Source organism: Schistocerca serialis, chromosome 7, assembly GCF_023864345.2.
Source record: "Schistocerca serialis cubense isolate TAMUIC-IGC-003099 chromosome 7, iqSchSeri2.2, whole genome shotgun sequence".
NCBI classification, from domain to species: domain Eukaryota; kingdom Metazoa; phylum Arthropoda; class Insecta; order Orthoptera; family Acrididae; genus Schistocerca; species Schistocerca serialis.
In genome coordinates, this window is record NC_064644.1 from 43,944,014 (window position 1) to 44,088,192 (window position 144,179).

General features: G+C 43.9%; 1 protein-coding gene across 1 annotated transcript; it reads right to left on the reverse strand.

The window, feature by feature from the left end:
- Positions 1 to 2,825: 2,825 nt before the first annotated feature.
- Positions 2,826 to 77,217, reverse strand: LOC126412628 (paired box protein Pax-6-like). Its single transcript, XM_050082305.1, has 7 exons — positions 77,151 to 77,217; positions 43,754 to 43,921; positions 29,110 to 29,192; positions 20,186 to 20,370; positions 12,366 to 12,513; positions 12,026 to 12,302; positions 2,826 to 2,920 (listed from the first exon to the last, which is right to left on the reverse strand). Exons 1-7 carry the CDS (start codon positions 77,215 to 77,217, stop codon positions 2,826 to 2,828), a joined length of 1,023 nt encoding a protein of 340 aa, XP_049938262.1.
- Between the last annotated feature and the right edge of the window lie 66,962 nt (positions 77,218 to 144,179).

Below are 144,179 nucleotides of genomic sequence, written 5' to 3' on the forward strand. Positions count from 1 at the left end.
TAATGAAATGAAGAAGAGCCTTTTTGCGTAATTGGTGAGAACAGTGGCGCAAAGTTCTGCCAACAGGTGGTAATGAGTCGTTGCGTGCCAAGTTCCACGTATGTTAGGAACTCTACGTTTGAAATACATCATTTCTATGCCGTGATTCCAACAGCACTCAACGTCCTTGGAGGGTCAAGTATTTCCTATATAGCTTTCTCATGTTTTACTTGGTATCCTTGTCTTTAGCACTTATGGTGTACTGTGCTTTCGAGGGCTCTGAAGTCGCCGTACAGCAGACTTCCAGTTCACCATTAACACAGTCATCTTGGTAAGGCAGTAGCATACACAGCTCAAGAAAGAGACGCACGTATACGTGGTGATCGGGAAAAAGCAAAGTAATTCCGATGAACTTGCGTTTTTAAGAGAAACGTCTGAGACAAGTTGAAACCCATACTCCGTTTTGGACATCTGTATATTAAGGGCTGTGTTCTTACAGTTGAGCCATCTAAGCATATTTCGTGGAAAAGTTTGAACTTGTAACTTCATACTTCGTCAGATCCTTCTTTCCATAATTTCAACAGTGTTTTCCCATATGAATGACGGATAGAAAAACGGGCTGTAAAATGTTTAGCATATTTTCAACATCTTTCTCATAAATAGTAGGCTTTAACAATACTAAGTAACTAAACAATGTGGGAAAATATATTTGCATTCATGAAGAGTGAGAAGAGCAAGATTTTTTTCCTTCCGGCCGATTGTTGTTCCTCATTCTGCAACCTATACTATACTAGATTAATGGAATAGATAGAAAAGGTTAGGAGAGTACCTGTGCTGTTCGTGAGGAACTTGTTTAATGATTGCAAGAATGTCACATGCACGCTGAATAGATCCAGGGAGTGATGCTATGAGAAAGCCCCTATGCATCATGGAAAGGCTCACCTTCGAAATTCTGTGAACGTATGTTGCAAGACGAGATAAGAAATATAGTCCTTCGTCATACATGTATCTCGCATAGTGAGCTCAGTAGCTCGGTACGGGCTTTTGTTGAAGTTTCGAGTACATACCTTCACTGAAGAGTGAAGCAGTATATTGCTCCCTCCTACGTATATCTCGCGAAGAGACCATGAGGATAAAATCAGAGAGATTAGAGCCCACACAGAAGCATACCAGCAATCCTTCTTTCCACGAACAATACGAGACTGGAATAGAAGGGAGAACCGATACAGGTACTCAAGGTATCCTCCGCCACACACCGTCAGGTGGCTTGCGGAGTATGGATGTAGATGATGATAAATCAGACACATAGAGGTTGTAGAGAATCCGCATCCGGAATAGGGGAGGAAATAACTAACGCCTTTTTCCTAATAGTCACAAGCGTTAATAATGATGCAACGAATTATCTGATAGCGGATGGCCAGATTTCCTGCAATACATATACTAATGGATCGAAAAGAGGTGAGGGAAGTGGTTGAGATTATTACAACTCTGCTTGGCAGACAGCGAAAAAATTTTCGGAACCATAATTAAGCAGTGTATATACTGCAGATATAAATACTATTAAAGGAGCAGTTATATTTGGTTCTCGAAATGGAGCAAAACACTAATTGTTACCAACTTTAGGAGCGCTTTCAAGCAATTAAGGCATCGTAAGTGGGAATCTCATTTCAACAGCTGCGTTATGATGTGTGGAATTAATAATGAGAGAAACAGTTGGCATAAGACGGTTAAATGGACGCTCAGGAATTTGGCCCAAAGACTTAGTAGTGGACCTTGAAAGGCAGGAAAACGCTACTATACAACTTTCTTATTCCTACTTTCTCACAAATTTCAAGAAAAGAGGCATATCAGCAATGAGAACCGTAGTGACAAAGACTTCAGCGGGAGGAAAGGGTTTTACAGCGCGTAACATCATCAAAACGACGGTGCAGCCAAAGAATCTTCCGATGAAACCTGTTACACAACTTATTCGCATATTGTAGGAGTGAGGCATGTTTCCGTGCGCACCTTCACGGGATTGCGGTGATAAACTCTCACAGATGCAATGATCATGCAGTCGACGACAGAGTTCGGATCCACGTTATGTTGAGATGTACTAAATAAGCTCTGTACCAAAATATAGCGAGGAAACCTCGCAAAAAATCAGATTCTCTTGCCAAAAAACATTAATACGTTAATGAGAGGGAAAATAATGAAATTAGCAGCGTAAAATCGTATTACGTGTAAGAAGCGGACGTACATCTCTGACGTTTCAAATACTGACGTTTGTGAATTTATGCGTGTATAAAATAATTGTGTACTCGAATTTAACTGTCTTAAGTAAAAGGCTGTGTTGTTTCCAGCAAAGAGTCACTAAAATTAAGAAAAACTGCATAGATACACTTGTACTCTTTATCTGTTCAGTGAGATGCGGAGCGCAGACGGAGGTGTAACAGTGCAGGCCGCCCCGATGTGGCCACTATGGCTTATTTTGAAGCTGTCATAACGAAGTATCTCAGACAACTGCGTAAGTCTGATAGCAAGTCGAGAGCGTAACACCCGAAATGTTTTAGAATGGGGAGCAGGAGAAGGGTTGGAAGGAAGCAGTAGGCACGTGGAAGAGGAAAGGTAATGGGCTTTCTGCGTGGAGTGTGATAACGAATCCTCTGGCCCGGACGCGAGGAATTTGTGGCTTACAGGACCACAGCTCGGGCGCGAGCACACGTCTGCGGTAAGTTGACGCTGGCGTCCCGATCCGATGGCGCCGGTGGGCTGGCGATGGCGCGCCGTCAGCTGCGCAGTCGTCCCAGTCCCAGTGGCAGAGGCGTGGGCGGCGGGGGCGGCGGTGGCGCTCAGTTCCACCAGCGTCACTGCAGGCGCGGCCAGTACTGCGCCGCCACGTCCGCCTGCTGGCCCGGCCCGGGGACCGCGATGGGCACCGACACCCCGGGCGAGATGAGGCCTGCACACACACACCGCGGACGCTGCTCGTCACAGGAGAACGACAAAGCACGGCTGCAAGCAGCAGTACAGGGTGACTCAAAAAGAAAGAAGAGGTTTAAGTACACTACTGGCCATTAAAACTGCTACACCAAGAAGAAATGCAGATGATAAATGGGTATTCATTGGACAAATATATTATACTAGAACTGACGCATGATTACATTTTCACGCAGTTTGGGTGCATAGATCCTGAGAAATCAGTACCCAGAACAACCACCTCTGGCCGTAATAACGCCCTCGATACGCCAGGGCATTGACAAAATGGTTCAAATGGCTCTGAGCACTATGGGACTTAACATCTGTGGTCATCAGTCCCCTAGAACTTAGAACTACTTAAACCTAACTAACCTAACAACATCACACACATCCATGCCCGAGACAGGATTCGAACCTGCGACCGTAGCAGTCGCGCGGCTCCGGACTGAGCGCCTAGAACCGAGAGACCACCGCGGCCGGCGGGCATTGACACAAACAGAGCTTGCATGGCGTATAAGGTACAGCTGCCCATGCAGCTTCAACACGATACCACAGTTCACCAAGAGTAGTGACTGGCGTATTGTGACGAGCCATTTGCTCGGCCACCGTTGACCAGACGTTTTCAATTGGTGAGAGATCTGGAGAATGTGCTGGCCAGGGCAGCAGTCGAACATTTCCTGTATCCAGAAAGGCCCGTACAGGACCTGTAACATGCGGTCGTGCATTATCCTGCTGAAATGTAGGGTTTCGCAGGGATCGAATGAGGGTAGAGCCACGGGTCGTAACACTTCTGAAATGTAACGTCCACTGTTTAAAGTGCCGTCAATGCGAACAAGAGGTGACCGAGACGTGTAACTAATTGCACCCTATACTGTCATGCCGGGTGATACGCCAGTATGGCGATGACGAATACAAGCTTCCAATGTGCGTTCACCCCGATGTCGCCCAACACGGATGTCACCATCATGATGCTGTAAACAGGACCTGGATTCATCCGAAAAAATGACGTTTTGCTATTCGTGCACCCAGGTTCGTCGTTGAGTACACCATCGCAGGCGCTCCTGTCTGTGATGCAGCGTCAAGGGTAACCGCAGCCGTGGTCTCCGAGCTGATAGTCCATGCCGCTGCAAACGCTGTCGAACTGTTCGTACAGATGGTGGTTGTCTTGCAAACGTCCCCATCTGTTGACTCAGGGATCGAGATGTGGCTGCACGATCCGTTACAGCCATGTGGATAAGATGCCTGTCACCTCGACTGCTAGTGATACGAGGCCGCTGGGATCCAGAACCCACCGATTCCATATTCTGCTAACAGTAATTGGATCTCGACCAATGCGAGCAGCAATGTCGCGATATGATAAACCGCAATCGCGATAGGTTACAATCCGACCTTTATCAAAGTCGGAAACGTGATGGTATGCATTTCTCCTCCTTACACGAGACACCACAACAACGTTTCACCAGGCAACGCCGGTCAACTGCTGTTTGTGTATGAGAAATCGGTTGGAAACTTTCCTCATGTCAGCACGTTGTAGGAGTCGCCACCGGGGCCAACCTTGTGTGAATGCTCTGAAAAGCTATCACGGCATCTTCTTCCTGTCGGTTAAATTTCGCGTCTGTAGCACGTCATCTTCGTGGTGTAGCAATTTTAATGGTCAGTAGTGTAGTTTATTACAGCCAAAACTATGTAAGACGGAAACACATTACACATGTCACTGCATACAGGAAAGTTCAAAGTTTCGTGTTCGCATAGACACTATACCGTACTCTCAATATGAGCACCATGGCGTTGAAGTAGTGTCTATGTGCTAATAGTTTGAATGGAATGGGCCTAGAAAGATGGGTCGACGGAGAAATGTGACAGAACGGCAGACTGGAGCTGTCGTGTTTGGGAGTGCCCATGATCACTCCTTGGATAAGGTTGTCTGATGTCTTGGTGTAACACATGAAGTGTCTACATGTCTACAAGGAATGGTTTACCACTACAGCTATGTAACATGGCCCAAGAGTAGTGATCATAAAGAGACTCTAGCCGAACGTACTGGAATTTAATGTCACGCCTTGCCTGTGGTAATCGACTTCAAACCCGATTGTAACTACTGCTCTCAGTGATTCAAGATCATCTTGAAGCAGTTTTCCAGGGAATGTTGCGAGTCTGGTATTGTTCACAGCGCAACATAAAATTACGCTTCTTCCATTAGGCGAGGAACACAGGAATTAGACAGAAGCTCGCTGAAGGCGTGTAGTGTAGTCCTACGAGTCCCGATGTTACCTATCTGCCAATACAAGGCGTTTAAACCGAATATTGTGGAGATTGTGCTTCAGGCTGATGAAACTTATGTGATGTTTTTGGAGTGTTTTCCTTACCAGGACTTGAGCCCGGTTATTTACGCCAACGTGAACATGAAACAGGTTTTTTATTTTAACTTTATTGGCTACTAGAGTTACCCTCTCTGCATAATGAGTATGCTGTGGACACTCTTATCTTCCAAGATGACAACAGGGACGGTCGCAGGTTCGAATCCTGCCTCGGGCATGGATGTGTGTGATGTCCTTAGGTTAGTTAGGTTTAAGTAGTTCTAAGCTCTAGGGGACTGATGACCTCAGATGTTAAGTCCCATGGTGCTCAGAGCCATTTGAACCATTTGAGCCACTATTTGGAACAGCGGGTGAAACGTAGCAGTCAACACCCCCCTCATTTCGTAGCTCTGCCGTATCTAATCATCAATGAGTGCATTCAGCTGGATTGACGTGCCCAAAGGGGCTTTTACACACTTTTCTTCACCATTATGAAGGGAAGATGCAATGTTAAACAGTATTAGCATGCTGTCTCGCGGAAATGACTAATTTTTGTCTTCTTTAGCGTTAAATGGAAATAAAACGTGGGCGATAAACGGGACAGACAATGAGAAAACAGAAGCTTTCATATGTGTCGTTACATAAGAATACTGGAGATTAAATGGATAGATAAGGTAACTGATGAAGTTTGTAGGATATATCTTGAGACACTAAATTGGTAATGGAATGAAATAAGTGGGGGTGGGTAAAGAGCGTAGACGAAGATCAAAGCTTGACTACAGTAAACAGTTTCAAGGAATACAGGTTCGGTAGTTACGTATTGCTTTAGTGACTTGCACGGGATAGACTACCGTGAGACCTGCATAAGAGAGAGAAACACTGAAACGGTAGTCTGTTTCATTCCACACACAAATCAACAGGTTCGCCTTTATTGAATCGACAGCTTCGACAATTAGATTTCTCAGCTCGTTAAGTTGTAGCTGGCATAGATGTGGCAAAGGCTGTCTTTTATGTACCCCAACAGACAAAAATCGCAAGATGTGAGGTCCGGTGACCTGGGATCTTATTGTCCACCTCTTCCAGTCCAACGTTGTCAGGTGGTGATGTACGATAACGCCGCACCTCAAGGCGAAAGTGAAGCGGGGCGCCATCATGTACAAAAATGAAGTCATTGGAATCTTCGTGAAGTTGAGGAAGCAATCAGTTTTGTAGCATGCCCAGGTACAGGGTGTTTCAAAAATGACCGGTATATTTGAAACGGCAATAAAAACTAAACGAGCAGCGATAGAAATACACCGTTTGTTGCAATATGCTTGGGACAACAGTACATTTTCAGGCAGACAAACTTTCGAAATTACAGTAGTTACAATTTTCAACAACAGATGGCGCTGCGGTCTGGGAAACTCTATAGTACGATATTTTCCACATATCCACCATGCGTAGCAATAATATGGCGTAGTCTCTGAATGAAATTACCCGAAACCTTTGACAACGTGTCTGGCGGAATGGCTTCACATGCAGATGAGATGTACTGCTTCAGCTGTTCAATTGTTTCTGGATTCTGGCGGTACACCTGGTCTTTCAATTGTCCCCACAGAAAGAAGTCACAGGGGTTCATGTCTGGCGAATAGGGAGGCCAATCCACACCGCCTCCTGTATGTTTCGGATAGCCCAAAGCAATCACACGATCATCGAAATATTCATTCAGGAAATTAAAGACGTCGGCCGTGCGATGTGGCCGGGCACCATCTTGCATAAACCACGAGGTGTTCGCAGTGTCGTCTAAGGCAGTTTGTACCGCCACAAATTCACGAAGAATGTCCAGATAGCGTGATGCAGTAATCGTTTCGGATCTGAAAAATGGGCCAATGATTCCTTTGGAAGAAATGGCGGCCCAGACCAGTACTTTTTGAGGATGCAGGGACGATGGGACTGCAACATGGGGCTTTTCGGTTCCCCATATGCGCCAGTTCTGTTTATTGACGAAGCCGTCCAGGTAAAAATAAGCTTCGTCAGTAAACCAAATGCTGCCCACATGCATATCGCCGTCATCAATCCTGTGCACTATATCGTTAGCGAATGTCTTTCGTGCAGCAATGGTAGCGGCGCTGAGGGGTTGCCACGTTTGAATTTTGTATGGATAGAGGTGTAAACTCTGGCGCATGAGACGATACGTGGACGTTGGCGTCGTTTGGACCGCAGCTGCAACACAGCGAACGGAAACCCGAGGCCGCTGTCGAATCACCTGCTGCACTAGCTGCGCGTTGCCCTCTGTGGTTGCCGTACGCGGTCGCCCTACCTTTCCAGCACGTTCATCCGTCACGTTCCCAGTCCGTTGAAATTTTTCAAACAGATCCTTTATTGTATCGCTTTTCGGTCCTTTGGTTACATTAAACCTCCGTTGAAAACTTTGTCTTGTTGCAACAACACTGTGTTCTAGGCGGTGGAATTCCAACACCAGAAAAATCCTCTGTTCTAAGGAATAAACCATGTTGTCTACAGCACACATGCACGTTGTGAACAGCACACGCTTACAGCAGAAAGACGACGTACAGAATGGCGCACCCACAGACTGCGTTGTCTTCTATATCTTTCACATCACTTGCAGCACCATCTGTTGTTGAAAATTGTAACTACTGTAATTTCGAAAGTTTGTCCGCCTGAAAATGTACTGTTGTCCCAAGCATATTGCAACAAACGGTGTATTTCTATCGCTGCTCGTTTAGTTTTTATTGCCGTTTCAAATATACCGGTCATTTTTGAAACACCCTGTATGACATTCCTGTCACAGTTTGCTGCGCAGAAAAGAAAGATCCATAAACTTTTTGAACAGAAACGGCACAAAAAGCAACCAGTTTCGGTTAGTCTCTTCCACGATCCACGACGCCATGATTTTATGAGTCCTAACTTCTTACATTATGTTGGTTTATTTTACCCGATAGATGAAACGTTGATTCATCCAAAAAGATGACTCTGAGCCGTGCTGGCCCCGCCTTATACGTTGGTTTAAACCTTGACTGTTACTCTGCGTTTGGTTTCCCACGGTTTATTGCGGTTATGCCGTGGTTCTTCCTCTTTCTATGTGTGGCTGCATCGGTGTGTATCGATATTCGCACCTTGTACTATCTTTGGTCTGTTGCTTATACACTCCTGGAAATTGAAATAAGAACACCGTGAATTCATTGTCCCAGGAAGGGGAAACTTTATTGACACATTCCTGGGGTCAGATACATCACATGATCACACTGACAGAACCACAGGCACATAGACACAGGCAACAGAGCATGCACAATGTCGGCACTAGTACAGTGTATATCCACCTTTCGCAGCAATGCAGGCTGCTATTCTCCCATGGAGACGATCGTAGAGATGCTGGATGTAGTGCTGTGGAACGGCTTGCCATGCCATTTCCACCTGGCGCCTCAGTTGGACCAGCGTTCGTGCTGGACGTGCAGACCGCGTGAGACGACGCTTCATCCAGTCCCAAACATGCTCAATGGGGGACAGATCCGGAGATCTTGCTGGCCAGGGTAGTTGACTTACACCTTCTAGAGCACGTTGGGTGGCACGGGATACATGCGGACGTGCATTGTCCTGTTGGAACAGCAAGTTCCCTTGCCGGTCTAGGAATGGTAGAACGATGGGTTCGATGACGGTTTGGATGTACCGTGCACTATTCAGTGTCCCCTCGACGATCACCAGTGGTGTACGGCCAGTGTAGGAGATCGCTCCCCACACCATGATGCCGGGTGTTGGCCCTGTGTGCCTCGGTCGTATGCAGTCTTGATTGTGGCGCTCACCTGCACGGCGCCAAACACGCATACGACCATCATTGGCACCAAGGTAGAAGCGACTCTCATCGCTGAAGACGACACGTCTCCATTCGTCCCTCCATTCACGCCTGTCGCGACACCACTGGAGGCGGGCTGCACGATGTTGGGGCGTGAGCGGAAGACGGCCTAACGGTGTGCGGGACCGTAGCCCAGCTTCATGGAGACGGTTGCGAATGGTCCTCGCCGATACCCCAGGAGCAACAGTGTCCCTAATTTGCTGGGAAGTGGCGGTGCGGTCCCCTACGGCACTGCGTAGGATCCTACGGTCTTAGCGTGCATCCGTGCGTCGCTGCGGTCCGGTCCCAGGTCGACGGGCACGTGCACCTTCCGCCGACCACTGGCGACAACATCGATGTACTGTGGAGACCTCACGCCCCACGTGTTGAGCAATTCGGCGGTACGTCCACCCGGCCTCCCGTATGCCCACTATACGCCCTCGCTCAAAGTCCGTCAAGTGCACATACGGTTCACGTCCACGCTGTCGCGGCATGCTACCAGTGTTAAAGACTGCGATGGAGCTCCGTATGCCACGGCAAACTGGCTGACACTGACGGCGGCGGTGCACAAATGCTGCGCAGCTAGCGCCATTCGACGGCCAACACCGCGGTTCCTGGTGTGTCCGCTGTGCCGTGCGTGTGATCATTGCTTGTACAGCCCTCTCGCAGTGTCCGGAGCAAGTATGGTGGGTCTGACACACCGGTGTCAATGTGTTCTTTTTTCCATTTCCAGGAGTGTAGTTTCCGGCTAGCCGGTGTGCGGCAGTCGGTCGGTTGGAGTGGATCAGCCAGGAAATCTCCGCGCGGCGCAGTGGGCCGGGCCCACTGGCGGTCTCAACGCAGTGTCGGAGTGTGTGGGAGCTGTTCCGATTGCTACGAGCTTTGTGGCTCACCTACCCAGGGTATCAAAGTTGAGTGGTGATTCAGTTACCGAATCCAGTCTGTTCACATTGTGCCGTTGGTTTTCGTGGTTGGCTGTTGGGGGTATTCCTGTGAGCAACAGCGAGTGTTCGAGTTGGCGAAGGTTTGGCCACCATCCCGTGGAGTTTAACTGTATTTTGGTTATTTGAAGTCCGAGTGCTCCAGCGGAATTTTCTGCCTTGCGGCCGTTAGCGTTCCGGTTACCTGCCCTGGCCGCCGACGTATAATTCAGGCAGTGTCCTTTCCTCACCGTGTTGTCGCTGTCCAACACGTGTGTGTAGTTTTGACAGCTTATGCATAGTTGGTTGTGGGCGGCTACGGCTTTTACGTTTTGGCTTTGGAGTTCCTTGTGCACTGGTCGGGTGGAAAGCAAGTCGTCTTGTCGGTGGGTCCGTTGACTGTCTCTTGGTTGGATTGGCGGCGGATCGGATAGAGTTGGGCCGACTATCTGCCTCCCCTAAGCGAGCGTTAATATTTCAAGTGCAGACCGGCCCCCGGAAACTTCTGAGCGCCGCTGGCTGTACTGCCTTTTCTTATTGGTGTTTGAATGTGTATTTTAATGGCTCATAGCCGTTGGTTTGAATTTCTATGCTTTTACTTGGGTATTAAATAATGGGCCTTCAGCCGTTTTAAAATTGAAAGTTCCTTACTTGTCAAGTCTTGCATTGTTTGGGCCTTCAGCCTCATTTTAAATATTTTTTTGGATAAGGTTTTGGGCCTTCTGCCTTTTGAAAATTAATTGTAGTTGTGTTTTTCAATCATGAGCCTCCAGTCGTTTTAAAATTAAAATTCCTTACTTGTCAAGTCTTAGATTGTTTGGGCCTTCAGCCTCATTTGAAATATTTTTTAAGGATAAAACCTTGCGCTTTCTCCCTTTTGAAAATTTATTGTAGTTGGGTTTTAAATCATGGGCCTTCAGCCGTTTTAAAAATTAAAGACGGTGTGCCCTTAAGCTATAAGATTTTGTGACATATTCAGTCGATAGTTAAGCTCGGAAATTTGCCCTGTAACGTTTAGGCAACTAAATAAAAATATATGTGTTCGAATGTAACTAACAGCCGCTGATTTTTGGCCCCTTTCCACAATTCCAACTACCTGCTCCGTCCTGCGGATTTAATCAGGCGTTTCAGAGTCGACCGGAAAAGATGTCGTCTGCCAGATCCTGGAGAAATAAAATGCAAAAACGATAGCGTTCAGGAAGCCACCCAATAACTCTGTCAATCTGTGCTAAGCCAAATAACTGCTCGCATGAGGGACAGACGTGGACCATCACGCTATTCACTGGCTCAACCTGCGTAGCTCTTTCTCTCGAATAAAGCAGCCAATTTGTCTGAAATTGTAAACATTTGTTTGTCTGTACATGTACATCACATCTGCCAATTTCCGTTCCATTTGGATAATTCCTTCGCGGCGCGTCGTTTTCTGTGTCTTAGAGTATAGTTTGCACTAATCTGTTTCCGCACCGTATATTTGAGGGACTGTATTCTTTATGTTAAGCTTTCTGTGAGCTCTTGGGCTAAAATGTGCAGTTTACACATCTTGAATACAATATAACAAACTAAACTCCGCCCGAACAGGCCATGAAGGCCAGACGGTACCGACCGACCGCCGTATCATCCTCACGCACAGGTGTCACTGGATTAGAATACGGAGAGCATGTGGTCAGCACACCGCTCTACCGGTCATATGTCAGTTTATGAGACCGGAGACGTTACTTCTCATTCGAGTAGCTTCCCAGTTTGCCTCACAAGGGCTGAGTGCACCCCACTTGATTACAGCGCTCGCAGACCGGATGGTCACCCATCCAAGTGTTAGCCCAGCTCAATAGCGGTGATCTGGCGGGAAGCGATGTTGCCCCTGAGGCAATATCGTTGGCATCTTAAATACAATACGAATGGAAAATCAGATCGCCCTTGTGGAAACACCTTCTGGACTCCTGGTGGTGGGGATACGTGTGCAAGATTTCGTTGCCTGTGGAAACGCTGCCTAATGCAGACAACCGCAAGCGTGATGCGCTCTACATAGGTGGGCGGGTACTGACCGGTGTAGTCGTAGCACGGCGGCGCCTTGGAGGCGGAGTGCGCTCCTACGCCCACGCCCACGCCGACGGTCATGGACATGCTGGTGGCGGGCGGCGGCGGCGACTCTCCGTACTGGCCGTGGCCGTTGAGCGCGGCGGCGGCGGCGGCTGCGGCGGCGGCGCAGGCGGCGGCAGCGGCGGGCGACGCCTGGTAGCCGCCCCCGGGGGCGGGCGCCGGCGCCGGCGGCTGCGCCGGGCTGCAGGCGGGCGGCCGAGCCCCGTAGCCCAGCGACAGCGCCTCGTAGCCGTGGCCGGCGGGCGCGGGGGCGGGCGCGGGGGCGGGCCCGCGCGCCTGCAGCACGCACGCGGGGGCGGGCGCGCCACCCTGCGGGGGCGGAGGGCCCTGCGGCGGCGGTGACATGCCGAACGTCGGCATGGCCGCCATGGGGCTGCAACAGCCGCAGCTACTGTCCAAGTCCCTGCTAAACGCCACGTGCGGCTGCCCTGTGCTGAGAACCACCCCGTACTCCAGGAGAACGTGTCCCACACTCACTACCTACACATTACATTATTTTATACATACAAAAGAAGCAGCACATTTCAAGATTAAGTACCTTAGAAAAAAGTAGAAATACATTCCAGCAAAGAAAAAGGTTCGTGGCATCTACCATTTTGCCGACTCTGTATTAGATTCCAGAATGAATCTTTCACTCGGCTCCTTAGTGAAAGATTCATTTTGACAGCAGTGCCTTAAGCCGTCGGCACACGGACCGTGCATGCGAACGTTGAGCGTGCCGAGTTTCTGATGTCATAGCGGGGAATAGCACGTTCGGGAGTCTTTCAGAATGTGAAGAGCAAAATCTGGCATGTCAGATATTCCGAGCGTGCGTCTGAGCGTTGACCAATCAGATGGAACAACGCCACCTACGTCACACGCACGCCGGCTCCCTTCAGTACAGAGTTGTGAGGCGCCATATTGGCATTCATTTCAAGCCTATACGTATATATGCCTTTTCTGAGCACCAGCAAGTTGAGAATCACTGGAAAACGCGTTGTTAACTGTGTGATCCGTTCCAGTAAAATAATGAGAAACATCATATTCGTGGCAAAAGAATTATTGTAACTTGTGTATTATGAGAGTAGGCTATTTGATGGCAGCGACACACTGAACATCCACCCAAAAAGCATTGTTCTTGGTACAATTTGTTATAGTTAAATTTCAATTAGTAACATATCTTTAATTAAGGTTTTCGGCATGGGGTAAGATAATGTGGTTAGAGGCAAGGGGTGTGTTGTTGGTGTAGCGTAATGAGTAGCCGGCACGGAAGCTCAGCTGAGTTAATGGATCAACAACGAACTGAAACGGGTGTCTTTCGACGTCCGCCCAGAGCAAATACAACGAACGAAAACGAACAGAATGAGATTAAAAAAAAAAAAAGTTGCGTCACTATCTTGTGTTGAGCTGTATGGTAGAGCAGTGGTTCGCGTCGTGACACTTCCAAATTTTTTCCCCTAACATTCGCGTTTTTATTAGGTTCTGATACTTTATTATTAGTTTAATATAAGTGTATACTATAATATTTGATGTTATGTAAATATAAGTTCACCTTTTTTTGAGGGGCGACTTTGTTCGATTGGCTTAATCTACGGGACAGCTTGCGCTACTTGTATAAAGACATTTTGCTCCTTTTTCTTTTACGCTTCGTAATTCATATGTTGCAAAGATTCTGCTAGTGGGTAGGAACAGTGATCAAGTAAGACTGACGTTGGGGGTTTTACTAAAATGTGGGAATGATGAAATAATGTTTGTCTTATGCGGAGAAGTATTCCAAATTTTTACCGCATTGTTTGTAATGGAACTTCTATAAGCCTGTGTCCTTATTGATCGGACATGGTACTTTCATTTTTGTGGACGATGGAGGAAATGTGCGTTTTAGTAGAGCTAACGTGGGAATTTTACGCGCGCCCGTTGAGTAAATAGTATGATTTACGAACTAGAAACATCCTTCAACTGCCGCTGGAGTGCGTTGCGATCGCGTATACCACGTTGGGGCCCACGTACCGTATGCACAAGTCGCATCGTTCCTGAGCGTTCAGCAGCACGTTGAACTCGGCACGCTTTACGTTAACGTTCGACAGCACGGTTCGTGTGCCGACGGCTTTAGGCTGTGGCCAATAGATTCCTCCGCAAAATCGTTTCTTCCACGAGTGCTAGTGCCTCAAGGTATGCAACACGAACGGTCTACCCGACGGGAGGCCCTAGCCACACGACATTTCCATTTTATTACCTTGCGTGAATTTTCGAAAGTAGGAAAGAGATATCTGTGCAGTTGAAGCTTGATGATGGCTGCTCGTAAATCTTGTAGGATATCTTAATCAGTGAATGGATTTCCCGGGAAAGACAAGATTCTGGGTTAGAGTAACTGTCTAATATACAGTTTTAATCTCTTCAAAAGTTTTATGTATTAAGATGTTTATGTGACAAATGTTAACTTCCGTTCTTTTTCATGAAATGTCTAAGGTATTCAGACGCGGATATTCGCAACATAATTTTGGAATAAATTTAAGTTCACGTTTTGCAAGTCGCAATGCCCAATTAATCCACTGCAGAGAGCCATTTTAGATTTCTGAGATATCTTGTCACTGTGGGCGAATGACTGGTGGGGTTCTTAAGGTTTAGAAACTGTATCCGTTCATATTATAGTTGTGTATAAATTACCATCCACCTTACATTCAAAACGCAGTAGTAGTTCTCTTTGCTGATGATGCATCTACGGAGATAGATCATTAACTGAACCTGAAATAAGCAAGTAGGAACAATAGAAATAGACAATCAGACAAACGGATGAAGATTTACAATATCTATAATAAGGAATGGATGGGCTACTTAGCACGTAATTTTGGAGGGAGGTAAAAAAAAGGAAGTCATGGAAACGCATGGTATCTACGTTTTTTGTTTTTCTTCTTTATTTTGTTTCAGGCGGTGCCCATTTCACCGGATTCAGTTGTGCGCACTTTCTGACTTACACCTTTTTAGAACAGTTCGGAACGGGAACTTTACAGACGGTGATACATTAACGGTTGTTTGTTGTACTTTATCGTCAGTGCAGTTTTAAAGACGACGTTTGTAACTTCAACTTGAATGCATTTTACAGCTCAAATAGACGGATTTTGTGTGCTAAACTGAGCTGATGGTTACATTGTTATTTAACATATACATAGCCATTAGAAACGCAAGCTGCAGTTCTGCTCATATTTGCTTTGTTTCAACACGATTTTTGAAGGGAAATACAAGGCATGCCGTAAAGATTGCTTAATTTACTACATTATGCATCATTTTAATGTCAGACAGTACGATGTATGTGTTTACTGAAAAACCGATAAGAGTAGAACATACGTTCAGATGATAATTTCCCTTCAGGTTCGAAGATAAGTGTTTATCGTGTCGTCGACAGCGAGATCATCAGAGATAGAGCATAAGCTTGGATTCAGAATGTGTGAGGAGGAAATCATCAGTTTCGTCTAAAATCATCCATTCTGGCGTCTGCATTTAGAGATGTAGGGAAACTGTGGAAAACGTAAAAGTGAATCACCAGAAAGAGATTTGAGGCGCTATCCTTTCGAATGAGAATCTGGTGTCTTGCCACGATGCCACTAGGGTCGGTGCTTCAGAATCGTCAGTACTGTCAGTTCTTGACGTACGCCGTTCACTCCTTAAACGACCTGTACAAATATGTAATTAATGAAGAAAGCAAAAATTTAGGATCATACCTGGCTATGAAGACTGGGGATAGACGGAACACTTGGATGGAAGTGACTGATTGAACTCGGGGAGGTATAAAGAGCAGAAGTCTTAGATACCATGAACCTACCGGTTGAAACATTGTACCAATTTAGGGGAACAGCTATTAGAAATACAATATACCCTAGGAGAACAGAAGTAAAACGTGAAAAATGGGGGAAAATAGAAAAACAGAAAGAAGTATATTCTGAAATGTATTGCCACAGAAAAATGTTAGAAACTGAGTAAATGGATAAGGAGGGAAATAAGGGAATAACACTTAGGGTAAGGGAAGACACAAATCTGTGAAAATGTAGGAGACAGGATGCGACCTTGTGACACGGGACGGGAAGTAAGGACGGAGTTTCAAACGTCCTGTGGGCAGTGATGTCACCAACGACGAAGCGGAAACTCTGACTGTACAGAGGCTGTAAAGGAACTGCGAACGGCCTTACTGAGGTGGCGGGGGGCATAAAGTAACGTTGCTTGCAAAACTCAGGAAACGCAAATGAGGACTGCTGGACGGAGATATGAACCTCTCTGTTTTAGAATCAACGACGAAGCGGAAACTCTGACTGTACAGAGGCTGTAAAGGAACTGCGAACGGCCTTACTGAGGTGGCGGGGGGCATAAAGTAACGTTGCTTGCAAAACTCAGGAAACGCAAATGAGGACTGCTGGACGGAGATATGAACCTCTCTGTTTTAGAATAGGAGTATGGTACCTTAATCACTGAGCTACAACCCTTAGTGTGTTCGAAGATATCGAGAAGCACCTGAGATCGGGAAATTAGTAGAAGACATACTGGATCTATATAAATTGCACTCACGCACACTGAGCAGACATAGAATGTGATGAGCAAGGCAACAGTCCGAAAATGAAACCTTTTCTGGAAAAGAAACAGTTCCTTGATACAGCAACAAAACTGGAAAACAATATTTCAACTTCTTTCGCGTCATTTGTCCGGAAAAAGCATAACAGCTCACTGTTACTCTCGTCATTACCTCGTTTGTAACCAAGTAAATAATGAGATAACAATAATCAGCTTTAAGGTACAGGGGAGAGATTCGAGTACACCATTTACGTATCACTTAATGTCTCTTCTGAACGTAATTCCACTACTTAACAACGGTTAGAGTTGGCCATTGTTACCTCAGTAGGTACTTGGCAACACACGTAATCATCATAGGCCTGGCAGTACTTTAGTATCACGTTTTTATTCATTTCTTGCGGAAAGCAGAACGCACTGATTTAAATATTTGTTACTCTAGCATGGGAGTCTGGAGCGGCTTTCTATTTGAAGTTCTCTACTGAGAATGCGTTATACGTCCCAGAAGGCACAGCTCTTTTATTGAATGTGTTTTTATCCACAATATTTCAAAGACTGGGTTAGCTGTGAGCGGGAGTGTGAGATATTATCTTGGTCTGGACCTGTAAATATCTCAGAAAATACCACAACATTGCTAAAAACAGTAACATCTTCCCTGATTGACGTGTGCGGCCGGACAAGCACAAGATGATCAGTCGGGAGCTGGTGGAAGAGAAAGACCCGGAAGTGCATCATTAACCACTCACGCCTTCATAACTTGAGAGATAGACCCGGGACTGATTTTCGTTTTACCTACAATCGCCTCAATTGTGAAACGCCGAACATTAACAGGTCGCTGGTTCGAGACGACTTGGCGCTTGGAGCGAGATGCTGATTCTCCACTACGACCACGGACCTCCGACATACCGTCACGGAAAATTCGTGAGAGTATACAGCAGCACGGCTCACTAGGTGGGGGTTAGTGTTTATATAGGAAGCGTACCGCTAAACCCGGTTCAAGTCATAGCACCATTTGTTGTGGTATTCAGTCGACTACTGGAGTTTCTCAATTAATCGTTGGGTTGTATTGAATTAGTGATTTTATGTGCAGCTAGGATACTGTAGCCATCCCTCCTCTTGCCTACCTTTTTAGTTGTCATCAGCAACTAACTTTGTTTTTTGTAGAATGTTGAGGCAAATACTTTGCAATTGGTGAATATTATACATATAAGCGCCAAGTAAACTGGTATAGGCATGCTTATTCAAATACAGAGATATGTAAACAGGGAGAATACGGCGCTGCGGTCGGCAACGCCTATATAAGACAACAGGAGTCTGGCGCAGTTGTTAGATCAGTTACTGCTGCTACAATGGCTGGTTATCAAGATTTAAGTGAGTTTGAACTTGGTGTTATAGTCGGCGCAGGAGGTACGAGACACAGTATCTCCGAGGTAGCGATGAAGTAAGGATTTTCCCGTACGACCATTTCACGAGTGTACCGTGAAGATCAGGAATCTTGTAAAACATCGAATCTTCGAAATTGCTGTGGCCGAAAAAGATTGTGCAAGAACGGGACCAACGACGACTGAAGAGAATCGTTCAACGTGACAGAAGTGCAACCCTTCCGCAAATTGCTGCAGATTTCAATGCTGCGCCATCAACAAGTGTCGGCGTGCGAACCATTCAACGAAACATCATCGATATGGGCTTTCGGAACTGAAGGCCCACTCGTGTACCCTTGATGGCTGCACGACACGAAGCTTTACGCCTCGCCCGGGCCCGTCAACACCAACATTGGACTGTTGATGACAGGAAACGTGTTGCCTGATCGCGGAGTCTCATTTCAAATTGTATCGAGTGGATGGACGTACAGGTATGGAGACAACTTCAGGAATCCATGGACCCTGCATGTCAGCAGGGGACTGTTCAAGCTGGTGGAGGCTTTGTAACGGTGTGTGGTGTGTGCAGTTGCAGTGATATGGGACCCCTGATACGGCTTAATACGACTCTGACAGGTAACGCATACGTAAGCGTGCTGTTTGATCACCTGCATTCATTCATGTGCATTGTGCATTCTGACGGACTTGGGCAATTCCAGCAGGACAAAACGACACCCCACGCGTCCAGAATTGCTACAGAGTGGTTCCGCTGGCCTCCAAACTGCCCAGACATGAACATTATTGAGCATATTTGGGATGTCTTTCAACGTGCTGTTCAGAAGAGATCTGCAACCCGTCGTACTCTTACGGATTTATGGACAGCCCTGCAGGATTCATGGTGTCAGTTCCCTCCAACACCACTTCAGACATGTTGTGTACATAGTTCCGCGTAGTCAGCGCGTACACAACTTTCCCACTAGAGCGCGACCCGCTAAGCACAACAGCGCAGGCGCAGCGCTCGTCCATCTCCGCACTACGAGATGGCGCTGCCATAGAGACGGATCAAATTCTGCTTCCGCCGATCCGCGTATTAATATGTAACGCAGCCAATGAGTTTGCTGCTAACGTAGACCCTTTTCTCCTCGTGGATCACACTCGCACAGTGATACCTGAACGCGCGAGGTATTATAACGAGTGTACAGACCTCCGATTAGTCAGTCTGCATCAGTATGTACCAGTCTGCATTTGTCTGCACCAGTCTGTACCAGTCTACACTTTGCTGTACCAGTCTATAGTTAAGTTTCAGTCTGAGCCTAATAAGATTACCACATTCCTGTACATAGCCATGAAGATAAATGTATAGACACTTTTGTCAATTATCAGAGATATATGTGAGAATAAGATTAACGTACCAATACCAAAGGAACTTCAGATTGTCAATCGTAAATAGCATCCAGAACCAAGTTAAGTAATTTTTATGCTTGTTATTATTTGTAATAAATGGGTATGAAAATTAATCAAGTTCTGTTTAAAGTTGTTTACCGTCAATCTGCTACTCTAAGCGTGCAAGTGGCATTTCTATCGTCTGACCTAACGGCAGAAGATAAACACGCCACGATAAAGCAACGAGACATATTGCTGACACTCGCCTACTTCGTTAGAGCGACAAGTCAAATAATCTGATGGTGTGTGTACTGAAGGTCTTACAGTACGCGCACCACAAGACACAAGTCAGGTCCATGCTACGTCGTGTTGCGGCACTTGTGTGCCCTCGCGGGGACCCTACACGATATTAGGCACGTGTACCAGTTTCTTTGGATCTTCAGTGTAAACCACCGGTTTTGTTTCATTCAAATTTTTATTTGAATGAGCACACAGTTCTCTTCAATCTACTGATTTATTTTACTGATTGAATGAATAGATATAGTTGGGTTATTGCAATTTCCCACCTTTTTATTTTATGATAGGGCATTTCAAGATAGCGATTCCGTTGAATTATTTACGGTTAACGTGGGGTCTTAAGGGGAGTGTGAAGGAGTCTGGGTAGATACATTACTCTGATGGGTTTCGCTGTCTCACGCACCACGGTATATTGCATGTTCAGAGAGGAACAAAATTATACTGAGAGGCCGTAGTAACTACAGCCACTTCTCGGAACAAGTTTGACGGGCACATGGCAGTGTGTTAGCGGGGTGTGAGTGCAGCGCGCAGTACCTGTAGGAGTCGGCGGGCAGGCTGGAGGCGGGGTAGGCGGCCGCCGTGGGGAAGGCGGCGCCGGCCAGCAGGCGCGTCGTGGGCGACGCCGACGCCGACGCCACGGCCACCGGCTCCGCAGAGCGCCGCTGGCTGCGCAGCTTCTCCTCGCGCCGCCACTTGGCCCGCCGGTTCGAGAACCACACCTGCTCGACAACACGCACCGCGCTACAGCTCCCTACTCGCCTGTCCAGTGCCGTACTCGAGCAGTAGTAATTTTATACCTCCGTTGATAAGTTTTCAATAATATTTGAAATCTAAAGGTACTACACATCAAGAACTAAAATCATAATTCACGTTTAGAGTAGGGAATCTGGCTGGCTCTGAGCGCTATGGGACTCAACTTCTGAGGTCATCAGTCCCCTAGAACTTAGAACTACTTAAACCTAACTAACCTAAGGACATCACACACATCCGTGCCCGAGGATTCGAACCTGCGATCGGACCGGTCGGGCGGTTCCAGACTGTAGCGCCTAGAACCGCTCGGCCACTTCGGCCGGCAGAGTGGGGAATCTAAGACACTCTATTTCCAACATATCCATAACGAGTAAATACACTGACGAAAATAAAATTCGCAACACAAAAAAGTTGTATAATGAAATTTCGGGAATGCATTTGTCTAGGTAGTTCATCACTAGGTAGGGGGGTCGGGAGTCGAACTCAGCCAAAAATTTCGGCGCGAGGCCAAGAGTAATTAGAAGCCTGGTTGGATTCCACGCAACGAGTGCACATGACACGAAACTAGCAGCACCTGGAAAAGAAAGTTAGGTCGGTCGTCAAAATATAGAGCGTAAAATGGAAACAACAACTCGGAAGAACACCCGGAAGTGCATCATTAACCACTCACGCCTTGATAACTTGAAAGATTGACCCGGGACTGTTTTTCAAATGGCTCTGAGCACTATGCGACTTAACTTCTGAGGTCATCAGTCGCCTAGAACTTAGAACTAATTAAACCTAACTAACCTAAGGACATCACACACATCCATGCCCGAGGCAGGATTCGAACCTGCGACCGTAGCGGTCACGCGGTTCCTGACTGAAGCGCCTTTAACCGCACGGCCACACCGGCCGGCGACTGATTTTCGTTTTACCTACAATCGCCTCGATTGTGAAACGCCGAATATTGAGTACGAAGGCCAGTTCGTTCTTCGTCATTCGGTCTTGCCTGAGCACACTGAAAGTGCCTCCGACACCTATGCATTGTGTAGCGATTCGAATAAGCGAATAAAAACAATAGATTTGTGGGCTGTTGGAAACAACTGACTCTTATGGCTGTCCTTTTACGTATCGGTTGAGTTATTAATTCATTCAGTTGTTGCTGGTTCCTCTGTCTTAAGCTTATTGCAGTTAATTAAAGATGATTTTACACGAGACACGTTTCACTTTTATTTACAAAGCATCTTCTGCAGTCATTCTGTAAATATTGATACATTGATTGTTGTAGATTAAAACAGTATTTCGTTATAAAGTTGCCGTGTCATTGCTTACGGTGTTTCATGCCTCTTGTTCACATATTCACCAAACTATTAATTTTTCCTTTTTTGTTAGCGGAGGGTGACGTCGAAAGAAACTTCTTTGTGCATATATACTTGCCAGTTCTTGACCTTCTTTCACTTCCTCTTAAGCTGCATTGGCATTATTTGCACTTCACCTCACTTTTGTAATGATGAACATTCCAAATGTGAAATGCTCGTACGTCGATAACCGATGTAACTGCCAGAATGTTGACTGCAAGCATGCAAACGTGCATGCATTGTGTTGTACAGTGCCCGATGTCAGTTTGTGGGATGGAGTTACGAGACACTGCACTCGGTCGGTCAATGCGGGTAGAGGTCATTCAGTTTGCAGATGACGCTCGAGTTGTGGTCCAGTGATGTCCCATATGTGCTCGATTGGAGACAGATTTGGTGATCGAGCAGAGCAAGGCAACATGTCTATAATCTGTAGAATATGTTGGGCTACAACAGCGGTATGTACAGGGTGGCGTACGAAATGTGTTACCAATTGTTTCTTTCACAATTTACGACGCACATTAGATATGCCGCTGGGATCTCTACAGCAGTACCAGCAGAGCTTGGAAAAACAAATGAGTTACGAAATGACGTGTAATTCACGATACTGCCGCTAGGAGACTAGTAAGCAGCAATGGCTGACAATGGAAGACTGACGATACAGCAACGATCGGCAATTGTGTTACTTTTTCAGGAAACGAAAAGCCTTGTTCTGACTCAGAGGAGTTTTCGACAACAGTTTAACACACGATGGTTCCCTTGAAAGAAGACCATCCACAGGTTGTACGATAAATTTGTACAGGAAGGAACAGTATTGGAAGCGAAGCGACCTCGGCCTAAGCCTGTTTGTTTGCTGGAGAATATTGAAGCGGTACGAGTTGCTGTACACAGAAGTCCCGGGAAATCGTGTAGAAAGGCAGCAGTGCAACTGGGAATATCCAGACGCTCCGTTCAACGCATTCTTAAAAGTGACCTCCATATGTACCCATACAAGATGACCTGTGCACAGAAGCTCACTGAAGAACACAAGCAGCAGAGACTACTGTTTGCTCAGTGGCCAGAGGATAGGGAAGAAACTATCAACAACGTTTGGTTTTCAGACGAGGCGCATTTTCATTTAGACGGTGTGGTTAACAAACAAAATGTACGCTTTTAGTCCACTGAAAACCCTCAAGTGCTTCATGAACGACAACATTATGCTCCGAGGATTACAGCGTGGGCAGCAATTTCCAGTCTGGGACTTATTGGACCCTTTTTCTTTGAAGAAACTGTGAACAGCGAGCGTTATTTGAGCATGCTTCGCAACAGTTTCATTCCACAGCTTCTTGCTACTGCCTTGCCCTTCAACACGCAGTGGTTCATGCAAGATGGAGCAAGGCCACATACTGCAAACACTGTGTTGGAGTTTTTACATGAGCATTTCGACATGTGGATCATTTCACTCAGATTTCCAGGTCGCGTCAATGACGGACAAAATTGGCCCCCAAATAGTCCAGACCTCAATCCATGTGACTTTTTTCTTTGGGGGTACCTAAAGGAAAAAAATTTCCCGAAACGTCCACGTGATTTAATGGAGCTCAGAAGACTTATTCTTCAAGCTTGCAGTGAATTTACGGAAGACATGTGCCGTAGGGTAATCACTAATTTCAGTGTTCGTTTGAAGGTAGTTAGGAAACGAAATGGTGGACATATTGAGCATGTGCTGAGTTAGAACAAATCTCCATGGACGGCTCTTCATTGTAGTATACGTTCCTTTCAGACTGTATTGACAATAAAGTTTATATTCAAACACAAAATGGTAACACATTTTATGCGCCACCCGTAGATGAGCGTTATCATGGAATGCTGGCAGCATAAGGGCTCAAATTGTCAGACTGACGTACAAATTTGCAGCCAAGGTGCGTGCGATAATCACAAAAGTGCTACTACTGTCGTACGAAATCGCACCCCAGACAAGTCTAGGTATAGGAGCAAGGGTCTAGCACATAGACAGGTGGCTGCAGGCTCTCAACTGACCTCCCCCTAACCAACACACGGTCATCACCGGCACCGACGGAGAACCATCTTTCGTCAAGAAACGCAGCAGATCTCCACCCTGGCCTCCAATGAGCTCTCACCTGACACCACTGAAGTCGCAAACGGCAGTGCTTTGGGGCAATGGAATTCACGCTACACGGCGTCCGTCTCGGAGCTGTCCTTGAAGTAAGCAGTCTGTAACAGCTCGTTGTGTCACTGTCGTGCCATCTGCTGCTCGAATTGCTGCTGCAGATGCATTATGATGCGCCAGAGCCGTACGCCGAACACGATGCTCTTCCTTCTCGGTAGTGTCACGTGCGCGTCCGTTAGCCGTCTTCTTGTGGCTGTACGTGCCCATGACAGACCACTGCTGCCAGTAGTCAGCTACAGAGGCAACATTCCTACCAAGTACATCTGCAATACCGCAAAAGGAACATCCAGCTTCGAAATCACAGAAAAGCTAAATCTGCATGGGAGCACAGGAACTTGAACCGTTCTCGCGATGGAAATCCAGAGTCTTGCAGCTGCACCACCTCTCTCGGTTGGAAAGTTTCAGCATTTTGTTATCTCATAGCCATCTGTAAGGGTTAATGTCAAGTATGCCGTAGAAGATGCAGAGGGACTAATTTTGTGTTGTCATTGAACATGTTTATTGGTACGGTTCGATAACGGCGCGGTTAGAATTACAGGGTGTGGTAGATAAGTAATGAGACTGGCCGCCGCGCGGCGCCACAGTCGCTCGCAGGGCGGTCTCCACCTGTACGTCACGTGGTGGGGGATCTGAGCTAACAATAGAACCGGTTCGCAGTCGCGTCGGAGCTCTGGTGCAGTGAGGGTCGAGCTTCGCGTATTACGTGTGCCCGTGACACTTGTGAAAACGCTGAAGATGGATCGCTCGATAGAACAGCGGTATGCAATCAAATTTTGCTTTCGCTTGGGCAAAACTGCTTCGGAAACTTTTGCTATGATTACGGAGGCCTACAAAGAAGACTCCCTATGAAGAGCTCAAGTGTTCCGGTGGTTTAATGAATTTAAAAACGGGAGGGAATCCGTTGAAGACATGGAACGATCTGGACGCCCTTCAACGAGTCGTGTGGATGAAACGGTGGCCAAAGTGAAAGAACTCCTGGACTCCGACCGTCGTTTAAGTCTCAAAATGATCGCCGATGGGGTCTCCGTGAATAAATTTACGGTTCACCAAATTGTTACGCAAGATTTGATGATGAGGAAAGTTTGCGCAAAATTGGTTCCCCGAGTGCTCACCGCCGAACAAAAGCAACAACGAGTGGACGTTTGCCGTGAGATGTCGAATGATTTGGAAAATAATCCACACTTTTTAGACAACGTAGTAACAGACGACGAATCGTGGACATTTCAGTACGACCCGGAGACGAAAGCCCAGAGCTCGGAGTGGCACACTTCGGCATCCCCACGGCCGAAGAAAGCAAGAATGTCAAAGTCCCGCATCAAGACAATGCTGATTGTGTTTTTCGACAAGCGGGGGTTAATTCACAAAGAGTTTGTCCCTCAGGGGAAGACTGTCAATGCCGAATTCTACAAAGAAGTCCTTCAGCGATTGCACAGAGCCGTCAAACGGAAGCGACAGGACCTTCCTCAACGCTGGCGTCTCCACCACGACAACGCTCCGGCGCACACAGCGTTCCTCGTGACCTCCTACTTGACCCGAATTGGAGTTGAAGTTTTGCCAAAGCCACCATACAGCCCTGACTTGAGTCCTCCTGATTTCTTCCTATTTCCGAAGGTCAAAAGATGCCTGAAGGGTCATCGTTTCGACGATATTCCGAACATCCGACGTGCTGTCACGAAGGCACTAACTGGGATAACTCAAACGGACTACAGTGGGGCCTATGAAGCTTGGAAAACGCGCTGGCAACGTTGTGTCGACGCCCAAGGCGAGTACTTTGAAGAATATTAACGTTTTGTACAAATTGGATCAATAAATTTGTTTTTCTAGACTGAGTCTCATTACTTATCTACCACACCCTGTAAGTAGGTCCGTGCCAAGTCTCCGCTGAGATCTAAGGGTAGTTCTTTCTAGATTAAAGATAGTAAACGCGATTGCAAAAGGATAGAAGTTAAATTAGCGATCTGGTCACATAATAGAGGTCATGGCGTGGGAATGAATTGTAGAGAAAAAGCTCATGATGTTACTATTAAATAGGAAAAACTTCCCTAATGCTCTGTATCCTATTTAATATTTACGTGACGTTCTGTCAAGCACCGATAGAAAATTCAGTCAAATTAATGATATTGTCACGTAGAAGAAGGTGTAATTAGATGAATGACGAACACTAACTTCACCTAACGAAGATTTATTCAGCACTTGCACATACAAGAGCGCGGAGCGAACTGCCTCCGGCCAGAACACATACAGTATACACGGTGTTACAAAAAGGTACGGCCAAACTTTCAGGAAACATTCCTCAACACAAAGAATGAAAATATGTTATGTGAACATGTGTCCGGAAACTCTTACTTTGTATGTTAGAGTTCATTTTATTACTTCTCTACAAATCACATTAATCATGAAATGGAAACACACAGCAACAGAACGTACCAGCGTGACATCAAAAACTCTGTTACAGGAAATGTTCAAAATGTCCTCCGTTAGCGAGGATACATGCATCCACCCTCCGTCGCATGGAATCCCTGATGCGCTGATGCAGCCCTGGAGAATGGCGTATTGTATCACAGCCGTCCACAATACGACCACGAAGAGTCTATACATTTGGTACCGGGGTTGCGTAGACAAGAGCTTTCAAATGCCCCGATAAATGAAAGTCAGGAGGGTTGAGGTCAGGAGAGCGTGGAGGCCACGGAATTGGTCCGCCTCTACCAATCCATCGGTCACCGAATCTGTTGTTGAGAAGCGTACCAACACTTCGACTCAAATGTGCAGGAGCTCCATCGTGCATGAACCACATGTTGTGTCGTACTTTTAAAGGTACATGTTCTAGCAGCACAGGTAGAGTATCCCGTATGAAATCATGATAACGTGCTCCATTGAGCGAAACTAAAATGAGCCCTAACATGGAAATTAAGCGTTTCCGGACACATGTCCACATAACATCTTTTCTTTGTGTGTGAGGAATGTTTCCTGAAAGTTTGGCCGTACCTTTTTGTAACACCCTGTATATACAGCTACAGAACATTCCAGTACAATTATTCTTGTCATTTGTGGATACTTTGAGAAGGTACTCGAACCGAATATAGAAATTAAAATTGTACAGTCCAGGTGAGTTTTGAACTCACGACCCTCCATGCAACAGTTTAGTATCATAACCACTACACCACGGTACTACACAGCTTCTGCTGCGACAGTATAGTAATGGTAGATCACAGAACTGAAGTGGGCTTGTAACAGATCCTTTACAGACCTCAAATGAAACAGAATACTATTTCTTGCATTAGAAGCTGGACAACAAAGAATTGTTCTCTACTGTTGCTGACTTTTGACCAAAATAGGATGCAACAGGACATGTCAACGCTGAATGTGATAATGTTATGCGCAGTTCACTGGAAGTTTCGCGAAATTTGGTGACCGACGATGTGAGTTTCAATATTTGACCAGATGAAACGGTGTTTGACAAACGACCGTGGTTCATCTCGCGAAAGTGATCTTTCTCCAGGAGAGCATAGTATCGATCATAGTGGGGAAAAATTTGCGTTGGTCTTTCATAAATTTTACTCTCTCATTTAAAATCAACGGATTTGTTCCCATGCACTAACTTCGATATACTGTTCAGTTGTGGGATGAAGGCAACTGGAGTTTCACTGCGTCATACACGACATTACCGTACGTAAATAAAATAATGTACATACGAGGGCAGTTCAATAAATAATGCAACACATTTTTTTTCTCGGCCAATTTTGGTTGAAAAAACCGGAAATTTCTTGTGGAATATTTTCAAACATTCCCGCTTCGTCTCGTATAGTTTCATTGACTTCCGACAGGTGGCAGCGCTGTACGGAGCTGTTAAAATGGCGTCTGTAACGGATGTGCGTTGCAAACAATGGGCAGTGATCGAGTTTCTTTTGGCGGAAAACCAGGGCATCTCAGATATTCATAGGCGCTTGCAGAATGTCTACGGTGATCTGGCAGTGGACAAAAGCACGGTGAGTCGTTGGGCAAAGCGTGTGTCATCATCGCCGCAAGGTCAAGCAAGACTGCCTGATCTCCCGCGTGCGGGCCGGCCGTGCACAGCTGTGACTCCTGCAATGGCGGAGCGTGCGAACACACTCGTTCGAGATGATCGACGGATCACCACCAAACAACTCAGTGCTCAACTTGACATCTCTGTTGGTAGTGCTGTCACAATTGTTCACCAGTTGGGATATTCAAAGGTTTGTTCCCGCTGGGTCCCTCGTTGTCTAACCGAACACCATAAAGAGCAAAGGAGAACCATCTGTGCGGAATTGCTTGCTCGTCATGTGGCTGAGGGTGACAATTTCTTGTCAAAGATTGTTACAGGCGATGAAACATGGGTTCATCACTTCGAACCTGAAACAAAACGGCAATCAATGGAGTGGCGCCACACCCACTCCCCTACCAAGAAAAAGTTTAAAGCCATACCCTCAGCCGGTAAAGTCACGGTTACAGTCTTCTGGGACGCTGAAGGGGTTATTCTGTTCGATGTCCTTCCCCATGGCCAAACGATCAACTCTGAAGTGTATTGTGCTACTCTTCAGAAATTGAAGAAACGACTTCAGCGTGTTCGTAGGCACAAAAATCTGAACGAACGTCTCCTTCTTCACGACAACGCAAGACCTCACACAAGTCTTCGCACCCGAGAGGAGCTCACAAAACTTCAGTGGACTGTTCTTCCTCATGCACCCTACAGCCCCGATCTCGCACCGTCGGATTTCCATATGTTTGGCCTAATGGAGGACGCAATCCGTGGGAGGCACTACGCGGTTGATGAAGAAGTTATTGATGCAGTACGACGTTGGCTCCGACATCGACCAGTGGAATGGTACCGTGCAGGCATACAGGCCCTCATTTCAAGGTGGCGTAAGGCCGTAGCATTGAATGGAGATTACGTTGAAAAATAGTGTTGTGTAGCTAAAAGATTGGGGAATAACCTGGTGTATTTCAATGCTGAATAAAACAACCCCTGTTTCAGAAAAAAATGTGTTGCATTACTTATTGAACTGCCCTCGTAAAATTCAGTAGTGCTTTTTACCAGATTCAGCAGTCTACCTTGGTAGGACGATATCACTTGGGTTTCTGAATATTGAGAGATAGTGTACGGTCGAGTGGTAGCTATGCCTCGGTGTGGGTGTGCAGTGTCCTCTGGAGCTGAGACCGTGCACACGCGGCTAGGGTGGACTCACCTGTATCCTCGCTTCCGGTAGCCCGATCTTGGCGGCCAGTCGCTCCCTCGCAAACACATCCGGGTAGTGCGTGCGCTCGAACTCTGCAACAAGCACAGTGGTCTCTGTACAAGCAGGACACGTGTTCTGTCCACATAAAAAAAAGACACGTGATGCATCCGACCAATAGGAAGAAAGTGAGGCGGAGGTCATAAATTAGCCAGTAGTTCCAGTAAAGGAACCATTAATATTTTACAAGTTATACGGATTACGCCACTGCCGAGTATACTCGTCAGATAATTTTCGGCAATAACACTGTATCATTTGAGATAGTTCAAAGTTATGCAGACTCGAAAGCAAAATATAATTAGTTTTGCCAAAGTAATAATGTAGTGGTTTCTTATTTCCAAATACAATTTCTATAGTTTCAAGTAAAAGTTTTGTCAGGAAGAATACTCTGTCGTCAGTAAAGCAGGTGCCAGATGTGAGCTCATTGGTAGGATGCTCGGAAAATGCAGACTGTCTACAAAAGATTCAAATGGCTCTGAGGACTATGGGACCTAACATCTGTGGTCATCAGTCCCCTAGAATTTAGAACTAATTAAACCTAACTAACCTAAGGACAGCACACACATCCATACCCGAGTCAGGCCGTAAACTATGCTTAAAAATTTCAGGTCATAAGCAAATACAAACTCCAAGTTAGTTTCACGAAAACTATTTCTTTCTTCTTTGGATATCATTATTTGAGAAAATATGGAATAGAAATGCTTCTTGTTTTTAGAGAGCAAATAATGTCCACAGAAATTCAGAAACCTGCGCTTCATTAATCACAGTTTAGATGTAGTCACAACTCCACAAGTAATTTTAATTTAGTATCATTAAGAAATGTTTCATATTTTCAACGTTTGGTCCTAGATTTTAAAAATAACGAATCGACAACTTTCTGAATTTAGCGGTTTTTTAATTAAAAATTTACAAAATCGTAACAAGAAAGTTTCAGTAAGTATTAATAGGTTTCGTTGACAACAGTGAGTTGAGTTTGTAGCTAGTTATCCTCAGCTGAGGATGCCGCGTGTTATTTATCAGGAAACTTAAGGCAATGGGTCTGTTAGGCACAAAAATGAGCGAACTCCAAGTAAGTGACCTTGACAGATTTAAGCCGGCCGCGGTGGTCTAGCGGTTCTAGGCGCTCAGTCAGGAACCGCGCGACTGCTACGGTCGCAGGTTCGAGTCCTGCCTCGGGCATGGATGTGTGTGATGTCCTTAGGTTAGTTAGGTTTAAGTAGTTCTAAGTTCTAGGGGACTAATGACCACAGCTGTTGAGTCCCATAGTGCTCAGAGCCATTTGAACCATTTTTTTGACAGATTTAATCCCAAATACGGTTTACAACAAGACGCACACTGAGCCAAGCCGTCACCACCGTGGCTGACACAGCTTTACGACGCGCGGGCGGACGGAGACTCAGCTAAGGAGGCACGTCGCGGCCTGCGTCCGCTTGTAGTGACAGGAGTAGTTGGTCGACATTCCGAGATAGCGGCGGCTCGCTCGCGTGTACGCGTGACACACTGCCTGTACGGCTCTAGCCCTTATAATTATAGTGTTTCAGTCAAGTAATGCTATCTCAAAGTCTTGGTAATCGCTACAAGCATAGCGGATCAGCTCTCTCTCTCTCTCTCTCTCTCTCTCTCTCTCTCTCTCTCTCTCTCTAAGCTGTTCCGCCGGGAACCTGCAAGGAATTAGTGTGTAATGACTGGATGCAGTGCAATACGTCAGCTGGACTGGACTGTGTGTGAGGAGGTGCGCACTGGGCAGGTGCCAGTAAGCGAGAGGCAGGGGCGGCGGTGGCGGCGCGCCGGAGGCGGCGCCAGTAATTGCGCTATCACCCTCGGCTGCGCCGCCCCCGCTGCAAACTATCGATTTTCGATAAGCGGCTCCTCACGCGACACCCGCCCCCACTTTCCTTGTGAATGCCAGGGGCGGCACCGGCGACAAAAGGAGGCGCGCAGCCGGTCCGCCCCCGCGCTGGCAAGCGACGGCCGCCCTGCCGCGCTTTCTGGCTGCGCGACTCGTCTGTCCCCGCGGCCCGCGGCGCCTTTTTTCTTGCTTGCGAGGGAATACAGCTATTGTGTCACCTGCCTGATAGCATGCTGGTCCATCTTTGGAACGCAGTAGAGAAGCGGTTTTGCGCCGTGTGGATTCGGCAAGTCCTAAGTAGGTATCCGAAGGTATGTGGCACCACATGTCCACGAACGTGTCGAACAATTCCAATAAATCATGGGACAGTGTTTTGTCACCGTCAAAGTGGCTCCCGACAGCGTCGCAGATGCGTTCCGTCGGGTTCAGATCAAGCGAATTAGATGGCCAGGATGTCAACAAGAATTAGCCATTACGCTCGCGAAACCACTGAAGCACGACTCTGGCTTTGTGACACGGATAATTATCCCGGTGGAAGATGCCATCGCAGTCGGAGAAGACATCAAGTATGAAGGGATGCTTGTGAGTTGGGGGGATTGTTTGGGGAATAGACCGACCATCCAGGTCATCCGTCTCATCGGATTAGGGAAGGATGGGGAAGGAAGTCGGACGTGCCCTTTCAAAGGAACCATCCCAGCATTTGCCTAGAGCGATTTACGGAAATCACGGAAAACCTAAATCAGGATGGCCGGGGATGCTTGTGACTTTTAATAATGTTCACGTAGTCCCAAGTCGTTATGATACCTCCCTTTTCAACAACAGGCTCCATGGAATCCCTGGTTAATGTCTCCCGTAGCACAGTACCACCCCTACAGGCAATCGTCTGCGAGGCGACATCTGATTCGACCAGGCCATCGACCTGGCGTAGCAAGAAATGTTATTCATCGGAACAGTTGACAAGTCTCGACTGAATGAAGGTCCACTCTCTATGACCCAAACCCCACTGCGATCGTAATTGACCATGTCGTTGGGTCAACATACGAACGCATAGGGATCGTCGTCTGCTGCGAAGCGCCCTGATCAACAATATGCACTGAACAATATGTACCAAAACACTTGTCCGTGCACCTGAATTGTACTTTGCCTTACACAGGCCACAGACTGTCGCCTTCCCTGCTGTACAGACCTCTACCTTGACGTTCTGTGATTGGGCGTGGACGTCAATTCCCCCGTAACTTTGTAGGCTTTCCCGGCGTGATATGTATTCGAAGTCTCGTAGAGTTTGCTGCCGGATCCCAAAATCAACGTGATTCAGTATTTCGGCGATTCATCTGTCCACCATCTTCAGGAGAACGCTGCTTCTGCTGAGTCCCACTAAAAACTGTTGCTAAGGATGAAACTTGTCGTCCTCTATAGGCGTACATACCGTACACATCCATCACAGTTGCTGCCCTCCAAGACTGGGCTGATGGTGCTGGATTATATCGTTTAAGATTGGAAGAGCGTGTACCGTTCACCTTCCAAGATTTGGGTACTATTCGGTTCTGTGAAAAATGATGTAGAACCTAGGAAGTCAGACATGTTATTCTGTGTCATTGTGCGAAGGCTTACATCGGCCGTTCAATTCGCACAGATCAGGGAAGGTGCGTGGAACTCCGCCGTCATACGAGGCTACAACAGCCGGAGAAATCAGCGGTAGCGGACGATGTTATACAGGCTTTACATCAATTTTCAAGGGTACTCAGCAGCAGCAGCAGCAGCTGCAGCATAGTTCTCTTGAAGATGGCATACAGCTGGATCGCCGAAGTATTGAATCATGTTGATTTTAGGATCGAGCAGCAAACCCAAACAGATTTTCAAGGCTTTATCGCCTACTCGTGTCTTCACCATCGGTCATCACTTTCCGTAAATAATCATAACAGTACCACGGCAGCGACCGACCAGCTCCGTCATTTCCGAGAGGCATGTTCCCAGGCGCTGGGCCATAACACCTTACCGTGTTTGAAAGTCGCTTTCCCAGTTACGGTCAGTATTGTAGCAGTGAGGTTTCCCTTATTCACATCTGCTCCGCTTGTATACTTTCCTTACCACCTCACGTGACCGCCATGTCACCAGGCGGCATTTAATCTCCCGGTGAGCGCTAGATATGCCTAGGCTCAGAAATGTATATTAATAACAATCAAAAGCTAATCAATAGTGACAACTTAATTCTGTAAATAAGAAGGTTGGTCGTAAAATATTAATTATCACCTCGAAAAACAAAGTTACTTAACTTTTTGTTTGTTTTTGGGTAGATGACTGTAATCTTGGTACACATGGGAATCACCGCACCATAGTACCGTAACAAGGCACTACAGGAAGAACCACAACAAAGTGGCACACCCTATTCAGTTGGAAATTTGAAGGGGAACATTTCTGCAATAATCCATCCGAGAAGGTGGAAGTGTACAGCAAGAATGCAACATAGTATAATCCATATGTTAAGTAGCGAAGACACTTTCAGTGTGGTGCAATAGCCCAAATGACGAATAATGAAATGGCAGAGTATCTCTGTGAAGACTTGGTAATCACGAAGGAAGTGAAGACTCTGATGGTTGAAGACAAAAGGAGTGATGGTAAATAAACTGAAAATCAGTGATGTATAAGTTTTCAACATCTTGCACGACATTAAAAACTTGACAAAGGTCGCCGCCTGCTTTCTCCCACGTCTACTCAGCCCACCGAGTGGAGTCAAGCCAATCCGAACAATTTCTTTACTCGAGTGATAGGTGCATCACTATGGCCCTAATACAAAGGACCCAAGCAAGCGATGGAAACATGTGGATTCACAACCGTCGAAAAGATGAAGATTCAGCCATCATTGGGCGATGGGATGCTGAGTGTTTTTTTGGACTATCATGGTCTATTACTAACAGATTATGCTCGTAAGGGAGCAAACTATCGCAGAAGGATATTATCGAAATCTCCTGAAGAGGTTACGAGGGGATGCCAAGACGAAGAGCGGGGAAGATGTGTTTTCGCTTATTTTGCACAGAACATAGCCACACGTGCGACTTCTTTGGGGCGTCAACTATTGCATTCCGTCCCCCCCCCCTCCCCCTCCCTTCTCCATTCCCCTCTGACCCCCACCCACTGCTCCCACGCCCCAGTACTCCGTATTCTCAAGATATGGCACCAATTGACTTCTTTGCCATTTCTTGGATGAAAAAACCAGTTCGTGGCATGCGTTTCCGGAACGCCGACAAGGTGCTCTTCTTGGTGAAAATTTTCCTGAATAGCCAAAAAATGTTTAGATGTGTGTGAAATCTTATGAGACTTAACTGCTAAGGTCATCAGTCCCTAAGCTTACACACTACTTAACCTAAATTATCCTAAGGACAAACACACACACACACATGCCCGAGGGAGGACTCGAACCTCCGCCGCGATCAGCCGCACAGTCCATGACTGCAGCGCTCTAGACCGCAACTTTTTTTTTTATCTCATTTTGTTCGCTTTTGGTCGTTGCGTCTGCTCGGGGCGGACGTCGTAAGATATCCATTTCAGTTCGTTGTTGATCGATTAACTCAGTTTTTTTATTACAGAGGGCAGCTAACCCTCTGATCGAACACGCTGAGCTACTGTGCCGGCGTTTTTTTTGTTCGTTTCGTCTGATCGGGGCGGACGTCGTAAGACATCCATTTCAGTTCGTTGTTGATCGATTAACTCAGTTTTTTTATTACAGAGGGCAGCTAACCCTCTGACCGAACACGCTTAGCTACCGTGCCGGCGACTGCTCGGCTAATCCCGCGCGGCCCTGAATAGACAATACAATGAGCTGAAAAAGAGTCATGGGATAGCGATATGCATATGTACAGATGGTGGTAGTATCGCGTACACGAGGTACAAAAGGGCACAGCATTAGTGAAGCTGTCATTTGTACGCAGGTGATTCATATCAAAAAGGTTTCCGACGTAATTACGGCCGCACGACGGGAATTAACAGACTTTGAGCGGGGAATGGTAGTTGGAGCTAGAGGCATGGGAAATTCCATTTCGTAAATTGTTAGAGAATTTAATAATCCGACATCCACAGCGTCGAGAGTGTGCCGAGAATACCACATTTCAGGCATTACCTTTACGGCCTTCACTTAACGACCGAGAGCAGCGACGGTTGCGTAGAGTTCTCAGTGTTAACAGACGAGAAACATCGCGTGAAACAACCGCAGAAATCAATGTTGAACGTACGTTGTTAGAACAGAGTGGCGAAATGTGACGTTAATTGGTTATGGCGGCGCACGACCGACGCAAGTGCCTTTGCTAACAGTACGACATCGCCTGAAACGCCTCTCTTGGGTCGTGACCATATCGGTTGGATCCTAGGTGAAAGGAAGACCGTGGTCTGGTCGGATTAGTCCCGGTTTCAGTTGGTAAGAGTGTGGCGCAGACCCAGCGAAGCCTTGGACCCCAGTTGTCAATAAGGCACAGTGCGAGCAGTTGGTCGCTCCACGGAATAAACTGGGTCCTTTGGCCCAACTGAGCCGATAACTGACTGGAAATTGTTATGTTTGGCTACTCTGAGACCATTTTGAGCCACTCATAGACTTAATGTTCCATAACGAAGATGGAATTTTTACGGATGAATTGGTTCGGTTGTTTGGGGGAAGAGGCCAAACAGCGAGGTCATCGGTCTCATCGGATTAGGGAAGGACGGGGAAGGAAGTCGGCCGTGCCCTTTCAAACGAACCATCCCGGCATTTGCCTGGAGCGATTTAGGGAAATCACGGAAAACCTAAATCAGGATGGCCGGACGCGGGATTGAACCGTCGTCCTCCCGAATGCGAGTCCAGTGTGCTAACCACTGCACCACCTCGGTCGGTTTTACGGATGACAATGCGCAATGTCCCAGGGCCACAAATGTTAGCAACTGAATTTGAGCGAATGATCTGGTCACCATGGATGTGTGTGATGTCCTTAGGTTAGTTAGGTTTAAGTGGTTCTAAGTTCCTTGGGACTGATGACCTCACAAGTTAAGTCCCATAGTGCTCAGAGCCATTTAAACCATTTATTTGATCTGGTCACCCAGTTCGCTTGACATGATTCCCATCGAACATCTATGGGATTAATCGACAGGTGAGTTCGTGTACAAAGTAGTGCACTGGCAACACTTTCGCAATTATTGACGGCTGTAGAGGCATCATGGCTCATTATCGCTGCAGGGGACGTCCAACGACTTTCTGAGTCCACACCACATCGAGTTGCTACACTACGCAGGCCAAAAGGAGGTCTGACATTATGTTAGGATGTATCCTATGGCTTTTGCCACCTCAGTTTAAGCAGACTTCTACAGTCAAGGTCTCCGCCAATTGATCTGTCACTGGGAAAATGTGTCGCATTGAAGGGTGAATATGTAGTGGTTGATTATCATCACCACCAAACTTGAAGGTCACAGCTCGATTTTTTCGAAGTTATAGTTAAATCCTTATGAATGAAATGAGTGGTTTTATTTTGGTATAAATGTTGACCAGAGCTTCGTTACACCAGTAGCATATGGTGTTTTTGGTGCTAGACGCTGGACGCAGTCTGCAGTGCATTATGAGCGGCACAACCTTTGCTTCACCACGGAATTTAATTATCCTACTTTAAAAATAACCAAAATATAAAAACCTATACGAAATCATTAATCCATTGCCTTGTAAACAGTCTTCTGTTCCATCATTGTAGCAGGTGGCTAATTAGTAGTATTTTAGATTTTTTACTTTGAGTCACTAGTCTTCTCAGTGGTTTGATACAGCCCGCTACGAATTCCTCTCCTGTTCCAATCTCTCAATCTCAGAGTAGCATTTCACAACCTAAGTCTTCAATTATTTCCCGAATTAATTACAATCTCTGTCATCCGCTACGGTATTTACCTTCTACAGCTCCGTCTAGTGCCATGGAAGTTATTCTGTGATGTCTTAAGAGATGTACTGCCAACCTGTTCCTTCTTCTTGTCAACGTTTTCCATATATTCCTTAGCTCGCAGATTCTCCTCGTTCCTTACCTGATCAGTCACCTAATTTTCAACATTCTTCTGTAGCACCACATGTCAGATGCTTTGATTCTCTTCTTTTCCGGTTTTTGCACAGTCCATGTTTAACTACCATACAGTTCTGTGATTTAAACGTACATTCTCAGATTTCTTCCTCAAATTAAATCCTGTGTTTGATACTAGTAGACTTATCTCGGCCAGGAATGCCCTTTTCGGCAGTGTTAGTCTGCTTTTGATGTCCTGCGTGTTCCGTCCGACATTGATTATTTTGCTGCTTAGGTAGCGACTTCTTGATCAGTCATCACTTCTGCTACTTCTCATTACTTTCGTCTTTCTTCGAATCATGGACTTAGTGGCCAGAATATCTCAGCATTAGGGAACTCTGCTCTTTAAGACGCCTCTGTTGTTGAATTGCGATAACTGTATTAACAATATATACGTCTTTTCAATTAGGTCTCTGAATCGCTGCCCAAGTATAGGACGATCCGCTGACAAGAGTTCTAGACGGCAGTTGTAAAGATTGTAAGCAGTAATAAATGAAAAAATCCCCAAATATACGCAATGTGTCCGAGAGAACCCCACTTACAAGGGGAGGCCGCCAATTGTGAAATTCAGATTCGATTCATTCTGGGCATAATAAAAGCTCATGGCCAGAGGTGTAATGTGGCAAAGCACCAAGATGCACTTCTCAGTCGTTGTCGAGAAAATCGACAGTTAAAAGAAACCGTTGCGGTGAAATACTCTCTACGATTAATAATTTTCTACAGCGTCGTGGCGCAGCGGTAAGCGCTCGGGTTCGTAATCCGAAGATCGCCGGATCGAATCTCGCGCCATACCACTTTTTTTATTATTTGTTTTTTGTAATTCAAATGTACACACACACACACACACACACACACACATATATATATATATATATATATATATATATATATATATATATATATATAAATTCCCGGCAATCAGTTGCAACAATTAGGCATATAATAAGTTGTTGAAAGTCGTTTGTCGTGGAAAAACTGGCGACTTCGAACATCGTTATGTTTTCCGCAAACAAAGTTGTATTTCACAAATGTTATTGTCTTCATAATGTTAACCACGTATAGTTAACGGAAGACGTAGAAACGATATTCCGAAACGGATACGTATAGTGTAAGTCAAACGTTCGAATTAGAATAGAGACCCCACGAACACAAATTTGCTGTGGCAGGTATGAAATATAAACTCCGTTACTCGCTCGTTACACTTGAAGGACAGATGTTGAATGGGCCGAAACGAGCCGCCGCATAAGAGCGTAGTTGCCTGCTAACTTCGAAAGAAGGTAGATCCGGTCCCTAGCGCAACTTATAACATAATCGAAAATCAGTGCGTACGTGAGAGATTTGGTACACCCTGTTAAACAAACGGAAAAATGGAGGCGGTACAATTGGAGAGCGATGCGGGCCCTTCGCATGAAAGTGATGTGATCGAAGAAGATTCTATACACAGTGAAGTAGCGAAACAACAATTGAAAGATGCGTTGGTGTATTTTGAAAGCCTCCTTTGTAACAGTAATCGCATCGCAGCAGAACCGTCATCATCAATCAACGAAGTAGCCATGGTAATCTGGGAAGAAATGTTCCAGAATACGCTGCAAATGCTCGCCGAAAAAACCCTCGTTCATGATGGACTGATAACATTAATGAAATCGACGATGATAATGCCTACGAAGACGTTGAAACGAGTCCCATTGCCATCGAGTCATCAGACTAATACGAGCCGGGCGAAAAGAAAAAAAAAAAGGGTACGACTATATTTCTCTGGATTACAAAATTAGAGCTGTCAATCTGGCCAAAGAACATCCAGGCTGGAGTCTCAGAACTCTACAAAAAAAGGGGTGCTCTCGTTTGACAAATATGGGCTATTTATCCAGGTGGGAAGAGCAAATCAAACGTGGCGGTAGCAAATTTGATAAATATTGTACCATCGAGTCATGGGTGCATGATCGCTTCGTAGAAGCTCGACAAAACTTCCAGCAAGTTACTACTAGAAACCTGCAGCAGTGGGCCTTGGGCGCTGCAAGTCAGTTCCCCGATTTCAACTTCAAAGCTTCAAAAACATGGGTCACCGAATTTAAAAAGAAGCATGGGACTCGGCAACGGAAAATCACAAAATTTGTTTCCCGGGAAGAGACGTATACCCAAGACGAAATTTTGGCCGCAGCGGACACATTTCGGATCCAGACGCGAACGTTGATAACTAACTTCGACAAAGATTTCATAATTAATACTGATCAAACAGGTACGTAAAGAGCTGTTCACAAATGTCATATAACATGATGATAGAATATGATAATCTGATATATGATAGACAACACAGATTTCGTATATTTCTTATATAAACGATATTTTTAAATTTTGTTTGTCAGGATGCCAGTACCAGTCCACGTTAAACAGAACTCTCGCCGAAAAAGGTCAAAAAGGCTGTCCTGGTAACCCGACACGACATGAACAAGGTGACGCATTCGTATACGGCTCAATATTCAATCACGATGTCTGGACGAGTCTGGCCTCTTGTTTTCGTATGCCTCCAAGAGTCCACAGGTACGTTTGGACCCAGAGTACAGATGACAGTCGACGAGTACGCCAAGAAGTATACCAACGTTATTATTACATCCTCCAAATCCGGTAAACTAACAACCGGTTTGTTCATGGACTTCTTGCGTAATGCTTTGCAACCATACGTACAAAAGAAAGAATTTCTCCTTTTGATCGACTCTTGGGGTGGGCAAACGAACCCGGCGTTATACGATGAGATGTTCCAGGACGATAAGAGGTTACCAACGTGCACTATAAAAGTCATTCCTCCAAAGTGCACTCCTCTCGTCCAACCGTGTGACGTGCATTTTTACCAGCAGGTAAAAAATTTGATCAAGCGCCTTCAAAATTGTGCTTTTTTAATCGAGCGAAACCGTGAAATCAACTCCAGAGACGACTGTATAAAAATCCAATCCATCGTCTACCACCAGTTGTCTTCTCCGATTTTTGCCGATATGCTACGATACGCGTGGTATGCATCAAACCTGACGAACGATAGAACAATTTTTCAGAATGTCAATCAGGTGTGTGACACACACACACACACACACACACACACGTATATATATATATATATATATATATATATATATATGTGTGTGTGTGTGTGTGTGTCACTTCGTCACAATGTTTCTTGAAGGAAGAGACACTGCTCAAAGGTACTCCAAGGTTTTTAAACGTGTAGCAATGCTTCAGTGCAGTTTCATTCGGGATGATATTCACTTTCAATCTAGGTCTTCTATTTAGAAGATGGAAACAACCCACTGCGTTTTTGGATGAGATTGGTTTCGGCCTAAATTCCTGATGGCGATCAGTGAACACCTCTAGTGGAACTGTTGTGATCTTGAGAAGGTGTGAAGTAAGGAAAAAAGACTCGTAAATTTCTATAAAAGGTGTCGTAGGCTCTAGTATCTAGCATAATGTAGAGCTAGTTAGTACCCGAGATAACTGAAGTCGTTTGCTGATTCCCTACTACGTTCGCGTGGTTCGCCCCTCACGTGTCGCAAGGTATGCATCCCACTGTGTTGGATCGAGCTTCACTTGCAGGAACACTGCCAAAAAAAGACGTTTCCGCGTATCGTGAGGTACTGCGGAAGGCTGTGTTAGGAATACCTCTCTTCACCGTCACTTGGTGTGTGTGTGTGTGTGTGTGTGTGTGTGTGTGTGTGTGTGTGTGTGTGTGTGTGTGTGGTGTTCGAGTTTGGATGCCATTCTGCTTGTCGAAATACTATTGAGATATGTGAAGCTAATAAACTTAAAGAATCTCGGAATACCGTCTTGAAGTAATGTAGAAATCGGTGCCATGTTTTTAAAAAAACTAAGCTTGTGAAACGAGACCAATGGATCTAACGAAGAAAGGGGAGGAATTAGCGTTTAACGTCCCGTTGACAACGAGGTCATTAGAGACGGAGCACAAGCTCGGATGAGGGAAGGATGGAGAAGGAAATCGGCCGTGCCCTTTCAAAAGAACCATCCCGGCGTTTGCCTGAAGTGATTAAGGGAAATCATGAAAGGCCGGACGCGGGTTTGAACCGTCGTCCTCCCGAATGCGAGGAGGTGCTAACCACTGCGCCACCTCGCTCGGTTACGAAGAAGTTCTATACGTCCTATCAACGTATATGTAAGGAATATAGGAATGTGCGATGGTGGCAAATTATCGATGCTGATTTAGATTTCACAGCTGTCCGATAATAATGCGTTATAGAATAGCGAAAGAAGCAGTATGCTAATACCTCTAATGTCATAAATATTAATCAATAAATACAGTAATAATTAACATTACATATCTCAAAAATTTGTTGCAGACATTAAAAATAACATTTTGAGAGATGTTTCCCCTTCAGTCTATTGAATTGCTGACAGAGAGCGTATCCTGCTTTTGTGAACCTTCTTTCAGAAGCTGACGATGTGGCTATACAGCTCAAATACTTCAGCGCAATTTTTGTAGCTTTAGATAGGCAATACCGAAGATATGTATTCCGTATTTCCTTCGGATTTTGTTTACAATCCGGAAGGGTCTTTCGGATAATAAATGAACTGTGATGACGGACCAGGTTGTGCTCTTGTCTGACTATTATTCTTTTCTTGTGCTACTTTTTAATGTTCTCTCCATAAATCAAATTGGTTTCTCTGTTTTTTTTGTAATGTATCAGCGTTTTGCCCCATCCTCACTGACAATCATTTCAACAGCTGCAAGCAAATCCTTTATGTTTTTGATTGACTTCGAACATGATAAAGAGTCTTTAAAGTATATGTTTTTGAAACTAGACCCGAGCAACGTTTATATGGCTAAGATGTTCAATTGACAGTGCTTGTTTGATTTATGTTACGATATTTCTCATCAGTTTCTCTCCAATAGTCTGTACTGATTGATTGACAGATATTTTGATATATATCATTCTTGTTATTGCGCATTAGTTTACTGCTTTCATCGCATTTTCCCACGCAAATTTCACAAGTAACCACTTACACAGTATAAGACACAGAATGTCACAAACACGCGCTGTTTACACCTGTGGTGCACTAGTATGACGTTTAATAATACAAACACAGCGATGTCTTGTGAGTGATTTCTTGATCACTGTGAATACTTGCAAGCAGGAGAAGATATTGGTAACCTGGGATTTGTCACAATCACCGGAATTTTAACCAGCATGGCGAACTTACTTTCTGTCCCCCCCCCCCCCCCCCCCCTATTCATCCCCCGGTAATGATGTTGCTTATTGGTATGCGAAACTTGTGTAATTTTTCCCTATAGTATCTTGTTAGCCATTGTAAATTTTTAGATTTCGCTAATGTTAGAGCTTATTATATTCCAAACTGCATCCAGAAATTATCCCATTTGGGTAACGATCCTTTGTTGCTGATGATTTTTATTGGATAAAAACCGCCTCACATTGAGGAAACATATCAACAAGTTGTTTCTGTTTTTGGTACATGATGGACAAGTTAAGAAAGGAAAACCTAGAAGCTAATAAATGTTTAATTCACGGACCATAATTCGATTGTAGTTTTCTCCAAAAGTCAGTGGCGATAGCACTGCCTACTTGAGAAACGATTATTGTAAATTTGATAGGATCCGTTCCTTGGATTGTATTGTTGAAATCACGATACCAATTTCCGTTGCGCACTTGGTATAATTTAATGTGCCACATTCTTGTAATGACTTCACACGACATTGTATTCAATGGAATCAGGATAAAGCGAGGACTTTCTATTCCTATCACTTCAGAAAAAAATAATAAAGAGACCTTTTAACATATTCCAGTCCAGGGGTCAAATCTCGGAATCTTTCTGAAAGCGGATTGATTGCGACTCGGCTTTCATTATTGCAACTGGAGTAGTCAGAAGTTTAATCTTGTCTCTGGGACAAAGCGAGGCTGGTGGCCTTCAGTTATGCTGGTTTTACATGTATAGCAGTGCAGAGAATTAATCCGGGTAAGGTAATAAATGTTTCCGATTGAATCCTGTGACGCACCGAAAGATATACAGGCTTTGTGGTGCGCGTCACAACACGTCACACTACAGATCTTACGACTCTCAGCGATCGTCTCCGGCGGGGAGTAAGTTACTATTTCAGATGAATGATCCATTAAATTTCGGGCATGAATGATCCTTTAAATTTCGGGCATGCAGCCGCGCAAATACTATTGCTTCAACTGACATTTCAGCCGCGTATCGTCCGTCCATCGTCAGAGTGAGTCCAAAGGCGGCCAGACGATAGGCAGCCGAAATCCCACTGAAGAAATAATATTATCGCAGTTGTTTTCCAAAAATTTAATGGATTATTCATTATGCTGCGAGAAGTGAAAAATATTTCAGATGAATTTAATAATTCGTAGCTGCTCGCTTAAATACATGCAAGCTGTCGATAACACGTGACGAAGTTAAGACCCTTAGTGAGTACCTTTTCATCGGCAACCCGTGGGCCCCGAACGGAGCCGAGTGTTCGCGAGGTATATCGGGCAAGGCAACTAGTGTGACGTCACAAGTTCGTTGCAGGCCCGTATTTCTCTCGGGTCCCGGTTGTGGGCACTGCCGCTTGTGGAGTTCACGCAACACAACGGAGGCTTCGGCGGTGTCCAGCTCCCGCCCTATCGCCACTGGCACGGAGACGTAGAGCTGCGTGCGGTGGGGGATGGGAGGGGGGGGGGGTGCGTACCTTTCTCGAGTGAGTCGATCTGCTCGTTGGTGAAGGACGTCCTGTTGCGCTGCAGCTTGCGCTTGAGCCGCAGGCGCGCCTGGTCCTCGTCGGCGCCGCCCGCGCTCGAGCCCGCGTTGCTGTTGTCCCCGGAGGCCGTCTCGTCGCCCGTGCCGTCCAGCTCCGACCCTGCAACCGCCACAAGTCCGCTTGTGTACGTCCTCGCCCACATCAACAAAACACACTCGTGCTCAGAAAATACATCATCTTGAACGACTAGAGGTAGGACATTCGTATTCACAGGATATGTAAATTAGTATGCTCTGCAGAAATGATTAGCATTTGGACCACGTCGGGCCGAGGGTTGCAGGTCAACATCGATATCGCCACGCAACACCACCTACCGGAAAAATGTGCCCCCGGCTGTCGTTGTCACTATAAACTGAAGGTAATAGATCAATATGAATTGAGCAGACATGCAGGGCGCTTCGAAGACATATGCGCGAACCGTACCGTCAAATCAGTGAGTTTGGAAAAAAAAAAAAGGTTCAAATGGCTCTGAGCACTATGGGACTTAACACCTGAGGTCATCAGTCCCCTAGAACTTAGAGCTACTTAAACCTAACTAACCTAAGGGCATCACAAACATCCATGACAGAGGCAGGATTCGAACCTGCGACTGTAGCGGTCGCGCGGTTCCAGACTGAAGCGCCTAGAACCGCTCGGCCACACCAGCCGGCAGTGAGTTTAAAAGAGGGCGCATTATTGGCATGGGAGAATGTGATACATCAATGCGGGAAATTGCTAATCATATGGGACGAAGTGTTTCGCCAGTGCAACGGATGCGTGCGAATGGTTCACAGAAGGCCGTAGAACACGACGAGATGAGTCACTTCGCACCATCCAGACTACCTCCCGGGATGATCGACACCTCATCCGATTGGCATTCCAGGACATGTGTGTCCTCCTCTGTTCTAGTGGAACAGTGGAACACGTCGTACATTATCAGGCGCGACAGTCCGACGCCGGTTTTTACGGTATGTGTTACGTGCGCGTCGTCCACTTTTTCCCCTACGTTTGACGAATGTGCAGAAACATGCTAGACAGCAATGGTGCATGGAATATCGTCACTCTGGACAGGAATGGCATCAATAGAGTTTTAGGACGAATTCAGGTTATGTTTGTTTGAAAATGATGGCCGCATTTAGGTTCGCCGCAGACAGGTTAAACGGCATCACAATGACTGTATTCGCACGAGACATGCAGCGCCAACTCGATGGCTTATGGTGTGGGGTGGTATTGGGTACCACCACAAATCACAACTGGTGAGCGTACAGGGCACTGTGACTTGTGTGGCCTACGTGAATGACATCCTGCGACCCATAGCCATACCCTGTCTGCGCGACCTCACAGACGCCATTTTTCAGCAAGACACTGCACGACCTTAAATTGCTGCACGAACACGTGCCTTCTTGGTGTCATATTGCGTCAGTCTTTTGCCCTGTCCCGCCAGATTACCAGACTTCTCGCCAATCGAGAATGTGTTGGATATGGCGAAACGACGGGTGCAGGACTGTGACCCAGTGCCGATCACACAGATGAAATTTGCAACCAGGCAGGTGCAGCATGGATGGCTACTGTCACAGCACCCCATTTGCGCCTTTTACGCGTCGATGCCATCACGCAAAGGACAAGTTATCAGGGCCCATGACGAACCCCATGCCTGCTAGACAACAAGGCACATGCTGAACAGAGATGACTCAAATGGTAATCATTTCTGCATAACATACTGACGTACATGTTCTAAGAATTTGAACGTCTTATTTCTAGTCACTCAAAGCTCTGTGATTGGTCTGAAGAGTTCGTAGCGAGTAGAACACGACATGTTATTGAGAGAAAACTTCATACGTAAATGTAGTTTCTCAGGTACTCCAAGGAAATATCGTTTTTGCTTACCAGCATTTATCTTTGTATCTGTATTGAACTGAAATTATCTACACAACAGTCAAAATGTCGACGGCATGCGCAGTGTGTGTTTTCCCGTTCACTCACGATACTCGCTGTTCACAACGGTAATGCCCACTTCACTCAAGCACACAAGCAACTCAAGTTAGCATTCAGTACTGCTGGGTCGTGGCTCTGTCTTTCCTTATCGGCAGTGTTAGTTGTACTTTAACAGTGATACACACCAACATGTATAAGTTTGCCGATGAACAGTTGGCCGCTACGCACCTCGTGTATGGGTTCACTGACAAGGGAACCTCCCCATCGCACCCCCCTCAGAATTAGTTATAAGTTGGTACAGTGGATAGGCCTTGAAAAACTGAACACAGATCAATCGAGAAAACAGGAAGAAGTTGTGTGGAACTATGAAAAAATAACCAAAATATACAAACTGAGTAGTCCATGTGTAAGATAGGCAACATCAAGGAGAGTGTAAACACATGAGCGCCGTGGTCCTGTGGTTAGCGTGTGCAGCTGCGGAACGATAGGTCCTTGGTACACGTCTTCCCTCGGGAGAAAATTCTAATTTTTTATTTTCAGACAATTATCAAAGTTCAGGCACACACATATAAGCAACTTCGCTCTCCAAAATTCCAGGACATGTTCAGATTTGCTTGGACATATGCAGGATTTGACGGTCTACACACGGAAAAATTTGAAAGTGTTAAAAACATGTTTTGACAGAGCACAGACAAAACTGTGCGACTGTGAAACTGTTGCATTCATTTGTTGCAGTTTGTGACAAAACTCTTATGTTTTCACACTTTTTTGTGAGTGATTATCACATCCACAAGAAAACTTAAATTGGGCAAGGTAGAAGAATCTTTTTTCCCATTCACCAAGTGTACAAGTTAGGTGGGTCGACAACATATTCCTGACATGTGACGCACATGCCGTCACTAGTGTCGTATAGAGTATATCAGACGTGTTTTCCTGTGGAGGAATCGGTTGACCTATGACCTTGCAATCAAATGTTTTCGGTTTCCATTGGACAGGCACGTCCTTTCGGCTACTAATCGCACGGTTTTGCGGTCCGGCCGCAAAACACAGACACTAAACTTATTACACTGAACAGAGACGTCAATGAACGAACGGACAGATCATAACTTTGCAAAAATAAAGAAAGTAAACTTTTCACTCAAAGGAAGATTTGAACCAAGAACCTCTCGCTCCGCAGTTGCTCACGCTAACCACGGGACCACGGCGCTCCTGAACTCGAACTCTCCTAGATGATGCTTATCTTGCACATGGACTACTCAGTTTGTATATTTTGCTTAGTTTTTTCATAGTTCCACACAACTTCTTCCTGTTTTCTCGATTGATCTGTGTTTAGTTTTTCAAGGCCTATCCACTGTGCCAACTTATAACTAAATCTGAGGGGGGTGCGATGGGGAGGTTTCCTTGTGAGATGCAAAGCGACTCTACCCTGAGATACGACGCCCAGCACTGCACAGCACTGTTGCATATTTACATAGGCGTCTACGAAAAACACAAGTCTTCCGCCATAGAACTGAAGTGTCTGGCCGTTGAACCATAGCAGCTAGGACCTTACCCCTTGTTACCAACAATTTCACACAATTTATTGAAAAGCTAATAGCATATCAACCAGCAATCCTAAGCATAGCAATGTATGGGCAGTAATAGAAGTACTGCACTTTTTAACACCACAGGCACTATAATATCGTACTAGTACCCTGTTAAAATGTCGACTAAGTCACTTAATAGTCTTCCTGAGCCTGAAGATCCGTATCATATATGATAGAAACACACAACGTTTTCCTTATTGCTAGGAAGAATTTATATGGTTCAAATGGCTCTGAGCACTATGGGACTTAACATCTGAGGTCACCACTCCCCTAGAACTTAGAACTACTTAAACCTAATTAACCTAAGGACGTCACACACATCCATGCCCGAGGTAGGATTCGAACCTGCGACCGTAGCTGTCGCGCGGTTCCAGACTGAAGCGCCTAGAACCGCTCGGCCACATCGGCCGGCGAAGATTTTATATTCTCTATAGTTAGAATAATCCACTAAAATGTAATATGTATTATTATAATCACGTATCTGACTATTTTCATTTTTGTTGAGACTTGTTTATAATGAATTTGATATATTACGTCATTTAGTGTTACTTAATGTCCTATCATCTGCTAAAATTCATTGTAATTATTTGAAATTCTGTTGTTAACAATTACGTCATTGTAGTAAAATCTATATAAGGCCCATATGGAGCTACTGTTTTAGGCTCAGTTATGCTTGAAGTATCGACGCGGTACCTGTGTTGATCAGTTAACATGTAATCGATTGTAAACGGCACACACTGTACCAGCTCGGTACAGTTGTACACGAAAATAAAGAAAACCGAAGCTCAAAACAAAGTGTGGCACGAATTAATGTGATCAGTATTTGTACCTCCAGGACGTCAATTTATTCTTGTTTTCTATAGCAACTTCAAGGAAGATCAACTCTTCGAACCTGACAACATGAGTTACATATTTGATCCCAATCCAAGAACAGCTCTCTTTTTATATGGAAACTTCTCACAGTGCATTTTACAGGATTTTTCATTGTCGTGAAAATACTTTCATAGACACACAGATAATTAATGTAACAAACCGAATAAATCAGAATTACGTTATTGTTCTTAAACGACCCATCACAATACGCAGGAAATAGCCTTGAGCACCCTCCGAAAAAAATGGTTCAAATGGCTCTGAGCACTATCGGACTTAACTACTGTGGTCATCAGTCCCCTAGAACTTAGAACTACTTAAACCTAACTAACCTACGGACATCACACACATCCATGCCCGAGGCAGGATTCGAACCTGCGACCGTAGCAGTCGCGCGGTTCCGGTCTGCGCGCCTAGAACCGCTAGACCACCGCGGCCGGCGCACCCTCCGACATTATGTTGCTGGAGTTCGGGTTCGCCTTGTTATGTAGATGCACGGCGTCGTCAGAATGACGGTGTTGGAAGCAGTGGCAGAATTGTGGCGAAGCCGCTTCGTGTGGAAACTAGGAGGGTAACGTAATGGGGGTCGGTGATAGGGTGTGATAAACAGAGGAAAGGCCTCAGCTGATGAGAGGGGGAGGGAATATGCCTACGTTGCGTTGGGGCAGAATATGGAATGTGTGGCGGGAGTACGCAGCATAGACTTGGAAGCTTCTCAGTTTGGTAAGGATCCGTAGATGGTGGTTCGCTTAGATGTGGTTTGGAGGGATTACGGAACTTGGAGATATTCTGGGAATTTGGACAGTTGAAGGATGTGCCCCTGTGACAAGGTAGGAGTTTGTGAAAGAGCACTCGGTTTGATAATTCTCACCTAATATCATAATCAAAGATTCTGTGTGGGTTGATTGTATCTTTGTTTCTAATGTTTGCATTACTACGTACTAGTGTCTCCATGGGGAGTTGTCATGACGTCACAAACTTGAAGTCATTGTCCTCCATGTTAGTTGCCCCAAACATTAGCTTCTGGTGGAAATGCTTTGATAAAAAAATAGCAGCATGGGTTATTGAGGAGTCTACTAATCGTTCTAATTGTCGTCTAAGATATAAAGGATAAAGGAATCATAATTCAATCATAAGCGGACTTTTTCAAGCGATATTTTCTTTTATATTTGGTACATGAATTTTACTTGCATTGTTTGCTTTTACTGCGGTGATTCTTTTTCTGTTATTTGACTTAGGATTTCCTACCTATCAAACCTGTCGGGGTGAAGGTTGTGGGAAGAGAGATTGTAAACCGACCAAACATTGCAAAATACATCCTCAGTAGAAAAACGTAGACCAACCATGAGTTTTGTCACTCCATATTAAGGAAAATGCTGGATTACGAAAGCAGCCTTGGTTATTCGAAACTTACAACAAAAATAAAGTTACATTAATGAGGCGAGATAGTCATATTATTGGATCAAATATGCATATAAGACCAGAAAAACTACTGAAAATGCCTTCCTGGCACTCTTTTATTCAAGAAAGAGCTGTAACATTTTCCTACTAAAACAACAGTTGCGTGCAAGCAACAGGAGTTAAGAACAAGAAGGAATGGTAAACAGTAGTCTGCCTATGTTTTGGGGCTTCTAACATGGCGGCGCAGAGTTCAATGCAACGTACAGCGTTAAGTCTGCAGCGCCGTCTCCCCTTATTATACCTCCATGAACGTATCTTTTGACGCTAGCTTCTGTGGAGGTCACTCAGTTGTTTCCTGATACGGGTGTAATAAGCCGAACACGGGTTCGAAATAAAGAAATGTTGGCGGAATATTAACGGTGTTTGTTTTCCAACGTTAAATACGAACCAGGCTGTTCATTTCATCAGTCTCGATAACTAACTGCTGCCCTTTCTTCTACATGTTCTTTGAGTGTGTTATGGCCACTCATGCCATAACAAATGATGATAGCCATTATGTCCACAGGGCTGCGTGCGTAAGTTCCTCATTTGACAACCACTCAGGCAGAATGCAATACGTCGATTGGCTTGCTTAATCATCCGATTTTAATTCCAGAGAAAACGTCTTTTTTCTACGGGGAAATCATGTGAAGTAGCAGTCAACTACTCCGCGATTTGCTAGCTCTCTAGTGTCTTCGAGGCTATTTTTTTTTCAACCTCAGATAGATTGAAAAATTAAAACCACGGCGAAAATACGATGAAGGTTTGTGCAGATATGTTGTGCAGTAACTCTAGCATGCCCATGTATCGCATAAAGTCACATTTTTCAGTTCAGAGCACGCAGTGAGCACGTAAAGGGGCCTAGAAAATGGCTCCCTGGAAGTGTGAGGTGCCTGCTGAGTTGTTTCGCCTGATTTCACGCAGCCCATATAACGTAACTGTCTTGCGTTTCCTTTTTCATGACCATTGTCGGCCGCATACAGCAGGTGCAACGAAGCAGCTCATGCAGCGTTTCCGACGCGAAGTGTGATCACCGCCAGACAGCCCGGACATGGCGCCCTCTGACTTTCATCTCTTCGCTCACATGAACCGCTGGCTATGAAGACAGCATCTTGGCATAAACAACGAACTGCAGACCAGTACAGGAAATTCTATGACGATGGTATTGGCAAACTGTTACCACGCTATGATATAGTAAGAGGGCTATTCGGAAAGCAACGCCCAGTCGGTTGCCAAATAGAAGTTACAGTGAAAATCAAAAATGTTTTATTTGCAACACCTTCCAGCTACTTCTTTACATAGTCTCCGCTCCGACTTAGATATCTATCGTAGCGTTATACCAACTTTCCAATATCCTCGTCATAGAAGACAGGCGCTTTTTCTTTCCACCGCTTCTCTACACTGGTATGCAGTTCGTTGTCTGTGCCAAAAGTCAGCAGAGATGAACATCAAAGGGAGCCACGTCCGGACTGTATGGTGAGTGATCAAATACTTCCCATCCAAAACGCTGTAGAGGTGTGCTCATTACCTCTGCAGTGTGCGGCCGAGAGTTGTCGAGAAGAAGGAAATGCATGACAGGTACATTATGTTAGGCTGTATCAAACAGGGCGTAACCTCACAATGGCGACGCACACTTGGCGGCGGACACTATTGCTCTAGGCATCTTTAAGTACTCACTCACTACGTTTACATGCGGCACATCTTCCGGAAGACGAAAACCAATTTTCGGAAACCGTTTTTCGCTGTCGCGTTTACACGTAAAGTGCTCTAGCGGATTTGCTAGCCCAGTTAAATTAGGCGCCTCGAAAACAGCTATTGCAGTCTGTGATTTGGTTAGCATAATCGCTATTTATGCTCAATTGGACGAGGTGAAAACAGCTTCATTCTAATATTTATACTTATCCTAAACTGTACAAAAAGCCACTTCGTCCATATTAGCCTAAAATTTTTAAAAACAATACAAAACCTGACAGACCAAGCACGTTTCAAAACCGGTTGCGTTTACATGAGAGTGAAAATCGATTGCGGAATTGGAAAACCGGCAACCAGAAGCGGATTTCCAGAATTGATTTTGAGATGTTTACGTGACTATCTATAAGCGTTATTGAGAAATCGGTTTACGAAATCCGGTTTCGGGAGCCCATGTAAACTGGTGACCGTGTGCTCAGAACTGAAAAGACCGAGCTGACGCATACTAGAGACACTGCGCTACACACCTGTGCAAAGCTTCATCGCATTTTCACTGTCGTTTCCATTTCTCCACGTACTGGATCTCAAATTGGTTCAAAAGGCTCTGAGCACTATGGGACTTAACATCTATGGTCATCAGTCCCCTAGAACTTAGAACTACTTAAACCTAACTAACCTAAGGACAACACACACATCCATGCCCGAGGCAGGATTCGAACCTGCGACCGTAACAGTCGCGCGGTTCCGGACTGAGCGCCTAGAACCGCGAGACCACCGCGGACGGCTACTGGATCTCACCTTCCAAATATCCCTCATATCTCTAAGTCGTATATGCAGTAGTTGGAAGAGACAGCCAAATATTGCAAATGAAACATTTTTGATTTATGCTATGGTTTCCATTCCGCGACGAATCGGAGCTTGAAAACAAAATATAGCCCTCGTGATCATCAAGAAGCAGCCCGGAGCTGGATATGGAATATCTGACGAAATTCACGCGTTCTCTTCTCCGCAGAGCTCAGCACATTATCATGGGTAGATGCAGTTTTACACGGCACTAACGTGATTCCTCCTGGGAGCGCAAATACTGTAACTGTTCATCAGGCGGGTGAACACCTCCAGTGAGTCTTGAAACGTCCCCTTAAAAAAATTTATGAATTACTGTGCTGATAAACCTCTTACATTATTTGCTTTTCAAACGGCTGACCAAAACCGAACGTACTCAAACATTCACTAAAGTGACACACGATATTTTTAGCGCAACGCAATCTGACTTTCAGTAATCGCTACAAAGAATGGCCCTGACTAACATTAACCTATACCTTTCACAAATCACTTACCTCACAAAAGTCTTCGTTACTCGAACTACTGCAATACAGCGAGCGCCACTACTGCCAGCTAAATAAAAGATTCAAACTACTGAAGGCACTAATTACTGATAGGCACAGTTAGCAAATGAAAGATTTTGATAGAGAACAAACAATGTATTTACCGCAATAGTGTTCAAAAGTCATAATGTACATAGCAGTTCATGACATCCAGTCTTACAAATTTCAAAACTCCGCCATCTCTCTCCCCACATCCACCACTGCTGGCGGCTCACCTCCAACTGCGCAACGCTACGCGCTGTTCACATCCAGCTGCCCAACACTACAACGGCACACAACAATGCAAACTAGCCACAGACTGCACACAGCACAGCCAGTGATTTTCATACAGAGCGCTACGTAACGTTGCCAATAAGACAACATAAACAGCCTACTTACAGTCTGTTTAATGGATTACGAGTAAAAGTAACTCCTGTGTTCAGGTTTCCGCATGCGCCACTTTGCGCACTGCCGCCGTTCTAGGAGAATTACGACACGACGATTATTTGACATGGCAGGAAAGTGTAGCGCCGAACATGGCGGAAAAATGCGGCGAGGGAGGGAGTGGGGCTGCCCATATTGAGGGCCCCGCACGCCACCACCTGGCGCGATGCGTATCGCCGCCCCCGCTGCCGCCGCCGCCACCCCCGCCGCCAGCGCGCCGTCACCTCCGGGTGCCGCCCCCGCCGCTCGCGCTATCTGCAGTTTCTGCCTGAGCGCCTCCGCCGCACGCTAATGGAAACCTGATAACAGCCGCGCCGACGCCCGCTGCGGCCGCCATTTTGAAATTACGCGGCGCCGCACAACAAAAGCGGCGCCCTCCAGCTCATTATCATGTCCGGCCTTCTTCCGCTGCCCTCGTCCTTAACATCTGTCGCCGTGTGTGTACGGGCCGATTACAAAACGTCGCCAGCACTTGGTTTTATCACCAGCGTGGATAGGTAAACCACTTCATAAGAAAGAGACTTAAACAACTATCGACTAATTTCGTTACTGATATCTCTTTCCAAAATATTCGAAAACGTAATGGACTCAAGATTAGTCGCATACTTAAGTAGAAAAAATTTCTTAGCATATCACAGTCTGGATTCCAAAACGTTGCTCGTCTGAGAATGCTGTTTATACATTCACTCATCAAATAGTACAAGCCTTAAATAATATTATATCGCCCGTTGTTGTTTTTTGTGATATCTTCAAGGGTTTCGATTGTATAGATCATGATACTCTATTAGAAAAACTCCAGTTCTACGGAACAGATGACATTACACACAGCTGGTTTGAATCATACTTTACAAACAATGAAAAAAGTTGTGTTGAGTAGGCCAGAAAATGTCGAGAAGGTTGAAAATTTTAGTGACTGAGATAAAACCACAAAGAGAGCCCCACAGGGTTCTATTTTGGGTCCACTCCTGATATGTGAGTGAATGACCTTCCACATAACATTCAGCAAGCTAAATTCGTACTTTTTGCAGACGAGACCAGTGTTATAATAAATCCCTTTAGGGAGATACGAACAGAAGAGCTAGTAAATGATAGTTATCAAATAACTTAAGTGGTTCTTTGAAAATGGACTCTTCCTAATTTTTGAAAAACGCACTACATTTAGTTCTGTACAACAAATAGAACCGCATCAACCATTGATGTAGCACATAAGTAGGAATCAGTAGATAGGATAGAATGCTTGAAATTTTTGGGTGTATGTCCTGATGAAACCGTGAACTATAACAAGCACAGTACTGAGTTTCTTAAAGGATTAAATTCAGCTACTTTTCTCTTCGCATAATTGCTAATTATGCAAACGAACTTATCAACCTACTGACACATTCTGCATTTTTCACTCAGTAATGTCTGACTGAATAATTTTCTGGGGTAACTCATCACTTAGAAAGAAAGCAGGATTCCACACAGGCGACCAGTAAGAATAATATGTGATGTTCACCCACGGACGCCATGTAGATACCTCTTCAAGGCGCGAGGTATTTTAAATGCACCGTAACAATACATACATTCGCCAATGAAATTCGTCATAAATGGTTCAAAAGGCTCTGAGCACTATGGGACTTAACATTTGTGGTCATCAGTCCCCTAGAACTTAGAACTACTTAAATCTAACTAACCTAATGACATCACACACATCCATGCCCGAGGCAGGATTCGAACCTGCGACCGTAGCGGTCACGCAGTTCCAGACTGAAGCGCCTAGAACAGCACCTCCACATCGTCATAAATAATCATAATTTGAGAGAATAGTGATGTCCATGCGTAAAACAGTATAAAAAATAAGCTTTATTACCAATAGTAAAAGCTGTCAGTTTCTCAGAGATGAGTTAGTGAAGCAGGGTTTAAAACTAACTTCAAATAATTTCTCTTGAGCAACTCCTATTTCATTGACAAATTTCTACCTAAAAACTTGTAAAAAAATCTTGTTTTTAAGTGTAGTGCAGCACTAAAATAATAATGCATTTATTAATGTTAACACTAATCATGTATACATATCCTGTAATCTGACTTATTTACACATCAATTCGACAAAAAAAAAATCGTTCACATGATTGACGGAAATGTTACTAACTAAATACACTGAAGCGCCAAAGAAACTGGTATAGGCATGAGTATTCAAATACAGAGATATGTAAACAGGCAGAATACGGCGCTGCGGTCGGCAACGCCTATATAAGACACTAAGTGACTGGCGTAGATCGGTTACTGCTGCTACAATGACAGGTTTTCAAGATTTAAGTGAGACTGAACGTGGTGTTATAGTCGGTACACGAACTATGGAACACAGCATCTCGGAGATAGAGATGAAGTGGGGATTTTCCCGTATGACCATAACACCAGTGTACCGCGAATATCAGCAGTCCAGTAAAACACCAAATGTCCGATATCACTGGTGCCAGAGAAAGATCTTGCAAGTACGAGACCAACGACGACTGAAGATAATCGTTCATCATGACAGAAGTGGAAGACTTTCGCAAATTGCTACAGACTTCAATGCTCGGTCATCGAAGTGTCAGCGTGCGAACCATTCAACGAAACACCATCGATATGCGCTTTCGGATCCGAAGGCCCACTCGTGCAACCTTGATGACTGCACGACACAAAGCTTTACGCCTCGCCCGGGCCCGTCAACACCGACATTGGACTGTTGATGACTGGAAACATGTTGCCTGACCGGACGAGTCTCCTTTCAAATTGTATCGAGCGGATGGACGGGTACGGGTATGGAGACAAACTTAGAATCCATGGACCCTGGATGTCAGCAGGGACTGTTGAAGCTGGTAAAGGCTCTGTAACTGTGTGGAGCATGTGCAGTTGGAGTGATATGGGACACTTGATACGTGTAGATAAGACTCTGACATGTGACGCATACGTAAGCATCCTGTCTGATCACCAACATGCATTCATGTCCATTGTGCGTTCCGACAGACTTGGGCAATTCCAGCAGGAAATGCGACAACCCACACGTCCAGAAATGCTGCAGAGTGGCTCCAAGAATACTGTTCTGATCTGAACACTTCCACTGTCCACCAAACTCCCCAGACATGAGCATTATTGAGCATATCTGGGATGCCCCCTCGTACACTTACGGATTTATGGACAGCTTTGCTGGATTCATGATGTCAATTCCCTCCAGCACTATTCAGACGTCGTGTTGCAGCACTTCTGCGTGCTTACGGAAACCCTACACGATATTACGCAAGTGTACCAGTTTCTTTCGCTCTTCAATGTGGATGTAGCGGCAAACGCATACGTTCCCGATAATGAAGATGACTGCGTTAACGACCAATAGTGTACTGTACTTTGTTAATCAAAATTCAGTTATGGTGCGAACAAAGGCACGCTCGGCTGTCAGTCGTCAGCCGAAGTTCATTTCCATCTGGTGGTATAACTCTACCAAATTCGGTAAGAAGGCGTTCTGAAAAGTAAGGCAAGTTGCAGTCCTTTACCGGTAGAGGGCTCTGAATTGTAGCATGTAACATGGCAGTGAGCAAATTAGTTAGTTAGTTAGTTAGTTGTATGTTCCATGGATCATTTGTACGATTCTTTTATCGAAATTATGTGGAAAGTCAGTTTACAGGATATGTATACATGATTATACTCATTATTATTTTTAGTCCTACTTATGCAACTACATTTTTTTGTTGGCTACCAGTTTTTAAGTAAAAATTCATCAGTGGAACAGATAGCTATCGAAGCATGTTTTAAATATAGTTTAAAATCATTCTCATATAGCTCATATAGCTCAGCTCCTAACATTTTATGTTATTGGGCAGATGGTCAAAAATTTTTGATGCTTCATATTGAACTCCTTCCTGAACCACTGACAGCTTTAACAGTGGATACATAATAAAGGACATTTTTTCCTCTACTGTTGTACGTTAGTACATCACTGTTCTTCTCATCAAATTTTGATTATATATGACGAATTTCATTGGCGAATATATGTATTGTGACGGCGCAGTTAAAATGCCTAGCTACATGCAGAGGTGACTAAATGACGTCCGTGTGTGAACACCACAGATTATTCTTACTGCTCGCCTTTGTGGAATAGTAGATCTACTTTCTCTCTTTCTAACTGATGATTTACCCCAGAAAATTACCAAGTCAGATATTACCGAGTGAAAAAATGCAAAATGTGTCAGCAGGATGATACGTTCGTTTGCAAAATTAGCAATTACATGAAGAGCAAAAGTAGCGAACTTAATTGTTTGAGAAGCTCAGTAACGTGCTTCTTCCAGTTCAAGTCTTCGTCAATATGTACGCCCAACAATTTGTAGCATTCTACCCTATTTAGTGACTCCTGCTCATGCGCTACATCAGTTGTTGGTATGACTATTTGTTGTACAGAACTGAATGTAGTGGTATTTTTTCTTTTTTTTTTGCAAAAACATAGGGAAAGTCCATTTTCAGAGAAACATTTGATAATTATTTGGAAAATATCATTTACCAACTCTTCTGCCGCTTATTCTCTAAAGGGATGTATTTTAACCCTAGTATCGTCTGCAAAAGTACGAATTTAGCCTGTTGAGTGCTAAGTAGAAGGTCATTCACATACATAAGGAATGGGAATGGACCGACAATAGAACCCTGTAGGACTCCCTTTGTGATTTCCCCCCTCCCCCCCACCAGACACTAAAATTTCCCATCTTTCCGAAGTTGTCTGAATATCTTTCCGAAGTTGTCTGAATTGTTCGGCACAACCTTTTGTTGCATTCTGTTTGTAAAGAATGATTCAAACCAGCTGTGTGTAAAGCCATCATTTCCATAAAACATGAGTGTTCCTAATAGAGTACCATGATCTACACAATCGAAGGCCTTGGAGATATCACAAAAAATACCAACAGGCGATCTAGTATTATTTAAGGCTTGTACTATTTGATGAGTGAGTGTATAAATAGCTTTATCAGACGAGCAACTTTTCTAGAATGCAAACTGTGATGTGCTGAGTAAACTGTTTCTATTTAGGTATGCTACTACTCATGAGTACATTACTTTCTCGAATATTGTGGAAAACGATGTCAGTAAGGAAATTGGTCGAGAATTGTAACGTAACTAGGTCGGTGCGAGAAAAACAGCGTGCTGTAATCGAGTTTCTGACAGCAGAAAATTTGCCTCCAATTGAAGTCCATGGAAGTATGAAAGCTGTGTGCGGTGGTGATTGTATCAGCGTCAGTAAAGTGCGACGTTGGATTATTCGTTCTCCTCATGAAGGGGAACGGTGGTGCTAAACTCGAGTTCACCCTCTCCGATTTTCACCTGTTTCCAAAACCTGAAGAATACCACCGAGGACTTCTGTCTGATACTGGCGAGAAGTGAAACCAGAGGTGGGGTTGCGGTTCGGTCAACAAAGTCAAACATTTTTCAGTGACTGTATCAACAAATCTGTTTTCCTGTTGGGAGAAATGTGTTAGTCACTAGGTTGACTAAGTGGAGAAATAAATATGTAGTCATGAACAATAAAGATGTAGTATGTTAATGCAGTTTGTTTTATTTAAAAAGCTTCAAAAATTTTCACATACAAAAATCGGAGGCATTACTTTTCAGCACGTCATCACATTGATGCTCGGAGGCCCGCTAAAACGCTGAAAGTCTTCATAGCTTTTCTTAATCACAGTATAAATATATTACACACGTACTTGTTTCAGATCTAATTCAATAGTCGCTTGCTCTCTCCAGTCAGTCATGTCCACATGGTTTTCTGTTTCGTTAGCACTGTGAAAGTGTGTGTGAAGTAACTTCGTATAACGCAGTGACACATAGGCGCAGAAACATGTTAAAAACAGAGTGCGCGGAAAGTGTCCACTCCTGCCAGGAGGAGAAGACAACAAGCTGGTATGTTTTTGAAAACGTTACGATCTTGTGAAAAGTGCTAAGCGTTGATTAGAAATAAAGTAAATGTCGCATAAGGACCACGAAGACGAGAGAAAATTGGACTCGCGCTGAGGCATATAGACAGTCGTTTCCCCTCGCTCTATTTGCGAGTGTAACACGAAAGGAAATGACTAGCGGTGGTACATGGAACCCTCCGGCACGCACCGTACGGTGACCTATGGAGTATGTATGTAGATGTAGAAGGCACTTAACAATAAACGTGATACTGCAAGTGTAGTGCTTCCAGATCCGGTTTGCAGAAAATTAGGACTCACGGTTCAAAAATCGGCGGAACATGAGCCTTACAGTAGGACGTAAAATTTTAATCATTTAATGATACTATATTATGAACAAAACCGAAGCACTGGAAAAACTGTCCTCAAAAGTATTGTTCTGTTCACCAAAAGTTCCAACTTTAGATATGTGCACAACTGGCCATTAAAATTGCTACACCAGGAAGAAGACCTGCTACAGACGCGAAATTTAACCGACAGGAAGAAGATGCTGTGATATGCAAATGATTAGCTTCTCAGAGCATTCACACAAGGTTGGCGCCGGTGGCGACATCTACAACGTGCTGACACGAGGAAAGTTTCCAATTGATTTCTCATGCACAAACAGCAGTCGACCGGCGTTGCCTGGTGAAACGTTGTTGTGATGCCTCGTGTAAGGAGGAGAAATGCGTACCATCACGTTTCCGACTTTGATAAAGGTCGGATTGTAGCCTATCGCGATTGCGGTTTATCGTATCGCGACATTGCTGCTCGCGTTGGTCGAGATCCAATGACAGTTAGCAGAATATGGAATCGGTGGGTTCAGGAGGGTAAAACGGAACGCCGTGCTGGATCCCAACGACTAGCAGTCGAGGTGACAGGCATCTTACCCGCATGGCTGTAACGGATCGTGTAGCCACGTCTCGATCCGTGAGTCAACAGATGAGGACGTTTGCACGACCACAACCATCTGCACGAACAGTTCGACGACGTTTGCAGCGGCATGGACTATCAGCTCTGAGACCATGGCTGCGGTTGCCCTTGACGCTGCATCACAGTCAGGAGCGCCTGCGATGCTGTACTCAACGACGAACCTGGGTAGACGAATGGCAAAACGTCATTTTTTCGGATGAATCCAGATTCTGTTTACAGCATCGTGATGGTCGCATCCGTGTTTGGCAACATCGCGGTGAACGCACATTGGAAGCGTGTATTCGTCATCGCGGCGTGATGGTATGGTCTCGGTCACCTCTTGTTCGCAATGACGACATTTTGTACAGTGGACGTTACATTTCAGATGTGTTAGGAGCCGTGGCTCTACCTTTTATTCGATCCCTGCGAAACCCTACATTTCAGCAGGATAACGCACGACCGCATGTTGCAGTTCCTGGATACAGAAAATGTTCGACTGCTGCCCTGGCCAGCACATTCTCCAGATCTCTCACCAACTGAAAACGTCTGGTCAATGGTGGCCGAGCAACGGGCTCGTCATAATACACCATTCACTACTCTTGATGAACTGTGGTATCGTGTTGAAGCTGCATGGGCAGCTGTACCTGTACACGCCATCCAAGCTCTGTTTGACTCAATGACCAGGCGTATCAAGGCCGTTATTACGGCCAGAGGTGGTTGTTCTGGGTACTGATTTCTCAGGATCTATGCACCCAAATTGTGTGAAAATGTAATCACATGTCAGTTCTAGTTTAATATATTTGTCCAATAAATACCCAGTTATCATCTGCATTTATTGTTGGTGTAACACTTTCAATGGCCAGTAGTGAAATAAAAAACTTTTTACACAAAATAAAACTGAATTTTTCATTAGCCGTCCTGACATCTAAAACTCCATAAGCTCGCCTACAAAAATTATTCAATTAAAAAATCTGCGCATTAAAGGGTTCGATAGGAAGAAATACCCGCATAATAAAGATATGCATGCTTTTCGTTTTTTAAGAATACTAATGGAATTTTAAAATGTAAGACGGGTAGATGTTTGGGCTTGTTGGAGTAACTATTTAATATATCCAACTGCTTTGTTTGTACTTACTGTGTTTCGAAATGTATACACATTCTGTAAGTCAATTACCAGTCGTCTTTCCACTGATTGAACGAACGGAGACGTCGACGAGTGTTATGTACACACCTGTAAGTCACATGCCTACCGCGTTTTGTTTGTCACCACACACGAAAAATACGAAACGAACAAGTGTGCGGGCGCGAGTGGCATTGACCTGGTGGGCCCCGGCACAGGTCCCATCAAACAACTTGGGCGAAGCAGTGGCCTGTGTAGCGTCGTCAGGAAGTTGACAATGTCGGTTGACGTCTACTAAGTCACCTTTAAAGAAGTGAGAGGATAAAATCTCCCAGGACGAATAGGGCAGGCGATTCTGGAACTGAGAGGAGAACTTTTGATTTGTACGAAATGAATAACGGTGCAGTCCGGCCCTGGTAGCTGGGTGGTCAGCGCGACGGAATGCCATAGTTGAACCCTGTTGGTAGAGGTGTCTTACCAGTGGCTGCATATCTTTGCAAATCAAGTAGTACACTCTACCGCTCTGTATATTGGGTCTTTTCCAGCAACTCTGCCCTCCCCTTTCAGTGATGAGCTCTCTGCTTGCACCTCGTTCCCACAACACGTAATCAGATACATTAACCACAATTGGAGGACCGTGCGAGAAAGCGTTTGTTTCTCTTTGTATTGTGGCAAACACAAAATATCAAATACTACTCGTTGGTATTAGAGGCAAACTCTATGTTGCGCGGCGGGCAAATAAGAGTTGACACAATGATTAAAATGTTGCAGGAAAGAGTCAGAAATAAAATAAGTGCAAGTAATTGGGAAAAAATGAAAAAGTTATCTTGATAAAGATTTAGAAATAAAAATTTCCAACCACCAGAAGGGTTTCAAACTCGCAACCTCTATCTTGTCAGGTATGTGTTTTCTTCCCTTGTGCTACGCCACCAATCATGACGGCACTGTAGCTTTTAATGCTGAAGAGTCCAGAATGTCACACAGATTCTTTCTGTTGATTACTCACAATTTCTTTACCCATTTGGTATAATTCCAGCCTTTAAGTGTCCAAAATGTTTCATCACAATAATGATCAGCCAGTAATCACTTCACAACCAGTTTCCATAATGTGGGTGATCCAGTGGTAATAATAAAACAGTCTCCCAAGGATATAATTTCCGAACATCCCTTCTTGAACAATGTCCTCTCTTTATTAAATAAGAAAAAAAGCTCACTTAACAGAGTTGACTAAAGAAAAGCACATTTACATAATCTATTCTTGTTAGGCAACTGATACTTCGGGACCTATATTTGATTAGGTTAGCAAAATAGATACATGCCTAACCTGTAAATGTGACAACAAACATCACATTTGGATTTTGAAATGAGATTTTAGTCTTCCATATATTGAGTAGAGTGTAAATGTGGTGATGGGCAGGTGGCGTGTGATACCAGCCCACTTGTAAGAATACTGGAGGTGTTCAGCATGTCCTTCCCCCTCCTTGTTTCTCAAGTGTAAACACGATAGTGCTGTGACCCTCGTTGGTATTAGAGGTAAACTCTATGTTGCGTGTTCTTCTCTGACAGGCAGAAAACACAAGTTAACTGTTGCTAGACACTTATGGTAAACTCAGTTGACCTCCCTCGAATGTGTCCAGAGTCCACGTAGTTTTACTGCAGCAGCAGCTGAGCGTCACTTTGATGTGCGGCAGAGGTACTACCGCTGACGACTCGCTCATTCTTAACTGTTTCGTTCGATTCCTGGTAGTGACAGCTTCTAGCTCATGGTACTCACGGACTTGGCTCCCTGTTTGGCCGCTTATGTACCGATTTTCCAGAGCTCTCAATCGAGTTTCTCTCGTAATAACATTTTCTCATAACTCTTCCGAAGGTCTTCCTAATGTCTGAAATCTTTTCACAACGTTCTGTCTGGATCAAATGTATTGCTTCTGCTGGATACAATCACCTTGGTGCCCCCAAGCTGGTGTGGGGTGGTTGTTACCGTCAGTAGTTAACAGCGAGGCCACTTTCTCGGCTGGACGTCATTTTGCTTTACTCATATGGAGTTCTGGCCCGCTTCCTGGTGCTTACCTATAGCGACGCCTTTGCGTTGCCGTAACATAACTATTTAATAAAGTCTCTTCCTTGTCCTAGCACCCATGACACCTGTTACATTAGTACAACTACACAATCTTGACACCTTCTACAATAATAAACTTTGACGCCCATGACACAGACCGCCATGGAATGCAAGAGCACTTGCGGCCGGTTAATGGACGAGGGGAGGGGGAGGGGGGGGCGGGGGTGGGCAGAAGTTGAAACACTGTTCAGAAAACGGCGGCGTTGCGGTAATAGTACAACAGTGGGAGCCTCGCAGGTGAGTGTGTTCTGGCGTTCGCTGAGCGGTTCCTTTAATTACTCGGCTGATATTGGCCGCCTCACGCACCGTATTCTACCTTACTGGGTTACAGTCAACACTGCGTTGAGGAACTCATTTCTGAACGTTAGTGTACTCAACCATTTTTAAAGTGAATACGCATTATATTTAAAATTCTTGTTAGCAATGCCCCAAAGCCGGGGCCTTGCGTTGGAAAAAAGTCATGAAACCGTTAAAAATATCGACATCCGGCGAAAATCGTAATTTATGGCAATACTATTCAAGTGGTAGATACTGGTAACGACTTACCTATTTTTAAAAGAGGTCATTACAAAAGATTAATCAGAAATATTAGTTTTTGGTCCTAAAATAGGAAACAAATTGCGTAGTAGCATATGCAGACTATAATTCTTTGCGGAGGAGCCGATATCTTCGTCAAATTCAGGGATTACGGTGCGGGAAACTTACACTGTATTGCCTCGGTGGACATTTGCGTAAAAAGTACGAGTATAAACTGCTGGTCTGTCACAAAGAACAGGCACTGTGACGACAACAGGCGTTATCAAAGATATGAAATGAGTTCGCAGCGCAGTTACGAATAAGGACAACCATCAGATGTATAGTGGAGTGACGACAATGAAAATCTGTGCTAGATCAGGACCCGAACTTTGATTTTCGGCTTCTCCCGGGCGGTTGCCGCAGTGCCTATTCCTTCGCTCGTGTATGCACGTGAAAAACACAGGCACTGCATTATTGTATTTATCCGCCGAAACCGGGAAAGCGACTTTTGGTTAAAATGTCTCCCCTGTACGGGAACGTACATAATGGATGTAGGCCCACCAGGGCAGGTTGTAGACACTTGGTTGACGACATATCGAAGTTTGGATCTGGCCGGAAGTTGTGCCCGGATAGCCTAATGGTAAGGCGACTGCTCGCGATATGGGGGGGATACGGATTCGATTCCCGATTCGGCACAGATTTTCATTGTCGTCATTTTATTATACAGCTGACGGTTGACCTTATTCGCAAGTGTGAATACATTTCTCGTGTTCCTCTGTAACGGTGCAAAAGCGTGGTGCCCTGTGACGTCATTCTCGGGCGCGGCGATGCTTGAGACAGCATCACGTCGACACATGAGGCATGTTCTAAAGTAGATGAGTAAATGTAGCACTAGGATGGCTTTATAAATTTTGTTGATGATCGATTCCTCTTTAACATAGCCGTTGGGATTTGTATTTCTGAACTGGATACCTCTAATTTTGATAGAGAGAGAGTTGAGATATCATCAGACGACCCACTGTAAAGTAATGCCTTCAGTTGCTTCAGTATTTCTTTATACAGTAAAATTTGTACAATATGCTATTAGATTAGACACACAAGTGGAACTGTGAAACAGTGAGCGGCGGGGAGGGAAATAGCCCACTCTCCCCTTCCCTTAGAAAGGAAGAAATCTTCGCAAACCTATCTCGGATACTGCTTCACCAGACAGACAGGCGTATCAAATCAGTATGAGTTTGACGAAAGCCTATGGATATCGACTATAATAGCAAGTGAAGTCTCGAAACAATTTCGTCATTCACCTCAAAATTTTGGTAATTCATCCTTTTTACGAAATGAAACTACTATTTGAAGGTATATTGTTTTCCCGCTGGTCGCTGTTTTCCTATGAATCATCTATAAACGGCATTTGGCATTTTATTATTTCGGCACGGGAGTGCAGCACAAACACACTTTTATAATCGTAGGTGAATTTTATCGACAGGATGCGATTTACGTTCCGCCGGAAGGAGATTTCGATGACGTGACAGCAAACACGGAAGAAAAAATACCGCAACATTTACTTGTTTGTTAAATGTATGATGGAAAGAGTATATAAATGCTGTGGGCCTGAACGCCTACGAAGAGATAGTGGAGTGGTCTCAAAAGCTTGCGATTTTCTCACATGATATCCTGCAAACCATGGATCGGGGGCATCAAACACGTTCCATATTGCTAGATTTCCGAAAAGCGTTTGACATGGTGCACCGCTGTAGACTTAACGAAGGTACGAACGTAGTAGGTTCACACATATGTGAGTGGCTCGAAGACTTCTTAGGCAATAGAACCCAGTATGTTGTCCTCGACGGCCGGTGTTCTTCATAGACAAGTGCCCCAGGGAAGTGTGACAGGACCGCTATTATTCTTTATACACAAATGAACAGGCGGACAGAAGAAATGGAACATCGTGATAATGTACAAACACAGCCGGAAGATACAAGATCACATAAAATTGGCCAAGAATGCTCGCAAACCGCTGGAAGAAAAAAAAAAAAAAAACCAGGAAGTTATAGGATTCTGTGTAGTTGTGGGGAGGTGTACGTGGGTACTGGCATTGACAAATCAGCTGTTGAGAAACTTGCTTTGTAGTCAGAAGGCAACCACATTCATTTTTACAGGTCTCGAGTACTGGCAGCCCCGCAGCTCGTGGTCGTATGGTAGCGTTCTCGCTTCCCACGCCCGGGTTCCCGGGTTCGATTCCCGGCGGCGTCAGGGATTTTCTCTGCCTCGTGATGACTGGGTGTTGTGTGATGTCCTTAGGTTAGTTAGGTTAAGTAGTTCTGAGTTCTAGGGGACTGATGACCATAGATGTTAAGTCCCATAGTACTCAGAGCCATTTGAACTGGCAGCCACAAGTGGATACCAGAGAGGTCGTAGAGACTGTAAAACACCGCAGCAATTTCCAGAGGATGAAGGAGGGCTTCACATTGAATGACATTTGGATTCCGCTGCTGAAGGAGTTGTGTACCAGTCTTCTATCATGGGGTGATAGCAACAGCGGAAGTCCGCATCTCGTGGTCGTGCGGTAGCGTTCTCGCTTCCCACGCCCGGGTTCCCGGGTTCGATTCCCGGCGGGGTCAGGGATTTTCTCTGCCTCGTGATGACTGGGTGTTGTGTGCTGTCCTTAGGTTAGTTAGGTTTAAGTAGTTCTAAGTTCTAGGGGACTGATGACCATAGCTGTTAAGTCCCATAGTGCTCAGAGCCAACAGCGGAAGACCGCAATCGCCGGCCAGGGTGGCCGAGCGGTTCTAGGCGCTACAGTCTGGAGCCGTGCGACCGCTACGGTCGCAGGTTCGAATCCTGCCTCAGGCATGGATATGTGTGATGTCCTTAGGTTAGTTAGGTTTAAGTAGTTCTAAGTTCTAGGGGACTGATGACCTCCGAAGTTAAGTCCCATAGTGCTCAGAGCCATTTGAACCATTTTTTTTGAAGACCGCAATCGACAACGGCCAATTGCGCTCGGATAAACGAAACATGCGACGTCACGCCACAGCACAGAAGCACGCGTAAACGGAATTTTGCTGCAGGTAGTAGCGCGCTACGTTGTGAAACTGACACTCGAAGAAGCTACCATCGCCCTTGAAAATGTCCTCCCCAGATGGGGACGAAGCGTTGGGTTGAAACGTGAAATACATCCGACCACGACATAATAGCCCGGAACATTTTATTAATTGTGAAATTTCTGGCTGTGAAAGATTAAATTTTACAGCTCTTTCACTGACAAAGGTGGCTTACCTCTTATCAGAAATGCTACCCTCAAATTAGGAGGAATTTCGGTCATGTATGTGGGTATTCAGTATTAAGCTTAAATGAAAAAAATAATTTTTTTCTGATCACCTCAGTCAAGTCTCTGAGTAAGCTTACAGAATCTTGCAAAAACTTGCTGAAGTTGGAAGCGTGACACGTAAACTACCTTAGCACGCAGTGAAGCAACACCATAATTCCATCTTTATTGCCATTAGTCAAGGCCCCGTGATTCAAATTTCCTACTAGCCGTGCATATTTCCTGAATCACTTTAGGCAAACACTGCCCTCCCTCTCCCCTTATTGCCCCCCCCCCCTCTCTCTCTCTCTCTCTCTCTCTCTCTGTTTTCTTACAATCAGAGTTTGCATGTTGCCTCTAATAACCTCGTTGTGGGCGGGCCGTTATTCTTGCCATCCTGAAAGCTCTAGACTGTCACTTCGAAGACTAATGAAGTAGTATACTCCCTTCTGTGGCATACATTTCGTACCGTAGCATGACTACGACCGTACAGTTAAAGACATTAACTTAGTGCCGAGGCGTGCAGATACTATGCATCCCTCACATCACCTGTTAATGGATGAGGCAAGGGCCCAACCTACTCCACTCTATTCATCACAAGTTGAGTCCTAGTGTAAAGAAACGCTCGCTGAACGGTCGGTGTCGGCCACAGCGCATATCCACAGGAGTTGAGAGGTTAGCAGGCGTCGACTGTTAGCATGTAGAGCTAAAACTGACGTAGCCTGCTGTAGACTATTACAAGTAAGCACAGACTATTGTACTTTACCTAGTACGCCTGGTCAGTTAAGATCATAACTACGTAACTTGTACATTAGGTGTCTGCATACCGTCGGACACTGCCTCATCTCGATCTCTTTGTTTGTGTATATAAGTGTCTTGCTATATTCTGCTACAAACCGGAAGTAATGATCCGTCTAGAAACTGAGTGAGGATATATAAAGGGCCACATAAGTTACGGTACCTTTTACTTAAAAATAAACAGTATTTATAGCAAAATAGAAATTGCCAATGTTTAATTGAGGTTTTATTCGAAAATTGTTTATTTGTTTCGTGAAACGGAAGGATGTTGCGATAAAAAGAAAAAAAACAATACAGATTTATGATATAGGGCTATAATACGCAGTTTCCCCTAATGAAGGTAGAACTGAAAAAAAACACCGCAAAACAAAAACTTACCAAACATCACTTCAATGCTTCGTCGTGCTAATATGAACCATGTTCCTGTTATTTGTTTACAACTTTCGCACTTGTCAATAATAAAAAGGAACTCTTAACTTTGATCGTGATGAAGGACGTTCCAATAAGTACAAAATGACAACAACAACTATATAGATTTTTGAAAAGTTTGTGTATGTAAGCTGTACCTGCATCAAACGGAATTGCTTTTGGTTACGTAAAAGTGCAGAAGATACGCCATCAACTAACTTTTATTATTTATAAAATGCAATTTATATTTTGTAATGATTTAAAATCCACAGCACACTAACACTGAACGGTTCTAGTATTATGAGGAGAAAAAAAGAAAAAAGAAGTTGTCGTCTGCCAGTTTCTCTTTCACATTCTTTTGTGTTTCTTTCCCTACCAATGCTACCAATACTATCCGTCATCCTACCATTTACTACGTAATTTACACTCCTGGAAATGGAAAAAAGAACACATTGACACCGGTGTGTCAGACCCACCATACTTGCTCCGGACACTGCGAGAGGGCTGTACAAGCAATGATCACACGCACGGCACAGCGGACACACCAGGAACCGCGGTGTTGGCCGTCGAATGGCGCTAGCTGCGCAGCATTTGTGCACCGCCGCCGTCAGTGTCAGCCAGTTTGCCGTGGCATACGGAGCTCCATCGCAGTCTTTAACACTGGTAGCATGCCGCGACAGCGTGGACGTGAACCGTATGTGCAGTTGACGGACTTTGAGCGAGGGCGTATAGTGGGCATGCGGGAGGCCGGGTGGACGTACCGCCGAATTCCTCAACACGTGGGGCGTGAGGTCTCCACAGTACATCGATGTTGTCGCCAGTGGTCGGCGGAAGGTGCACGTGCCCGTCGACCTGGGACCGGACCGCAGCGACGCACGGATGCACGCCAAGACCGTAGGATCCTACGCAGTGCCGTAGGGGACCGCACCGCCACTTCCCAGCAAATTAGGGACACTGTTGCTCCTGTGGTATCGGCGAGGACCATTCGCAACCGTCTCCATGAAGCTGGGTTACGGTCCCGCACACCGTTAGGCCGTCTTCCGCTCACCCCCCAACATCGTGCAGCCCGCCTCCAGTGGTGTCGCGACAGGCGTGAATGGAGGGACGAATGGAGACGTGTCGTCTTCAGCGATGAGAGTCGCTTCTGCCTTGGTGCCAATGATGGTCGTATGCGTGTTTGGCGCCGTGCAGGTGAGCGCCACAATCAGGACTGCATACGTCCGAGGCACACAGGGCCAACACCCGGCATCATGGTGTGGGGAGCGATCTCCTACACTGGCCGTACACCACTGATGATCGTCGAGGGGACACTGAATAGTGCACGGTACATCCAAACCGTCATCGAACCCATCGTTCTACCATTCCTAGACCGGCAAGGGAACTTGCTGTTCCAACAGGACAATGCACGTCCGCATGTATCCCGTGCCACCCAACGTGCTCTAGAAGGTGTAAGTCAACTACCTTGGCCAGCAAGATCTCCGGATCTGTCCCCCATTGAGCATGTTTGGGACTGGATGAAGCGTCGTCTCACGCGGTCTGCACGTCCAGCACGAACGCTGGTCCAACTGAGGCGCCAGGTGGAAATGGCATGGCAAGCCGTTCCACAGGACTACATCCAGCATCTCTACGATCGTCTCCATGGGAGAATAGCAGCCTACATTGCTGCGAAAGGTGGATATACACTGTACTAGTGACGACATTGTGCATGCTCTGTTGCCTGTGTCTATGTGCCTGTGGTTCTGTCAGTGTGATCATGTGATGTATCTGACCCCAGGAATGTGTCAATAAAGTTTCCCCTTCCTGGGACAATGAATTCACGGTGTTCTTATTTCAATTTCCAGGAGTGTATATAGTGTAGCAAAAGTACACAACCGTAGTTTTGGTAGAGGGCAACTCTATTAGTAAGTACTGTCTTCAATATTTGCAGGGTGTATAGGGGGACAAGGAAAAACAATTCCCAGATTATTCCCGGATTTCTCCCGGATATCCCGTTTAAAAAATACGCTTTTTCCCGGGCGAAAATACACTTTTTCTGTGCTAAGTGACAGTAGGTTTTCCGTAGATTTTCCCTCGGAACTGTAAAACTTATCAATTCTTTGAATGGTTAACGTTTTCTACAATCGCGTAGAACTTCCCGGAAAAAAAAGAAAAGACGGGCAGAGAAGTTTTGAAGAGACTTTTAATTTAAAAAAAACGAGAGAAGTGTTGGAAAGATCTTTGATTTGCAGCAACATATACGTTCCATATTTTCGTATTACGAAAGTATAAATTCGAATTGCACCAAACACAGCGCGTTTAGTTTGCGGAGCGTTGAAACCGAGGTTGCGATGTCCTTTTGTAAGCGAGTCATATCTCAAGCCACGAGGTCTCGTCAGCCGATGGCAGCAGCTATTCAGAGCATAGGACACGTGTTATAGTCAGCCAATAGCAAGATCACTGGTTACATAGCGCGAACACGCAAGAGGAAAACTTAACGGTTTACATTAATGTACACAGTACCGTATATCTACAAGAAAAGCTAAGCTTTCACATACACTCCTGGAAATTGAAATAAGAACGCCGTGAATTCATTTTCTCAGGAAGGGGAAACTTTATTGACACATTCCTGGGGTCAGATACATCACATGATCACACTGACAGAACCACAGGCACATAGGCACAGGCAACAGAGCATGCACAATGTCGGCACTAGTACAGTGTATATCCACCTTTCGCAGCAATGCAGGCTGCTATTCTCCCATGGAGACGATCGTAGAGATGCTGGATGTAGTCCTGTGGAACGGCTTGCCATGCCATTTCCACCTGGCGCCTCAGTTGGACCAGCGTTCGTGCTGGACGTGCAGACCGCGTGAGACGACGCTTCATCCAGTCCCAAACATGCTCAATGGGGGACAGATCCGGAGATCTTGCTGGCCAGGGTAGTTGACTTACACCTTCTAGAGCACGTTGGGTGGCACGGGATACATGCGGACGTGCATTGTCCTGCTGGAACAGCAAGTTCCCTTGCCGGTCTAGGAATGGTAGAACGATGGGTTCGATGACGGTTTGGATGTACCGTGCACTATTCAGTGTCCCCTCGACGATCACCAGTGGTGTACGGCCAGTGTAGGAGATCGCTCCCCACACCATGATGCCGGGTGTTGGCCCTGTGTGCATCGGTCGTATGCAGTCCTGATTGTGGCGCTCACCTGCACGGCGCCAAACACGCATACGACCATCATTGGCACCAAGGCAGAAGCGACTCTCATCGCTGAAGACGACACGTCTCCATTCGTCCCTCCATTCACGCCTGTCGCGACACCACGAGGCGGGCTGCACGATGTTGGGGCGTGAGCGGAAGACGGCCTAACGGTGTGCGGGACCGTAGCCCAGCTTCATGGAGACGGTTGCGAATGGTCCTCGCCGATACCCCAGGAGCAACAGTGTCCCTAATTTGCTGGGAAGTGGCGGTGCGGTCCCCTACGGCACTGCGTAGGATCCTACGGTCTTGGCGTGCATCCGTGCGTCGCTGCGGTCCGGTCCCAGGTCGACGGGCACGTGCACCTTCCGCCGACCACTGGCGACAACATCGATGTACTGTGGAGACCTCACGCCCCACGTGTTGAGCAATTCGGCGGTACGTCCACCCGGCCTCCCGCATGCCCACTATACGCCCTCGCTCAAAGTCCGTCAACTGCACATACGGTTCACGTCCACGCTGTCGCGGCATGCTACCAGTGTTAAAGACTGCGATGGAGCTCCGTATGCCACGGCAAACTGGCTGACACTGACGGCGGCGGTGCACAAATGCTGCGCAGCTAGCGCCATTCGACGGCCAACACCACGGTTCCTGGTGTGTCCGCTGTGCCGTGCGTGTGATCATTGCTTGTACAGCCCTCTCGCAGTGTCCGGAGCAAGTATGGTGGGTCTGACACACCGGTGTCAATGTGTTCTTTTTTCCATTTCCAGAAGTTTATAATATTAGTCTCTAAGATTAACACGCTACAACAGAAGCTAAGCTTTCACATGTAATATTGATCTTTTTTGCGTTTGTTATATTTTAAGATACATCACACAAATGTGCCAGTAAATTTAAAATTATGACATAAATGTCTCGGCTCGAAATTCTTGTAAGTGGCTGGTCCTCAAACTGTTCAGTTTCGAACGCTCTGTGATTTAGATATCCATCCCACTTTCTCACACGTAACATAATTCATCTTGCGTAAAAAGAAATTTACTTTGAAAGTAATGCTTTTCTAACCACCTTTCGCAATACTATCCGAAGACTGTTAGAAATAGGTACGATTTACGTTTCCAGATAGCGCCAGAAAACAGGCATTATTGTGCGTGTGCAACTGCAGTGGTGTAGGAAGCCCGTATGTTCGTTTGTATAAAGCACTAAAAGAGCTTCCGTTACACCATAAAAGAAACAGGGCATCAGAGGGTACTCCAATGAGCATCGGAATTTCGTAAACCATACTAAAATGCATAATTCGGCTTGAAGTGCGAATTGGCTTTTTCCAGATTCACAATGAAGTAGGTCCCATCTGATATTAAGCTTTTCAGTGTGGTTTTTGGAATGTAAATTTTCTTGGAGTACCAGTACTCTACGATCTCATTTTTGGTTCTTTATTATGGCATAATGCCATATATGGCAGAAGATGATAACGTGCGCTTGAAATTCAGCGAAAAGTTGGAACTAGCCAATACTGTAGAATGAAACACTTCGTTTCAAATAAAATGATTGCCTCAGTAGAAAGATTAATAAAGCTAAATTTCTTTAGCAAACTTGCAAAAATAACTTCACTGTTCTGCAAGGCGATTAATGCTTGACTGCTACTAACTTGGAAATAAAATAAAATCAGAAAACTGAAATTAATAATATATTTCTGCCCTCCGTAATTATGTGAATGTATTTTAATTCACTTGATAGCTCCCGGCCACAGAAATCCGTTTTGTTTTCATTTGACTTGGGAGCTGTACACGAAGAGAAGCAGCGAAATCACTTAACGTAAACACGTGTCACGTGGAGGTTAACCCCCTCCCCACTACAACTCTGTGCAAGCGTGAATCTGGCAGCTAGGGCGCGCGAGAAAAGTTTTTCTCGTTTGCATCTGGCTGCTTGCTGCTGCTACCGATACAGCTAACAGCCAAACTTCAAGTAGCGGGAGAAGGTACTGCTTATACGCGAGTCAAATGCGCATGCGCAACAGACCGCTGGCAATTGGTCAAACGAACCCAATGTGAACAGTTGTGACGTCATGCTCATAGCATGCAGTTTATTGTTAAGAAGAATTACGGTCTGCGCCCTACGGCCTTTGACATATTTTTGCTATTTGCAAACGCTTGTGCGTGCACGGTTTTTTGTTGTTGTAAATTGCACATTTCCTTTGCCACTAAAGTTTTATTTTTTCCCCTTCTCGTTTATATTTTATTGCTGCAGTATCATTCTCCAGCAGCAGGATACAATAACATTCTTTCCTAGAGAATCAATTCCGCAGCCAAAATTAAAAAAAAAAATTAACTGAAAGCTAAAACAACGAAAAATTCCCGGAATTCCGAAAAATTCCCGGGTTTTTTCCGGTTTTCTCCCGGGTGAAAAAATTCCCGGGTTTTTCCCGGATTTCCCGGTTGTCCCGGGTCGTATACACCCTGATTTGTTAATATAGAGGAATGTCTGCAACATGACACACAGTTCATGCAGATAAAAATGTGGTATGTTTACTCGGGTTGACGTCTGACTTACTCTTTTCGTCTGATCGCTTGTGAAGCGTGTAACCTATCTAGTCTGGCGCAGATCCCAGCGATCCGTGAAGATGGAAAGGCAGATGCATCTTAAGCGCGGACGATAGGTTTGATGTGCTATCCGCGAGACTGCACTATAAATCTACCCTAACAGTCGAACAGACTATATTGAAAGGGGGGGATGGGATTATTAGAGGGGTTTATGTTCCAGGAAAAGGATAATCCAGTGACGTAACAAGAAACACGGATGAATTAATCGCGCAGTATTGGCCTCCAGATTAAGAAAAGGCAAACCTACGTTTCTAGCATTTGTAGACTTAGAGAAAGCTTTTGACAACGTTAACTGGAATACTCTCTTTCAAATTCTGAAGGTGGCATGGGCGAAATACAGGGAGCGAAAGGCTATTTACAATTTTTACAGAAACCAGATGGCAGTTATAAGAGTCGAGGGGCATGAAAGGGAAGCAGTGGTTTAGGAGTGAGACAGGGTTGTAGCCTCTCCCCGATGATATTCAATCTGTATATTGAGCAAGCAGTAAAGGAAACAAAAGAAAAATTCGTAGTAGGTATTAAAATTCATGGAGAAGAAGTAAAAACTTTGAGGTTCGCCGATGACATTGTAATTCTGTCAGAGACAGCAAAGGACTTGGAAGAGCAGTTGAACGGAATGGACAGTGTCTTGAAAGAACATCAACAAAAGCAAAACGAGGATAATGGAATGTAGTCAAATTAAATCGGGTGATGCTGAGGGGATTAGATTAGGAAATGAGACACTTAAAGTAGTAAAGGAGTTTTGCTATTTAGGGAGTAAAATAACTGATGATGGTCGAAGTAGAGAGGATATAAAATGTAGACTGGCAATGGCAAGGAAAGCGTTTCTGAAGAAGAGAAATTTGTTAACATCGAGTATAGATTTAAGTGTCAGGAAGTCGTTTCTGAAAATATTTGTATGGAGTGTAGCCATGTATGGAAGTGAAACATGGACGATAACCAGTTTGGACAAGAAGAGAATAGAAGCTTTCGAAATGTGGTGCTACAGAAGAATGCTGAAGATAAGGTGGGTAGATCACGTAACTAATGAGGAGGTATTGAATAGGATTGTTGAGAAGAGAAGTTCGTGGCACAACTTGACTAGAAGAAAGGATCGGTTGGTAGGACATGTTCTGAGGCATCAAGGGATCACAAATTTAGCATTGGAGGGCAGCGTGGAGGGTAAAAATCGTAGAGGGAGACCAAGAGATGAATACACTAAACAGATTCAGAAGGATGTAGGTTGCAGTAGATACTGGGAGATGAAGAAGCTTGCACAGGATAGAGTAGCATGGAGAGCTGCATCAAACCAGTCTCAGGACTGAAGACCACAACAACAACAACATATTGGCTTCCGTGTCAGATTTCAGATGGACAGAGTATAGTTTACTACATAACATCTACATACACTGAAGAGCCAAATAAACTGGTACACCTGCGTAATATCGCGTAGGGCTCCCGAGAGCACGCAAATGTTCCGGAACACGACGTGGCATGGACTCGACTAATGTCTCAAGTATTGCTGGAGGAAACCAACACCATGCATCCTGCAGGGCTGTCCACAAATCCGTAAGAGTACGAGGGGGTGTCCTCTGAACAGTACATTGCAAGGAATCCCAGACATGCTCAATGATGCCCATGTCTGGGGAGTGTAGTGGCCAGCGGAAGTGTTTAAACTCAGAAGAGTGTTCCTGGAGCCACTCTGTAGCAATTCTGGACGTGCGGGGTGTCGCGTTATCTGTTGGAATTGCCCAAGTCCGTCGGAATGCACAATGGGCATGAATGGATACAGGTGATCAAACAGGATGCTTACGTATGTGTCGCCCGTCAGAGTCGAATCTAGACGTATCAGAGGTCTCATATCACTTCTCCACCAGCTTCAACAGTCCCCTGGTAACATGCAGAGTCCATGGATTCATGAGATTGTCTCCACACCCGTACACGACCATCCGCTCGATACAATTTGAAACGAGATTCGTCCGACCAGGCAAGATGTTTCCAGTCATCAATAGCCCAATGTCGGTGTTGACGGGTCCAGGCTTTGTGTCGTGCGGTCATCAGTCATCAAGGGTACGCGAGTGGGCCTCTGGCTCCGAAAGCCCATATCGATGATGTTTCGTTGAATGGTTCGCACGCTGACACTTTTTGATGGCCAAGCATTGAAATGTGCAGCAATTTGCGAAAGGGTTGCACTTCTGTCACACTGAACGATTGTCTTCAGTCCTCGTTAGCCCCGTCATTGCAGGACATTTTTCTAGCTTCAGCGATGTCGGAGATTTGATCTTTTACCGGATTCCTGATATTGACGATACACTCGTGAAATGATCGTACGAGAAAATCCCCCACTTCATTGATGCCTCGGAGATCATGTGTTCCATCGCTCGTGTACCGACTATAACACCATGTTCAAACTCACTCAAATCTTGATAACCTGCCATTATAGTAGAAGCAATCGGTGTAACAACTGCGCCAGACATTTACAGGCGTTGCCGACCGCACTGCTATACCCTGCCTGTTTACAAAATTCTGTATTTGAATACTCATGTCTGTATTAGTTTCTTTGGCGCTTCATTGTGCATACTACTCAAGCCATCGTACGGTGCATGGTGAAGGGTAACTCGTACCACTACTAGTCATTTCCTTTCCTGTTCCAAACACAAATGGTGCACGGGAAAACGATTGTCTTAGTCCCTCCGTCCAAGTCCTAATTTCTCGTATCTTATCTTTGTGGTTCTTACGTTGGTGCCAGTAGAATCGTCCAGCGGTCAGCCTCAAATACCAGTTATCTTCTCAGTAATACGTCGCGAAGAGAACGTCGTCTTCCCTCTAGGGATTCCCATTTGTGTTCAAGAAGCATCTCCGTAATCCTTTCATTCTGTCGAACCTACTGGTAATAAATCTAGCAGCATTAACATCTATACCCCACAAATCATTGTGAAGCGCCGCGGATGGTCTTGTTTGAGCGTACTGGAAATGTCTTGTGTCCAGTGAAGGAAAGTGCCACTCGAGTCTTCTGCCGATTGGTTGGTGTGCCACATTGGTGACGTCCAGGGTACTGTTTTTGTGGCCAGATGAGGTACTGAAGCCTGGCCACGTGAATGGTCAATAAAAGCCGCGAGCGCAAACAAAGATCGCGCGCTTTGACTGCGGTCCCTCCCCTCCGCCCCACCCCCACCACGTACCTTCCCCTCCTTGCCGGCGCCGCGCTCCTCTTCCCTTTTCTTTATGGAGGCCATTTTGCGCGAGAGTGAGGTTATGTTGGGTTAGTCGAGGCATCCATTAGCGCCGCGCGGGCCGTACGTTACCGCGACAGCACCCCCTCGGCCCCCCCCCGCCCCTTTTTCCCTGTGCCGGCGTTCTCGTCCTCCGCCGTTTTCTTCGCCATCACTTTTCCCCCTTCCGCCGTCTTCGCTTTCGGAAGCAGCCTCTCCTTTCGTCCGCGTGTTTCGCCACGCGGCTGCCTCACCCTCGAGAAGCGCAGGAGGCCGCCCTCACCCCTAGAAACCCCTCAGAAATAAGATTAAACCTCCTTCCGAGGAGAACAAAAAAATGGGAAAAATGTATTATAAGTCTTGCGCTGGGCGCGATCTCTGGCGCAGAAAGGAATGCGACAGCCGGGAGTGCCAGAAAGAGGCGCCGACTCTGCTGCCGTGACCCTGCTGGCCAAACACTCGATAGTGCGCCACAGTGTCGCCGGAGTTCGGAAAGGAACTACAGATTGCAACATAGTGAAGAAATGTTGTTTACAAAAGGCGTGCACCCAAAGGATGTTATGTGATGGCAAGTTGTGCAAAGGCACTGTAACAGGGTGGCATAGTAGTTAGCACATCTCCCAAGCTATCAGGAGACCTGGGTTCAACTCCCGGGCTTGGTGCAAATTTTCGTTCGTCGCTTCAGTCTGCATAAATACATCATAGATGGTTGAGACTTGAAAAGGTCTCTGGAACCATATAACTTCTATTGACCAAGTCACTCTACATCCACTTCATCGCAGTTACGTCAATGCTTTGTTGACCATTGCGAGAGGATGCGGCCCATCTGCTCCTCTTCTGTTGGCCCCAGGTGAACGAAGATAGACAATCATTTTCCTGTTATTTTGATCATATGTTTCGGAAAGCGACAATTAAGGAGTTTATGTGTGACACTTTTATGCCACAGTCTGTCGGGTGCCTTATGAATATACTACAGAAATTTAGAAAAGAGGATCAGGAACGTTTTTCACGCTCTACCCATTAATCAAAGTTGCCGGCCGGAGTGGCCGAGCGGTTCTAGGCGCTACAGTCTGGAACTGCGCGACCGCTACGGTCGCAGGTTCGAATCCTGCCTCGAGCATGGTTGTGTGTGATGTCCTTAGTTTAGTTAGGTTTAAGTAGTTCTAAGTTCTAGGGGACTGATGACCTCAGAAGTTAAGTCCCATAGTGCTCAGAGCCATTTGAACCGTTTAATCAAAGTCAACGGTCTTACTACTGAGAGAAAGCTCAGAATTTTTAACACGATTATCCTATCACCTATCACACTTTTGGATCTTAAAATTGGTCTGTAGCCTCTAACATACATGTAAAGTTCAGCTGCTCCAAAATCGATTCCTAAGAGTCTGTACTAAAGCTACCCAATACTAGTCAATCACAGAAATGTAACAGGCATTACTATTGTAAATATCCTACAAACAATTCACGTCAAATCTTCAAAATTCTTCTCTCTTGTTCTGAAAGATAATCTCGTACAAACGCTTATACTTCCAGCTATTGATTATGACGATGTTTTCCTGCAAGGATTTCCTCAGGAAAACTCACGGTGATGACAGCTGGTTATCAGTGGCTGTGTCCTTTACGTCAGTGATGTTGGACTCTTATCACATGTCACCATCAAATGCACAGCTATCCGGCTGCGTGTCTCTACTGTCTTATCGAAGTACACTGTCCCCATATCCCTCCTAGATCTTAACGCTGTTGTCTGAATGAGATGGCAGAACCACCTGTTCGCATCAGAGAAAAGTCCTTTGTGTCCCAACCCATAGTTCAGCCACTTTCTCTAAGTCCTCCTCAGTAGCAGGAACCCGTTTCTGGAATAAATCCCGCATTATATTACAGAACTGCATAACATCTCGAGCTTCAGAAGACAGTTAGTGACATGTCAACTAAAGCAGCAGTAATTATTCCCATTGTCCCTGCGTGCTTTCGTTAGCATTGTACCTCCTCCTTTTCAGCCTTATCTTTCTCATTTCCCAGTATTGTTATCTGGCGTGTTTCCTTAAATCTCCTTTATCCAGAACTCGCTGTATCAGAAAACGTTTATTTTGTACACCTATAATTTTTTATATCTGCCACTATCACTATTGTTTTTATCATCCTCCTCCTCCTCATCACCTCCATCACTATTAGTGACAGCAACTTCCAGAATTAACTTTATTAGTTCACAATCAGAATTATTTACTCACATTGTCACTATAGATACTCAAATCATCTTAATAGTATTTGTCGTATTAAAATTGTTATTTCTTAGGTAACTACAATATAAAAAAGGTACTCTGTGTTTGAAACCGTTGCTCAACGTAAGAGGTCCTGATGGTCCTAATCACATCACGTTAAATAAATAAATAAATATAAAAATTTTAAGTAATGTTACATAATTGCCCTGTAATTACATTAACAATGTACTAAATATCCCTCCCCGCAGTCAAATTCCCCAAGATGATCGAGGTGGCGCAAAGCCAGGGGGGCACAGGATTTGTATTTGGGACGAGGGTCGTTCAAATTCCCATCAGGCGTTCCAGATGTAACTTTTCTGTGATCTCCCTAAAGAGCTTGAATGACGGAATGATTTTTCGGAAAGGGCACGACTCATTTCCTCTTTCATCTCCTAATCCGAGCTTTCACTGTGTCTCTAATGACTGCATGGAAGACGGTCCCTAATATCCCTTCCCCAAAATGATGCCGAGGTAATTAAGCAACTAGCAAAAATTACTAACACATAGATAACGAAACAGCGCTAGTTGTTAACTCAAATCGAAATGCGGTAGTGCTTCGTGATACACTACTGGCCATTAAATTTACTACACCAAGAAGAAACGCACATGATAAACGGATATTGATTGGACAAATATATTATACTAGAACTGACATGTGATTACATTTTCACGCAATTTGGGTGCACAGATCCTGAGAAGTCAGTACCCAGAACAACAACCTCTGGCCGTAATAACGGCCTTGATACGCCTGGGCATTGAGACAAACAGAGCTTGGATGGCGTGTACAGGTACAGCTGCCCATGCAGCTTCGACACGATACCACAGTTCATCAAAAGTAGTGACTGGCGTATTGTGGCGAGCCAGTTGCTCGGCAACCATTGACCAGACGTTTTCAGTTGATGAGAGATCTGGAGAATGTGCTGGCCACGTCAGCAGTCGAACATTTTGTGTATCCAGAAAGGCCAGTACAGGACCTGCAACATGCGGTCGTGCATTATCCTGCTGAAATGTAGGGTTTTGCAGGGATCGAATGAAGGGTAGAGCTACGGGTCGTAACACGTCTGAAATGTAACGTCCACTGTTGAGAGTGCCGTCAATGCGAACAAGAGGTGACCGAGACATGTTACCAATGGCACCCCATACCATCACGTCGGGTGGTACGCCAGAATGCGATGACGAATACACGCTTCCAATGTGCGTTCACCGCTAAGTCGCCAAACAAGGATGCGACCATCATGATGCTGTAAACAGAACCTGGATTCATCCGAAAAAATGACGTTTTCCCATTCGTGCACCCAGGTTCGTCGTCGAGTTCACCATCGCAGACGCTCCTGTCTGTGATGCAGCGTCAAGGGTAACCGCAGCCATGGTCTCCGAGCTGATAGTCCATGCTGCTGCAAACGTCGTCGAACTGTTCGTGCAGATGGTTGTTGTCTTGCAAACGTCCCCATCTGTTAACTCAGGGATCGAGACGTGGCTGCACGATCCGTTACAGCCATGCGGGTAAGATGCCTGTCGTCTCGACTGCTAGTGATACGAGGCCGTTCGGATCCAGCACGGCGTTCCGTATTACCCTCCTGAACCCACCGATTCCATATTCCGCTAACAGTCATTATATCTCGACCAACGCGAGCAGCAATGTCGCGATACGATAAACCGCAATCGCGATAGGCTACAATCCGACTTTTATCAAACTCGGAAACGTGATGGTACGCATTTCTCCTCCTTACACGAGGCATCACAACAACGGTTCACCAGGCAACGCCGGTCAACTGCTGTTTGTGTATGAGAAATCGGTTGGAAACTTTCCTCATGTCAGCACGTTGTAGGTGTCGCCACCGGCGCCAATCTTGTGTGAATACTCTGAAACGCTAATCATTTGCATATCACAGTATCTTCTTCCTGTCGGTTAAATTTCGCATCTGTAGCACGTCATCTTCCTGGTGTAGCAATTTTAATGGCCAGTAGTGTATTAATGCTATTTGCTTGAATTGTTGTATAGCATTCCGAGAACGCAGCATCCTTTAGGCACCGCACACAATGGAACGTGTCAGACAGCTCGCAGTGTACGCGAGTGGTTCGAACGGCACCAGGACGAGTTTACTGTACTCCCCTCGCCACCAATCTCCCCAGAGTACAAACCAATCGAGAGCCTGTGGGACCACCTCAATCGCGCACCTTGGATCCTCAACCGGCAAATCTAGCGCAGCTGGCCGTGCCACTGGAGTCGGCGTGGCTGTTCATCCCTGTCGACATCTTCCAGTTCCTCATTTACTCTCTTTCTGCAAGTCTTGCACAGATCCCTTTGCAAAAGGAGGCTATTCGGCTTTCTGACAGGTGGCCACATTAATGTGATTTGACACTGCACTAAGAGTAGTCTTACAGTACGGCGACTGTTTGGAAATTAAAATGTGTAACTTTCTGCTCCTGTGTGCACTCCTAAACACTGATACGTTCTTTAACAATAGCTGCCACAAAATATGATTGGTTGGGCATTAGGAATGCTCCATCACGATTATGTGATACCAGTTGAAATCAGTAAATCACCTTTAGTCAAAATCTGGCCTAAAAAAACCTTATCAAATTCAAATTCAAAACCTATCGTCACAGAACAGACTTACAGCACGAATGTGTGTCGGTAGTAAATTACTTAAAATGGAATGACAAAATAAATTTAGCAGTGCGGTGAGGCGTACCACTTATCCATACACAAATAATATACACTATTTGATCAAAAGTATCCGCGCACCTGCTTGAAAATGCCTTAAAAGTTCGCGGCCCCGTCAATCGGTGATGCTGGAATTCAGCATGGTGTTGGCCCACCCTTGGGCTTGATGACAGCTTCCACTCTCGCAGGCATACGTTCAATCAGGCGCTGGAAGGTTTCTTGGGGAATGGCAGCCCACGGAGTGCTGCACTGAGGGGAGGTATCGATGTCGATCGGTGAGGCCTGGCACGAAGTCGGCGTTCCAAAACAACCCAAAGGTGTTCTACAGGATTCAGGTCAGGACGCTGTAAAGGCCAGTGAATTACAGGGATGTTATTTTCGTGTAACCACTCCGTCATAGGCCGTGCGTTATGAACAGGTGCTCGATCATGTTGAAAGATGCAATCGCCATTCCCGAATTGCTCTTCAGCAGTGGGAAGCATGAAGGTGCGCGTACAGACGTATGACACAAGTGACACCCAATCACCTGACCACGTTCGGAATCCGCGAGTTCCGCGGAGCGCCCCATTCTGCTCTCTAACGATAGGTCACTGATATGGAGTACCTGGCAGTAGGTGGTAGCACAACGCACTTAATATGAGAAACAAGTTTTTGGGGGTGTGCAGATACTTTTGATCACATAGTGTGACACCTAATCAGAATTTGGAGCTTTAAAAATTTACAGCATGCAATTAGTACAGCTATGACTGGTGTTTTCCGTACTGGGGAATACTGTGAGTCGTTTACAAATGTGGTCAAATTTGCTATGACTGTAGAGTTCTACAGGTGCTTTCATCTCCTTCAATCATGTCTCAAAATACACTATCTGATCAGAACTATCGGGACACCTATTAATGGATCTTAATATGGGGTGTGTCCACTTGGACTTTACAATGGCTTGAACTCTGCTGGGAACACTTTCAAGGAAAACATCGGGAGAAGGCAGTGAAATCGACGTTTTAACTCAACCCAGAGGTTTTACATTTGGTTCAGGCCAGTTCAGTTCAGGAATGTTATAGTCCACAAACCATTGTCTCGCAGATGCTGCCATATGAAGAGGTGCGTTGTCAAGCCGATACAGCCAGTCTTCGAACGGTTCCTCCACTGTACCTAGTACACAATGCTGTAAAATATGTTAATATCATTCACCATTTAGCATTTTCTGAAGGGAAATAAGGCGATCACATCCTATCAACGAAAAACACCACCATTCCGTAACACCACCTTCTTAATTCGCTGTTGGCACTATACTTTGATGGCAGATAACGTACTTCAGATACTGGCCAGATCCAAACCGTTTAATCGGATTGGCACGAGGTATAACGTGTTTCATCACCCCAAATCGTTCATTTGCAGTCGTCCACTGACCTGTGGCGTTGCTCTTTACACCACCTCATGGGTCGCTTAGCATTGACGACAGAACTGTGTGGCTTATGAGGAGCTGCTCGACCATTTTATCGCATTCTTCCCTGTGATGATTATGAGTGATTCGTGGGGCGTTCAACTGCGCGGTCATCAAGCCCCGTACAAAGTCCAAGCTATCCACTTTCACCAATGATGATGAAGTGATGAGGACAACACAAACACTCAGTCCCCGCGCAGACAAAATCCCCAACCAGGCCGGGACCCTGGGACTCAGAGGCAGCGCACACTCCCTGTGCTAGCTGTGCTGCTGGCAGCACTTTGGAATTCACGTGAGGTTCCTTCCGCTGATTTAATCTGATTTTTTGCAACCACTCTCCGCAATGCTTTACGATCCCTGTCCGTCAGTAGTTGAAGTCTGGCTGAGCTTGGTTTGGCAGTGTTTCTTCCTTCACGCTTCACAATCACATCGACAATTGACGTTGGGAAGCTTTAGAAGGGTTGAAATTTTCCAAATAGATTTGTTATTCAAATAAGATCCAATGCCTAGTCTACGTTCGAAGCTATTTAGCACCGTTGAGCGCCCCATTCTGATGTTACAGCTTTTCTACTGACAACGGAATACTCCCCGATTCCTTCTATAATGGCGGCGGTTACTTCTGAGTAGATAGCCTAAGTGTTCCTGGGAGTTCTATCTAACGCACGCACAGCGAAAATCGTTATAATACAACTCCAGAAAAATATTCGCAAATACCATCCTTTATGAAACATGCAACATTAACAATCAAGGAGCTTGTAACTACACTCCTGGAAATGGAAAAAAGAACACATTGACACCGGTGTGTCAGACCCACCATACTTGCTCCGGACACTGCGAGAGGGCTGTACAAGCAATGATCACACGCACGGCACAGCGGACACACCAGGAACCGCGGTGTTGGCCGTCGAATGGCGCTAGCTGCGCAGCATTTGTGCACCGCCGCCGTCAGTGTCAGCCAGTTTGCCGTGGCATACGGAGCTCCATCGCAGTCTTTAACACCGGTAGCATGCCGCGACAGCGTGGACGTGAACCGTATGTGCAGTTGACGGACTTTGAGCGAGGGCGTATAGTGGGCATGCGGGAGGCCGGGTGGACGTACCGCCGAATTGCTCAACACGTGGGGCGTGAGGTCTCCACAGTACATCGATGTTGTCGCCAGTGGTCGGCGGAAGGTGCACGTGCCCGTCGACCTGGGACCGGACCGCAGCGACGCACGGATGCACGCCAAGACCGTAGGATCCTACGCAGTGCCGTAGGGGACCGCACCGCCACTTCCCAGCAAATTAGGGACACTGTTGCTCCTGGAGTATCGGCGAGGACCATTCGCAACCGTCTCCATGAAGCTGGGCTACGGTCCCGCACACCGTTAGGCCGTCTTCCGCTCACGCCCCAACATCGTGCAGCCCGCCTCCAGTGGTGTCGCGACAGGCGTGAATGGAGGGACGAATGGAGACGTGTCGTCTTCAGCGATGAGAGTCGCTTCTGGCTTGGTGCCAATGATGGTCGTATGCGTGTTTGGCGCCGTGCAGGTGAGCGCCACAATCAGGACTGCATACGACCGAGGCACACAGGGCCAACACCCGGCATCATGGTGTGGGGAGCGATCTCCTACACTGGCCGTACACCACTGGTGATCGTCGAGGGGACACTGAATAGTGCACGGTACATCCAAACCGTCATCGAACCCATCGTTCTACCATTCCTAGACCGGCAAGGGAACTTGCTGTTCCAACAGGACAATGCATGTCCGCATGTATCCCGTGCCACCCAACGTGCTCTAGAAGGTGTAAGTCAACTACCCTGGCCAGCAAGATCTCCGGATCTGTCCCCCATGGAGCATGTTTGGGACTGGATGAAGCGTCGTCTCACGCGGTCTGCACGTCCAGCACGAACGCTGGTCCAACTGAGGCGCCAGGTGGAAATGGCATGGCAAGCCGTTCCACAAGACTACATCCAGCATCTCTACGATCGTCTCCATGGGAGAATAGCAGCCTGCATTGCTGCGAAAGGTGGATATACACTGTACTAGTTCCGACATTCTGCATGCTCTGTTGCCTGTGTCTGTGTGCCTGTGGTTCTGTCAGTGTGATCATGTGATGTATCTGACCCCAGGAATGTGTCAATAAAGTTTCCCCTTCCTGGGACAATGAATTCACGGTGTTCTTATTTCAATTTCCAGGAGTGTACTTAACGTAATGACCAGTGTTTCGCACCATTATTTATCAAAATTCTTCGTGAACTCACGCTGGCCTGTGACATTTATGATTCTGTTTTTACGGCCTTCTAGCAGTATATTTACGAACATAGCATGTCTTACTTCATCCTTAACACAATTATAATATTATTAGTAAACTTCGATTAATGACGCAACATAGCTTAAGAGTTACACCAATTCATGTACACTGGTTCGAAAGTAGAAGTATAGCCACTCTCGTGGTTCCTCTTCGTTATAAGAAGCGGAGCGTGAAAATCATATCGATGTTGGTTCGACTCCCATAGGGTCAACTTGTGCCTTCTAGAAGCCCATGTAAGATGTAATCCATAGAAGCCACACCACCAGACCTCTGCTACGCTGAGCTAACTGAAGAGCGAGCAGGCGAGTTCGCACTCTCTCTCTGCCCTGCTACGCCACAAGCAGCAGCTACAGGCTGTTTTACGAGGTTGTGCGTCTCTTCCGTAGCGCGACTTCCGAATCCTTGACACTGCGATGCACATACACGGCCAAGGAGTGTTTATTTTCCATTAAATGCGTAAACACTAGACAGAATACATAAAGCATAACAAACAGAAGAAACGCAGATGGACATCGTCTAACTAAAATCACCGCTTGTTAAGTGGGAAACAGATTTTTAGTCGTCCTTAAGGCAGCTGTAACGTGTTTCCGGGTGAGGCACTTCCCTACTACAAGTGTTACTCACTTTTCACTGTAGAGACAGACTGTAACTGATTTCTCTAGATGAATCTTTAAGATTAGCTGGTGCTTGTTTGAGAAACATCACTTTACGTCAAGAGTTCTGAAAAAAATTCCAGATGTAATTAATTGACTGTGGAAAATATTCAAAATAGTTTCTGATAATTTGAATTCCTAAGCTCTCAGCCAATCCAGAACGATGTCACGATTGGCCACTCTCTGTCTGTTCCCAGCCAGAAGCAGCCAGGAGCGCACTCTGATGATAATCAACCACTCAACCAGTCGCCCAGCTATGCGGTTCAGCCACTCGACCCATCACTCAGCCATGCTGGTCAACCACTCGACCGGTCGCTCAGCCATGTCGGCCAGCCAGTCGACTGTACGCTCAGCCGTGCAGGTCAAGTGGGCATCTGGTTGCTCGGCCATGCTGGTCAACCACTCAACTAGTCGCTCTGCCAAGCAGGTCAAGCACTCAACTGGTTGGATGTCCACACTGGTCAACCACACAAAAGCTCACTCATCTGCAATGGTCAGTCAGTCAACAGGTCGCTCATCCTCACTGGTCAAGCACTTGACAAGCCATTCAGCCACTGAAATTAAACACACAAGTGGTTCCTCGTCTACAATGGTCAAGCACTTAAAAAGTAACTCATCCACACTGCTCAAATACTCAGCTGGCTGCTCATCTACAATGGTCAAGCACTCAACCAGCCACTCATCCACATTGGTCAAGCATTCAACTGGATACTCATTTACAATGGCCAACCAATCAATCAGCCACTCATCTACACTAGTCAAGCACTCAACTGGAAGATCATCCACAATGATCAGCCGCTCAGCTCATCACTCAGCCACATTCGGCAGGTACTCAAGCAATTGCTAAGAAACGACGGTCCAGTGATCAAACAACCACCCAATACACTGCCCAGCCACTTAACCAAACATTCAGCCACATTGGCAGTTCAGTCATCAACAATTGCCAGAGACTCTTGGCAGCCACTCGACTGATTGATCATCCAGTCTGGGCTGTCCCTCATCTATTCACTCAGTAATATTGCCCAGCGACTTAATTGGTCAGCCAGTTACACTGGCTAGCCATTCAACCAGTTGCTCAACCTCACTAACCAGTCACTCAACATGCTGGCCAGCTACTCAGCTAGTTACTCAACCACACTAGCAACTAAATCAGTTGCTCAGCTGCAGTAAACATCCATTCAACCAGTCATTCAGACATCCTGGCCAGCCACTTAAAGTCACTCTACCACAACTGTCAGTCACTCAAACAACTGGCCAGCTACATTCGTTTGTCAACGAGTTGCTAGGCCAGTCAGTTAGCCATTCAACATGTCACACAGCCATAGTGATCAGCCACTCAACCAATCACTCAGTCATTATGACTAATCACTCAATTCACTGCTGTGTCTTGTTTGTCAGGCAGTCAACCATGTGCTGAGCCACACTGAACTCAACCAGCTGCTCAGCGACAGTGGACAGTCACAAAAACCAATTAGTCAACCATAATGACCAACAAGTCTCTCATCCACATTGGCCAACCACTCAGCCGGAAAGTAGTTTTACAGCTTCTCAGTGCTTGTGGGAGATCCTCTGACATGCTAATACCATCCCATCTTGTTCTACTGGTTCATTGTGTTGCACATAAATTTCTTTACTTGAACTATAAAAACTTGGACAGGTTGAAACAAAAAATCAGCCAGCCAGTCATAAATGTTTATTGGAACCTTTTTCCAGGGTTTCCACAATTTTAAAATTGTCTTTTTCAGAAGGTGTAATGGACCTTGTTACACCAAGCATTGACCTAGGTCAAGGTTTTCAATAAACCTCTATTTGCAATTGTTTGGCTGATTTTTTTTTCAACCTCTCCAAGTTTACCAACGTACAATTGCTGAATTTACAATCATGTTTACGGTTTTAATTTGACAGTTTTTCAAGGATAGTTTTTCCTAAAAAAGAAATATAGTTATCACTGCCAATCGAAAGATAGATCTTTGTATTTCTACTGTGTTTAAGCCCATGACTTAAAAGCATCAAAGCATGACTGAAGAAAAAAGTTTCAGGTTTCCCAATTCAACATGTTAATTGTTAAAAAATAAATTCTTTTTTATTTGGCTCTCAGAGTATATTTACAGCTTAAGGCCTTAACAGTACTCAGTGGCTGTGCTGCAGAGTAGATTTGACAGATTCTTATATGTATGATACAATTAGCATAAATACTCACAATGAAACATAAACCTCATATACATCTGAAGTAGTTCTGAGAACATTGATTGGGTTTCTTAGTAATATGAGCAAATGATTGTTACACATAATTTTTTTTGTTTTACCTGACGACTGTGTTTTAACTCAAACTTATAATTTATTCACAGTTGTAGGTTGTTTTTTATTTAATCCGTAATAACGCAGCTGTAGAATATGTAGATATGAATTAGTGTTTTTTAATTACAGATATTAGACATACTCAATGAAAAACATTGTTCATATAATGTGAGAAGTAGGTAGGAAGGAACAATCAGGGTTTTATATATCAGTCTATGTTTACAGTTTTAATTCAATAGAGTTTCAAAGTTCAAACAGTTTTTTCGACTTGGGGTACACCAGACGTGCTTTTCTGTATGTACTTTCCATGACTAAAGAAGGTCCAATGTAAGAGTCAAGTGATTTTCTGAGTTATAGAGTCATCTGACATGATTTTTCTTGAGCTTTTGCCAGTACTGGATCTCCAACATTAAAATGAGTACCTCTTCATTTCTCATTATGGGTCCTTATCCTGACGTTAGTCTGCTTTTTCTTTACCTTTTTGACTACTGATCTCGTTTCTTCAGGCAGCATGGGAATGCGTGGAGGGAAATCAATCATTGCTGAAAGCAAATTTGTGGGTTGGTTGTTGAACATAATTTCAAGTGGGGAATGTATGATGTAGACTACTCATTAAGTTCTCAGAACTAGATATATGTTTGATCCAAGTGGTGTGCTTTTGTGGACAATAGGTTTGGCATAGACATCCAATTTATTTCATGTATCTCGTGGCAGGATTACTTGCACAGTGATGAACAGAGATTGTGTGTTAGATAATATTTCTCTCAAAGGAACATTTCTAAATTTTGATTACAAACTAGGATCTATTATCTGACATCACTTCCTACAATTTTTGTAAGTCAATAAAAAATCTCTCGCTAATTTTGAAATTATGGCTGTATTGGCAGCTTTACATACAGAGTACAATGTAATGAATTTGTAAAACAAGTCATTTACGACAAAAATAGAGCAGAAGGGCTTTGTAGATCTGGGCAGTGGTCTATACAGATGTACAGAAGCCAAACTCAGTGGTTTTTCTGGAACGTGTCCTTGGCTCTTTCTGTTTAGCACTTTGACCTTTGACACCTGTCACATGTAGCTAACTGTTTGTGGATTTTCCTCATTGTATTATAAAAATATACAGTTTCTTGCAGCTTCAGCAGACATTTCTGGGCCCCCATATTCCTATATCTCACATGGACATAATGTGCTAATCTATTGTCATGCTATTCAGGAAAGCTTAATTTCCATTTTTCAGAATCCAATTTTGTTTTTCTAAACAAAATTACCCTCAAAAATTGTCCTCTAAAGAGGGCATCAGCCATCCCCTCATGTGAACCCTTAATCTGCATTACTTCAAAGTCAGATTGTTGCATAAGGAGGCCCCACTAGCCAATTGGCTATGATAGAGTCAACACTCTTGTAGGTAATTTAATGCTTTGTGGTCTGTATATACAATTACTGCTGACTTAACAGATAAAATTTGAATTTTAGGGATCTCCAATGAAATGAAATTCCTTTTCAGTCACTGACTATGCCTTTTCACACTTTCACCGCGTCCTACTTGCAAATGCAATTGTCTGATGTCTGTATTTACTATTTACTTCATATTCTTGAAACAAATGAACTTCCAGCCCAATATTGCTACCACTCGTGGCTAATTAAAAAGAGTAGAGTGAAATCAGGTCCAAATAAAATTTTGCTATTGCACAGGGTCTCTTTTGCAGCATCAACTACTTTCTAACAGTTACTGGCCCAGACACAAACTATAAGATGTTTCCTTAGTCGGGGTGCATTTAAACACCGTCCATTCATAAACTGTCCATAGAAACTACGTAAACCATAAAGTGATTTAAGTTATTTCTTGCTTCTTAGGGGTGGGAACAAGCGACTACTTTACGTTTCTCAATATCAGGCATGTTCCAATGTTGTGTGATTTTATAACCCTGGAATAGCCCTTATTGAAAACTGCACTTCTTTAGTTTTAAAGTCATGCTTACCTCTACAAATGCTTGAAAACATCTTTGGGCAATTCAAGATGAGTTGTTCATTTGGCAGTAGATATTAAAATATCACCTACATATATTGTCTGTCTGTATGCTAGATCTGCTGCAAACATGAAGGGAAAGGGCTCATATAAGCTCTTCAACAGAGACATTCGAGGCAAATGGTACCACATATAGTAATGGTATATAAGAAGGCAGTGTACTTGACAGAATCAGGAGCTAAGCCTTTCTGGTGATTGCCTGCTGTTACCTCCATACTCCACAAATTGTATATATATTACACTTTACTGGTTTTTAGAGGGGAAAAAAGTAAACACTGTGGTTATCTTTGTCATAGTCATGTTGCTGGGGTCTGGAACTCCTGTTGACGTTATAGAATGAAGTTCGCGTTTTTAAACCCTACCTTTTGCAAAACACAATGTATGTTTACTCAGATATGTTTTGACACCTGAGAGTCATCTTCTGTGGCCTATTTGTTTTTGAAACTAAATTGATTATGAAAACTTACTTCTACAGGTCGGCTTTTTTATTCTTTCTATCACATCGATGGCATGTTATGTTTAGCGACCAGGTTCTTTTTCTATTGCAATTGTATACATTGTTTCCTCACCTTTTTACTGTCGGCGACAGGAACATAGCGCCTCTCTATGAGTATGACGACATAAGTATTTGTTCAAATCTCACTTCTGTGTAAAAATCTTGTGAAAATAGATTTTAGTGAAGTATTAAAAGGTGTCGAAAACACACCAAAGAAACACAGATGGACAAAAAAATGAGGTATTGTTGAAAAGACAAAAGGTATAAAACCAAGCCGATCTGTAGAAAACAATTTTCACAAGTAATGTAGTTTTAGAAATAATTCGAGACCCATGGAAGGTGACATTAAGGTGTCTAAGCATGTATGAGTAAAGAGAAAAAGGAATACATTGTGTTTTGCTTAAGGCGGAGTTTAAAAACACAGATGCACTTATCTTGGGAGCTCGTAAAGTTACAAAGGTTTGCGTTAAACACATACAATGATGGAAAAAGATCTCAACACCAAGAACTAAATAACGTAAAATAATGAAACTTCGGGAATACATTTGTCTAGGTAACACACTTAAGTGATTAACGTTGCAAGATCACAGGTTAATGTAAGCGCGAGATAAGCCATTGTAAATGTGAAATGCTGGTACATTAATAACTGGTTTAAACGCCAGAATGTTGAATGCAAGCGTGCAAACGTGTATGCGTTGTGTTGTACAGGTGCTGGATATCATTTTGTGGGATGGGGTTCCACTTTTACACTTGTTCGGTCAATACAGGTACGGTTAATACTGGTTGCGGATGAGGTTGGAGTTGTCATCCGATGATCTCCCACATGTGCTCGATTGGAGACAGATCTGGTGATCGAGCAAGTCAGGACAACATGTCGACACATTGTAGGGCGTTTTGGGTTACAACAGCGGTATGTGGGCGAGCTTGTTGGGGAAACGCCCCTTGGAATTATGTTCATGAATGACAGCACGACAGGTCGTATCATCAACCGCCGTAAAAACAAATGCAGTCAGGGTGCGCGGGATAAACACGAGAGTGTTCCTACTGTCGTTACGAAATCGCACCCCAGATTATAACTCCAAGTTCACTTATTCTTTTGAGATTGGAATATATTGTTCTTTATTTATATCCATTATTGTTTTTCTTATTGAATATGATTATGATTAATTTTTTCCTGTTATTTTTTTAGTTTTTTCGGTTTGTGAAGGTGCTTTAGGTCTTCTCTATTTTGATTTCAATAATTCGGTCTCATGGTACTGATTTTTTAAATTCTTTTGGTTTGTCTTTATGTTAAAGTATTTATTTATAACTATTTTTTGATCCCTCTTTGTTTAGTAAATAATTGTTGGTTCATTCTTTAATGTTCCTGTCAAGTTTTGTTTTTATGATTTGTGTGTATTCATATGCTGATTTGAATATAATTAGATATTATTTTGGTATTGATTATTTTTCTTTTAGTTTAATTCTGTTGCGTTTTTTAATTTTTTCTTTAATAATTACTGCTAGATGTTCAGTTTATTTAAGTTCTTATCATTCTAATTTTTTGTTTTTATGGTTTTGATTCTGATAATTATACTATATTGTTCATTTGCTAGATTGAATCTTCTTTCTTTTTATATTTTTTTCGAGGCTAGATTGGTTCCTACTTTGCTTTTGATTTTAGGTTGGGGTTATCAACCTGACCGTTTGCAGGCTGGTGTTTATTTCATTTTTTATACTTTGGTTGCTAGATTGCCTTTATTGTTAGTTTTATTTAAGGTTTATGATTTTTCTAATACTTTATATCTCCCTTTATTGGTTGATTTTATTTATTATTATTTTATATTTTATGTTTTTATAATTCTGGCCTTTTTAGTTAAGATGCAAATATTTTTAGTTCATTTATGACTTCCTAAGGCCCATGTAGAGGCTCCTATTTCTGGTAGAATAATTCTTGCTGGTGTTTTATTAAAGTTAGATGGTTATGGTATTTTTCGTGCAATAAAAGTTATTTCTTATTTGGGTTTAAGGTTTGATTATTTCTGGTTGTCCAACACACAGACAGGTTGGTTGCAGGCTCTCAACTGTCCTCCTGCCAACCAACACACTGCCATCACTGGCACCGAGGCGGAACGAGCTCTTGTCAGAAAACACAACAGACTTCCACCCTGCACTCCAAATGAGCTCCCGCGTGACGCCCCTGAAGTCGTCAATGGCAGTTGTTTGGGGTCAGTGGAATGCACGTTACAGGGCGCCTGTCCTTGAAGTAACCGATTCGTAACAGTTCGTTGTATCACTGTGGTGCCAACTGTTGATTTCATCGCTGCTGCAGATGCAGCACGATGCGCCACGGCCATTTGCCGAACACGATACTCTTCCCTTCCGGGAGTACCACGTGGTCGTCCGGAGCCCGATCTCCTTGCGACCGTTTATTCGCGTGACCACCGCTGCCAGCAAACGTGTACTGTGGTTAGTTGCCTGCCAAGTCTTTCTGCAGTGTCGTAGAAGGAACATCCATCTCCTCGTAGCCTTATTACACCACCTCGTTCAGACTCAGTGACGTGTTGGTAACGGCGTCTTTGGCGCCTTAAAGACATTCTTGACCAACATAGACTTACCACAGTCTCAAAGATTAATGACGCTCACGACCGTTACAGGATGTATTTAATGCAAACCTGATTCGCATCCTCAGAGTTGCGCTGCTAGCGCCAGTGTTACGCGAGTGGCGCGGAACTCGAATAGACGTCATCTTTCAGGTGTAGAAACGCGCCTGCCAACTTCCGTTTATGTCAGACAGCTCTTTCTTAGTTGCAATTTTTTACCATCAGTGTATTTGCCATCCACCTGGAATTTCGGGGCTTCTCTTCAAAAAACACTTGAACAGAATTCGTCACAAAATAACCAGAGCATAAAATAATCCCGGCGTAGAGTTCCCATTCGTGGAGTTTTCTATGTTTGGGACAAATAAAAATTAAAGTCTGAGCTCCCCTTCAATGCAACACGAATCCAACTTGTGCACTTCATCAATGTCACCAGATGTATTAGCCTGGCTGCAGTACAAGTAAGTTCTAGGTCTCTGGCGCCACAGCACACTTATGCTGTCAGGTTTCTCTACACCATGTAAGTAGTCGTAAGTCAAAATATGTGTTCCTACTACAGTATTTATTAATTAACACAACCCACAAAGGAATTTCAAGGTAACAACAGACATTGGACATGTCTTCGTCCTGTTGCCAATCTGCATTCACAGGAATTAAAATTATTGCAGATTCTACCCTAACCCTACGTAGCACAATAATTCACTCTGAACCGCTTTTTGGCCTCTCTCTAACATCTACTTAAAGGCCTCCTCTCCCCATCATTTTAAGGGATGTGAGGTCACAGAAAATAACTAAAAACATATATTCAATAACAGAATTAAGCTACCTGAAAACTTAGGAAATTTTAATTTACATTAATATTAGTTTAAAAGAATTTTTCGTCGTATATTAAATTTTTTTGAATGTATATTAATGAGGTAGCACCCATTCGTAAGTAATTATTTCCACAACCTTTTGTGCCATCTTAGCAAAATAAAATTAAAATGTCACCGGCGACAGAATACAGCTTCAACAAATGACATGCGTTCGAATCTGATAAAACAAAAATATTGCGCCAGCCTAGTTGACTTTTGGGAGAGTAGTACTAAAGAATCAATGGCGAGGTCTACCAGCTAAGTTCGGCTTGAACGCTGCAGTAGCGGATGTAAGGTGAGACTGCGACTAGAAGATGACACCACGCGAGTCTAGCCAAGACTGATTGCCGTGAGAATTGAACAGCGGTTCTGTTCTAACTATGGGACACTGACTATGCGCCAGAGGAAAGAGTTGGGGAGAGGCGGGGAGAGGCAGCCGGCACTTTGGTTGAAACCCACATCATCTCGACACTTCGCTAGAAGAGCTCAGATGGCAGCCCGAGTAGATTTCTCTAGCAGTATATGCTGGGAAGGGCTACATTCACATATGAAACACATGTTTGTGTTACCAACTGTGAAACTTCTGACAACTGATGTGTGAAGTGTCATTTTAATGGAATTTTCATACAGACTCCAAAACTTGCCTTAGATTTTGCGAGTCCGTAATATTTCGTAAATTGTGGATAACTTGACATTACGATTTATATTTTGGTAATATTATGATACGTCCCCTTTGAACAATTATACATGACTGTGCTTAAACTGACACACAATATTTTGTTAGCGCAACGCAATCTGACTTGCAAAATTCCCTACAAAAGAATGGCCCTGACTAACATTAAACTATACCTTTCACAAATCACTTACCTCACAAAAATCTTCGCTGCTCAAGCTACTGCAATACAGCGAGCGCCACTACTGCCAGCTAAATAAAAGATTCAAACTATGGAAGGCACTAGCTACTGATAGGGATAGTTAGCAAATGAAAGATATTAATAGAGAACAAACAATGTATTTACCTTGATATCATCATATATAAATATAGCAGTTCATGAAAAATTACAAAACTCCGCCATCTCTCTCCCCACATCCACCACTACTGGCGGCTCACCTCCAACTGCGCAACGCTACGCGCTGTTCACATCCAGCTGCCGCTGCCCAACACTACAATGGCGAGTATTACAACAATGCAAAGCAGCCACAGACTGCACACAGCACAGCCAGTGATTTTCATACAGAGGTGGCGTTACCAATAAAAAAACTAAACAGCCTACTTACATAGAGAAAACATAAACAGCCTACTTACAATATTAACTCGGCTGATATGTTCAGGTTGGACTTGTATATGTAAAACATGATCTTTGGTACCTAGTATCATTTGAATGAACATTACTTATCAAACCAGAATTCTCATAAAAAATCTATTTTATGCACCTATGAATTCTTTTCATGTCTGCCACTATTATTATTATTATTATTATTATATCACTATTAGTGGCAGCAGCAGCAGCAGCAGTAGTGGAAGTACTCTCATTGTTAACTTTCTCACTCCATAGTCAGTATTACTTACTCACATTGAAAGTATAGACAAAGAATTAATACTACTTACCATTCTAAATTGTTGTTTCTTAGTAAACTATCATTTAAGAAAAGGTACTGTGTGTGTGAGACCCCAGTCTGAGGTAAGAGAGGGTCTGAGAGCACTAATCATGTCAGATTAAATGATTAAATGTAAATAAATAATTCAATTTAAACATTGCATTAAATGTTCCTATGTTAATACATGATACAGTTTTGAAATTAAGCAAATGAGTAGGTCCCCCACGAAACCTTACATCCTTTTATTGTCTTACATTACTAATATCCTCAGCTCATGATAACAAAATATGGGGTTAAGGATTAAACCAGCTTCAAGATTCGAAGTAGTGATTTCTTACAGTAACACGAAATAAAATTTCAGAAAGTTAGTGTGGTATCTATGGAACCAGCACAGCAGGGATGTTGCTATATGTATGTCGTATGTATTAGAAAGTAAATGGAATTTACATGATATAAACTTAGGTTAGGGTCAAACCATTTGTTGCTAGGTATCACGATAGATTTTGCTTCGATAATCTATTACAAAATTATACTACATCAGCCATGCTGGCCAACCAATTGATCAGCCTGCTGGCCAACCAGTCAACCAGTTACTTAGCCATGCTGGTCAACCACTCAAAAAGTTGTTTAGCCACACTGGACAGCCAGTCAGTAAGGGGACCGGCTGCCCGCTGGTGGCTGACAAGTGAGGTAGTGAGCTATTGTTGCATCTAACATCACTTGGCGAAGCAAGTTAGAACAATGTGTTACTGCTACTTTGTGTTCGATCGGATGTTTTGATTTTTGCTTCATTCGTCAACGTCATTGGCCTCAGTTCCATTGATTGTGCAGTGTGGACTGTTAACTGGGTATCTTAGCCTTTTCTGACGCCGTGTTTTTTTGTAGATTTATTTAACGTAGAGAGATCAACGTCATCAGGCGATTTGATACATGTAATCAGGCATTCTATATGTTCTACATCACATTCATCACAACAAGCATGTCATAAGTTACTTCTAATACAGCAAACAACTTTTACGAATTACTGTTGTGCAGAAAAACCAGTTAAACGTTGAGCTGGAAAAGGGGTCGCCTTTCGGGAAGGGACAAAAAAGTCGTTTAGTCCACAAAAGGTTTAAATATACTGTCGTGGAGCTGCCTTGTAGCAACTGGCCCCAGGGCGAAGCATCATACACCATTACAACATATTTTAGCCACCAACTGTGGTTAGGAATCCAGTACGAATGTGTTAGAGATGGCCCCCTTTCGAGCCTGATGACGGTGATGAAGCAAGAAACATTCTGTTTGCAGCGGAAGGGTTGTGTTATGCAAGTTTATATTATTCATATTCATTATAGCAGCAAAAGAATGTGTTACGAGCACACAGGTTTACTCATAATGTACCAAAAATACAACCGCAAGCAAAATACAGCAAATTAGACAATGGTGGGTATGTTTCACCTTTATCTTGCCAATCCTTCGCTGGCCACTGGCATATACTATTATGAAAAGGTTTCTACTCGTCAGGTAAGTGTTGGAGAATTTCCTTTACATCTTCTAGTTCCTTTTTTATTGGAACAAGTCCACTATGCGCTTGTTTATATGAACATGAGCCCCTTTCTTATGTAAATGCCTTTCTCACGAGTACTTCTATGGAGGGGGCATAACACCTGTTGTACCAAACGATGCGTGCACGCAAAGATCAGTTACAGGGTGTTTCAAAAATGACCGGTATATTTGAAACGGCAATAAAAACTAAACGAGCAGCGATAGAAATACACCGTTTGTTGCAATATGCTTGGGACAACAGTACATTTTCAGGCGGACAAACTTTCGAAATTACAGTAGTTACAATTTTCAACAACAGATGGCGCTGCAAGTGATGTGAAAGATATAGAAGGCAACGCAGTCTGTGGGTGCGCCATTCTGTACGTCGTCTTTCTGCTGTAAGCGTGTGCTGTTCACAACGTGCAAGTGTGCTGTGGACAACATGGTATATTCCTTAGAACAGAGGATTTTTCTGGTGTTGGAATTCCACCGCCTAGAACACAGTGTTGTTGCAACAAGACGAAGTTTTCAACGGAGGTTTAATGTAACCGAAGGACCGAATAGCGATACAATGAAGGATCTGTTTGAAAAATTTCAACGGACTGGGAACGTGACGGATGAACGTGCTGGAAAGGTAGGGCGACCGCATACGGCAACCACAGAGGGCAACGCGCAGCTAGTGCAGCAGGTGATCCAACAGCGGCCTCGGGTTTCCGTTCGCCGTGTTGCAGCTGCGGTCCAAATGACACCAACGTCCACGTATCGTCTCATGCGCCAGAGTTTACACCTCTATCCATACAAAATTCAAACGCGGCAACCCCTCAGCGCCGCTACCATTGCTGCACGAGAGACATTCGCTAACGATATAGTGCACAGGATTGATGACGGCGATATGCATGTGGGCAGCATTTGGTTTACTGACGAAGCTTATTTTTACCTGGACGGCTTCGTCAATAAACAGAACTGGCGCATATGGGGAACCGAAAAGCCCCATGTTGCAGTCCCATCGTCCCTGCATCCTCAAAAAGTACTGGTCTGGGCCGCCATTTCTTCCAAAGGAATCATTGGCCCATTTTTCAGATCCGAAACGATTACTGCATCACGCTATCTGGACATTCTTCGTGAATTTGTGGCGGTGCAAACTGCCTTAGACGACACTGCGAACACCTCGTGGTTTATGCAAGATGGTGCCCGGCCACATCGCACGGCCGACGTCTTTAATTTCCTGAATGAATATTTCGATGATCGTGTGATTGCTTTGGGCTATCCGAAACATACAGGAGGCGGCGTGGATTGGCCTCTCTATTCGCCAGACATGAACCCCTGTGACTTCTTTTTGTGGGGACACTTGAAAGACCAGGCGTACCGCCAGAATCCAGAAACAATTGAACAGCTGAAGCAGTACATCTCATCTGCATGTGAAGCCATTCCGCCAGACACGTTGTCAAAGGTTTCGGGTAATTTCATTCAGAGACTACGCCATATTATTGCCACGCATGGTGGATATGTGGAAAATATCGTACTATAGAGTTTCCCAGACCGCAGCGCCATCTATTGTTGACAATTGTAACTACTGTAATTTCGAAAGTTTATCTGCCTGAAAATGTACTGTTGTCCCAAGCATATTGCAACAAACGGTGTATTTCTATCGCTGCTCGTTAAGTTTTTATTGCCGTTTCAAATATACCGGTCATTTTTGAAACACCCTGTATCTCCATAACGTAATTAAAAAAAGAAAAGAAGTAGGCATAACCCCTTTTTCAACTCATCTATTCGGTTGTATTCGTTCGTGACAAATAAACCAGGGAAGACAAATTACAGGAGGTAGGTTTATACTATGAGCGCTACTGACCAGGAACTTCCCGTGTTGTCAACTCGAGAGCGGCGGCCGGAACAACACTCCCAGGGACATAAGGACAAGGGGAGCCGGCGTGTCGAATTGTGGCCGCTATTGTCTGCGAGAGGAGAGGGTGTTTATTACGAGGCTGCCGCGCGGAGCGAGCTGTTTATTTGTCGCCAGTGCGGGGGTGGCCGGCACTCAGCGCTCAGCCCGCCTGTCTCTGGAGGCTCAGCACCGTAACACGGACACCTGCAGTAATCACCTCATTCCGGAGCTTGCCTTCTAGCTAAACTGCAGTCGTCTTTTGAATTTCTATCCTACTATATCATATTTGGAAGGATTCTGAGGGGTCAGTACGTCTCCGGTTATTATCATTTTAGGTCCATCTATTGCGACATCGTGCCTGCTAAACTAAACACTGGAGAGAATGGTGAGCTGAAACATCAGGAGGGAGTTAAAACTGTTTCTTAAGTCTAAAAAGACGACTTTAGGGAAGCGCCTGCAGAGTGAAACATGTATCGAAGACAACACTGTGACGGAGACTAAACAAATTAACGTTATTCCTTGATTCAAAAAACTTTACTAACAGCCGTGTGTTTTGGGTTATTTTATTTTACATCTCAAATACTACCAGTTTCGGCAACTCAATAACGCCATTTTCAGGCCCCATAAGCTACTATCGTATTAACAATCTTATCGAATGGTGTCATAAAACTGGAATCGTAAATCCGATCGTTATGCAACAGATTTCTGTTAATGGGTGAAGTTTCTTGAATCACGAAATATGTACCAGCCGATGTCTCCCAGGCCATAATGGACCGACAGAGACAATAAACGTCTTTGTCGTAGTTGCTAATGCCAGACGCATAGTAACCGCGTGAAAGCTATGAGGCGCCACAGAAGCGTAAGACGCGGACTGCCCACCACTGGAAATGTGTTACATGTTCAGATGAGTCTACAGGGATTCCCTATTATTACTATTCCCTTTTAGTAGTCTAACAATCTTTGAGTGACTCCTGCTATTCGAATAGGATCTGTGTACGGAAAAAGTGTGAAGCGATGGTCGACCGGACCCCATGTTTCGAAGTGGTGGTCGCACACTTGTCGTTGCAGTTTGGCGCCTGCTCTGGACGTTACTCTAGAGTTCCAGTTGGGGTGTTTGGCATTGATGTCGCGTCCTATTATGTGTTTGCCTTCAATTTGCCATAGAGTAGCTATATCTACCTCGTCTATCTCGTCTTGTGGGGGTCGGCAGATTGCAAAAATTGTTAGGGGTCTGGTGGCAGTGGTTACTTCCGCAGCCACTGCTTCGATTTTATTGGTAGCTGGTAAGAATACCTCGTGTTGGAGGATCCCTCTTTTTATGTATATGGCCACTCCTCCGCCTCGGGTTGCCCTGTCCTTAAGGTAGCTAACGTAGTTGGGGACTGTCGCTTTTATTCCCCCATCATGCATATGTCGATGGAGAACTCCTTCATGAGTTCTCTGAGCTCGAGCTCTTTATTAACAATGCCGTCTGCGTTAAAGACGCACATTGTCAGGCCTTGTATATTTGGTCATCTATCCATGATGGGCTGTTGAAACTACTGAGGAAGTCGCAGACGGGTGCGACTGAGTGTTCTGCTTCTGGGCCTCCCTGAATTCCTTCATCATTTCCATGACGAGGTTCATGGTCTGCACCATAATGCCTAACAACTGATCCGAGGGGGTGGACTGAGTGTGGAGTTCCCTAGGGCTGCTTCTGTCTTGGTGGACCTGGTCGTTGTTGTTGTCTGTTTCCCGGTGTTCTTGTGACTGTGTTTGGTGTTGTAGTGATAGGGCTACGTTTTCATGGTTTCTCGAGGGAGAAACCACTTCCGCATATGTTGCCCTTGGGGTGTCTGGTCTTGGTTTTACCCAAGCCTTGTCTGTGTGTGTTGACGTGTTTTGTTTCTTTGTGTAACCGGATGGGGTGGTGGTGTCTTGTTTTCGTGTGTGGGGGGTGGCCTTTGCACACTTTGCCTGCTGCAATTGTCTTTTGTGGACCTCACATCCTTGGTAACACGCTGTGTGGGTTTCGCCACACAGTGCGCACCTTATTTGTGGCTGCGAAGGTTTTAGTGTGCACGACGTCGTGGCATGGGCCTCAGTGTACTTTCTGCGCCTTATCGCCACGGTGCAGGGTGCGGCAATGTGATTTACGCTCTGACACCTGAAGCGGAGTGGTTCGGTGGTGACAGGCACAGCCAGGGCCATCTTAATCTCCCTTTTGGCCAGTGGGATGTCTGGCAGTGTGATCTGGAAAAGTGGCCACATGCTTTCCACTTTGCCCATCTGCTGCACGGCCTTGACGACATACCCCTGGGCAGTCAAGTCTGTTTTGATTGCCTGGGGAACAGTCGTCTTGGGAGGTCTCTGATAACGATATTCTTGTTTCGTGTTTTCGTAGTGGGGAACGTGTAGTGGGGTATGTTTCTGTTAGTGAAAAGTGTTTTGACTGTATTGTAGTCTTCTAGTGTGTGTAGTGATATTTTTATTTTGTCACCACCGGCAGGTTTCGCCTCGAAACTGCCTCCCCCGATTTCTGTTTTTAGCAACTCGAAGAGTTCGTCGTAATTCTGAGGAAACTCTGCGACAATCTGAGGGAGGTGGTGGGTGACTTGTTTCTGTGTTCGTGTTTCTATAGTGTTGTTTTGTGTTGTCCTGGCTCATCAGCCGTCGCCTGAAACCTGTTCGGGGTGTGTTCCACTCCCTGGGCCGCCGGAAGCCTCGGCTGGCGAAAGGTTTTCTTCGCCAACACGAAACCATCCGAATCCTGCCCGTTTACGTGGTTCCCTTCCAGGGCGATGGTTTCTTGGTTCCCTCTGCTGTCAGGGAGCGCAGGCTCCTCAGAGGGTGAGGGAGTGGTGGTGGAACGTTTCTTGCTCTTAGGGTGCTTGTCCTAGCTGTCCTTCTTTGCACTCCGCTGTTTGGATGAAGTGGACTTGTGTGGGGATGATTTAATGTATTTGGATCGGGTAGAGGGCTGGGTCGAGGCGGTGGGTTTGGAGAGGATTTCGATCGGCAGCCGGGTAGTCAGCTTGCCTTTACTCAGGGTGCGATGTAGTCTGGTAGGTGGTTGGCGGCGTTGACAAGCAGGAGCGGACTTAGGACAAGGGGAAGAGGGGTGGGATCGCAAGTACTGACGACGTATGAAGCTGTTGGTTCAAATGGTTCAAATGGCTCTGAGCACTATGGGACTTAACAGCTGAGGTCATCAGTCCCCTAGAACTTAGAACTACTTAAACCTAACTAACCTCCAGGACATCCATGCCCGAGGCAGGATTCGAACCTGCGACCGTAGCGGTCGCCCGGTTCCAGACTGAAGCCCCTAGAACCTCTCGGCCACTCCGGCCGGCGAAGCTGTTGGCGTTTTGTGTATAATCGCATTTCCTGTGTTATTAGAAATGTCTGTAACGGAATAGGGGGCTGCTGCCAAGGGGGTGCCACTTACGGCTATCGTTGTCACCGTTAGGTGGCCCCGCTGCATTGCTGGCCTTATTGCACTGGTGGACGCGGAGGTCTGGACGGCGGCGGCGGAAACCTCTTCGGTTCGGCGGCCGGCTTCCAGGTCCTGGTCAACAATTTCCCTAACCTTGGGCGCTTCAGTCTGGAATCGCGTGACCGCTACGGTCGCAGGTTCGAATCCTGCCTCGGGCATGGATGTGTGTGGTGTCCTTAGGTTAGTTAGGTTTAACTAGTTCTAAGTTCTAGGGGACTGATGACCTTAGATGTTGAGTCCCATAGTGCTCAGAGCCATTTGAACCATTTGAACCTAACCTTGGGGGGAGCAGGGCCTGACTCTGCGGCAGCTAGGGCACCCAAAACGGCCGGAGACGAGGCCAACGGCGACAACAAGACGCGCCTTCTGTCGACATCGGTAGACCGTTTCGACGCCAAGGCACCACTGGAGCTCGACATCCCGCAAAAAGAAAAGAGACGCGACAATTCTGCTGTCGGGCGTCGCTTAACAAAATATCCTGCCCGCCGTAATTGCTTACTGCAGACCTGTACTGAAATTCCGCCGATTCTTTAGTAAAACCAAAGCCGGAGATTCTCCTGTTTTGTCACTCGCGCAAGTGGGGGCCTATGGCTGACAGTGCGCGAGTTAGAGGAACAGATGTTCATCCCTTGACTGCCGCTCAGCGAGTCCGAGCGTCTACAGGAAGAAGGCGTACACGGACTTATATCTGAATGCTCGGAGCTGCCACCATCCAGCACAACGTAACTCAGTACTGAACACCTTATAGCAAAGAGCCAGGTCGGCCTGTGACAGCGAGTTTGCCGCGTGAGTTAGCACATCTGCGGGAAACCTTCCGAAAGAACGGCTACACCGAGACACAAATAAGACACGCCTTGCGTGCAGACAAGAGGCGGGAGGAGAAACCAGAAAAGACGAAGCAAAACGTGTGGCGTTTCTGCCGTTTGCTGGACCGCCGACAGCCAAGATCGCAAGAATATTAAAGAAGCACGAAATAACGACCATCTTTCGCTCACCGAAGAAAGTCAGAGATATACTTGGTTCAACCAAAGACCAGCTGGGGCTGCAGATGCCGGGCATTTACAGTATTGCGTGCGAATGTGGGATGGAATACATCGGGCAGACACGACGATGTATCTCCCAACGCTGTACTGAACACATCAGGAACGTACGACTAGGACAGGCAGACAGACAAGTCCGCGGCGGCAGAACATAGCATTACCGAGGGACACACCTACGAAATCGAAAAAACGAAGAAGCTGTGCAGCGCTAACGGTTTCTAAGACTCAATCTTCAAAGAGGCAGTGGAGATACGTCTGCAAAACAATTTAGTAAACAGGGATGGCGGTTTTCAGCTCAGTGCAGCGTGGAATCCCACAATTTATAGAATACGTCAGGAACGCTCCGATCTGAAGGCAGCGGCGTCCGCAGACAGATTGGATAGCCACCGGGTCCCCCCTCCCCCCCCCCTCCCCCACCGATGCAGTACCCCCTTCCGGAGGAACGTGATTGGCCGGCCTACAGTAGCGGACGACGGCCAAGCAGCTATATAGATATGCAGAACACAGCATCCCGATATCTTTCGAGCTGGGGTGCCACAGGGATCGGTCCTGGGGCCCGTCTCGTACAGTCTGTACACTGCAGATACACCAACGGCCCCCCTGGTGCACACTGCACAGTACGCGGACGACACAGTCTTCTACACGAGAAATGCGAACAAGGACCTGGTCATTCGTAGGCTACAAAGGGTTTTAGACGACACAGAAACTTGGGCCCGTCGCGGGCGTATCACCATCAACTCTGAAAAGACGCAGGCTATGCTGATTACCCGCAGGCTCGGAAGGCGCGAACCTCCTCAACGCCCCCCCCCCCCCTCTCCATCTCCACGTAAACAGAACCCAACTCCCCTGGAGCAGAGCCGCCAAGTACCTTGGCGTCACCTTGGACTCTCGTCTTACGTGGAAACCCCACATAGACGAGGTCCACAGGAAGGTCTGCGCCAGAATGTCCATCCTATACCCGATCCTGAACACAACCAGCTCCCTTCCCTACCCAGTAGCAGTAAATGTGTACTAGGCCCTGATCCGGCCAGTAATGAAATATGCGTGCCCTGTCAGGGGATACACAGCGAAGCAGCACCTGGACAAACTCCAGAGGCTGCAGAACCGCTCCCTCAGGAGGGCACTGCATTTACCTCTTGGATTCCCCATAGATGCACGCCGCAGCTGAACTCCCACTCCTGAGAGAGCGTTTCCAAGATCTGGCAAGAGCCTTCTATGAAGGTTCTTCCAGATCAGGAAACGGCCTCATTCACTCCCTAGGTCGGTATGACATGTCCCGCGACAAGCAAAAGCGCCCCATGACGATCTTCGACGATTAAGTCGAAGAGAAAATCCCAATATCCAATCCTTAATCCTGCTCCTTCCCACATAACACCAATCATCTCGCCAACCTCAGGCAAGTACCAGACACAAACAGAACAATTATCACATTTCACAGACACCAAAAACTACAGATGTAATCACACACACACGTACACAAGGGAGTAAAACCCTAAAGGCTACAAACTCCCCCTCACACTTCCGCAAAGAGGGGAAAGTAACAAATGAGAGCAGACAGCATCCCGACACTTCGCCAGAAGATGATGGGTACGAAACTCATTGAAACGTTGCGACAAGACGACGCCACCACTCGGTTGATAACCCGAGAAGGATTCATCAGTGGAATACGGCGAGAAAGACTGAAATCGCAAATATGAGTTTCCGCATGTTGCTGCTGAAATACCTCACGCCAAACAGATATGGTTATGAACGAAGCAGAAAACTTTCATAAATATGGAGAGTGGTTAGAAATTACGTCCCGGTTACCTTAAAGCCATTAGGTATGGGACGATTAGTCACTTGAAAGGTGACAGGGAAAGGAACCGACTGTGGTTTCACTCAAGGAATCATCGCAGCTTTCGCTTGAAATGATTTAGGAAAATGATGGAAAACTTTATCAGGGCTGCCGGACGGCTTCCAACTCCATTCCTACGAAACACGTTAACGTCTGCGGCATCTCTCTCGATCCTATATTACGCGCATCAGCAGCCGCGTCGGGCTTTCGCGACGGATATCTGTGAAGGACGAGACGCTCGGGCAGCGTCACTTGCGGGTCGGGCTGTGGCGGCTGTCTGCTGTATTAGCACTTCACACGGCCCGCGGCAAGACGTGTAATCCGGGATTAGGCGGCCTTTGTGGGCGCGACGCGCGCTGCAACCACTGGCCGCGCCGGCGAGTCATGCCGTCCGCTCAGGGGATCCCCCCACACAGCGCCGGGCCGATGCCCGTGACACACACACACACACACACACACACCAGGCTGCTGCCACTGGCAGTATTAGGACTACGCCCGCCGAAAGCTGTTTATGGATCTTGCAGTACGTCCAGTCGACAGACCTGTCATGAATATTCGTGCATCGTACCAGCTACGACGTGGGGTATATAAACAGCGTCTGCAAAATCACCATTCCCAAAATCACTGACGGAAACAGCTTAAACCTCTGAAAGATAAACAAATGGCAGTGCATTTGGAAAGCACTTACAAAATCTAGGAGAATTTGTGGTATCCAGAATGAGATTTTCACTCTGCAGCGGAGTGTGCGCTGATATGAAACTTCCTGGCAGATTAAAACTGTGTGCCCGACCGAGACTCGAACTCGGGACCTTTGCCTTTCGCGGGCAAGTGCTCTGCCATCTGAGCTACCCAAGCACGACTTACGCCCCATCCTCACAGCTTTCTGCAAGATTCGCAGGATAGCTTCTGTAAAGTTTGGAAGATAGGAGGCGAGGTACTGGCAGAAGTAAAGCTGTGAGGACGGGGTGTGAGTCGTGCTTGGGTAGCTCAGTTGGTACAGCACTTGCCCGCGAAAGGCAAAGGTCCCGAGTTCGAGTCTCGGTCCGGCGCACAGTTTTAATCTGCCAGGAAGTTTCAATTTGTGGTATGTTCCCTGCTAGATTAAAGAAGTGGCCCCCAATCTGTGGGTAGCGATGGACTAGTGGGTTCGCGGGCTCTATTCAGTTGGGTCACCGGACGACTTTTAATTTATCTAAATAAAGTATCGTACCGACAGAAAAAAATATGAAAGTGCGTTTCAAGAGGAAAGTTTTATAATATGAAAATTTATGTACGTGCGTTATCTGCTTGACGTTTAGTGTGTGCATGCGTGTTTATAGTGTTTTTCTTTTTATTTTATACTATATTTCTGTTTTATATTTGTCTCACTGTCTACGCGTAGATTAAGACTGGATGGTGCCGCAAAAGACAGACTACAGTTAATTATGACAAACCTTCCACATCCGGTACCAGTGCTTCATGTAATACAGCTAAAGGTGGCAGTGTTAGTGAAGTTAGCAAAATGAACTCGTTCATGAAGAAGGCAAAACCAACTTTCGTAAATACTACGCTGACTATTTGAAATATTAGTGTGTGTTTTGTGGTACACAAGACTAGCCGCTTCCTCAGTGCGTTGTGTGTTCTGAAGTACTTGCTAATGAAAATATGAAACCGTCAAAACTGGAAAGATATTTATGAAGAAAACATGCAGAATTGATTGTTTCCAGAACAAAAAAACGATAATCTGTCAAGTCAAAGTCAGTGAGGACAAAATCGACTTCTGGTGAACAAAACATGCAGACTACAATTGCTTTATATCGACTGTTACTATTGACAGCCAAAAAGGAACAACTCACACCGTAGATGGAGTATTATTTTACCAACTGCAAAAATAATATCTGGTGCTTTACTTAACAAAAACCAAACAAGACTAATTGGTGAAATACCCCTATCAGATACAAAGGTAAAGTGAAGAATCTATGGAATGCCAGATTTTGTGAAACAGTCAATGATCATAATTTCAAAGCTTGATGAAAGCACAGATGTAGGTGTCGAGGCTAATCCGTTAGCTTTTGTTGGGTTTGAGTTTGATGAGAGGTTAGAGTAAGAAATACTCTTTTGTAAATGTTTGCCGTCGACAACAACGGGAGAAGAAACTTTTAAACGTATTGATGGCTTTGCACTAGAAAATGAAAGAGTAGTCAAAATTTGTCGATCAGTGGTGCCCATGCTACGTCTGGCAGTTACTCAGGTCTGACTGCTAAAGTTAGGGCAGTTACCCCTTCAGTCCAGTGGACTCACTGTACCCTGCGACGAGAGGCCCTTGTACTAAAAGATCTGGCCGAAAGGCTGAAGAAAATCCTGCACTGTGTACGCTGGCTGTCAAGAGGGTAAATGCAATCAACATTATATGAGCTTCGAGATGAACTGAGAAGTTTTTGTGAACAACGGTGACGCGAAATTGACGAAATCTGGCTAATATGGGTTTAATATTTGGGTGATATATTCAGTGCTCTCAATATCCTCAGTTTAACGCTGCACGAGAAGTTCTGTGTTCAAGACAATATAGAAGCAATTATTAAAAAACATTAAATATCTTCCAATAAAGTAAAAGACAGTTGTTTTGAACGACGTCTTACAAACATATGGAATCGTTGTTGAAAAAGGTACTTCAACTGCCATGAAGGAACACCTTTAAGCACTGAGATCTAGTATTAGACAATTATTCTCAAAAGATTTTACTAGTAACCTCTTAGATTTAAAATATTTCTTATTAAACATAATTCTTATTATTTTCATGATATTTTTAACCCGATAAAGAAAAGTTACAATTAATTCTACAGCTTACTTATTCCAGATGATAATGGTTACAGGTTTCGCCTCACTGAAAGTTTTTTTTATGTAAATTATTTAAAACTAGTTCTTGTTTTAGGAGTTACTTTCCTATAATTCCTGATGAATTGTTGTGGATAGGAAATCCATTTATAAAGGATAATCTTAAAACGCTAAAACTGTCAGCATATGAGGAAGACTCGCTCATGGAACTATCAAGTTAACCTCCTTTAAATAGTCAAGCCCAACCCCATTTGGGATCAAAATAAAGGGTGAATATCGAGAGCTTTCACATATAGTTTTAAACAAATTAATAGGATTTAGAACGCTGACTTATGTGAGCCTGCATTTTCTAGCTCGTTTCTTATATAAAAAAAAATTATAGAAACAAACACTTTTCGTGGTAAACAATTTACGCCTAAAACTAACAAGATTCAATCCAGATACGGATGTTAACACCAAGACTAGATACTAAAAATCTCACTGAGTTTGCCATTTAAATTAAATAAATTAGTTATTGAAAAAATATTGTTTCTTTTTCTTTAATAATGTTCTCTTCACCATTATGAAAATTCTTACTCAGCAAATCATTCGCTCATATGATAATAGCACCAGTTTCCAAGTTTATGTAAACTTTATATTTCTATTAATTGCTGTGAGGTCGCTTTAGTGGTAGTGAGACGCGAAAATTTTTCCAGAAAGATTGTGGGTCCCATTAAAAAAGAATGGGAACCACAACCGCTAGGATAAAGACTGACAGGTTCAACACTTTCACCCAAGTCAGGGCATGACATATCTCATAATAATCAAGGTCCCGACTTGTAATGATTGTTTAAAATTGTAAAACAACGCTCATATGTGTGACTGTTTACAGGGGTGAACTTTCGAGAACGTAGTAGTAGTTTTCACGTGTTATGGCTGGAGTTAGAGAACAAATGTCTTCTGAAGATTTTTGTAGCCTTCTAAGAGACTCAGTACAATGCTCATCAATGGACACAACAGCATGCAGAAATTCGAAAATAGGGCTCCGTATCTTCTTGTTCGAACTCTTGTCAGTGATATACGCTAGTTTAAATATAAATAGCGACCCGTCCCAATTTCCTACGGGTACCACGAAGTGTCTACGGTCGGACGTCTTGCTTGTAATATGTAGTGATACAGAATTGTTCCTCATGAATCAGCCTATTTAATACGGAAACTCGAGTAGTGCTGAGATGCACAACGACAGGACGGTACCATGTGCGTAGATTACAAATAGTGCAGTTGCATATGCTAGACTGCACGATAATGGACTGGCAAGATTAACTCTTTGCGAGGCAACCATGTAGAATAGTAGTACGTAGATAGGGCTTAGTTTTTTATCATTAGATGGTTGTGAGCTTAAACCATTTTCATTTCGTGTCTTTTCATTTTATTCTACTCATTACGTTATTTCAAACATTTTGTTTTACTAGAAATAACTTTGTGATTGTAATTTGAGCAATAAAGAATTGTAATACGTCCTTAAGTCAAATTACCTGCAACAGTCACTCAAAAGGGTGGGTCTTCGTGAAATAACAATAAATAAATTTTAGAAAGTAGGAATGTTTTACGTGAAGTAACGTGGAGGTCAGACGTTATGCAATTGTTTAGTCAAAGTCGAAACACATCGAGGAGATTGTATTTATGTCATTTTCATTTCTCAGTGGCAACAACGCTGCATTGTCGGTTTGTTTATTTATTTATATAACAATATTATTTCTGTCATAGATGACCATGATAAACGATTGGAAGATATAGTAGAAATAAATGCATTGAAAATAAAAATAAATGCGGCCCTTGATTGATAAATGTAAACACAGGATGGTATGTCTTTCTGGGGGAGGGCGCCGAGTCGAGAAGTGGCAGCAACGAAACAGTGCAGTCTTCTAGACTTTTAAATGTTCAGAACCCGAAAACGATGGAACATGTCGAAAACTCTTTTGGGTTCCAGAAAGAGTGTTCTTTGCGTCACTTTCGGCACTTGTCCAATTTCTTAAGAGATGACGCACATGGTTCGATAAAGCTTCGTTTAAAGGGCGGGGTCTTTTCATGAACCTCGCGAGATTATATCGGCACTCCCGATTCTCAAAAGCGAGTGTGTTTCTATTTAATTCAGGGGGGAGTGATTCCCGGCGGCAGTGTGGTATGGTGTGGGGCAAATCGCTAACTGGAGGAGCAGTTGGCGGCAGAATCTTCTGAAAATTTTTTAAAGTCCAAATAAGCCGAAGTGGGTCATGGAACTAAACTGAATATTCACATATTGTTATTTGCAAGTCATATGACGTACTTTTTTTAGAGTAAAATTTGCCTCTCGTCCTCCTCCCCCCTCCTCCTCCAGGAATCTCCACTCTACCAGTACCTTGTTTTAAGACTTCATATTCAATCATATTGTGCAGTGAAATGTACTTATATTTTGGTAAAGTTAAGTTGATCGTTGTTGAAGTTTAGAACTACTTGCTTTAGCTTTGTACGAATTATTTCTCAATGAATATTCATGCCACATACGTATACTCATAATAAAGCGCCGAAATCCGTACTGTGAATATTTCGTACTACGAGTAATTACCGAGTCTTGCTTCATAAAAAAAGATGGAAAAATGGAACTTAAGTGTTGGACAATTTCGACTGACCTATTATTGGACTATTACCCTCTGATTTTTGTTTTATGTTATTTTGGATACATGGGAAAGAGACTTACATGTGCATCTACGTGATTACTCTGCTATTTACAATAAAACGCCTGGCAGGGGGTTCAATGAACCACTTTCAAGCTGTCTCTCTACCGTTCCACTGTCGAACGGCGCGTGGAAAAAAAAGAGCACTAAAATTTTTCTGTGCGAGCCCTGATTTCTCTTATTTATCGTGATGATCATTACTCCCTATGTAGTTGGGTGCCAACAGAATGTTATCGCAATTGGAGGAGAAAACTGATGCTTCCCTTTTTGGGTGTTGGTGTGACCAGTGCAATTTTCCAGTCTTTAGATACGGATCTTTCTGTGAGGGAGCGGTTATATATAATTTCTAAATATGGAGCTATTGTATCAGCATACTCTGAGAGGAACCTGACTGGCATACAATCTGGACCAGAAGCCTATCCTTTATTAAGTGATTTAAGCTGCTTTGCGACACCGAGGATATCTGCTTCTATGTTCCTCATCTTGGCAGTTGTTCTTGATTGGAATTTGGGAATATTTACTTCGTTTTCTTTGGTGAAGGAGTTTCGGAAAACCGTGTTTAATAACTCTGCTTTAGTGCCACTGTCATCAGTGACTTCACCGTTGTTATCGCGCAGTGAAGGTATTGATTGCGTCTTGCCACTGCTGTGCTTTATGTATGACCAGAATCTCTTTGGGTTTTCTGCCAGATTTCGAGACAGAGTTTCGTTATGGAAATTATTAAAGCATTTCGTATTGAAGTACGCGCTATATTTGCCTTGAGCGATTTAGTGAAACTAGTTTAAATTTGGTAGATTCTGCTCGACTGGCTTAACGCGCAACGTACTAGCTTGCAATATACAAGCCGGCCGTTGTGGCCGAGCCGTCATAGGTGCTTCAGTCCGGAACCGCGCTGCTGCTACGATGCTACGATCGCAGGTTCGAATCCTGCCTCGGGCATGTGATGTCCTTAGGTTAGTTAGGTTTAAGTAGTTCTAAGTCTTGGAGACTGATGATGTTAAGTGCCATAGTTCTTAGAGCCATTTGAACATTTTTTTTGCTATATACAGGGTAATGAAAGAAAAACGAGGTTTGTAAACTTTATGCAAAATCTAATTATGTTTGCAATTCGATCTAAAGCTAACTGTTACAAGCACAATAGCGTCGTGGTAAGAAGGCCAGAGAAGCAAAACGATATAATTGTTAACATGACGCTGTTACAATTTTAGCGAGAAAAAGTAATGAACAGTTAAGGCCGACTAAGCGTGTGGCGTTAGAGGGCGAGAGGATATTGAAAATCTGCGTCAGCACTAGTGTGCTGTTGATTGGGTAGCTTTCGTAGCCCGATCTGAGGTGGTTTTCCGGCTTGACAGACCACAAGTGTCGTACAGCAAGTCGTTCGTCTCGACTTCACCTTCCCCACTGTGATACGTTGTAACAGTTATCGTTTGCACCCAGTAGGGAGGTGAGCTAAGCCCGGGTTGAATTCTGTCTCTAATGACCTCATTGTCGACGGGAAGTTAAACTCTAATCTTCCTTCAGGATTGAATCCTCGCCACGGCTAAACGACGGTTCAACTAGTGCACCGGCCTCACGGAACATTCTCCACCCTCGTTTAACTTTTTGAGTCTCAATAATAGAAACACGGTTAATTTTATAATTTTTCAAAAAATTGACCTTTATAATCATAGTAAGCAACGAATACAAGAAGAAATTGGCAAAAAGTAAACAATCAATTGTTTTCAAGTTTTGGTTTCACTTTGCAAACATTGGGACAACACAGTTTCAGCTGCTCCTCACTTCGTGAAATATATTTGAAAGCAGTTTCGCGTTTCTGATAGATACACCCCACATCTCGAACGCGTAATGCCTAAAACAAATTATAGTCCTAAATAACAACCAACAGTGGTCCTAAAATTAAATAAATTTACATCAAAAGTACATAGTGGTTTCATTTCCAAACCACTCATAGCAGCACTAGTACAGACTCAAATTTACGTTACAGTGTTTTTAGATATACCTACTTTCACTGTCAGTGATCTCCTCAATACCAGCACTATAAAAAATGAAAACGTTGTGTCATAATCTCCGACAATCGCATAGCATAAACCCAGCGCCTACTGTTGTTTTGGACGATGTGACTGTTACAGTACACAGCATACGTAAAAGGAGTAACTCAGTGTACCACTAGATGTGTCTGTCTTGTAATAGCATCTGTGGTTTCATGCGAAAAACACTAGTACTTGGAAAAAAGTAACAAAATAGCGGTTACAGGCAGAAATCACCGGTACTCAAATGGTTAAGTAAATGGTATGGTGGTCCCGAAACACCTCTTCAGAAAATATCATACAATCAAGCAAAAAAATTTTCGAACTTTCTGCTAGATACGCCAGGAGCTTGCCTTGTAATCGCAATGTTGATGGTTCGATTCTCAGTAGACGCAAATTTTCTTCTTTTATTTCAGTTCTACATTCATTATTGAATTGAATTGTTAACTAAAAAATACTGAATCACTATTTTTAATAAAATTTATTCTGAGTACTTCCATTTTCATGCTGTCAGTAGTTAAAAATAGATGTTATTTTTATTAGAAAATTATGATCCAACTTTTAAAATCAGGATATCATTTAATGATAGATGTACAGTTCAGATAAAAGTAAAAAAAAAAAAAAAATACGTCCACTTAAAATCGGATCAGCATGTTCACGATTACAAGACAATAACGCTACACAAACACCATGTAGTCGCCCTGTTAGAAATCTCGAAATTTTTTCTGCTAAATATCGCTTGGAAGTCTCGAAAGGCGAATTCATCGAGAGATTTTGAAAAGTAGACGTACTGTTATGGAAACCGATGTTTGGGAACTGATCTTCAAATACTATAAGTATGGAGAAAATGTAAGGCCTCATTGCAGGTCTGAGTGACTAGAGGGGGATTTGAACCGAGGTCCCCGCGAGTTCGAGTACGCTACTTTACCGCTGCACCATTTCGCTAGATGGATTGATCCGACTCCGACTCCTAAGCAAGAGCTCGTCGTCGGAGCCGAACGGGCAGTTATTACGCCACGAAGAGGCGCAGGAACCTTAAAAAATTGTAGCTATTGAGGTACTTGTACTCGTATTTGGGTCCGCCGAATGCAGGTTGATTTTCTAGCTGTTACGGTGCGTAACACGGCTCGCGGGGCAGACGTATGACGGGCAGCTGTTCCGGCGTCCCGCTGCTTTGTGCGCTAAACGCCGCGCAGAATGGCGGCCGCTCCTTCGAGGAACTGTGTCGGCATCCCGTGGGCCGGTTTGGCGGTAGGGGTGTCTCGGCTGCCGGCTAATAACTTGTCAGTTGCGAGCGCCGCCGCCGCGCCGCCCCGCGCGGGGAACCCAAAGCAAATTATTTACACCCAAACGATTCTATTTCAATATCGGAACAAAAGAAGTGCTGGCGGCGTCGCGGGCCGAGGGGCCGCCACGGGAGGGGTCGCCGGCGCAGCGCCTGCAGCCTCCCTGCGCGCAAAGCGCAGCTCACTCACCCTGCCGCCTGCCCGCTCCGCCACTAAAACAGCCTCGTATCTCTCCCTCTGTGTCACCGACTGGAGAAATTGTCACTACAGCACGCTGTACTCGAGGAAGATTCTTCGTCAGGGATAAATTCAAGGTCAAACGTGGGTGTCCCTCACGGATGAGTTTTGGGGCCGTTCGTTTCCTCAATACTCCCACTGAACATCGAGACGTTATTTACGATTCGAGTCACGGAAACTATCTTCTTCGCATACAAAATTCACAAAGAACTGAATAGTTTGGTTCTGTAGTATACAGAAAAGTTGAAGCATTAGAAAATTGCAGCGAAATGCAGGAAGATCTGCAGCGGATAGGCACTTGGTGCAGAGGGTGGCAACTGACCCTTAACATAGACAAATGTAATGTATTGCGAATACATAGAAAGAAAGATCCTTCATTGTATATACACTGGTGGCAGTTACTTCAGTAAAATATCTGGGAGTATGCGTACGGAACGATTTGAAGTGGAATGATCATATGAAAATTGATTGTTGGTAAGGCGGCTGCCAGGTCGAGATTCATTGGGAGAGTCCTCAGAAAATGTAGTCCATCAACAAAGGTGGTGGCTTACAAAAAAACACTTGTTCGATCTATGCTTGAGTATTGCTCATCAGTGTGGGATCCGTACCAGGTCGGGTTGACAGAGGAGATAGAGAAGATCCAAAGAAGAGCGGCGCGTTTCGTCACAGGGTTATTTGGTAAGCGTGATAGCGTTACGGAGATGTTTAGCAAACTCAAGTGGCAGACTCTGCAAGAGAGGCGCTCTGCATCGCGGTGCAGCTTGCTGTCCAGGTTTCGAGAGGGTGAGTTTCTGGATGAGGTATCGAATATATTGCTTCCCCCTACTTATACCTCCCGAGAAGATCACGAGTGTAAAATTAGAGAGAATCGAGCGCGCTCGGAGGCTTTCCGGCAGTCGTTGTTCCCGCGAACCATACGCGACTGCAACAGGAAAGGGAGGTAATGACAGTGGCACGTAAAGTGCCCTCCGCCACACGCCGTTGGGTGGCTTGCGTGGTATAAATGTAGATGCAGAATATAACATCCGCTTATGTTAAAGCAACAACTCCGTACCCAGTCACTAAACTTTATTTACTGTATTTGTAGTCTCGTTTTGAAAATCAATTTATTTGCCAAGATGGCTATGTAAACACAATTACTGGATTAGAGTACTAGTTTCGGCAATATATATTGGCATCCTCGCATCTATAAAAGCGGGCAGTAGCTATATCACACAATGCCAACACCACTCTGTCACATGAAGACTATGCAATATGCGCAAAACAGTCGAGGTATTAGAATGACATGCCAGGTGTCTATCATAAGGTACGTACAACCCTATACACGAACCAGACAGACAAATGCCACACCTTGATCCTTCGTGGCTTGTTGCCTGCGACAGAGTAACTCACGATTGGATTTGGACTATTTATTAGCCAAGGTCTGTGCAGGTTCAGGTCCATCTACAGTTGAAGATCGCGGCCTCTCTAGTTATCTGGCAGTACAGCTCTCGAACGCTGTTACATGTCCATCGATTTGGTTCAGTCTACATTCTGTATTGAAGGAAACTAAAGTTCTAGAAGTGAAATACAAACTTTCAGGTTTGCCGATGACACTGTAATTCAAGTCTAAGGACTTAGAAGAGCAGTAACATGAAACGGAGAGATCTTCAGGAGAGGTTGTAATACGAATATTAATAAAAGTAAAAAGATGGGTAATGCAATGTATTTGATCAAAGTTACGTGATGCTCAGGGAACTGGATTATGAGTTTTGCTGCTTAGGCACCAAAAGTAGAGAACATATGGGTCGAGACTGCCAACATCAAGGAAAGCCTTTCTCAAAAACAGAAATTTGTTACCAACGAACACGAATTTAAGTGCTAGAAAACACTATCTGAAAGTTATTGTACTTCTACAGCTTTACATCGATGTGAAATGTGGATAGGCGATAAACAGTTCAGACAAAAAGAGCATACAATCTTTTGAAATGTTTTGTTATAGAAAAATGCTGAAAATTGTAATCGAATTAGGCAGAAAATAAATTTATGGCACAGCTTGACTGACGGAAGGAATAGGTTGACTAGACACGCCCTGAGTCATCAAGTAATTTGGTAATAGAGGGGAGTGTGGGGCGTAAATGTTGTAGAGTAAGCAGGTTCCAACACATGCAGAGGACACACTGGCGTAAGGAGCTGCATTAAACCAGTCTGTGTACCAAAGACCACAACAACATTGTTCTAGTGACCTATGCAGTTTTCACCTCAGAACTGCGTTTCTGAGAATTATTCTGATGAAATAAAATTTCTAAGAAGATAACACTAAAGTTTCAAATCTCTTCAAGCCCAATTAAGGTAAAGTGTAGTTACTAAGTTATTGCTTTCATCGTTTCATATTCAGCCACAGACATAGTTTCAGCAACATTTGGCTGTGTGAGAAAATAATTTTTTTTTCCGCTGAAAAATAAAAGAACCCAATTTTTTAATGCAGCTTTTGATGTTGCTGAGCAACAGTCATACAATAATTTTTAAATGAACACACCTCCATTTGTATTTACGAGCTAGGTTTCGACCTTTTAGGCCATTTTCAAGTGATTGAATTTATGTCATTAATATATATTGCAGGGCATCAAGCTCAAAATTGGCCATAAATTAAGAAAAATATTGGCTCCCCACGAAATGTCAGGCGTAAAAATCACCAACTTGTAAAAAGATCAGTAAATAATGGTGTGTTCACTAAATATGACGTATTACCACTACTATTTACTGATCTTTTTACAAGATGGTGATTTTTTACATCTGACATTTCGTGGCGAGCCAATATTTTTCTTATTTTGTGGTCAGTTTTGAGCTTGATGTCCTGCAGTATATGTTAATGACATAAACTCAATCACTTGAAAATGGCATAAAAGGCCGAAACCTAGGTCGTAATTAAATAAACAACAATAAAGTCGAATGGTGGGTGTTCATTTATCTTTTTTTAAAAAAATCAGCAGGTATATTATTTTCAGTGGCTTGACTGCATCTTCGACCTGCACTTTTAGAACATTTTCCCGCTATGTCTACGACAAGGATGAATCCAGAAATAAGCCAAGCCTTGTATCACTGTACTCCCTTTTTTGAGAGCTGGCAAACACTACTAAAACTGTTTAATTGACACCATCTTCAGACACATGCGGCTGCACTATAAGCTTTTATTAGTCAGACTGAGCTTGTTTTGAACCGAAGTCCATTTCAGCAGTCCTCGTGGTAAAAAATATTATGAGAACTTGCGGCATCTTGGAGACCTCCTGCTGCTAATATGTCCCTGTAACAGTCTCATAGTGAGAGGGGACCCCATGTCCGTCAATGTTGTATATATACAGGCACAAATGAAAGTGGAAAAGCGGCAGACAGCAGTAATATTGGCGTAAATACTGAACAAGGACAAGAAAAGTATGTACTGAAACTTCCTGGCAGATTAAATACGTGTACCAGATGCAGACGCGAACTGTGGACCGAGTTCGAGTTGAAACGTCCCCTTTGAACAATTATACAAGACTGTGCTTAAACTGACACACAATATTTTGTTAGCGCAACGCAATCTGACTTTCAAAATTCCCTACAAAAGAATGGCCCTGACTAACATTAAACTATACCTTTCACAAATCACTTACCTCACAAAAATCTTCGCTGCTCAAGCTACTGCAATACAGCGAGCGCCACTACTGCCAGCTAAATAAAAGATTCAAACTATGGAAGGCACTAACTACTGATAGGGATAGTTAGCAAATGAAAGATATTAATAGAGAACAAACAATGTATTTACCTTGATATCATCATATATAAATATAGCAGTTCATGACAAATTTCAAAACTTCACCATCTCTCTCCCCACATCCACCACTGCTGGCGGCTCACCTCCAAATGCCCAACGCTACGCGCTGTTCACAGCCAGCTGCCTAACACTACAATGGCGAGTATTACAACAATGCAAAGCAGCCACAGACTGCACACAGCACAGCCAGTGATTTTTATACAGAGGTGGCGTTACCAATAAAAAAACCTAAACAGCCTACTTACAATTACTGAAATGGGACTGCCAGAGTCAAGTACTGCCGTAAATTTTACATCATTTACTGTAATGTGAATCACAGGATATGCAATGTTGTTATTTTTTACGTCGTGTTCCTGGAGTAAGATGTCCCTAATGTCTTCCATTTTTACGTAATTACTAGCTACGGCAGCTGCGTCGTTAGTGTCATAAGAACGTTTTGTGGCTGCCAGCGATGTGAGTCATTGCCTATTGTCTCTTTGTTGGCGAGCGTCGTTATTGGGATTTGGAGACCTAGCTTCTACAAATTCACCGTGACGAGAGGGCCCTGCCCTGTTTAAATCCCGCCAGTTCTGATGCAATTCAGGTCTGTCGTTACGATCACATCGTCTGTCGTCATGTCGGTAGTTCCTGTAGTTTCTTTCTTGTCGGTCAAGTGGTGGAGAATTTCTCCTTGAATCGTAACTGCGCGCTGGACCGTTGCGTCTAAAGTTATTCTGTCTCCCTTGATAATAATTATTTTGGTTCCCAAATTGTCTGTTTCTCAGATTGTCTCTGTGATAGTCACTACCGCGGAGAGGTGATCTTTCCCTGTAATTATTACTACTCTGCCAACGGTTGTAATACGGGTGGTGTCTGTTTCGGTCACGATTTGTGTTGTGAGAATAGCCTTGTCGCGTCCAGTTATTATTTCTTTCATTGCGGAATTGCGACTGATGTGATCTGTAATTGTTGTGCTCCTGCGTTCCGCGATTGTCAGTGTCACTTTCCAGTTCTTGTAACAGTCCCTGAAAAGCTTCAATGTCGTCTTTGCAACGTCCTGCCAAAATAATATGTCGTAAATGTTCAGGTAATTTGATTAAGCAAATGCGGATGAGTTCTGAGGGGCTGTATGGGTTTGACAGGTACTGATTCTTGTGCAACATGTCTTCAAAATATTTCACAAGACTGGAGAATTCAGATTGTTCGAAATGTTTCATCATTATGATACCATGTTTTACTCGATCTTGTGTGGCTTGAGACCAATATGCTGAGAGGAAGGCATGGTAAAATTCTCCTTCACTGTGGCAATCGTGAATGACCGATCGCGTTCTTACAGCTGGTTCATTCTCTAAGTAGCCACACATAAATTCTAATCTGTGCTCCAATGACCAGTTGGGAGGAAAACAATGAGAGAATTGATGGAGCCATGCTTGTGGATGAATGTCGTTGCCAGAATTTTTAAATGTTTTGAATTTATGTGTAGTAATGAACAGCTTATAGTCAAAATCATCATGTCGGCGAGTCGCATATCGGTCATTGTTAGGTCGTGTCGGCCGTTCCATCTCAAAATTCGGTGCACATTGCCACTTTCTTTCATAACTTCCGAAATGCCCTGTGTTATTATTTTGCGGCTTTTCCGTATTTCTAAGTCCCTCTTCCCGTGTTGGAGCGCGAGTGTCCTCTGAAATACGTAATTCTTGTATTACCTGTGTCAGCTGATCTTGTACTTCCCGGATTTCTCTTTGGTGTTGTGTATTAATTTGATTCTGATTTTGTTTGAATTTCCTAATTTGTTCGTACTCTTCTGTGTCATTAAAGACTACCGGTCTTGCGTCAATCAGATTATCATCTACCTTCATAGATAAATTAGTGAACTGATCCAAAAGTTCGGCTACTTTCTCCGATAGTGTACTTATTTCCTCAGTGTGTTTTTCTGAACCAAGTTTCAGAGTATCTACTGTGTCCTTAAAGTTTTCCTGAGTTTTTGCAAGTTGCGTAACCGAATCGGTAGATGCAACTGAGTCAAATTTAGCTTGCAAGGTCTCATGATTTTCATGAACAATAATTTGCAGTTCTTTTATGGCTGCTTCGTGATTCTGTAATGCATTTTCATGCCGCGAAAAAATAGGTTGAAAATGCTCACAAATTTGAGTTTTTACGTCATTACAGACTTTTTGACATTTCGATTCAATGTGATGTAACTCAGTAGTTAAATCTTCACGCGTTTGTTCAAGAGTTTGTTCCAATGAGTCTAACTTTTGAAGCTGTTGCTGTGTTTGTCTCTGATTTTGTTCCATTGTGTCTAACTGTTGCTGTGTTTGTCTCTGGTGTTGTTCCATTGTGTCTAACTTTTCAACCTTTTGTCCCATTTGTTGCATTAATTGTAATAACAATGCACTGGTGTCTGAAACATGTTCCTCAGTGCTTTTCGGCAGTGAAGTTGCACCGGCAACATTCACATTTTGACAAGCGGAAAATGTGTCTTGACTCATTTGAGAAAACGGTGAGAACACAAAACCTGAGTCTGCAGTATTTGCAATATTGTGTTCTGTCATTCCCGATTCTTGAGGCGACCTGTTGCCGACCAATCGATCGATAACGCTTCCCTGTTCACTACCTGTTTCACTGTCTACACCATTGTTTGCCGCCCGCTCCATTTCCCTATGCGCAATTACCAAATTACTACTTTGAACATTAGTTAATTCATTACTCTGCGGCGCTAACACACTGCCTTCGTCTTCACTGTCATTTCTCAGTTTACTTTGGAGCCTAGTATTACGTTTTTCACACGCCATAATTGTCACAATATTTCACACGATAACACAGAAAAGCACAATTTGAAGAGCAAAATAAAATAACATAGCAATGGAAATAATGTCTACTTAATTGCCAGCGCAGCTGCGAAATACTTGGTGCAAATCTACATGCATGCCACAACTGTTTTACTGTACAACAATGAAAAACTACAACTACAAAGGAAATTCTCTCTATGATTACGCGCTATCAATAAACAATAGCTACACCAATTACACAAACTACAAGGAAAATCAGAAGATTCCAGTGAGATATCCTAGGCTAAGGGTCGACATATGAAACGTCCCCTTTGAACAATTATACATGACTGTGCTTAGACTGACACACAATATTTTGTTAGCGCAACGCAATCTGACTTTCAAAATTCCCTACAAAAGAATGGCCCTGACTAACATTAAACTATACCTTTCACAAATCACTTACCTCACAAAAATCTTCGCTGCTCAAGCTACTGCAATACAGCGAGCGCCACTACTGCCAGCTAAATAAAAGATTCAAACTATGGAAGGCACTAACTACTGATAGGGATAGTTAGCAAATGAAAGATATTAATAGAGAACAAACAATGTATTTACCTTGATATCATCATATATAAATATAGCAGTTCATGACAAATTTCAAAACTTCACCATCTCTCTCCCCACATCCACCACTGCTGGCGGCTCACCTCCAACTGCCCAACGCTACGCGCTGTTCACAGCCAGCTGCCTAACACTACAATGGCGAGTATTACAACAATGCAAAGCAGCCACAGACTGCACACAGCACAGCCAGTGATTTTCATACAGAGGTGGCGTTACCAATAAAAAAACCTAAACAGCCTACTTACAGAGTGTCGGGGCGGCTCACAGTTTTAATCTGCCAGAAAGTTTCGCATCGCCGCGCACTCCACTGCAGAATGAAACAGCGCATAAAATCCATTGAAAAGTATAGTTGCTTCAATATTTCTATCGTTAAAGAACTTGTGATACGAAAAAAGCAACCTACTCATCGCTTTCGCATTGTTTCGTAAAAGTTGTTTCAATGTCATACGCGTTAAAAGTACAGCGGACTTCACTATAAACTCGTCGAAAACCTTGTATTGATAACTTGTGCTGTTCAGGAAGTATAACTGGTGTCCATGTTATGTCAAACAAGCTGCTTGGAAAAAGTCTATCGAAGATGAGCAACGTCGTGAAAATATTTGTTGCCCATTTATTCATGTAGTTATCGTCACTCTATAACTGTTAGCAGGCACATAACGGCAAAAAAATTATGTTTTGGTACAAGGCCATCTTAAACATGAATGGAAGCAATATGTACTGTTCTGTTCAATTAAAGTATTCGCCATTTAACAGGCAAAATCATTTGTGGGACGTAATTAAATGATACGAATACGATTAAAATGTTAAGGAAATTGAATCTACTACCAATTTCAACTCTTGTTACTAATTGAAGGCCTACTAGCCACATACTGCTGTATAATCCTAAAGTAACGGAACACGATAGAAAGGAAACCTAGACAGTAGTAGGAAATGTGGGGAGTGCACTAAACACAAGAGCAGAGCAGTGTTAGCAGTCCATGGACCCACTCCCTCACTGCTTGTACCTTCCAGTCTAAATCAAGCTCTCAACTGCTCGAGTCCTTCCCTGATAAATTTCAGATTTCGATTCTTTCTCATTATTACATTAAGACTCTCGGTTCCTACGGGTGCAGATTTAGAATTAAAAATGGTTCAAATGGCTCTGAGCACTATGGGACTTAACATCTATGGTCATCAGTCCCCTAGAACTTAGAACTACTTAAACCTAACTAACCTAAGGACATCACACAACACCCAGAGAATTAAAAATACTTCTGTCACAATCGTGTAGTTGTGATTCTCTTACACTATTTAGGCTGCTGTTAATCATCTCGATTTTTTTTTTGTCACTTACATTGACAGCTCGGCTACGGTTTATCTATTTTACGAAGTGCCTCTAAATTTATTGACTGTACATTTATTGAATTAGCGTTCTCTTAAAAAAAATTTCTCTTCACACTTCCGTGCACAGTAAATTTCCTAGCTTGCAAGTTGACATTCTGCTTCTACTCTCAAATATATTTCTTCAGTATGTCATATATTTACGTAGTGTTATGTGACTTTCGTGATTATTTGGTGTACATACGTTCCATGAGAGCGTGACTTCCATGCAAAATATGTTTTAATATGTTATTGGTTTGGTAGCAGCGATTTCTACATTACCATTCTTCCAGACAGCTCCTTCTCAAAAACGACGTTATGCAAACGAAAGTTACACATGGCAGTGAATACTTTATGGAACAGTCGTCGCCATGTGAACATAAGCTAATGCAACGCATCCTATAAACATGTATTGCCTATCGAACTACGAAAATAAAATGAACTCGCTATTCCATACACACAACGGAGATGTAATAAAAGAAAAACTTTACTAGTACGACCCAAGAACAGTTCCACATGCCCCACCTCCCCCACCCCCTCCCCCGCCCAAACACATACGCCTTTTTTATTTTTATGTCGGAAATGGACAACTGTGACGTAGTAATAATTAAAATAGTTCCAATTCTCTTACTTCTGATCAATATTTTCGGCAAGTTTTCCTTGCTTTTAAGGCAAATACTGCAACTGGAAACAACCATACCATTCATCCACAACTGGGAATTCCTCAGCCCTATTACCAGGTAGCTTGATATTTGGCGGAAAACAATCAACACTCCATAATGGGTCGAGATCGCTGTACCCTTCAGATTTAAGAGGGAGAAGTGCAGCCAAAAGTAGGTCATAGCGCATATCTTTTTGCTCTTCGCATGCTTATTAAATTTATTAATTTTCTTGCACTTATAAAGCAGCAGCGGCCTTCTATGTAATATCCGTGGAGTGCATCGTCTCTGCGTCATATAGTGTACATCTTTGACCCACACTTTTATATGTTCGTGTCAGCAGGACATGTAGTACTGTCTTGAACCAAAACATTTTGTTTGTGTGAGCAGAAATTTAATTCCATCTGTCATGAATAATCTTCCTTAATTGTCTGCAACTGGTCAATAATGATTCAAATTATGAAGTTACTGCACCAGCCACGTTTTCTCTTGCGTAACACAATGTGTTTCGATAACGTATTCTCATTTTCAAATACTACGGGAGATTATGTCACGTTCAAAACGATGTAAACTCCGACATAACTTATAAATGAGAATAAATTCTTGAAACTGGTCGTGCAAGCCGAGAAAAGATGTAACTGGCTCAGTAACTTTATTATTTAAATTATTACGTAAAATTGTTTCGGTAAAGTCAAGATATCGTTTTTTTTCCCTTCTTTACATATTCTCTCACTGCTCCTCTCTTGAGTTTTTATGAAACGGCTTCAGGTGGTGTTTGATCGTGTAATGCGTCATGTGTTTCATTCCTACAGTTTAGTGGCCAATTCATCAGTTCTGCAAATATTAAAACGTAAGAGCAGACTTATCTGTTATTCTCGACTTTGTACCAGCTACGACTATTTGACAGCAGTCGAATATCCATGTTGTTATGACACATTATTCCCTGTTCAACAGTCGTACACAGGCATTGCCGACCGCAGCGGCGTATTCTGCCTGTTTACTTATCTCTGGATTTGAATAGCCATGCCTATACCAGTTTCTTTGGCGCTTCTGTGTATATGTAAGTACTAGTCAATAAGGATATCTTTTACGCTGAAGCGGCTGCGCATGCTTAGCATAGCTGGCTGGACGATGCGTTATTTCCTAATGAACGGCGTCACTGAAGCAAGCAATGGCGGCGACAGGCGCGCCTGTCACGGGATTCGAGCGGCGAACCGCGGCCAGGGACACCCGGCCCCGCCGCTATGCTGGTGGTTGGGCCGCCCCGCCTTCGTTACACGCCACATTAGCTTCCGGCTCGCAAATAAATGGCTCCACAATATTCCGATAATTAATGCTTTCACAGCCGAAATGGATTTCCGTTTAATTAAAATCGTTAAACAGCGGACATGTCTGAAAACAAAGCAGCATCAGTTGTTGCTAGGGATGCCTGCTGCAGAAATGAGTTCGCGCACGCACGCACGCACGCATGTACACACCGCCCACCACCCTGCTCGTGACTTTACTAACGAGAAGCACAATGGTGATGGACTGTTCGCTCCTATTGGTTGTTTCACGGTCGTGTGAACCGTGCGAAAACTGTTCGTTGCATAAAAAAGGCATCCCAATACCATATATTGTGTCCACATTTTTCCACAATTCAAACAGCACTTACAATTGTTGTAAAGTAACGACTGTTCGACAACGAATGTATTAATACCCTGTTCGAGAAGAATTAGTCTTTGTATTCGCTAGAACTTGTTTTGAGGGAAACTACGAATAATCAGAATCTAGACACATGGCAGGATACTTATGTACCGAATAAGAATGGAATGCTTTTTAGTATTCAATAGCAAAGTGGTCTTTTGACCAGTACACGAGGATTGTTTTGTTTACATTTGCTTATTCAGACAGAGGAATCCCTAAATCAGTGTGTTTATAGATACCGTGTTAACCCAGTGTGGTTCCTTTTCATAGTGTTCGTTGCGTGTATGTATCCAGCAATCTTGCGATTATCCGGGTGCGGATTATCCGTGCATCATTCTGCGATTTTCGAAGAAATAAAATACGAAGTACGTAGTTGCCTATTATAAAGAGAACGGATGTTTTTTTAAATAAAAGAAAAGGTGGTTCATAGTAGGCTTTATTTAAATCTTGCGGTTAGCTAATTTCAACGACTAGTCATTTTCAAGAACAGGTGTAATATTTTGTAATACATCTCGTGATTGTCAAGTTATTGTTTTTTTCACGACGCGTAAAAAGTAGAAGTTATATTCCATCCTTACGCGGAACAATATAAGGATGGAATATAGCGTCTATTTTTTTGCATGTAGTGAAGAATACTTTGACAGTCACGACACGTAATTCATAACATTACACATATGCTTGAAAACGACAAGTCTTCAAAACTGGCCGGCCGCGATGGCCGTGCGGTTCTAGGCGCTGTAGTCCGGAACCGCGGGACTGCTACGGTCGCATGTTCGAATCCTGCCTCGGGCATGGCTGTGTGTGATGTCCTTAGGTTAGTTAGGTTTAAGTAGTTCTAAGTTCTAAGGGACTGATGACCTAAGATGTTAAGTCCCATAGTGCTCAGAGCCATTTGAACCAATCATCAAAATTGGCTAAACGCACAAATAAAATAAATATAGTCTATATTACAGCCTACTATGGACCATGTTTTATTTTATTAAGAATTTAGAGGCTGTGGTTCGCCACTGGAACAACATTTTGAGAATTTTTTTTTGTTTAGAAAACGTACACAACGAAAACATCCGCGAGTGGTTAAAGAGCTATACCTATCAACCGGGATATCAGCAGGTAAGTGATGCAGATACAGTGAACAAAATATGTTTGATAGAGAAAGAGATGGAAGACGACGCTTTCGAGGAACCCGTTATCACCCACAGCGTGCACTGAAATGCGTTGATTCATTGTTAGACTACGGAGGATAAAATACGTTTCGGCACTCTGGAAAACAAGAACTGTTCTCAGGATAAAAGTTAATGAAAAAGAGAAACACGAAAAAAATGGACCATTATTTCCCGACATCCAACTGAAAGGAACTGATTCGAAATACAATGAGTTTTAAGTATAATTTTGTTAACACACTGTCTGTCTCCGACAGGTAACGTATAGGTAATGCAACAGGTTTCAACATTAAGTGTAGGATGTTTTGTTAGTACAGTAAACACTACTTTCCGGTAAAATCATGTGTATTTTGGATTATCGGTGTATACGGTTATCCGCGCAGCTTCGGATTCGCACTATTCCGAATAATCTGGAGCGTGGTGTGTATTTAAAGCCATTTATTGAACCGAATCTAGACTTGTTCGAAGATTACAGTGAAGATGAAAACAAGATGATGAGTGAAACAGTTTTTCACTTCCACCAGTGAGCCACAGATGCATTTTGTCTGCATGATTCATCACACCTGTAAAAATCTCGCATCTTACTCTGAGAAGATAGCTGACGTATGTCACAGTGTTCACAGATGGCTCAAATCAATGGGGAGAGAGGGAGGTTTGGGTTACGCCACCGTATGGGACATAAGAACTTCCATCATTGCAAATTCTGTCGAGGAAGGATGCTTTCCTAAAAACACGATTCATTTCTACGGCTTTCCAATCCTCATGGATTCGACAATGGAAGTGTTAATATAAATGTTTTCAGTTAATGTGGGCTATGGGTCTTTTTGGTACTTCAGTTAGAATTGTTGGACATCAATGGCGAAACATGTATAACTGTAGGCCAATCTCATTCAACGTCCCATCGTGCACAGGATTTGATGCTATATTAAGCAAGCAAGCACTCCACAAAGGGGACAAAAATTGGCTGACTTCCCAACTCTCAAATGGACGCCATTACGTAAAATCCCCCACCAGTATACCGAGAGCAACATGGTTTCCCCACATAAAACAGTCATACTACGACCATAACAAGCACCATCAATTTGGATCAGAGCTGTCTCCAGATGATTAAAATTTTGGCATCCCTTCCTATGGAGAGATCCCAGACGAGACCATTATTTTTATGACATCGATGAGCTCAGGAATTCCAAGACCTAGGTGCGTTTCGAAACTGTCCTGGCAATCGTGTAAGCCGTATTAAGTCAGTATATCCCGAATTTCGAAAGAAAGAGACAGTATTAACGACCAAGAAGAGAACTTACACGGTACATTGATTAAACTGACGGCTCAGTTACTCTCAATACCACTGTACGTATTTGAGGTTGTTATATATTGAGCTACACAGTCCAGTCTCATTAATGTGATCACCTGTCAAAGGCCCGAATAACCATCTTTCGCAGCGCAGATCGTTGCTTGACGTGCAGGAGGAAGTCAGTGAGCGACTGGAAGATGTCGACTCCAGTGGCGTGTCCAGCTGCGCTGCTTCTCGGTTGAGGATCCATGACGTGAACAGCCCGATCGAGGTGGTCCCACAGATTCTCAATTGGGTTTAAATTCGGGGAGTTGGGTGCCAGGGGAGTACGGCAAAATCGTCCTGGTGCTTTGGGAACCACGCACCCTGAGCCGTGTGACACGTTACATTGTCCTGCTGGTAGATGCCGTCGTGCGGAGAAAAACGTTGTAAGTAGGCTGTTTATGTTTTCTCTATGTAAGTAGGCTGTTTATGTTTTCTCTATGTAAGTATGCTGTTTAGGTCTTTTTATTGGTAACACCACCTCTGTATAAAAATCACTGGCTGTGCTGTGTGCAGTCTGTGGCTGCTTTGCATTGTTGTAATACTCGCCATTGTAGTGTTAGGCAGCTGGCTGTGAATAGCGCGCAGCGTTGCGCAGTTGGAGGTGAGCCGCCAGCAGTGGTGGATGTGGAGAGAGAGATGGCGGAGTTTTGAAATTTGTCATGAACTGCTATATTTATATATGATGATATCAAGGTAAATACATTGTTTGTTCTCTATTAATATCTTTCATTTGCTAACTATCCCTATCAGTAGTTAGTGCCTTCAGTAGTTTGAATCTTTTATTTAGCTGGCAGTAGTGGCGCTCGCTGTATTGCAGTAGCTTGAGCAGCGAAGATTTTTGTGAGGTAAGTGATTTGTGAAAGGTATAGTTTAATGTTAGTCAGGGCCATTCTTTTGTAGGGAATTTTGAAAGTCAGATTGCGTTGCGCTAACAAAATATTGTGTGTCAGGTTAAGCACAGTCCTGTATAAATTGTTCAAAGGGGACGTTGCATATGTCGACCCTTAGCCGAGGATACCTCACTGGAATCTTCTGATTTTTTTCTTGTAGTTTGTGTAATTAGTGTAGATTTTGTTTATTGCTAGCGCGTAATTATAGAGAGAATTTCCTTTGTAGTTGCAGTCTTTCATTGTTGTATAGTAAAACAGTTGTGGCATGCATGTAGATTTGCACCAAGTATTTCGCAGCTGCGCTTGCAATTAACTAAATATTATTTTCAGTGTTATGTTAATGTGTTCTCTTATTTTTGATCTTCAAATTGTGTTTTTCTGTGTTGTCGTGTGAAATACTGTGACAATTATGGCGTGTGAAAAACGTAACACTAGGCTCCAAACTAAACTGAGAAATAATAGTGACGACGAGCGTAGCTTATCAGCGCCGCAGAGTAATGAATTTACTAATGTTCAAAGTAGTAATTTGGTAACTGTGCACAGGGAAATGGAGCGGGCGGCAAACAATGGCGTGGACAGTGAAACAATTAGTGAAGAGGGAAGCATTATCGATCGATCGGTCGGCAATAGCTCGCCTCAGGAAGCCGAAATGACACGACACGATCTCGCAAATACTGTAGATTCAGGTTTTGGATCCTCACCGTTTTCTCAAATAAGTCATGACACATTTTCTGCTTGTCAAAATGTGAATGTTTCCGGTGTAAATTCACTGCCGAAAAGCACTGAGGAACATGTTTCAGACACCAATGCATTGTTATTACAATTAATACAACAAATGGGACAAACACAGCAAAAGCTTCAAAAGTTAGACACAATGGAACAAAATCTTAAAAAGTTAGACTCATTGGAGCAAACTCTTGAATGAACACGTGAGGATTTAACTGCTGAGTTACATCACATTGAATCGAAATGTCAAAAAGTCTGTAATGACGTAAAAACACAAATTTGTGAGCATTACCAACCTATTTTTTCGCGTCATGAAAATGCACTACTGAATCACGAAGCAGCCATAAAAGAACTGCAAACTATTGTTCATGAAAATTATGAGACCTTGCTAGCAAAATTTGACTCAGTTGCATCTACCAAAACGGTTATGCAACTTGCAAAAACTCAGGAAAACTTAAAGGTCACAGTAGACACGATTGCAACACAAATGGACACTCTGAAACTTGGTTCAGAAAAACATACAGAGGAAATGATTTCACTATCGGATAAAGTAGCCGAACTCTCAGATCAGTTCACTAACTTATCTACAAAGGTAGATGATGATCTGAATGACACAACACCTGTAGCCTTCACTGACACAGAAGAGTATGAACAAATTAGAAAATTCAAACAAAATCAAAATCAAATCAATACACAGTACAAAAGAGAAATCCGGGAAGTGCAAGATCAGTTGGCACAAGTAGTACAAGAATTACGTATTTCAGAGGACACTCGCGCCCCAATACGGGAAGAGGGACATACAAATACGGAACAGACACAAAATAACAACACAGGGCACTTCGGAAATTGTGAAAGAAGTTGGCAAGGTACGCCGAATTTTGAGATGGAACCGCCGAAACGACGTAACAATGACCGACATGCGACTTGCCGACATGATGATTTTGACTATAAGCTGTTCATTACTACACGTAAATTCAAAACATTTAAGAATTCTGGCAACGACATTCATCCACAAGCATGGCTCCATCAATTCTCTCATTGTTTTCCTCCCAACTGGTCGTTGGAACACAGATTAGAATTTATGTGTGGCTACTTAGAGAATGAACCAGCTGTAAGAATGCGATCGGTCATTCACGATTGCCACAGTGAAGGAGAATTTTACCATGCCTTCCTCTCAGCATATTGGTCTCAAGCCACACAAGACCGTGTAAAACATAGCATCATAATGATGAAACATTTCGAACAATCTGAATTCTCCAGTCTTGTGAAATATTTTGAAGACATGTTGCGCAAGAATCAGTACCTGTCAAACCCATACAGCCCCTCAGAACTCATCCGCATTTGCTTAATCAAACTGCCTGAACATTTACGACATATTATTTTGGCAGGACGTTGCAAAGACGACATTGAAGCATTTCAAGGACTTTTACAAGAATTAGAAATTGACACTGATAATCGCGGAACGCGAAACCGGGAAAACAATCACTACAGGTCACATCCGTCACAATTCCGTGACGACAGAAGTAATAACTGGACAAGACAAGGCTATTCTCACAACACAAATCGTGACCAAAACAGACACCACCCTTATGACAACCGCTGGCAGAATAATAGTTACAGAGAAAGATCGCATTTCCGTAGAAATGAATATGACAGAGATAACCATAGAAATAGACAATATGGTAACCAGAACTATTATTGTCAAGGGAGGCAGAATAATTTCAGACGCAACAGTTCAGCACGCAGTTACGATTCAGGGATAAATTCTCCACCACGTGACCGACACGAAAGAAACTGTGTAAACTACCGACAAAACGACAGACCTGAATTCCATCAGAACTGGCGAGCTTTAAACAGAGCTGGGCCCTCTCGGCAAGGCGAATTTGTGGAAGTTAGGCCTCCTAATCCCAGTAACGACGCGCGCCAACAAAGAAACAGACAATGACTCACACCGCAGGCAGCCGCGTGCGCCGGCTGGCTCAGAGAAAAATAACATTGACGCTAACCTTGAGCAAAATTCCAGTATTCTTTACGGACGAATACCGCATGATAATTGCGTTGAAGTTCAAACTCTGAGTACTATGAAGAGTAAAGGTTTACACCAGGTTTCACATGTAAAACCATTTATTGAAAGATAATCTGCTTTTTAACTTAGTCTTTGTCATAAAATTTTTCGCTTCACATTACTAATATGCTTTGTCAGACTTAGAATCTGTTAACATACAACAATGTTTGAAGTTAAATATCCAATCAAGAACCAAGAGAACTTATTTAAACAGAAATGACGAATGCATTGTTATAGTGAACAGACGTCAAGGTGTTATTGTGTGTGTACATTCTTGCTTGTTAGTTGCACGATTATGGAACGACTATAAGGCTTACATACTTAGAACATTTACCAGTACTGTTAATGAGATTTTAATGCAACATTTTGGTTTACTTGAAAATACATTCTGGATTTAAAGTACTTTCTGTGAGATACCAGATGACACAGTGGTTAGTTTATGTGACAGCTATACGATTTTATCACGACGCTAATAATGAGTGACAATATACAATGTTGCTTTTGCAGTGTATCTGTTTTATATCTGCACAGTTTTCTGAATTCTTCTAGGAAGAAAAACAGGTTTTAGTAGTAACTTTTGTGGTATAGCTACAATGAGACTGCCTTTTCCGTAGCACAACAATACGTTACTGTACAGTACTTTCTTCAACACAACAATAAGCGTAATAACTAAGATATCTATACGCAAAGCATTTCACTTTCGTTTATCATGAGGTAAGTACATTGTCTTCTGCAGAACTTAGCGTTCGGAGGACGATAACTACGACAGTTCCACAGAATTATCTTACAGCAAGACGCGCATTTAGCGCTACAGGACACGCATTTGAGTGATTAATCTTATACTTAAAACACTTATTTTCAAAGATTTTTTAATTACAAAGAAAGTTTTCCGTGATACATTTCATTCCATTGCTGTAATTTGTAACACCTGAGGGTATAATTACATTTATCCTCAGGGGGTACACGCCTACTTTGTGTACCATGTGTGTGGCAACCACAAGGAACCCTAGCTAATATGGTATTTGCTTATACAACTTTACACATCGGTACCATATTTCTCTAACACACAAATTACACAGCTATCTGATCATTTAACTGAGAGATAAACATTTTTTTACTACATCAGTGACATATGTTTACGCAATCACACAGTTGGATAACTTCACACTTATGAAACTGTATTTTGTCTGTACTTTGTAAACTGTTCATATTTTTCGGAACCATTGTGATACTATGAGAGCTTTGAATGATGTATTTGGTATGAGATCATGATTTTTAAAGTACGTTTGTGGCAGATGACACTTTTGACATGAGCAGAGAATTTTTTTAATTATTGGAGGAAGCTACTACGATTTTGAGATTTGACTGAGGTGTTATGATGTTATTTTTACGACGATGATGTGTATTATGCTGCTGAGGTATGTTTATGATTAATAGGCTGAGGCTATATGAGTTATTTGATTATGCTTCATATTTATAATGATGAAATATTGACGAGTGTCGATGGATACGTATATGTGTAATAAGGTAAGGAGTAATGAATAGTGATTAGGGACTCTGACTTATGGAAAAGGATGTTGGAAACCAAGAATCATACTTTAGAATTATGAAATGTGTGTACATGTGTGAATCATGTGTGAATTTATCACAATGCCACTGAAAATTTTTTTGGACACTGTTATATTCATAGGATCTTGTTTCTACACATTTGCAACGTAAATTCTCGACCTGTGAAATTTTTATATGAGACTGTCACTGTAGCGGAAACTGCTGTCGTAAATATTTCCGTAAGAAAGTTAAGTGACCACCTGCACGTGCGTCGTCGGCACACCGCTGTGTCAGACACCCGGAGAACAAGCCATTAGCGTGTGCCTTTCCGGAAGCACAGGTAGAAAAAAAAAAAGGAAGGCTATTATCCTCAGCTATTGACATTTCCTTGTTGAAAGCATACTGTGGAGCTCGTAATTTATGATATTTACTGAAATGCCTACTAAAATGACGAGAAATATTTTTACATCTGCACACCTGATTATGACAAGCGTCTTTCTACGAGAGTTGAGAGCTACTAATTTATGAAATGTCACATGACTATTGAATGATATTTTTATGCTTTGCTTTTCATAGTTGCTTATTTCATTTGACATCTGTTTTCCAGCTGTGTTGCAGCATTGCTTTTATAAAATGAAATGCATTTGCTAATGTGAACACTTTCTGTCAACAGATCTATTAAATAATTATTTTATGATCCACATTCTTTAAAAAAGGAGCACTTGGAAAGGAAAGAACAATAAGAAGGAACTAGTAACAGTAACACATAATTTTCTTTTCAAGTACATGGTAATATTTCTTTTTACAATCAGTTGTTGTGGTGCACCACTTTAATTACATAGATATTAAGATGTGAATATACATTTCCCTTATCTGCATTGTTGTTTTTACTGTAATATTTTTTCTGCTTGAGCTATGTCATGTTTAGGTATAAGTTACTGCTGTTTGCCAGGCATAGTGTTACTGAATTTTAATTTGTGTTACTCTGCTAAGCCAGATTTAATTTTTTGTTTACTGCGCATTGGCTCGTATTAGTTGTAATGTTGCATAGCTTGTTAATTTAGATTTACTGTAGCTTGCTTTGCAAATTTCCATTTTTTTTCTCATTGCTGTTTGTGTTAATTGTTATGTGATGCTGCATTGCCTCGTCCCTTAGTTTAGCGTCTGAGCTCAGTAGATTTAAGTTAGCTTAAGAGGGGGTAGCCTCTAAGAGAATGAGTTGCGATGAATTGGGAGAAATGCATTGAGAAAACAGGTTTAGGTAGAATTTTCTTGGAAATAAATGTTGAGGTAAGAAATGTGTGAACATATGAATACAGATAGCATGTTTAGATAGAATTTTTTGGTGGAAACAAAGGATGAAATAAGAGGAAAGATATATGAAGTTTTGGGTTGGACTGCAGTACCAAATGTTACACTGAAAACGAACCCTGTCCTTTCCTATTGGTGTTATCCCACTATGTGTTTGTGTACCCTTGAGTATTTGTTTTCTTCCTGTCTCTGTGTAGTTTCATAGAATTTTTTCTTCTTTTAATATTAAGCTACATTCACTATGATGAGGAATACTGTTATCCTCAAATATAATTGGCATTAATAATATGTTATTTACCTTATAAATATGCTTACACATTATTTATTCTGTTTAATGCTCATGTGTGAAGTTGATGTTTCAAAAGTTATTGTGATCTTTTATGTATGTACTCATGTCATAATTCCACTGATGTATATGTCTATTTCTATTCTTTTGTAAAGCCTGTACTACAAATGTTATCTGTATTGTTATGTTTTTAATGATGTATTTTGTATTTTGTTATTGTATTCTTATGTTATAAAATTGTAATTGTCACCAGTTCATGATATTATTAGATTAGATTAGATTTACTTTCATTCCAATTGATCCGTAGTGAGGAGGTCCTCCAGGATGTGGAACATGTCAGAAAAACAACAATACATGACAAATATTTAAACTAAAACAAATAAGCTAATGTACCATTCCACAGGTCCCAAGTGGAATGATCGTCATTTTTTAATGAACACTAAGAGTCATTTTACAAATACTATTGCACTGAATTTAAAATAAAAAAGTATTTTATTTATTTATAATGTAAGAAACATGTAATACAACTACTGTAATACTTATTTACAATGAACACATTACTGCACTGAAATGGTGCAGAAGTTAGATTATACTTACACACACACACACACACACACACACACACACACACACACACACACACACACACACACACACACACACACACACACACACACACACACACAAATTTTCAGTGAACACATTACTGCACTGAAATTGTGCAGAAGTTATGTTGTACTTATATACAAATCAGTTGGTTTTCCTCAGAAATTCATCAATGGAGTAGAAGGAGTTGGCCACCAATAAATCCTTTAGGCTTCTCTTAAACTGAATTTCATTGGTTGTTAAGCTTTTTATGGCTGCTGGCAAGTTATTGAAAATGTGTGTTCCTGAATAATGCACACCTTTTTGTACAAGACTAAGTGACTTTAAATCCTTGTGAAGATTATTCTTGTTTCTAGTATTGATTCCATGAATTGAGCTGTTGGTTTGAAAAAGTGATATATTTTTAATGACAAATTTCATTAAGGAATAAATATATTGGGAAGCTGTAGTTAGTATCCCTAGTTCCCTAAACAGGCTTCTGCAGGATGTTCTTGAGTTCACACCACATATAATTCTTACTGCACGTTTTTGTGCCCGGAAAACTTTAGCTTGGCTTGATGAATTACCCCAGAAAATAATCCCATATGACATTATGGAATGAAAGTAAGCATAGTATGCCAGCTTTTTCATTTTTATATCCCCTATGTCTGACAAAATTCGCATTGCAAACAGAGATTTGTTAAGACGCTTCAGCAGTTCTGTGGTGTGCTCCTCCCAGTTGAATTTATTATCAAGCTGTAATCCCAAGAATTTAACACCGTCCACTTCTTCTATCTTCTTGTCATCATATGTTAGACATATACTCTTGGGACACCCCTTACAAGTTCTGAACTGCATGTAGTGTGTTTTTTCAAAGTTTAGTGACAAAGAATTGGCTAGGAACCAGTGATTAATGTCTACAAATATTTTATTGGCTGATCTTTCTAAGACTACACTTGATTTGCTATTTATTGCAATGTTTGTATCATCAGCAAACAAAACAAACTTGGCATCTGGTAATGTTACTGATGAAAGGTCATTGATATACACAAGAAAAAGTAAGGGCCCCAAAATGGAACCTTGTGGGACCCCACATGTAATTAGTTCCCAGTTGGATGATGCCTGATAGCTTGATACATGTCTCTTTCCTAATAACACCCTTTGTTTCCTGCCAGAGATATAAGATTTGAACCATTTTGCAGCATTTCCTGTTACACTATAATATTCTAGTTTACTTAAAAGGATATTGTGATTTACACAGTCAAATGCCTTTGACAGATCACAAAATATACCAGTTGCCTGCAATTTTTTGTCTAATGAATTAAGTACATTTTCACTGTAAGTGTAGATAGCCTTCTCAATATCAGAACCTTTTAGAAATCCAAACTGTGACTTTGACAGTATGTTATTTGAGATAAGATGGTTATAAAGACGACTGTACATTACTTTTTCGAAAATTTTTGAGAATGCTGGCAACAGTGAAATTGGACGGAAATTTGATGCTATTTCTTTATCTCCCTTCTTAAACAGTGGCTTAACTTCAGCATATTTCAGCCATTCGGGAAATATTCCACTGATAAACGACTGGTTACACAGATAGCTTAATATGTTACTTAGCTCAGAATCACATTCTTTAATTAACTTTGTTGATATTTCATCATACCCACTAGATGTTTTTGATTTTAAAGATTTTATGATGGACATTATTTCTGTTGGGGTAGTGAGGGTCAAATTCATATTATGGAAGTTACTTGAAATGTCTGGTCTAAGGTAATCCATAGCAGCATCTACCGAACCTGACAACCCCATCTTTTCAGTAACAGTTATAAAATGTTTGTTAAAAAGTTCTGCAACACTATACACATCTGTCACCAATGCATCATTTACTCTTAATGCTATTTGTTCCTCTTCATGTCTGGTTCTACCGGTCTCCTCCTTCACTATATCCCATATTGTCTTTATTTTGTTATCTGATATGACTATCTTTTCCTTGTAATATATTTGCTTTGACATCCGTATTACAGTCTTTAATATTTTGCAGTATTTCTTATAATGTGCTATAGCATCAACATTGGAAATGTTTCGGATTGACAGATACAGTTTTCTTTTTGTTTTACAAGATACCCCTATTCCTCGAGTAATCCATGGCTTCTTTGTAGACTTTGCTCTAACCTTGGTAAGTTTTGGGGGAAAGCAGTGTTCAAATAAGGTAAGCACTTTATTAGCAAAAATGTTATATTTTTCATTCATGCCATGAGCACTGTAAACATCAGTCCAGTGAATGTCTCTGAGGAGTGTCCTAAAATAATCAATTTTTGGCTTACTGATTACCCTCTTGAGCTCAGATTTAACAGATTTTATATCCTGTTCAGTATTAACATTTAACAGAAGGAACTGCATGTCATGGTCTGAGAGGCCATTGACTATTGGTTTTGTAATATAATTTTGTTCATTTGACTTTTCTATAAAGATATTATCAATGGCTGTTTGTGAGCAAGTGGTTATCCTAGTGGGGAACTTTACTGTTGGAATTAAGTTGAATGATAGTGTTACTAACTCAAATAGGTTCTTATTGGGAGAGTCTTTAAGGAAATCTACATTGAAATCACCAGCAACCACTATTTCTTTGTTTTTGGTTGTTAAATGGGCCAGTACAGCTTCAAGGTGGTTTACAAACAGATTAAAGTTACCTGCAGGTGCTCGATATACACTTAATATTATGAAAGATTTTTTGTGAAAATCTAATTCTGTTGCACATGCTTCCATATGCTGTTCTAGGCAAAATTTATGAATGTCTATGTTCTTAAATTTATGACAGTTCCTGATGAATGTGGCAACTCCTCCTTTCTCCATTTCTGATCTACAATAGTGAGATGCTAACCTAAACCCTGTAACTTGTAAGTTACATTTCACTGCACACGTTTCTGTTGGTCATAGTATATGGACAATATGTGAGAAGTAGGGACTGTCAGTGTTTGCAAGTGTATTAATAATTCAGCAAGGGACTGGATAACAGCATTGCTGGTTCTAAGGACAATTCCAGAAACTTTGTGAGTGCACAAGTGGTGGTTTATGGACTTGCTACATTATCCGCAAGACTCTTCAGTGGTGATTGTGCACCTGCACCATCACAACAGATGGCTGCTGGCCATCTCTTCAAGGACTACAGTGGGTCTACATCTTTGATGATCCATCAATACCATTATTTCTACAAGGACTGCAGTGGGTTTGCACCTCTGGTGGCCCACCAATACCACAATCTCTACCAGGACTACAGTGGGTCTGCTCTGTGATGACCTACCTACCTATATTCTTCCAAACTACGACTGACTCTGCTGTGGGTTTGCTCTGTTGTGGCCCATTATCTGTCAGCATGTTGCTATTCTGCTGTTATGTACGATTAGGACTGTCTTTATGGACTGTGAGAAAATTTGAGCTTTTGACCAACGTTGTATCAATAAGTGTGTGCATTTTATATCTTTGTTCTTGTAATTATGAAAAATTTTATCAAATCATTATTGGCCACTGCCCAAAAAAAAAATTTGTAAAATTTTTTGTGGGGAGCATGGGGGCTATGTAAGTAGGCTGTTTATGTTTTCTCTATGTAAGTAGGCTGTTTATGTTTTCTCTATGTAAGTAGGCTGTTTAGGTCTTTTTATTGGTAACGCCACCTCTGTATAAAAATCACTGGCTGTGCTGTGTGCAGTCTGTGGCTGCTTTGCATTGTTGTAATACTCGCCATTGTAGTGTTAGGCAGCTGGCTGTGAACAGCGCGTAGCGTTGCGCAGTTGGAGGTGAGCCGCCAGCAGTGGTGGATGTGGAGAGAGAGATGGCGGAGTTTTGAAATTTGTCATGAACTGCTATATTTATATATGATGATATCAAGGTAAATACATTGTTTGTTCTCTATTAATATCTTTCATTTGCTAACTATCCCTATCAGTAGTTAGTGCCTTCAGTAGTTTGAATCTTTTATTTAGCTGGCAGTAGTGGCGCTCGCTGTATTGCAGTAGCTTGAGCAGCGAAGATTTTTGTGAGGTAAGTGATTTGTGAAAGGTATAGTTTAATGTTAGTCAGGGCCATTCTTTTGTAGGGAATTTTGAAAGTCAGATTGCGTTGCGCTAACAAAATATTGTGTGTCAGGTTAAGCACAGTCCTGTATAAATTGTTCAAAGGGGACGTTTCAACGTTTCACGCCATACTCGCCAACAGCCATCTGTCCGATGGAGCACGAAACTTGATCCGTCGGCAAAGGCCACCTGACGCCTCCCAGTGGACGTCCAATGTCGGTAATGAGGCACAAATTCCAGCCTTGTCGCCGATGGACAATACTCTGCGTGGGTGCGTGGACGCAACAACTTTCGCTGAACGGTCGATGAGGAGACACTACTGATTGCCCCTTGGTTCATTTGGGTGATCAATAGCTCAACAGTTGCACGTCTTTTCGCCCGTACACCTCTCCCCAGCCATCGTTCACGCCTCTCATCTATGGCCCGTGGTTCACCACACTTGCTTTGGCGCTGGTTTTGGATAGCGCCATTTTGCCATGCACCGTATACTCTGACCACGCGAGCAGTTTACAGACGTAGCCATTTCGGAAACAAGTCCACCCTTGGTCCGAAAGCCAATGAATACTCCTTTTTTGGACGTCAGTGGAATCTTTAGCTTTTCATATTACGACAGCGGTTGCACTGTTTTGCGTGTCCCTTCGGCACCCTTACATACTTTCCACTGCTAGTACTGCCATCTTGCCGTCTGTTGGTTATTTATTGGACGTTGATGTCGAACATAGGCGTTGGCACATTAATGTGACTGGAACGTGTATTAGTAAGTTGCCTCTGTGGACAAAATATGTTATTTTCTTACTAGTATTCGACTCATGTTTTACCAATATCATCTTCATCCTTAAACTTTCGTTTATGCTGAATTCCGGCTAAATACCACGTTGAGCCAATGGTTACCGCGTCACCGTACGGTCAATTCTCACTTTCCTGAATATTTAGTTATTTCAAATGAAGCCTGTCCCATCAGGGCTGGAATATTCAGTAGCTATCGCCTGGTGGTGTTGCAGGAAGGAACGCGGTAAGTCAAGTACGTAAGCGGAGCGGAGACGAATTCAGGGGTCATTCTTGCTTCGATACGGGTTACATGCGGGAAAATCCACTGTCTTTGACAAGGGCGAGTTTGTTATGGTTCCAGCTTTTCAGCTGTTCGAGTGCTGTTGTCATGGGGATCGATGGGAAGTGGTTATAGTATGGAGAAACCTCTGGTACGGGATAAGATATTGGACGCCGACGCCTCATAACAAAACGTGGAGCTCTGAGGCTTGCCCTCTCCGTGAAGCTTGATAAGCGACGACCTGTGGCAGATATGACGACAGAGTACAATGCTGGTGCAGGCAAAAGTTTTTGGAACACACAATTTACCGCACATTATTGAACATGGGATTTCGCATCAAACGACCCTTACCAGTTCCCAACGACATCATAAATAACGATTGCAACGGGCACGAGATGAGACAGACTGGACCGTGGATCAATGTAAACTTGTCGCACGGTCTGATAAATCATGTTTCTGGTTACGTCGGATCGATGGGCGTGTCCAGAAACGCCGTCATCGGGCAAACGGTTGCTCGAACGCTCCACGAGCGCACCCCGGCGGGGGCAGCAGTATGCTGTGGGGGACATTCACCTGGGCTTCCATAGGATCTGTGGTAGTCATAGAAGGCATCAAGACAATTGTGGAGTACATGACCAGACCAATTGCGTGGCACTTCATACTCGACTTCTTCCCCTTCAGGAGGGCTATGGCATCTTCCAGCATGATAACTGTCATAAGGCTAGAAATCTGCTACAGGGTTTTGACGAGCGTAATAATGAAATCGCGTTGTCTTGGGCACCAAATTCGCCTGATCTGAACCCAATGAAACGTATCTGGGACGTTACTGGGCGCCAGCACTGTGCCTGCAAACCACCGGCCCATAATTTACTGGATCTGGGTGACCTGTGCGTAGAGAGCTGGCACCTCACACCTCTAGAAATCTAGGAACGATTTTTCGAATCCATCACACATAGAATCGCTGTTGTATTGCATTACAGAGTGGACGAATGCGCTATTAAGCAGGTTGTCATCATAGTTTGTCTCCTCAACGTCTATCAGTTGGCGTGTAATGACCGAATTATGAAATGTTGCCAAAAGAAAAATCATCCAAGTAAGAATATTAGCTGGTAAGCCTCGTAAATTTGGCAGAGGCGCGTAGTGCAAACCACTTTCGTTATTTCTTTACGGAGAAACAGCAGATTTCATGCTCACTGATTGCAAATTGGAAGTAAAAATTGACGCAGTCACATACTATCTATAATCACAAAGCCTCAACGCCATATATAAAGACCCTCAAACGCCAAGCAAGGCAGAGGTTACCAGGGTTGCGAAAGTTCCAGTGAACGGAAGAGACCCACCAATAGCGCTCTCGGATGAACGAGTCTACAGCTGAAGCAATGTAAGTGAGGAGTCAGACTGAGTTAACTATGCGCGTTAAGCACTTGCGAAGGTCGCCTGTACATACTTCTGGGCTAGCGTTATTGGTTTCCATCGTACATTTCTGAACATGTACCGACGTCTTTATGTCAACTAATTGTGACGTGTACTTGAACCTGAGAGTCCCATTATAACAGTTGAATCTGGCCCGTCCGACAGACATACATCCAGTGCCGAACGCCCAAGGAAGTTGTCGTCGTCGTCATCGTCAGTTTCGCTGGCTTCCTGCTCATCTACGGCAGAGGTAGTTTAACCTGGTCCCTACCGCCCCACTAGTGGGTGTTCCAGCTTTCATGGCGGCCGGAGGTGGCAGCGGTTTAAAAAAAAATTTTCATTACTTCGTCATAAAGCATCTGGAAAGCAATTATTATCAGATGCTTAACTTGCTATTAATCTGCGTTATAAATTTTGTAATGTAAAGTAACTTCCTTACTTTATACACAATGGCCAGAAACAGTCTGAAGAGCTTCTAAGGGTGTTGCATGCTTGGTTGTACCGAGAAATAATTGCTGAGAAAAAAATTCGATACGTTACGCCGTTTCCGAGTTAATTAGCATTGAAATAGACAATCAGGCCATTGTAAGCGCAGATTCAAGCGGCCCGCCAGATACAGTAAGTGTCAGTTGTTCTCACAGCACACGAGACTGCTGAGACTTTGGCTCGGGTTCGTCCCATGTCCAATCTTCGTATCGCTTCCGTGTTCAGTTTTACGAAACCACACGGAGTAGACGTTTGACGATACCGTCTCTGGATGCTGCTTGAATCTGCGCGCGAAACGACCTGATTGGCTAACTTCAGTGCTAATTAACTCGGAAACGGCACAACATTCAAATCTTTCTCTCAACAATTATTTGTCAACGCAGTCTATCCTGCAACACACAGCTTTCCACACTGTTTCTGATCATCCCCTGTATCACCATTGCTGTGGAACCAGTGAGCGGTTAGAAAATTTCCCTACTAACAGAGAGACTATAGTGATAAGGTTGATAACCTGATTTATGGGAAGTAGTTAACGGACGTATAAGCCTCAAACAGGCGACCAGGTATTGGACGTCGACGCCTAATTACAAAACGTGGAGGTCGGAGGCTTGTCCTCTCTGTAAGTCAGGATAGAGCCGATATATGGCAGATCTGATGACTGAATAGAATGCTGGCGCAGGCTCCAGCGTTTCGGAACAAGCCTTTCAGCGCACACTGTTCAACACGGAATTTCGAAAGAGACCCTTACGTGTTCCCAGCGACATCATACGAGTAGATAACCAGTGCAAGGGGCACGAGGAGTCTGACGGGTTGACTGTTGTGTCCTGGGTTTCATGTCACGTCTATTTTGTCGCTATTTTTATGTACTGAGGTACAAGGTGGTGCTTGAAATCGAGTCTGCCAAACCATCCAATTTATTTCCACGCTGTTTCGTCCTCAGCAGCATTGCAGAAGTCCTCGTGTGTGTGCTCTAATCTGTGTGAGGAGTGTGCAGCGTATTATGAAATGTTCCGTGGAACCTCTCTCTCCGCAAGCACATTCTTCCTTTCAACTGAGGTGCATTCAGTGTAATTGCGTTGGGTAAGGCTAAAGTCCAGTGAGGAAGTGGACCATTCCTCTGCGGGCGTCGACATTTCCCATTCCTAACCGTCCCACGGCGTTTGGGAGTGCACGGTTCTGAAATGTAGACAAGAAGACCGCCCAGCAG

Coding starts and splice junctions, on each gene's coding strand:
- LOC126412628 (XM_050082305.1), bottom strand. CDS start 77,217: ATGGCCTCCATAAAGAAAAGGGAAGAGGAGCGCGGCGCCGGCAAGGAG. Junction 43,922..77,150: donor GGGGAAGGTACGTGGTGGGG/GTGGGGCGGAGG, acceptor TGGCGGTTGCAG/GGTCGGAGCTGGACGGCACG. Junction 12,514..20,185: donor CTGCCCGCCGACTCCTACAG/GTACTGCGCGCT, acceptor GGTGGTTCTCAG/CACAGGGCAGCCGCACGTGG.